The 130683-nt window shown below is 56.2% G+C and overlaps 6 protein-coding genes, 1 long non-coding RNA gene and 1 pseudogene across 16 annotated transcripts; 6 read left to right on the plus strand and 2 right to left on the minus strand.

The window, feature by feature from the left end:
• Window positions 1-508: 508 nt before the first annotated feature.
• VPS9D1 (VPS9 domain containing 1) lies at window positions 509-11006 on the minus strand. Of its 2 annotated transcripts, none has more exons than XM_059668175.1 (15): window positions 10794-11006; window positions 9473-9548; window positions 8156-8248; window positions 7903-8065; window positions 6532-6643; window positions 6395-6457; window positions 6002-6054; window positions 5809-5896; window positions 5464-5549; window positions 4694-5187; window positions 3608-3737; window positions 3169-3377; window positions 2696-2792; window positions 1413-1517; window positions 509-1151 (listed from the first exon to the last, which is right to left on the minus strand). In XM_059668175.1, the coding sequence occupies exons 1-15, from the start codon at window positions 10890-10892 to the stop codon at window positions 1058-1060; spliced, it is 1962 nt and encodes a 653-aa protein (XP_059524158.1). In that variant the 5' UTR covers window positions 10893-11006; the 3' UTR covers window positions 509-1057. The 2 variants fall into 2 exon arrangements, with proteins under 2 accessions (XP_059524158.1, XP_059524159.1); XM_059668176.1 differs by lacking the exon at window positions 10794-11006 and adding an exon at window positions 10208-10649.
• Window positions 11007-11081: 75 nt separating this feature from the next.
• Window positions 11082-22778, plus strand: ZNF276 (zinc finger protein 276). 2 transcript variants are annotated; one of them, XM_059668177.1, is made up of 12 exons: window positions 11082-11664; window positions 12931-12954; window positions 13444-13747; window positions 14051-14097; window positions 14193-14639; window positions 15518-15596; window positions 16595-16678; window positions 20600-20710; window positions 20783-20858; window positions 21145-21262; window positions 22020-22119; window positions 22192-22778. In XM_059668177.1, exons 1-12 carry the CDS (start codon window positions 11454-11456, stop codon window positions 22436-22438), a joined length of 1848 nt encoding a protein of 615 aa, XP_059524160.1. In that variant the 5' UTR covers window positions 11082-11453; the 3' UTR covers window positions 22439-22778. The 2 variants fall into 2 exon arrangements, with proteins under 2 accessions (XP_059524160.1, XP_059524161.1); XM_059668178.1 differs by lacking the exon at window positions 12931-12954 and having other exon boundaries at window positions 11086-11664.
• Window positions 22769-62367, minus strand: FANCA (FA complementation group A). 3 transcript variants are annotated; one of them, XM_059668173.1, is made up of 43 exons: window positions 62148-62367; window positions 61751-61860; window positions 61481-61565; window positions 59944-60086; window positions 59719-59814; window positions 58860-58933; window positions 56197-56309; window positions 54736-54818; window positions 54100-54133; window positions 53553-53619; window positions 51566-51678; window positions 50633-50709; window positions 50295-50436; window positions 49851-49981; window positions 49440-49550; window positions 48441-48536; window positions 48286-48345; window positions 47141-47229; window positions 46386-46446; window positions 46241-46290; window positions 43284-43360; window positions 41580-41699; window positions 39792-39928; window positions 39314-39384; window positions 38926-39022; window positions 38658-38845; window positions 37484-37580; window positions 36343-36519; window positions 35141-35214; window positions 33520-33648; window positions 30729-30813; window positions 29267-29433; window positions 28700-28805; window positions 27843-27902; window positions 27603-27707; window positions 26645-26754; window positions 25645-25798; window positions 24531-24593; window positions 24057-24159; window positions 23639-23714; window positions 23353-23509; window positions 23094-23186; window positions 22769-22907 (listed from the first exon to the last, which is right to left on the minus strand). In XM_059668173.1, the coding sequence occupies exons 1-43, from the start codon at window positions 62365-62367 to the stop codon at window positions 22800-22802; spliced, it is 4509 nt and encodes a 1502-aa protein (XP_059524156.1). In that variant the 3' UTR covers window positions 22769-22799. The 3 variants fall into 3 exon arrangements, with proteins under 3 accessions (XP_059524156.1, XP_059524154.1, XP_059524155.1); XM_059668171.1 differs by having other exon boundaries at window positions 22800-23186; XM_059668172.1 differs by lacking the exon at window positions 36343-36519 and having other exon boundaries at window positions 22800-23186.
• On the plus strand, window positions 51750-52071 carry LOC132217654 (small ribosomal subunit protein eS27-like; annotated as a pseudogene).
• A 175-nt stretch (window positions 62368-62542) lies between the features above and the next one.
• On the plus strand, window positions 62543-62975 carry LOC132217655 (uncharacterized). Its single transcript, XR_009448936.1, has 2 exons — window positions 62543-62665; window positions 62778-62975. It is a non-coding gene; the product is annotated as an uncharacterized LOC132217655 (long non-coding RNA).
• Window positions 62976-69263: 6288 nt separating this feature from the next.
• SPIRE2 (spire type actin nucleation factor 2) lies at window positions 69264-96528 on the plus strand. 3 transcript variants are annotated; one of them, XR_009448937.1, is made up of 15 exons: window positions 69264-69643; window positions 78677-78720; window positions 84796-85152; window positions 87524-87604; window positions 87708-87872; window positions 88540-88626; window positions 88823-88946; window positions 89049-89218; window positions 89796-89985; window positions 91025-91146; window positions 92247-92381; window positions 92505-92572; window positions 94442-94512; window positions 95195-95310; window positions 95623-95763. XR_009448937.1 is itself a non-coding variant. In XM_059668186.1 (15 exons), the coding sequence occupies exons 1-15, from the start codon at window positions 69373-69375 to the stop codon at window positions 95843-95845; spliced, it is 2181 nt and encodes a 726-aa protein (XP_059524169.1). In that variant the 5' UTR covers window positions 69265-69372; the 3' UTR covers window positions 95846-96528. The 3 variants fall into 3 exon arrangements, 2 of the variants coding, with proteins under 2 accessions (XP_059524169.1, XP_059524170.1); XM_059668186.1 differs by having other exon boundaries at window positions 69265-69643; window positions 94442-94469; window positions 95623-96528; XM_059668187.1 differs by lacking the exon at window positions 69264-69643 and adding an exon at window positions 77163-77185 and having other exon boundaries at window positions 94442-94469; window positions 95623-96528.
• Window positions 96529-98110: 1582 nt separating this feature from the next.
• On the plus strand, window positions 98111-112690 carry TCF25 (transcription factor 25). 4 transcript variants are annotated; one of them, XM_059668188.1, is made up of 18 exons: window positions 98112-98412; window positions 99779-99943; window positions 100914-100988; window positions 102018-102136; window positions 102621-102686; window positions 103168-103250; window positions 104389-104519; window positions 104825-104924; window positions 105764-105857; window positions 107075-107167; window positions 107276-107381; window positions 107919-108078; window positions 109163-109250; window positions 109676-109834; window positions 109982-110072; window positions 110362-110441; window positions 112059-112131; window positions 112349-112690. In XM_059668188.1, the coding sequence occupies exons 1-18, from the start codon at window positions 98221-98223 to the stop codon at window positions 112592-112594; spliced, it is 2121 nt and encodes a 706-aa protein (XP_059524171.1). In that variant the 5' UTR covers window positions 98112-98220; the 3' UTR covers window positions 112595-112690. The 4 variants fall into 4 exon arrangements, with proteins under 4 accessions (XP_059524174.1, XP_059524171.1, XP_059524172.1 ...); XM_059668189.1 differs by having other exon boundaries at window positions 99779-99913; XM_059668192.1 differs by having other exon boundaries at window positions 98115-98412; window positions 112436-112690.
• Window positions 112691-115797: 3107 nt separating this feature from the next.
• On the plus strand, window positions 115798-127646 carry LOC132216290 (tubulin beta-3 chain). The gene is made up of 5 exons (XM_059665456.1): window positions 115798-116952; window positions 119707-119846; window positions 124963-125071; window positions 125464-125574; window positions 126291-127646. Exons 1-5 carry the CDS (start codon window positions 115959-115961, stop codon window positions 127364-127366), a joined length of 2430 nt encoding a protein of 809 aa, XP_059521439.1. The 5' UTR covers window positions 115798-115958; the 3' UTR covers window positions 127367-127646.
• Window positions 127647-130683: the final 3037 nt, after the last annotated feature.

Consider the following 130683-nt stretch of genomic DNA (forward strand, 5'->3'; position numbering starts at 1 on the left):
TCTCCGTGGCTGGTGCGAACCTGCAGAGCCCTAGAGCACGGTCTGGCCCAATAAATGCCACTGTTCCTGTTTCTGTAAGAGCTTTTCCCAAAGAGCCTAGCACTGCGCCCACGACCAGCACCTGCTGTGCTGGGGCCCTGCCGCCCCCCCCCCCCCCCCCCGCCTCCAGGGTGCTGGGGGCGGGAGGTGTCCTCCCTCACTGGCAGGTGCTGCCTATGGCTGGGCCCAGACACCTGCCCTCTCCTCTCCGGGAGTCGGAGGTACCACTGCCCCATGTGCTCCCACCTGGAGTACAAAACAGTGTTCTGCCCAGGTGTGACCTCCAACCCTGTTTCCCCACCAGGCCCTGCAGAGCATCCTGTCCCAGGGGCCCACCCCAGGCTGTCCCACTCCTGCAAAGAGGATCTCATCGGTCTCTGGGAGTCTGGCTCTTGCTGGTCAGTAGAGGGGGTGCTGTCCTGCCCAGGCCTCTGCCCACAAGCGTGGGGAGCAAGCAAGCTACACGGAGGGAGACATCAGTGACTCTTTATTTTCAGCAGGTCAGTGGCTGCTGGGGGCACGGAGAGTCAGAGCAGGCCTCAGCTTCCCACCCACCCAGAGGGGATGTGCAGGGGCAGGAACTTGCCAGGGGGTGTTGGATGCCCACTGCCATGGGGGGGGGGGGGGTGGCTCAGAGTCGGCAGGCGTGGGCAGGTCCCTCAGGGACGCCTGGGCCTCCAGGGGAGAGGAGTGGTCGTGTCCAATAAATAAACAGGCAGTTTCAAACCACTGGGCCCCGGCCTCCAGGGCAGGGGCTGACAGGCTCTCTTCTTGATTCAGACAAGAACTGGCTCAGGGAGCTGTCACGGGGGCAGAAGGCCCACGCCCTGGCTCTGCCCTTGTGCCCCACCGGGGAGCCCACAGCTCTCTGGGGAGAGCGAAAGGCCTCTCGGAGGCTGAAACAGGGAAGAGAAGGGCCTGGCTCAGCTTGGCCCCGTCCTGCCAGGAGCAGTCCTCGGGCAGATGTAGGGTAGGATGGGGCGGAAGCTGCAGAGCCCGGTGAGGTGTCCCATCTCCTCTACTTGCCCAGGGCCCCCCGGGGCAGCAGCTCCACATAGCTCAGGGCGCTCTGCAGGGACGTCAGGCAGTAGCCCCCCTCTCCAATCAGATACCTGTGGGACAGTGTCTGTCACTGAAGGAGGCCCCGGAGTTCTAGAAGGGGCACCTGCCCTCAGGGGGCAGGACCAGGGGCTGTCAGGGAGGCTGGGTGGGGTGGCAGCCCACTCCCCAGGCGGATGCTGCTCAGAGCTTGCCCCACTGTCCCCCACCCCCAATCGAGGGGTGTGCTGAGCGAGGGGTGGCAGAGAGAGGCTGGGGGAGGGGTCGTGGGCCATGTGTATGGTGCCTGCCCGGCTCCCCAGCCCGGGCCCTACCCCTCATGGATGAACTCCTCCAGAGCAGCGCACTCCGACACCAGCTGGGGGAGGCCGCTTCTCAGCACCACGAAGGACAGGATGGGCAGGAGGTCGTCGGCGCCACTGTTGACAAAGGCACGCTGGCCCGAGGCTCCGGGGCCGTGGGGCTGCTCCACCCCAAACCGCGAAGCCCCAGCTCAGCCCCGTGTGGTCCTGCGTTTACTGCCGCTCTCTGCACCCCTCTGCCCAGAGCACCCAGGAGCAGCTGGGCCAGCCCCAAACAAGCCCCATGGGGGCAGGTGGGCAGCTTCACCCGCAGGAGCTTGCCCCAGCCTGGGGAGCAGGAGATGGAGGGGAGGCCCAGGTCCCGGGCAGCCTGCTCACGCCTGAAATCACGTGTCACTCAGCTGAGCACGCTGACCCTGACCCTCTGTGAGAGGAGTCTGAGTGAGCTGAGAGGGGAGTGAGGCCCGGGGGGCCCCCAGAACCTCAACCCCAGGGCCCCGCGACCAGTGCTCTCTGGGGAGAGCAAGAGGGCGGACTGTGGCTGGCGTCTGATAGGAAGGCCTCTCACACCATGAGCTCCTGCTCGTGGCCTTGCCCCATGTCCCGTGGGCACCGCACAGCTGCAGGGACACAGGCCAGTGCCCACAGAGACAGCTGTAGGGCTGCAGCCAGGCTAACACTTCCAGTCCTGGAGCTGAGCCACTGCAGGGACTCGCTTGGAAGCCAGATGACAAACTGGGGAAGGGGCCTCTGGAGCCAGCCGAAAGCCCTGCCGACCCTGCACTGAGGCCCAGCACCCTGGCCCTGGGGGGCGGGGGTGGCACTGGCTCCCACTTTTCTGCCGACCTCACACTCAGCTCTGATTTCTACCTGCCCGTCACCTGCAGGCCCCTGGGTGTGGGGAGGTGCCAGAGACTGCCCACCAGGCTGCAATGATCAGTGCCTTCAGGGTGACCCTGGTCCCAGGGGCAGGGTGGCAGGAGGCAGCGCCCCTGCAGGGGCTATGGGAATGCCAGTCCCAGATGGACAGCAGAGCAGGAGGCTGCAGGCCACAGGCAGGACCAGGCATGAGCACCCCCGGCTGCAGCACCTGGGGCGGAGGGGCAGGGACGATGCAGGAACCCCAGGGCAGGGAGCAGGCTCTTCACTAAGCTCAGGCAGCTTCCCCCAGGTGTGCATGGAGGGAAGAAGCACGTACATCTGGGGTGAGCAACCCTGAATATCATCAGATTAGCCAGCGGGTCCCTGGCCATCATGCACCCCAGGCCGTGCCCCCCCCCGCCCCCCCGACTCACATGGCGGCCGCGCCAGGCTGTGGTCTTGCCTCGGGTGCAGGCTCCTGGGCCCAGTAGTAGCCCTCAGCACAGGCACAGATGACCCGCAGGGCCCGCACTGCAGCACAGAAGCGAGGTTTGGGGTGAGAACAGGGGCAGCCAGAAGAGCCCCAGCACTGCCCCACACCCATCGTGTGGGTGATCCCTCCCGTGGGCATCGCGGTCACACCACTCATGTCCCATGGAACACACCCCGTTCGCCAGGAGGAGGCCCTGCAGCTCAGACAAGGCACACAGGCCCAGTCGCCAGCTGGGACAGGACCATGGCTAGTGTTACCACGCCCCCTCCTCCCACCTCCCCAAGGCTGGTGTGACCAAGCGCCTCCCCTCACCAAGGCTGGTGTGACCACACCCCCTCCTCCCCAAGGCTGGTGTGACCATGCCCCCTCCTCCTCCCTCCTCACTAAGGCTGGTGTGACCACGCCCCCTCTCACCAATGCAGTCCAGCTTCTTCTGGGGACAGCACTCCAGGACCAGCAGCCCCAGCTCCTGGGCAGCAACGCCGTAGGGGTAGGTGCCAGCTCCCAAGGCCTCAGGGTCCCGAGGGAGCAGTTTGGGGGGGATGCCAAGGGCTGCTGGGGGTGCATTACTGTAGAGCTCCATGCTCCTGCTCAGGGCAGCCTCCCGGGGGCGGTACACACTCCTGCGGCGGAGAGAGGCCAGGCTCAGCTGCCCAAGGGACCCTGGCCGGGACAGGCAGGGTGGGGCGAGCTGGCCCTGCCCCCAGTCCCAGGAGGGTGGATGTGCCACCACCACGGGCAAAGCTGAGGATGCCTCGGAGTGGAGTGAAGCACGGTTAGCAGTCACAGCTGTGGCCGGGATGGGGAGGGCGGTGACACGCGGGGAACCTGGAGGGCCTGGGCCGGGACGCACCTGTATAGGGCCAGCAGCAGCGGCCAGAGTGGGGAAAAGAAGGGCTCCTCGATGCAGGCCAGGCAGCGGTCCTTGGAGACGGCCGTGTTGAGGCCTTCGAAAGCCAGCAGGGTCAGCGAGAGCAGCCTGTCTGCCGGGACAGAGCCGACACACGGCACTGTGGGCCAGCTGGCGGCACCGGACGTCACCCAGACGAGTCCTCACCCACCACCTTCTCTGCCTTCCAGAGCCAGCCTCCGTGTGCTGGGGCCACAGTTAGCATCCTGGCTCGGTGGGGAGGGCTGTCTGCCTGGCCCTCTCTCCACTCCCCTCCCATCACCCCCTCCTGTGTCTAAGTGGCCTAGGGTCAGAGCTGGAGTCTGGGCCCTCATCCCTGGGTGCTCACAGGGTCTTACCCAGCCCCACCCCTGAGGGGCCAAGGAAGCGGCCTGGGAAGGAGCCTGGAGAAGCTTTAGAAGCAAATCCAAGGACAAGAAATCTGAGGCCCAGAGAGATGGAGTACCCTCCTGGGGAGGAGGGAGACCTGCTCAAAGAGATGGGGAGCCACCCAGGGGGAGGGGGACCTCCTGGGATGGGGGACTGCCTGGTCCCTTGGAGAGCGTGGCCCACAGTGAGAACAGGGCCCTGTCGGGCTTCGGTTCTGGTTCTGAGAAACCCTGACAGCTCCCTCCTTGGGACTGGGAAGTCACTGGCCACCTGGGCCCACCGCAGGGAGCCCACACTCTCTGGGGAGGAGCCACCGTCAGCCTCGGGCTGTGCCTGGCAGCCTTGGTCTGGAAGGACGAGGACGTGAGTCCAGCCCAAGAGACAGCAGGGGCCACTGGCGGCGAGGCCCTGAGGATGGACCTTCCCAACCACAGACTGCGGGGGGCCAGGCTGTGATCTCCGGGCAGCCCAGGAGGACACAGCAGGGACTGAGGGAACCGGACCACAGCCAGACCAGCTGCTCCGGAGGCGGGAGGGGGCCTGCCTGCTGGCAGGATGTGTGGCTCAGAGGAAGGTGGAGGGGAGGGCCCTGCAGGTCAGGGCTGGCCTGGCTGCCGTCCCAGCAGCTCCCACCGCCCGCCTGTCCTGCGGAGCCCTCACCGACCGCGTTGTGAACGTCCCTCACGATGCTCTTCAGCGGCTCCAGCAGCGGCTCCTCCTTCACCCCCGAGGCCTGAGGGTCAGTCCCCCGCCCAGGGCCCTGGCCCCCCCTCTCTGAAGTGGCCAGAAACTGTTCCAGGTCCTCAAAGGAGCTGTCCTTGCGCACCAGGGGTGAGGGAGACCCCTTAGGGCTGCTGTCTGCCCCTCTGTTGGGGGGCCCCGGCTGGAGTGGGGGCGTGGGGGGACTGGTGGGGGGGCCGGCAGGGGGATGCGGGGCTGGGCTGGGCTCCGGGGGGGACAGCATGCAGTAGAGACTCTGTGAGGGCCGGAGGCGCCGGCTGCCAGGAGCCAGCAGCCCCTCGGCATCAGGGGGCAGGGAGCAGCCGCCGGGGGCTGGGGCGGCCGCGGCGCCCCTGCTCACGACGTGGTACAGCGCCCGGTACACCGCACACTGGAGCTTCTTCAGGAGCTGCGCGATGGGGTGGTCGGGAACGCTGCCAGCACAAGCGGAGGCCGTGGGTTAGAGGGACTGCGGCCCCTGGCTGGCCTAGGGCCTGGGGGCTGAGCAGCCCGCCCTTCCCACACCCCTCGTCCAACAAGCATCTCGTATTCCTTCCTCCAGAGTCTGGCCCACCCCTTGGAGGAAGCAGAGAAAGGCCCTGAAAGACCACTGGGCAAAGGGGCCTGGGCAGCACGCCCCCGGCCCATGATCACCTCTTCCCCTCCTAGGCCTTCCAGCAGCCAGAGGGCGGGGCCTGAGGACCCTGTACCTGAGCAGGTGGGACACCAGGCTGGTCACCAGTGACAGGTCCCCAGGGCTCCTCTTGAGCTTGGCCTTCCAGTGCTTTGGCCAGTCCTGCAGGACAGGAGACCGTGGAGGAGAGCACAGGACACCCACGAAAGGAGGTCCCTCCTTCTCCCCCGCCCCGGCCAGCACTGCACCCCAAAAGGCCAGGCCTCCTTGTTGATACCTACCCTGGGGTGCAGTGAAGATCCAATGCCATCAGGCCCAGGGGACCCTGTGTCCCACGAGGAGGCTGGAGGGTAACCCTGGCCCCAAGGACCCCCACCCGGAGCCGCAGCCCGTGGCCCAGGCACCTGCCCCCGGGACTCACGTGGTCTTGCTCGTACTCCAGGATGGCGGCGTAGAGGGCCCGCTGCTCCCGCTCCTCGGGGGTCAGGGTGACCTGACTGCAGAACCTCCTGGGGAGGACGGACGGGGCTGGGCCTCGGGCGCTGGGTGCACCCCCCCCCCCCGTCCTCCCAGCTGCCCTGAGGCCAAGGCTGGACCGATGGGAGGGGACGCACCTGTTGGCGGCCTCCTGGAGCCGCAGCCGCCGCTCCTCCATCTTCCTTTGCAGCTGGCGCAGAGTTAAGGCCGCACCCGATGCCCTGCACCTGCGCTAAGCCCGGCCGGACTCAGGGTCCAGTGGGCAGGGCACTGCCTCGGCCCTTCAGGAGGTCCGGTCCAGTGATGGCGCTGGAGGACGGGCACCCACTAGCGAGGGAGGCAGGTGACTTGAAGGATGGAGAGGAGTCCCTTTGCTGGGGGGCAGGACGGTCTTTGCCAAGGGGGGGTGCGGCCCATTCCCCGAGCACATGGCTCTCCCGAAGCCGAAGAAGGTCGTGCCCACACCCTGACCCTGTCACCTGCTGCTCTCCCCCCCTCTGGACGCAGAGGCTGGTGGACAGAAAGGATACAGTCTCCTCCCGGGCCTTGGCGATCACCAGGTTCTCCATCATCTGCCGCTGCAGGGACAGGGTCTGGGAGGGGAGGGGAGGGGGGGTAAGGCCTGCTTCCCTCCCCCAGCAACACAGCCTCCCCGGGGCCTGCTCACCAGAGACGTCTTCTGCAGGGCCTGGCTGGGGTCCAGACGGGCCATCCGGGCTTCATAGGCGGCCTTCAGCTTCTGGTTCTGCAGGGAGGCCTCCTCCAGGGGCGTCAGCTCCCTGGAAACGGGACAAGCTGCTGTCCAGGCCCAGGAAGCCCAGCGATGTTCTGGGGACCCGAGAACCCTTCCCGACCCAGCCCTGAGGCCGGGACGTGAGGGAGTAGCCGTGGAGTCGGCAGGAAGTGTAAAGGAGGGAGGTGTCTGGAGGGACTGGACCACAGCCCCCTGAAATGCGGGTGTCCTGTTGCCAGGACGGCTGACTTTTCACAGGAAGCCAGACCTCAGCCCTTGATGCAATTCAGTCATGTGTGTTCGGCAACAACATGAGACTCTTAAGGCACCAAGGCACCCAAGAGCAGCCCAAGAAAGGGACAACCACCTCTACTGGAGAACAGCTCCCACAGCCACCCACCACCAAAGCTTCGGTCCCACCTCTTCCTGCTTTCCTGGGTGGGCGACGGGGAGAAAGGCTGCCCTGGGGTGGAAGCGTTGGGCCTGGCCCTGCCCCAGAGCCCCAGGTGGACGAGCCAGCGGCCTGGAGCCTCCGGAGCAGCCTGAGGCATGGTGTTCCGTGCCCCCAACCCCCAGCAGTTCAAGGATCAACTGTAATTTGTTGTTACTGTTATCACGTCATGTTTAACAATAATGGTGGTGGTATAGTCTTCATTTAGTTTCTACTTGATTCTTTATTTGCTAGGTCAGATTTTATAATTTCTTGTTCCTGCAGGTATTTCTTTTCTTTGCAGGTATTGTCTTTTCTTTTTTAAAAAAGATGTTTTTATTGATTTTAGGGAGAGAAGGAGGGAGGAAAAGAGAAACATCCATCGATGAGAGAAAAACACTTATCAGCTGCCTCCTGCATGCCCCCTACTGGGGATCAGGCCCAAATCCCAGGCGTATGCCCTGTGACCTCTTGGTGCACAGACGACACTCAACTGCTGAGCCACACTGGCCAGGGCAACCTGTAGGCATCGTCACACGTGCTTTTCATTTCTAAATACAGAGAGCACGACTGCTTTACAGGCTGTGCCTGGTAACTCGATCCGACAGCTTTGTACTCTGTCCCTGCTGTCGTTCCCTCGGTTCCTTACTTCCTTGTGTGCTTGGAGATCTCGGACCCTGTGCCACTTATTTTACGGAAGTTAAAGGAGCTTTTCTCCAAGGACAGTTTGTATGTGTTTCCGCCAGGCACACGGGCATTTCCATCCTGGGACCCATTTCACCTAAACTAACCCTGCCACGGTGAGCTCCCTTCGCAGGCCAAACCCAGGCTCCACCCACCTTCCTTGTGCCGGCGCCCCCCCCCCCCCATCTTACTTCTTAGAGCTTTGCGACTCCACCACCTGAAGCCTCTGGAAGATCTCTGGCGGCAGGAACGGGAGCAGCTTCCCCCCTTCGTCCGAGTACACCCGGCGGTGTCGGCTGGTAGGCGAGGGGCCAGCAGCCGCCACGGGCATGGCTGGCTTCAGGCAGGCTTTCCCTGCGAGGCACACAGAGCCATGAATTGGCACAGGGCCCCACAGGCCACAGAGGAGACAAACCTGGGGGGATGGCCCTGCTGGAGACCCACCAAGCTTGGCCACCGTCGACTGGGCTCTCTCCAGACACTGCTCTGCCAGCTTCAGCATCTTCAGGGCATCCGGGGGCACGGGCTCCCCAGCGTCTGGGGCACGGACAGGAAGACTGGTTACCATCACTCATTCACTAACCAGATTCTTGCTGAGATAAACACAAGGGCATGTTGACTGTCTCCTAACCTCCGACTCCCAGGCCAGCCCTCCCACCCCTCACTCTGACCATCAGCCCTCGGGCTCTGAGCAGGGCCAGCCCAGCATCTGACTGACTGTCCCACTGTCTCAGCTGGATCGTCAGAGCCTCTCTCTACCCAACGGGGCCTTTTCTCCTGAGGACGTCACATGCACCCACAGCCCCTCCAGCAGGTGGGCCACCATTCAGGGACCATTTCACAGAGACAACGTCTTCGCCCACTTTCTGGCCTTCGGCTGTGCTCAGCCCACCCTCACCCTCCCTAGGGCTTCCACTCTATAGACTCTCCTACCAGCAGACACCCGCTGTAGGAGCTGCCTCCCCACTCCCCTGGACACCACCAGCCCAGGTCCTGACCAACCTCCTGCTCCCTTCACAGCCAGCCCCTCAACACACTCCCACTGAAACTGCCCTCACCCCCACGTCTTCCCTAGTCCCAAGTGCTCCCCAACCTCTCAGGGTCTCTCTCCCCCAGGACACCTCCTGGGCTACTGCCCCAAACTCCTCCCAGTCCCCATCCTGCAGTCCCCAGACCTCTGCTAAGCTCATTGGCTCCCTAGGGCTGCTCTGACCATGGTGACTCCCACCTCTCCCCAACCAAGGTGCCCTCAAGCAGAATTCTCCCCCTCCAGCAAGTCTGGTGACGTCCACCTTCAAAGAACATTCTCCAGGCCATCCACCTCGAGGAGGTCTCACGACTGCTGTCCCCACCATGGGGACCTCCTGGAGGCTCTGCCCCCATGCCAGCCTCTCCATGAGCTAACCCTCCTGTGGGAACCACCCCAGCTCCTTGCCTGCCCCTAATGCACGAACCTGCCCGGGCCTGCCTGCCTTTCCTCACACCCAGCACCCACTCTCAGCTCAGGGCTTTTGTTCACCCCTCTGCTGGAAGGCTGCCCCCAGCCTTTGCTCCGGTCACTCCTCCCTGGTCACGTCCTACCCGACTACCCCCCGCGTCGCATCACACCACGATAGCTCATGCTGACTGAGTGCCCAGCCATTCACCTTCTGCTAATGACCAAGTGGGTAGGACAGGACACCCCCAGGCCTGAACCCACCAAGGGCTTAGGTGTCCAAAATCTGACCAGCCCAGGAGCAGCAGTGAGGCTGAGAGCTGTACCTTGGGTGCTTTCCACTTCTTCCAGCAGCACCTGGGAGATGTAGTGGATGCTCCTCAGGTATTCTGCATACGCCTCCTGTGCCCGGGAAGGGAAACAACGGCAGGGCTCAGGCGGGAGAGGCAAAGGCCCCCATCACGCCGCCTGCCGCCCTGGTGGGGAGCACAGAACGGTGTCTGCTGATCTTGGAGAGAGCCCTGAGCATCCAGCCCAAGGTGGTCAGCAGATTGGCTGGTCCGCCTGGGGCACCGGTGTATCCTTCTTCTCCAGACCCGAAGGGGAAGGTGCCCAGCTGGATCCCCATCCCTTCTCCCTCGCCTTTCTCCCCAGCACAGGAAGGAAGTGGCAGGGGAAGCAACTTTGAGAGTTGCTGTCATTTTCCACGCTATGCAACAAGTTTCATTTCTGTGCCCTTCATTCGCTGGCTGGTAAATTTTTTTCTTGGGAGGTTAATGAGGGAGTGCTGCTGCAAATCCTAGAATCTGTTTCCTGCTGGGGTTCTGGGCGATCCCTTTCCTGGACCCCACTGCCCGGTGCAGGGGATTCTAGAGCATTGCCAGGTTCAAGGGTGTGGGCATCCTGTCCGGCTGCCTGCACGGCGCCCAGGCGGCACTGGGACTCACAGCATGGTGTGTGTGTGTGTGTGTGTGTGTGTGTGTGTGTGTGCGCGCGCGCGCGTGTGTGTATGCGCGCGCGCTGCATCCCAGTCCCCAAATTATTCATGTTTAAGTCCACACCTCAGAGATGAGGATCCAATGGATGCGGGAAGGGTTTCCGACTTGGGGACAGCAGTGGACGGAGGGCCCGGGATGTGTTTCCTGGGCTCGCCCGCAGCCCGCTCCCTCCCGCGCAGCCCGGGCGGCTCGGCCGGCTTTTCCACCCGGTCGCCAGTCTGGCTGACACCCCTCCCGCCAGCGGCGGCGGCGACAGGGAGGGCACAGCACCGAGAGCCGCACTTAACCTTCTCGGATGCCGCCCCGTGGGAATCTGACCACATCCGCAGCGTCTTCCCGGAGAAGCGCACACACGGAGCGGAGCGGCTGGCGGTCTATGCGGAGGGAGGCAGCCGCGCGGACCCTGCAGCATCCCCTTTACAAACGCCGGCGCGGCTCCGGTTCCGACTCGTGGGACAGACGGGAAAACGGGGCGGACAGGCCTGGGAGCTGTCCAAGGTCGGAACCGACACCGCGTCCGGCGCCCCGCAGCCGCCGGGGGGTCCCGGCCGGCGCCCACCCCGCTGCCCCGCCCTCGCCCACGCCCACTGAGCCGGCCTCTCGTGGGGGCCGGGCCCGCCGCGCCTCGTCGCGCCTCGTCGCGCCTCACCCGGGGCCGATTGCCGGTGTCCAGCTCGATGGCCCCGTTGGCCAGCTTCATAGCGCACTGCAGCGGCTTCACCGCGCCGTCCCCGGCCGCAGCGGCCATGGCGCCGGGCGGGGAGGCGGTGCTGGCGGCCCAGAGGCGGGGCGAACCGCCTGAAGCCCGGAACGAAGGATGCGAGGGAGCGGGGGCCGCCCGAGCCGCGGACCGCCGGAACACACGGGACCGTCTCGGGCGCACTTCCGGCTGCCCCGCCCGCGCCGCCTGCCCGGCGTCCAGGGCGGAAGGGGCGGAGCTGGGGGCGGAGCTCGCCAATAACCTCGGCACAAGCGCTGCCGCGAGCGCGCGAGCTCCCCCGCGACCCTCACTCCGCGGCCGTGACAGGCCCTCCAGCCGGCCCGCCCCCCGCCCCGCCCCTCGCGCCAACCGACACGCCTCCCTCCTCACGCGGCCCTGCCCCTGCGCGCCCCTCCGGTCCCGCCTCCGGGAGCCGAGCGGAGCCGAGCGGCGGGTCGGGCGGGACGAGCGAGCACAGTCCGGCTGAGCGGCCGAGAGCTCCGGGCCCGAGCAGGACCCGCGGCGCCGAGCAGCCGAGCCGAGCGGGCCCGAGCGCAGCCGGGTGGAGCCGAGCGGAGCCGAGCGGGGCGCAGCGCAGGGGCGGCCGCCATGAAACGGGACCGGCTCGGCCGCTTCCTGTCGCCTGGGGCGGCGGGGCCGCGCAGGGGCTCGGGCGGCAGCTGCGGCGGCGGCCGGACCCGGGGCCGCCCCTCCCGCGGCAGGCCGAGCGGGGACGAGGCGCCCGTGGTGGCCGCCCGGCTGGGCTGGGGGCCGGCGCGGGCCTGCGGGGACGCGGGCGAAGACGGCGCCGACGAGGCAGGTGGGTTCCGCCGGCCCGTGACCGTGGCCCGGGCCTCTTCCCGGCGCCCTTGGGCCGCTGGAGGCGGGCGGAGCCTTCACGGCGCCCGCGCGGGTGCGGTTTCGCAAGCGCCGACCCCGCCTGCCCACGGAGCCCGCGGTGGCCGCTCAGCCCTGCGGGCGGAGGGGCCTGGCCTTGGCCCCTGTCCGCGCCGCGTCTGCAGCCCGAGGTCCTTGCAGAGCCCCAGCCTCAGCCGCCGCTCGTTCGCTCAGAACCGGTGGGTGCGGCGCGGCGCGGACGGGGGCCGCTGGCCGGGGCCGGTGCCTTCGCCCTCGCGTGGCGGACGGACCCCGCCCGGCGGGAGGAGCTGGGAGCCCCCGTCCTCCTCCGCTGGTCGCGGGATGACGCTTCCAGCTCCCTTTAGGAACTTACACGGCTGTGCAGGCGTTCATTTATTTTAAAAACATTCGTTAAGAGTTTTCTTTGGGAAAAAGTTTCTACTGAGCTACCGTTGATATGTCACATGTTAGCTTCAGATGCGCAGCGTCATTGACATCTGTCAGTGTTGTGACAGGAACGCAGTGTCCAGTTGACATCCATCATCTCGCAATGGCAGCTCTTTTTTTATGCTGAGAACTTTCAGGCTCTGCTCTCAGCACGTTCCGCGCGTACAGTGCAGCGCCGCGAATTAGTCACCAGGCCGCACACCATTCCTTCTTTAATCGGTGGGAGTTGGTACTTTTTAAAAGGTTATTTTTTTATTGATCTCAGAGAGGACGGGGGAGGGAGCAGATGGAGACATCGATGCGGAGTTGACTTGTGCGTGTGGCCGAAGATAGTGGTCCGGTGTCATCTTTCGCCTGTGGCTTTCCAGTTCCCCCACACCATTGTGTGTTCTGGGCGCCCTGCTCATACACTAATTGACCCTGTGTGCACCGGTTTGTTTCTGGGTCCTCTGTCCTCCTGTTATGTGTCTGTTTTTATGCCAAAGCTACACGGTTTTGATCACTTTCGCTTTGTAATACAGTTTGAAATAAGGAATTGTGATGCCTCCCGCTTTGGCTCTTTGGGGTCTCTTCTGGTCCCGTGTACATTTTAAGATTGTTAGTTCTATTTAGTTAGCAGTGCTGTTGGACCTGGCTGGATAGCTCAGTTGGTTCGAGCGTTGTCGTCCTGAAACATTAGGGTTCAGGTTCAGTCCCCCGTCAGGGTGCTTACAGAAGGCAACTGGCCCGATATTTCTCACATTGATGTTTCTCTCTCCCCTCCCCCTTCCTCTCTCTCTAGAATCAATGAAAAATATTTCATCAGGTGAGGATTTAAAAAAAGGAATCAACCAATGAATGTAAAATAAGCAAAACAAATCGATGTTTCTCTCTCTCTGCCCTTCCCCCTTTCCTCTCTCTCAAAATCAGTTTTTACAATGCTATTTGAATTTTGATAGGGATAGTGTTGAATCTTAGATGGCTTTGGGTAGTGTGAACATTTTAACAATAATGAATTCTTTAAGTTCACAGAATACTTTTTTATTTATTTGTATCTTCAATTTCTTTCATCAGTGTCATAGTTTTCGGTGTACAGGTCTTCCACCATCTTGGCTAAATTTATTCCTGAGTATTTACTCTTCTTGATGCAATTGGAAATTGGATTGTTTCCTTAATTTCTCTTCCTGATAGTTTGTTCCGACTGGTTTTTGCACATTGACTTTGTATCCTTTACTGTGACCTGCCTGGCCACGGGGCTCCCCTCCTGGAGCTGTGTCTGGCCTGGCCTGACTCACGGTCTCCTGTGCTTGCCCAGGAACAGGCCGGGCTCTTGCCATGGGGCACTGCCGCCTCTGCCACGGGAAGTTCTCTGCAAGGAGCCTCCGCAGCATCTCCGCCCAGGCACCTGGGCAGATCTCAGAGAGACCACCCCCAGGGGAGCGCGTGTTCGTCAGGGACTTCCAGCACCTGCTGGGGGTGGCCGTCCACCAGGACCCAGCTTTGTCTCAGTTTGTCTGCAAGAACTGCCACGCCCAGTTCTACCAGTGCCACGGCCTCCTCCAGTCCTTCCTGCAGAGAGTCAACGTGTCCCCGATGGGCCCCCGGAAGCCCTGCACACAGTAGGCGCTCCCTCCTTTGTTCATTTGGGGGTGCTCAGGTTAAGTCCCCGGTGTACTGTGCGGTTCTCGGCACAGGAAGTGCCTGGTGGGAACCTGTGCAGTGGGGGAGCCATGGTGCGGTGGCAGTGGACACGTGGAAGCCCCAGAGCGACTGGTGTGGGAGGTGAGGGCCGAGAAGGCTCTGAGCGTCAGGAGACAGCATGGCGGGGCAGGGGCAGCTCCATGTGGGAGAGCCGGTAAAGGGAGCGAGCCTACTCCCCACTTGCTGCGGGCCCCACTCACGTCCATGCTGCTTCTTTGCAGGGTGGGTGCCCAGCCCCCAACAGAGGCCGAGGAGGGAGCGTGTCTGGGTGAGTGTCCCCGTCCCTGGAGTGTGGGGTATAGGTGGGTTCCCGTGCACTGGGTGCTGACCAGCCAGGGGACTGCTGTCTGTGCCTTTCCTCAGTGGACCTGATCACGTCAAGCCCGGAAGGTCTGCGTGGCCTGGTGGGGTGGGTGCATGGACACGCGGCCAGCTGCGGGGCCCTGCCCAGCCTCCAGAGGACGCTGTCCTCCGAGTACTGCGGTGTCATCCAGGCCGTGTGGGGCTGCGACCAAGGCCACGACTACACCATGGACGCCGACCCCAGCTGCGGGGCTCTCCTGCTGGACAGTGCATTGTCGGTCAAGTGGACGTGGGACAAGGAGACAGCCCCCCGGCTCACCCAGCATCGGAGGTCCAACCCCACTGGGGCTACCCCTCCGCGCTCCCAGGGCGGAGCGACCACAGCCTGGGCTGAGACGGAGACGCTGTCCAACACGGACGTGGTCCAGCCCCCTTCCGATGGCAGCCCTGTGGGGCCTGGGCCGAGCCCCCTGCCTCAGTCAAGCCTGCCCCCAAGTGGGGCCCCAGGTAGGAGCGTCTCTGGGCTGTTAGACCAGGATTCCTACCCCTGAGCCAGCAGGGCCCTCGCAGGAAGTGGATGTCTGCACGTGTGGGCAGTGGTGGCGGAGTCTTGTGGGCATCTGGCGGCAGGGAGGGCTGAGACCCGGTGCTGGCCCTGCCTGTGAGGCGCACGCCTCTGCTATCCCGCCTCACCGCCTGCTCCGGCCAGGGGAGGAGGGAGGAAGAATGGGGCCTTGTTGCAGGGGGTGGGGGAAGAGGACAGCTGTGCCTGAGGCTTTTTTGGGTCATTTCCTGGGCCTCAGCCAGCACCCTAGTGACACCCCAGTGGGACGTGTGGACAGGCTCCTTCGCTGTGTGGTGAGGGAAACAGGCCCTTGGGTGGTGCAGTGGGCCAGGCCGGCTCCTGCCTGTCAGCTGCCATGTGTGCCCGTCTGCAGTGGGCGCTCGGCCACTCGAGTGCGAGTCCTTTCAGAAAGTGCCACTCCCAGGATGGCTCGGAGCGGGCGATGCTCAGGCTGGAGGAAGCGGGGACTGTGCGGAGGGCCCTTAGGGCTGCACGGCTCTTTAAACTGTGCACGCGATCCATTCATGACGTGTGAGTCGTCCCCCCTGAAACAGCTGGATCGGAACCTCGGGAGGAGGTCGGCAGCTGTGACTGTCGCTGGGTATCGGGGGCTCAGTGCTGCCTGTGCTGGACACGGGTGGCCTGTGAGGTTGGCAGTGTTGGGACCTTGTGGGGGATGGAGCTGGGAGGTGGGTGGGATGTGAGGCTGGAGGACCCCAGGCTCACAAGGAAGGCTCTGTCGTCAGGCGGCCATGCCTCCTTGCTGGGAGCCCTGCCTACGCACCAGTTGGTAACAGGAGCCTTGTTCTTTGTTTCTCAGGGCAGTTGGGTGAGAAGCAGCTTCCATCTTCAACCTCGGATGATCGGGTAAAAGACGAGTTCAGTGACCTTTCTGAGGGGTGAGAGAAGAGTGGGTTTAAACAGCCTAAAATTTCTCCTTGGAGAACCAAACTCTCCCATCCTAGGGGCTCGCTGTCCATGTCCTGGCCAGGGGTGCTTCCAGGCTTCTCGGTCCTGATTCGGGGCTTCCTGGGTCCCAGAGGGCACCCCGCTGATGCAGCTGCCAGGCAGCGGGACCTGCGTGTGCAGAGCTCCTGGGAGGGCCCCGGGGGCACCCTCTGCTGCTGCCCCTGGTCTGCTTCAGGCCTTAGTTCTGTGCTGCCCCCATGTTCCTCGAGCAGAGGACGCAGCCTCTGGCCCTGTCGTGGCACGAGTGTGACGGGGGCTGTCTACTTCCTGCCCCCCTGCCGCTGAGCCAGGCACCTCAGACCCTTCCAGCCTGACCCCACTAGCTGTGGCTGGAAGGCAGGGGCACCCTTGTCCGTAGAGTAGGACAGTTTCAGTGCAGCTCCAGTGGGGCACCAGTGGCCAAGGTGCCGGAAGAACCCGAGGGTATGTGCTAGAAACACCCCGGGACCAGGCGTGGCCGGGCGTCTTGCAGCCTCGAGCCGTTCTGTCCGACGGGTGGCGGCCGAAGGGGAAGGCCATGGCGAGCCAACAGAGTGAACAGTGATTCATACTTGAGGGCGAAGGTTACAGGCAGAGCTTTTTCTGGCCTTTGTGACCTTTGAAATGGCTGTCAGCTGACCTGTCAGTTGGACAGGTGCTCACAGGGTGAGTGAGGGCTGTTCTGAGCGTCCACTCAGAAGCCCACCACCTCTGGGGTCTTCACACCCACCTGGGGCCTCCTTGGAGAGGTTCCTTCTGAGTTTGGGGTCCTGATGTGAGGAGAGCATGGAAGGAGATGGGGTAGATATTGGGGGCTTTTAGGTTTCTTTCAGTCTTTTCAGAACTAAAACATGGACTGTGGGGATCTGTATGGTGTCTGCAGGCAGGAAGTCGCATCGGATCTGTCACCCACCCAGAGCTTTGCTAAAGGCTCTCTCTTCTGTCCTAGGGACTTCCTGAGTGAAGACGACAATGACAAGAAGCAGAACACCCAGTCCTCAGATGAGTCCTTTGAGCCTTACCCAGAAAAGAAGTAAGTGGGTCTTGGTGCAAGGCCTGGGGCTGGTGTCCATCGGGGAGCTGGATGCTGGATGTCTGTGCTCCCCGCACATGGTGTTTTGGATCGGCCTGCCAAGCCCAGTGCAGTGTGGCTTCTGAGGGAGCTGAGGCCTCCCCAGGACAGCTCTGGGCCCTGGCCTCAGTGTCATTCGTGAGGGAGCTGACGTCCAGGTGAGGATGGCAGGAGCCCGTGGGCATGACCCAGCCTCATTTTGGAGCTCTTTGCCTGCCTTGTGCCAGTCCTGCTCACGGCCACACCACCCGGCCAGCCTCTGATTCCTGCTCTAGGTGCTGAGTCTCTGGGGTTGGACTCAGCCCTGCACTTGTTCACAGCTCTGCCTCAGGCACCGATTTCTATGCCACTTCCTTGTTGGGGAGCTTCTGTGACCTTGTGTTGACCTTCTCTTTTCAAGGACTTGTCTCTGCAGGTAGAACGTAGGGTCCTGGCAGGAAGGGATGATTTTTATTTGTGTCACTTTCTTCCCAACCCTGTGCCCAGGAACCCCCAAACCCCTGCAGTGTCGATGCCCGACATGGGCACTGTCCTTCAGCGTTTCACAGCACAGTGAAACAAGCACACACCATCAGCCAAGAAAACGCAGAGACAGATTGAGAAGCAATCACGAGTTCTTTTCCTTGAAGTTCTGACATGGGTTACGGAGAAACAGGACAATAGGCAGCTCTGGGGAGACATCAGTCAGTGTGCAGCCCTGAGGCTCCCCACCCCCACCCCCAGCTGTCCCATCCACCTGTGAAACCCACAGGCTCCCTGAAGCCTCCTGCTCTCTGCAAATGTAGTCCAGGGTGGGCGGGAAATGGCAAATTACCTGTCAGTGCAGCCGACAGGTGCCATGCCACTCAGAAGAGGGTAGAGGCCAGTGATTGGGACATGCAGCCAGGTTCAAAGCACAGTTACTTGAGACAAGGAGAGAAGCCTGCGCAGTCATCAAAAAGGTTCTTTTAATCTTCTCATTAAAGGGAGGACAACTATTTATAACCCTTCTTTACAATTTGTGGTAACATACACAGTTTGCCATTTTTAAGTTCAGTGGCATTAAGTACATTCACAATGTTGTGCAACAATCACCACTATTTACAAACTTGTCACCACCCCGAGCAGAACCTCTGTACACATTAAGCAATGACTTCCCTGTCCTCCCCCAGGCCCTGACAACCTCTAGTCTAGGGACCTCAGTGGGATTATATTTGTCCTTTTGTGACTGGCTCCTTTTGAGATTTACCATATTATAGCCCGAGTCGGAGCTTAACCACATCTTGGGTTGTTTTCACCTTTTGGTTATTGTGAATAATGCTCTGAACACTGAGGTACAGTCATCCTAATGGGTGGAAGTGGTACCTCATTGTTAATTTGCTTTGCATTTATCTAATGATTAGTGATGTTGAGCATCTTTTCACATTTTTTTTTAAAGAGAAAAAACATCAATTTGTTCTACTTATCTATGCATTCATTGATTGACTTTTGTATGTGCCCTAACTGGGATAGAACCTGTAACCCTGGATTATCAGGACAACACTCTAACCAACTGAGCTACTCGGCCAGTGCCACGTGTATGCTTATATCTTCTTTGGAGAAATGCCCTCCAAGTCCTTTGCCTATATTTTAATTGGGTTGTCTTTTTGCTATTGAGTTATAAGGTAGTTTTTCCTGTTCAGTGGGTCATCTATTTCACTCTCTTGGTCGTGTCATTTGGTGTGCAAAAGTTAGGATTTCGAAGTCCAGTTTACCTATTTTTACTTTTGCTGCCTGTGCTTTTGTGTCATATTTAAGAAACCATTGCCAAGTCCAAGATCATGAAGACTTACTGCTGTTTTCTTCCAAGAGCTTTGTAATTTTAGCTCATATTCCGGCCTTTGATCTGAGCTAACTTTTGTATGTAGTGTACATTAGGGGTAGTTTCTTTCTGCGTGTAGATGTTGTTTCCCAGCACCTTTGTTGGAGACTGTCCTTTCCCTGTAGAATAATCTGGGCACTCTTTTTTTTTTTTTTTTTAAATATATTTTATTGATTTTTTACAGAGAGGAAGGGAGAGAGAGATAGAGAGTTAGAAACATCGATGGGAGAGAAACATCGACCAGCTGCCTCCTTCACACCTCGTACTGGGGATGTGCCGGCAACCCAGGTTACATGCCCTTGACCGGAATCGAACCCGGGACCTTTCAGTCCGCAGGCCGACGCTCTATCCACTGAGCCAAACCGGTTTCGGCTAATCTGGGCACTCTTGTTGAAAATAGTTGATTGTACTTTTGAGGGTTTATTTCTATCCTCTTAATTCTATTCAATTGGTCTACGCATCTGTCTTTATGCAAGCACCACAGTTTCGATTATTGTAACTTCGTAGCAAATTTTGTATTCAGGAAGTTGAGTCCTCCCATCAGTTTTTCAAAATTGTTTGGCTATTTGGGTCCCTTGAAATTCAACGTGAAATTTTGGATTTTTTTTCCCCTACTAAAAACACCATTGGGATTTAGATAGAGATTAAATCTGTAGTTTGCTTTGGGAGAAGCATTGCCATCTTAATAGTCTTCTAATCCATGAATATGGGATGCCTTTCCACTTATTTAGGCCTTTCATTTCTTTCATCAGTGTTTTGTAGTTTTCAGTGTATAAGTCATTCACTTCTTTGGTTAAGTTTATTTATTATATATTATTTTTGATGTGATTGCAAATGAATTTTCTTAATTTCCTTTTTGGGTTGTTGTTGTGTAGAAATAGAACTGGTGTTTGTGTGCTGATTTTGCACCCCACAACTTTGCTGATTTTATTTTGTATGGGGACTCTGTAGGGTTCTTTATATATAAAATCATGTCATCTGTGAATAGAGGTAATTTTCCTTCCTAATTTAGATGGCTTTTATTTTTTCTTGCCTAATCTCTCTGGCTAGGATATCCAGCATTATATTCTTGATCTCAGAGGGAACTTTTTAGTCTCTAACCATTGAAGATGATGTCAGCTATGGCTAGTCACATATGGCCCCAGGTGCTCCCTTCTATTTCTTTTTAACTTTATTTTAATTATAACATATTTATTGTTGAAAGTATTACAGATGCCCCCCCCCCCTTTTTTTTTAAAGATTTTTTATTTTTAGAGAGGAAGGGAGAGGGAGAAAGAAATATCAATTTGAGAGCGAAACATTGATGGGCTGCCTCATACACACCCTTAGGCATGTGCCCTGACCAGGAATCAAACCAGCCACCTTTTGGTGCACAAGAAGATGCCCAAATGAGCCACACCAGCCAGAGCTTCCTTCCATTTCTGACCGAGTTCCTTAAATGTCTGGGTCCAAAAAGGAAGACGTGTGTTCTCTAAACTTTTACTAGACCCTACCAGTCGCGCACCAAGTCCCATGATCCGCTCCGGCCCGTGGCAGAGCTGAATGGGGTGGCAGCTGGTGGAGTACGTAGAACACTCTTCCCAGAGGCAGCACTTGCCCCTCAAGGACTTCTGGTTGCTGTGAGTCTCCCATCAGGGTCCAAAGTTCCACAGCTGCTGGATCTGATCTTTCTTCTAGCTTAATGGTTGTTTTGGTCCAGGGACTGACCCCTAAAGCTTCTGTATTCCACCTTTTTCCATGGCGTCTCGGGTTTGGTTTTGATATTTAGAATAGGGTGTAAGACTGCAGTCCTAAAAACCCACTTCTGTAGTCATTGTCCCTGCACTTGGCCCTCCCATGGGGGCAGTACCGGGCATCTGCCTACTGAGTTGTTCTGGCTTTGGTGGCTGAGGGTCCAGTTCAGGGCACCCAGTTAGCACATAGACTGAAGCAGGCTAGCCCTGGAAGCTGAATCATATCGGAGAACATGAAGGAAAGTGAGACCCGTGTATAGAGGTCAGACCTATCACTGCATCTGATTTACCCCCCCCCCCCCCCCCCAGAGTCTCTGGTAAAAAGAATGGGAGCAAAGAGGTCAAGAAGCCTGAAGAACCAAAAATCCGAAAGAAGCCTGGCCCGAAGCCGGGCTGGAAGAACAAGCTGCGCTGTGAGAGGTGAGGCCGGGTGTGGGCTGCACGGCCGGGTGTGCGGCCAGGGCGGCAGCTCCATGGTGCCCTGTGTTTTAGGGAGGAGCTGCCCACCATCTACAAGTGCCCATATCAAGGCTGCACAGCTGTGTACCGAGGGGCTGATGGCATGAAGGTAAGGAAGGTGCTACTGAAGCCAGGGCAGGAGTCTGCGGGAGCAGGGGGAGGTGTCAGGCCCAGACTCACCCAAGGGTGCCCGTGAACCTGGGGAAATGGAGATGTGAAGCGACCCCGCCATTGCCATGCTGCGTGGGGGAGGATGAACCGGCCTTTGCTCTTGGGAAAGCACCCGTCTTGAGTGAGGGGTGGTGCACAGGGCTCAGAGGCGGCAGGTGCTGTGTGGTGGGTGAGCTGCTGTCCAGGCCCAGCCCAGCACTCAGGGCCTCACTGTTACCCCGCAGAAGCACATAAAGGAGCACCATGAGGAAGTCCGCGAGAGGCCCTGTCCCCACCCTGGCTGCAACAAGGTGTTCATGATTGACCGCTACCTACAGCGGCATGTGAAGCTCATCCACACAGGTGCTTCCCTGACCCCCTCATGGGAACAGCCCCCAGGGTCCCCATCTTGGCCTCGTGGGTACTGTGTTGTTCGTGGGCTGCAGTGTGGACAAGTCAGCTCAGTTGGTCAGTGTGGAACTGGCAGCAAAGAAATCCCTGTGCCTTTCTGTGCATGTATTGTGGTGGGTTTTTTAATTTTTTTTAAAAAGTCATGTTTTTGGGATAAGAAGCCACATGCATTGTAGAAATGGTGAGACAAAGGCTCAGATGCAGCCACCACCGTCAGCTCAAGGGCCACCACTTCTCTCTGTCACAACCTGGGCTGATAGATGCATCATGTTCATGGTGTGACCCACACCACCCACGTCAGGAAACACAGGAACCACACATACTCCTACTGTCCAGGATCGGATCGGTTGTATAGTTTGACCATTTGGTTTTTGTTCAAGAGTCTAAGAAACTGACTTCCAGGATGGGGGCTCCCCTGGGGGTCCCATGTGGAGTGGCAGTACCTGAGACCTTGTGATGTGGCTCCTCTGAGAATCTGTGCTCAAGCAGGTAGAGGGCCTTCCAAGACGTTTAAGAAAACTGGCTTCCACCATGCAGTGGATTTAGAAGAAGCTCCAGACATGGGTTGCAGGGCTCCGCTAATGATTTGTATGAAAATTGTCTCTCATCTGAGTAAAGTCAGGTCAGCAAGGTCCCCTGCTTGGGCACTGAGTGTAGAAAGCCCGGAAGGTGGGCCTTCTGGGGCCTGTGCTCACCTGTCTCTCCTCAGAGGTGCGGAACTACATCTGTGATGAGTGTGGACAGACCTTCAAGCAGCGGAAACACCTCCTTGTCCACCAGATGCGGCACTCGGGAGCCAAGCCTCTGCAGTAAGTGTGACCTGGGGTCTCCTGGTGGCCACACAGGCACCCAGATCCTTGCTCACTCCCCCTGTCCCCTAGGTGTGAAGTCTGTGGGTTCCAGTGCCGGCAGCGGGCATCCCTCAAGTACCACATGACCAAACATAAGGCTGAGACTGAGCTGGACTTTGCCTGTGACCAGTGTGGCCGGCGGTTCGAGAAGGCTCACAATCTTAACGTGCACATGTCCATGGTCCACCCTCTGACGCAGACCCAGGACAAGGCCCTGCCCCCGGAGCCATCGCCCAGGACCACAGAGGGCCAGGCTGTGAAGCCTGAGCCCACCTGAGGGTGCTCAGCACCTGAACTCAGCAGGTGGTAGGTGGGGTGGAAGGACGCCTTTATAGTTCCTCCCATGAGACCTGAAGGCACAGCTTGGCTCGCTCGGAGAGACCCCATGCTGGACCTCACCCCTGTGCTGGAAGGTGGGGGGGCAGTGCAAGGCCGAGGTAGCCTTTCTGCATCCATTCTGGGACCAGCAGTTTATTTTCCTATGAACATGGACTTGGGGCCAGACACAAATTTTGAAGAGTCCTGTTCCTCACGCAAGCAGCCACGGAGGTTTGTAATCCACTTTTTCGTGCAACAAGAGCTCCACGTCATGCTCGTAATAAATTATTTACAAAGGAGCAGTGCGTGTGCGGGTCCAGTCAGAAGAGGCAGGGCTCCTGGGAGAGGCCAGTGTCCCGCACGTCCCGCTGCCTGCTCAGGAGCGCAGCACTCACTTCGGGGTCACAGTCTTCACGAGTGGCCAGCAGCTGCAAGAAAACACCATGCTCAGTGCGGCACAGCCCCAACACCAAGGCATGGGGGGGAACTGGTGACCAGAGCTGACCAGAAAGTGGCCATGTGTTGGGCCTCCGCATCCTCACACTTGCATAGTGATTTGGATTATACACAAACACCATGGGGAGAAAACACCACGGGGAACACTTAAGCGTTACCTCTGCCATGTTAGAGAAGCTCTTTCTGGAGCACCGAGGTATTGATTGCAGCAGAAAAAGACGAGCTTTTGTGATCAGGCCGACAGGGCAGCCCTAGAGAGAACAGAGCCACAGTCAGGTGCCCACATGTGTGCCAGGAGGGGTCCTCACCTGAGAGCTTGCCACGTGGGCCCGTGGGATGTGCCCTCTGCCCCTTGGGTTGTAGGAGGTGGGCCCGTGGGATGTGCCAATTGCCCGGACAGCCCACCCTTTCACCTGCCTGGCCCTGGAGCTCCTGAGTCCTGCTGGCCAGAGTCGAGAGTACACCTGTCTCCCCAGCTACGAAGAGGCCAAGCAGCTTGAGATACATGTCCACTGCAATGTGCAGGAAGGCATCATTCTGGGTGAGGGCGTCTTCGTCAAAGTAGGAGAGGAGGCTGATGGCGAGACTAGATGTCAGGTGACAACAAGACCTCCCAGAGAAGGACAGTTGGCACAGGAAGTTCCAGGCCACCTCTGCCATCTGGAGGGAGACCCACTGTGGTCTGACCAGAACAGGGAGTTACCTGTAGAAGGCGACTGGCAGCAGCCTGACATGCTGGTCCGGGGCCAGGAGGAGGAGGAGGTGACCCAGGCCGGCATCTACAACCCAAGGGGCTCAGTCAGCCCTGATTGCCCCCCCCCCCCCCAGGACCGGTGTCTTCAGAGGACCTTGTGTACCTTTGTGGGCCAGGCAGGTGGACCCCACATGATAGTCAGTGCCACCCTGGGGTCCTTGGTGCTCCACTAAATTCTTTTACAGGCTTTTGTCCTGATGAAAATGTAGGGTTTATATGCTTTGCAAGAAGATAACTATTTGAAAATTGCTTCTGAAGAGACTCAAATGTCAAAAGCCACAGTCGGACCCTGCTGGGTCAGCTGCGCTCCTAGCCAATGGCGGATGACTAGAGGCCATTGGCTATCAGGTCTCAGTGGATTTCTTACCTGTCTCTGTCAACCGAAAGAGCGGCAGCCAGGGCACCTTCCTCTTCTCCAAACACCCCAAGATCTCGGCACAAATGTCCAAAGCCGTCAGGCAGTTGCCAGCCTGTGACCCACAGAAGAGGAAGAATGACTCGGACAGCGGTGGCTGCAGAGCTGAATGTTCTTGCTGGGTTCAGGCTGGGCATGTGGGGAAGAGGGACGACCCTCTTCACAGAAGGGAGCCTTTCCTTGTTACAGAGCGTGTCGCTCAAGGCCTCTGATGGAGGGAACGCCGGCAGGAGGAGGTGGCCAGGGACCCTGGGGCCCAAGAGCTGAAGTAAGACATCAAAACAAAGGCCAAGGCCGAGGAGCTCCTACTCCAGTGAGCACAGGACTCCCCCCCCGCCAACCCCCCGACCCAGGAGGGCTGGGCCCCCGAGGACCTGCAGCTTCCAGAACCTGGGGAAGAACCCTGACACATGAGGGATAACATACGTGTGGGGTCAGGTATGTCGACAGCAGGCCCATCAAGGAAAAGAAAAACAGGACAACCAGCAGCTGCAAATACAAACAGGGACACTTGCAACGTGAAGTCACCCGTGCTGTCCCCACAGCGCAGTCCTAGGTGTGGAATGCAGCATTCCTCACCACCACTTACAGGCCCAGGACACAAACTTTTCCTCTAAGTGGATCTTCTCAGAAAGAAAAATTCCCACGTTTAAGCAGAAATTAATTGTGTAAAATGATTACTGACTGATCATTGTTATGCTCGTCTTTAAACCAGGCTATTGCCAGGGGTCTCCCTGGTGTGTGTGTCCCCACCACAGGTAGCTTATCTGTGCAGTGAGCCACCAGCTCAGCCTCGTTCCCTGGCTTTGTGTCCAGAAATGTTTGTAAAACTCTGGTGGTAAACCCACAGGCTACATCCCGCCTCTCTGACCCTGACCGCAGGCACACCCAGGCTGGATGGCACCTCTGTGGACCCTGTCCTCTCCCCTTGGTCAGGCCTGTCACCAGGCCTTCCAACAGAACCACCTGAAAACAATCATGGAAGAATCTTATTTGTAGGTTTTTTACTTTATTAATCACCAAAAATAGATTGGCTCAGCAACTGATTTAGTTGTCCAGCAGGTGGACACGTGCTGAGCTGACAGGTGGCCTCGAGTGCCCTGGCTACAGACGGTCCCACAACTCCCAGTAGGGACATTTCAAGGTGCCAGCCTGGACTCAGAGCACCTGCCCTCCACCTGCCCTGTCTCTCGGCCTGTGCCTAACTGTGGTGCATGTGAACCTAGGGTGTGGAAATGGACACCAGGTTCCACTGGACAGTTGACAGCCCTGCCTGGGGTTGTGATGTGAATAAGAAAAAGATCAATGAAAGCACTTCAAAAATGAAACTAAGATATTCTTTTTACTAATAAACTTGAGAGTCAAAGTCTTATGAAATCTTAAACTCAGCAAATTTTACTTTCAAATAAAGTGTCAGAATCTCCAAACTTCCTGTCTGTGCTTGGGAAAGCTCAGTCATTAGGTGAGCTCTGAGAAACACCACTGACCAGAACACTGACAGCGGGCCTGCTGGGGAGGGAGAGAGAAGAGCTGTCCTTGCCTCCTCCGTGGGGCAGCGCAGCTTCTCCAGGCCTCTCCTCAGACTCCCTTGCCCAGCTTGTTGAATCGCAAAGTGCAGCGCAGCAGCAGAGACCCAGGCCGGGCCCGAGGTGGGGGCCACTGTGTCGGGGGACTCTGTGTCGGGGGACAGGAGGCTGGGAAGAAGAGAGATGTGTGTCATCACAGGAGCCTGTCAGTCAAGTCACCACTGAAAACCTAAGGTCCTTGTTCCCAAAACTGTCATAGTGCAGACCCACCCGCCTAGGGTGAGCCATGAGGGGCTCAGAGTCGGCAGAAACAGCCTGCAGAGCCCAAGCCTGTCATGGGCTCATCCTTGGTTTAGGGTCCAGTTTCTGGTTGCAGCATGCCTGTGCCCTGGACACAAGGCGCGGTAGGACCTGACCAGGGCACTGGTCCCAGTGCCTGAGCTGAGGCCCATGGCCCACAGTCTGCGGCTCGGACCCTGCTGACTGCAGTGCTGCTCAGAAAGGCTCTGCGGCAGGTGAAAACCAGGCTGGAAATTCATAATGGGGTGGAACGCACCATCTACTCTAGAGGGAGGTGGGTGGGCAGGACTTGCCTGCCTTGTTTCCTGAGCAGATTTTGAGCACCCCTGACCCTGCAGGGAGACGGGTGCACATCAGGGATAAAAACGCAAGTCACAGAAATGAAAGGCGGCTAGATGGGGACTTGAGATTCCTTTGATGACCTCACAGAACCCCACATCCAGCAGGATACTGGAGACCATTGGCCCAGCAGTCCCAGGAGAGTGGGTCAACCAGGTCACTCAGGCTCAGAAACCTGAGCAGGGTTTAACTGATTACTTAGGCTGAAATCGGTCTTTCCCAAAACATTCCTGAATTCTCACTCAGGGACCTGTCAGATCAGTTCTGCCGCTGAGTCCTGTAGCACCTGCCCACAAGGCACCCTGTGAACACCCTAAGGTATCCATGGAGATAACCCAGAGCACTTTCTCCCCACGCCCCACTGTCAGCACCCACCTGCGGGCAAACTGCCAGGCGTCACGCAGCCTCTGCAGCTCTCGGGGCAGCGGGCTCTGGAAGCACCTCCACCGACAGAGAAGCTCGGGCTCTAGGCGCAGCCACCACAACTGCCGGAGAGAAAGGTCACAAATCAACAGATCAGGGCCCTGAGGTTGGGGCAAGAGAGGTATGTCCACTCCACCAGCTGACACCACCCCCAGGCCGGCTCACATCTACCCAGCACTTCAGAAGGTCATGGGCAGCATCTCGTGCACTCCATCTCAGGAAGGCTCAGAGCCGTTCCGTGGGGCACCCTCATCTGCCTGTGCCAAGGACATGGTTGGAAGCCAGAAGCCTTGCCTAAAGAGGTGCCTGTGCGTGGGGTCGGCCACACTGTCCAATAGCTCAGCCAGTTCCCCAATATCCCCGCTGAGCAACACGGGACAGGTCACCCACTGAGCTACAGGGGAAACACCACCATTGCCTGTGAAGTAGCTCAAGTTCCATACTGTTAGTGTCAGAATCCCACCAGAGAGATGGAGAAGGGAGAGAGAAAGCTGTGTTAGGGTGCTAAGACAGCCAGCAACGGCACCCAAAGGTCCCACCCAAGGCCTCTGGCAGGGGCTGAGGTAGCCTCTGTTCATCCTGAGACAGCAGCCGAGACGGCAGATGCAGCGAACACAAAGTTACACCCACAGGAGAGCACAGACCGATACCGCCCAACCTCAGCCAACGCTGAACAGCAGGTGCTGAGCCAATGCCCAGGCACATGCCGGAAGGCTGCTCCTTCACACTTGCGTGTCCATGCTGCCCGAGGCAGGCGCAGGGTGGCAGCCAGGGGACCTGTCACCCCACCTGTGTCCTGACATATTCTCCCTACCCCCACTTCTCCCCAAGTTTTCTCTTGAATTATAGTAACTGGGATGAGATTTTAGTGGGGAACAGACAACACCTCCAGCAGGAGAGCTGGGCCTACCAGAGCAGAGGTTAAAACCAAGGGGCACTCGGTCTGACAGGCGGTCAGGATCTGGTTGGCTGTCAGGGCGGGGTCTCTGCTTCGTGAGCAGGCCTGGAGGAGCCCCTATAGAAGAGAATGTGCCAGAAGTTTAGCGGTTTGCATGTGAACCCAAGCCCTGAAAGACACTGTGGCTTCCCAGCAGCACCAGACACAAGGCTCCTGCACGGCCAGGTGGGAGGTAGAGGGAAAGGGAATTACCCTGAAGAAGTGGACGGTAACGTCGTGCGTCAGGGCACCTCCGTGGGAACCCAAGTTTCTCTGCAAAATAGTACAGGTCAGTGAGAGAGCAGCCAATGGTGGGAAAATGAGGATGGTGTCTGACAGGTGGAGGTGTGAAGACAGCTGCCTGTTCACAGCACCATCATGGACCCTGGAGGGCTGCCCCTGCTCACTGCCTCTTCACACTTCTCTGAGCAACACGATTTCCCCCCAGCCTGCCCGCTCTGGTGCCAACACAGGGGGTGGGGGGCCTCCAAGTGTCCGGGTACCCAGTGAGACAGGGGAGCAGCTCTGTGTACTGGATGGAGCCCTAGTTCAATCTCTAGTCATAGCTGTGCTTTTCCAAAAACTAGAAAAATATCTCCGGGGTAGAAGCTGTTCCCTGAAGTGAGCAGGGGGCACGTTTATTTGTCACCTTACTGACCCTCCAAGTAAGATCAGAGGCCCCTACACTGAGCCACCTGCAAAATGGAAGGAAACGGGGCCACCTGGTGGCAACAGTGTGGTCACAGCATCACTCAGAGTCAAAAATGGAAAGAGAGATGCATGGTGAGCGAATGGTTTGCAACATTCATGGGTCCAACAAGGCCGAGACGGTCTTGTGGAGGAGGGAGCGAGCCCCCGCCTGCATTCACTGGCCCGTGTTGGTGGTGGGTGAGGGCCTGCACACCCAGCTCCAGCCAACACGGCTCCACATCCCATGTGGTCAGGACCCGCCTGTGGCAATTACTAGTAGCTCCAATTGACCACAGACACAATCATGAATTCAGGACCAGCCCTGAGTGACCAGATCGCACCTCATCCCTGAGTCCCAAGGTCACCTGCATGGCACTTACCAGCTCAGAGTTGACCAAGTGGAAGAACTCAGCGCAGTCAGGGGTGGCTGGTTGTTCTGCCCGGGGGTTGCCGACAAGGACAGACGGAGGGAGTCCGAGGAGGATTCTTGGAGAAGAGGCAGTGCATCAAGGGTGGAGGCATCACCTAACTTTGCTTCTCGAGAACCTAGATCTCAAGGCTGCAAGGACCCTCCCAATTCACTCTTGGAATCAGAGTGTGGTCTGCAGCCCCCATTGTCCCCAGCCTGTGGCTGGCTGGAGCACATGAACCCTATGATAGACACTCAAAAGATGTGACCCAAAACCAAAATGTAAGTTACATAAGAAGCAGGGCACCAGTCTGACTAACTGGAGGGTTCCAGCATTTCATTCTCTGAGCACACAAGGTCTTCCTTCTTTTGACATGAGTTCTTTCCAACATTTTGATCCTGGGTCTGAGCAGAAAACTTTACTCCCAAGTGTTTTTCACATCTCCAGGCCCTGCTTCTCCACGGAACCCCAAGAAGCCACCACCACAGGCTGGGGAGCAGGGGGCTGAAAATGAATGACAGACTCCAGTGTTGTTACCTTTTGTACATGAGTAGCTCCCGCTGTCTCTGAAGTCGGGAAGCCGTGTCCCACCCGCCTGCCAAAGCCTGGAGCCGGCTGCGGAAAATCCTGAAGAGGAAGTGTCCCCGAGATGGAGCACGGCCGTGGGGCACCACCGGGCCCTGTTCCAGGTCAGCAGCCATCTCCTAGAGAAAAGCAAGGCTGAGACGTTCATGCATTTTCATCTCTGGTTCCAAGTGGTTCTCTGTTCCCAAATGCGAAGGCAGAGAGTCCCTGGGCTTCCTGTCTGCCCCAGTGAGGAGCCTGAAATGTTCTTGGGAGAGAAGTCTCCACAGGGCTCAGGATAAGTGGGATTAAAATCATTAGGAAGTTGAAAAACTTTGCAAAAATAAGACTAGCACAATGAACACCTTTACCCAGATTCACCCACAGTTAATGTTTTACTCCATTTGTCATTTGCTCTTACCCTACACATACAGTGTGGGGGCACACATGTGAGGATGAATTACTCAGGTGAGGACTGTATACAGCAGGCACTTAATAAATGCCTCAGTGCACATGCAGTGTCCTTAACATGCTCAGGTGGCTGCAAAGAAGCAGCCACAAACCCCATCTAATCACTGCCCACCTGACATGTGTACTCGGCTGTGTCTGCCCTCTTCAGTCACATCAGTCATGAAGGATGTGGAGAACAAGAGGTCAAGATGAGGGGGGGGTCAGGGGAATCAGGTCTCTTTTTTGTGGAATTTTCACTCATTTGTTAGTAAATTTCCCCAGTGCTTTAAACCACAACCTCCATGTTTTCCTTTCCATTCCTATTTCCTAAATCCAGACATTTTGAGAGGCAGCAGGAATGCCACCAGGAAGCATGAAATCCACACACAGAATCCTATAGAACAGAAGCTGTGCATTTCTGCAGGCAGGTTCCCAGGTACACGTGGACGAGGAGGCAGGTGGGCTCAGACCCTGACCCTTACGGCCCAGGAAGGTCTGAGGCCGGCAGGCATGTCGACTACACCTGCTCTCGCTCTCGCTCTCTCCGTGCTGCACAGGAGACAGAGTCCGCTGCCTGCAAGGTGCCAGCTGACCCTGTGACACTGTGAACTGTTGATCCTCTGAAGGGATTGACATCACTTCTCAGAGCCCGACACCCAAACAGAACAGCCAAGACTAAAGCAGAAAACAGTGGGGTAGCACCTGTTATCATCAAAGTTGGAATTTTCTTAATCGCCTCTATTTTCAGACATGTCCCAAAGCCTGGAGGCGATGCCAGCATCACAGCTTTGGTTTGTGTTTCCATGATGTGCACTGGACTCGTTCACAGAGGACCTGTCACCCTGGGTCTCAGCCACTGTGTGTGTGATGCGAATTTTCATTCTGCTCAGTTGCCTTAGGACCCATTATGGATATTCATAATAAATAGCTTAGTAACAGAGGCTTAATGCAGTGAACACACTGAATTCTGCACCTTCTAACTCACCTGCAATCTTGAAAAAATATCTCGATTTCCCATGTAGCCACCAAGAACCAAATCAGAATTCTCTGAGTGGTCACAACTCCTTGAACTGAAACAAAAACGCAGTAAAAGCCTCCTGAATATCTCCTAATTGTGCTGGAGCTCCTGCTTCCCCTGCCTCCAGAGTGGTGTGTGGTCACAGGAACTAACAAACAACAAAACCTTCTGTAACAAAATACTAGCAACCCAAACCCAATAACACATAAAAACAGTTATGCACCAGACCCACTGGGACTTATCCCAAGGACACAAGGCTGGTTCAACATCCATAAATCAATCAATATAACACACATCCCATATAACAAAAGGCTAATATGCAAATTGTCCCCTCTATTGGGTGTTCGACCAGGGGGGGGGGGCCAGCTGGCCAACCACCCACGGCCCCTCCCTCAGATGGGCCCCATCCATCACTCCCGTGTCCCCCCCCACACACACACCCAATCAGGGGCAGAGCCAGCAGGCCAACCATCTGTGCACGAATTTGTGCACCAGGCCTCTAGTATCAATAGAAAAACAAAAACCATGTGGTCATCTCAATAGATGTAGATAAAGCATTAGACAAAATTCAATAGCCTTTCAAGATTAAAAACACGCAACAAGCTAGGCGAAAGGAACTTCCTCAACCTGATAAAGAGCATTTATGAAAAAGACACAGCTAACCTCACACTGAATGATGAAAAACTGAAAACTTCCCTCCTAAGATCAGGAACCAGAAAAAGATGTCCTCTTTCAACACTTCCATGCAACACACAGTGGAAGTTCTAGCCAGGGCAGTTCAGAAAGGCATCCAGATGGGAAGGAAAAATTAAACCATCTCTATTCCCAGATGGCATGATCTTTTATGTAGGAAATCCTAAAGAATCTACAATAAAAAACTATTAGAGCAAATAAACGAGTTCAGCAAAGTTACAGGATAGAAAATGTATATAAAAAATCAGTTATATTTCTATATAGTAGCAAGGAATAATAAAGACAATGAAATAAAGACAACAATTTCATTTACAATGGTGTTAAAAAAGAATAAAATACTTAAGGATAAATTTAACCAAGGTGGTGCAAGACTTATATGCTGAAAATTAACACATTGTTAAAAAAAATTAAAGACCTAAATAAATGTAAAGACATCCCATGTTCATAGATAGGAAGACTCAGTGCTGTTAAGACGACAATACTGGGGGTGGGGGGTGGGGTGAGGAGAGAGGTAGAAGAGGGTAAAGGGGGGACAAATGGCGATGGAGACTTGACTTGGGGTGGAGAACCCGCAATACAACATATAGATATGTACTATAGAACTGTACCCCTGAAACCTACATAACGTTATTAACCAATGTCATCCTGATAAATTCAGTAATAAAGAAAAAAAGATAGTAAAATACTACTCAAATTCATCTACAAAGAGTGCAATCCTTATCAGAATCCTATATCATTTTGTAGAAAGTGACAAGCTGATGCTAAAACTCAGATGGAATTGCAAAGGACCCAGTCAAAACAGTCAAAACAACCGTGAAAAAGAACAAAGTCAGCCCTGGCTGGTGTGTCTCGGTTGGTTGGGGCATCATCCCATACACCAAAGGGTATGGGTTTGATTCCCCGTCAGGGCACATACCTAGGTTGTGGGTTTGATCCCAGTTGGGGTGCCTACAGGAGGCAACCCATAGATGTTTCTCTCTCTCTCCCCAAAGGTCAATGAATGTGCCCTTAGTTATGGATAAAAAAATTAAGTGGCTTGGTCTATATTATTTATTATTTTTATTATTTTTTTAAAATATATTTTGTTGATTTTTTACAGAGAGGAAGGGAGAGGGATAGAGAGTTAGAAACATCGATGAGAGAGAAACATCAATCAGCTGCCTCCTGCACACCCCCCACTTGGAATGTGCCCGCAACCAAGGTACATGCCCTTGACCGGAATCGAACCTGGGACCTTTCAGTCCACAGGCTGACGCTTTATCCACTGAGCCAAACCAGTCAGGGCGGTCTATATTATTTAAAAAATAAAAATAACAAAGTTAGAGGACTCACATTTCCCAATTTAAAACTTAGTACAAACTACAGTAATCAAAACAGTGTGAGGCTGGCAATAAGGATGGACCTGCAGCTCAACAGAAGAGAGTCCAGGAAAAAACCTTCACAAGTACAATCGACTGATTTTTGACAAGGGCACCAAGACCATTCGATCGGGAGGAGACACTCTCCCCAACAAAGGTGCTGGGGAACTGGACATCCACAAGCAGAAGAAAGTTGGATTCCTAACATACACCACATACAAAATTTAACTCAAATGGATCAAAGGCCTAAACATAAAAGCTGAAACTGAAAATAGATAAATTGGGCTTCATAAAAATGTAAAACTCTTATGCATCAAAGTACTCCACTGAGGAGTGAAAACATGACTTACAGAATGAGAGAAAGTATGTGGAACTCATGTCTGAAAAGGATCTGGCATCTGGCACATATGAAGAGCTCTTAAAGCCCAATAAAACAACTCAATTTTAAAATGGGCAAAGGATCTGAACAGACATTTCTCCAAGGAAGATACACTAATGGCCAACAAGCTAATAAAAAGATATTCAACATCATTAGCCATCAAGAAAAAGCAAATCAAAATCATAATGCAATATATCACCAGGATAAATATTATCAAAAAGTCAGGTAACAACAGTGTTGGTGAGAATGTGGGGAAACTGGAGGGAAATAAAAATATTCCTAGAACTGCCCAAACTAAAAGATGCTTTCTGGCATCAGCATTCCTGACCTTTGACAGAAGTCCATCAGAACGTTGACAAGGACGGTGCACGCTGTCTCCAGGTCTCCATCGCAGCCCCCTGCAGCGGCGGGCATGGGGACGAAATGCTCACGGATGGCCCACTGGTGGAAGTCCTGCCTGTAAGCACATACCAAGTCTGTGCTGTAATGTCTGCAAGCAGGAGCTCCCATAGTGAGAAATGAACCCTAGTGAGGGGCACAGCAACACAGGGGTGGGATCAAGGGGTCTGGGGCTATGGAAGGCTCTTGACCACCTATGAAGAACTCCTCAGGGGCCACCCGCACATGCTGAGCTGGGGACAGAGGCTGAGGACTCCTCCCAGGGTGCCTGTGAGCTGCCCCAGATCCACAGCACAGGTATGCAGATGTGGACAGCTGCCCTTGGAAAGGTCTGAGGACAAACTACCAAAAGCACCAAGCCACCAGCACTGCCGTCTGTGAAGGAGCCAAACCCGAGCATGAGTGGGCAAGGAGCCATGATCATCTCATGCTTCTCCTTCTGAAACCTGTGCAGACATAGCTGAGGACGGAAACCCCAGGACAGGTGCAAGTACAGTGTCCACATGTGGTGGGCTCAGGGACACTGAATGGCCATGGACCCTCACACCAGAAAGCTAACCCCTCTCTTCCTGCTGGAAAGAGGTCAGGAAGGGCACAGACCCCAGGGCACTTGAGTACAGGTGCAAAGCCCTCCCAAAGCTGGCCTGGCGCAAGGAAACAAAACCCATTTTGTTGGAAAAAGTTGCTGTTTTCATTGCCACAGCCTTTTCCTTTTCTCATTATTTCTGTTAGTTCTGTCCAGAATCTGACATCACAAGACAAGTTTGGGGACAGACATTACTCCATGTGACTGGGGTCTCTGATCTCACAAAGCTCAGTGGGACTCCAGGACCCTGTTCCTTGCCCTCAGCTGCTCCCTTGGGCTCCCGTGCCCTCCCTGACCTCTGTGCCCCCAAACCCATTGGGCCTGTCAGCACCACACTTGCATGCCCAGAACAATACATTGGACCTCCCAGTGGTCTCAGTAATCAGCCTTCAAACCTGATTGACCCCTCTTGGAACCATCTCCTCAGCCAGCGCTCTGTGGGGCACACGCCCAGCCCTCTGCCTCCTCAATGGGCTGCATATGCTCTTCCCACATGGACAGTGGACGCAGGGCCAGCAGATACCAGCTGAGCACATGATCAGTCAGGCCCCACCTGGGGAACGTGTTTGCTGTCCCGCTGCCCCTTCTCTGGGCACTTGCTCTCACAGCCCTGCCTGGTGCCTTCCGAGAGCATGTCCCTGCCTCTATCCACTGTCTACAGGCCTGTCCCAGGCCACACAGGGGTCAACTCTGTGTGGTGCCTTTGCCAGACCGACCTGTCAGGAGTGTCAGGGGCGAGGTGCCACATGGGCAGGAGGGTCTCATTTACGAGGCATCCCAGCTGCTAGAACATTCTAGAAGTGTCTAGCAAACAGCTCAATGTTTCTTGAGTAAAGGAGTGAATGAAATTGTGCTCACAGATATGTTAAACTGAACATTAAGGATATAATGACAAAACTCAAGACTTTAAGACAATGTAGAAAACCATAAAACATGTTGAGGGCAGGACCCGTTAAACACCTACCTTTCTATGTCTGAGAGGGAGTCCTCTTCTGGGTGAGTCTCCAGTTCCAGCTGCACCCAGTCTCTGTAAGTGAACTGAGAGGAGGACCAGCTGAGAGGCTGCCACAGCGAGGATGGAACCAGGAACCACAGGTCGTTCCCCAAGAGTCCCACAGGCCAGCCCCCTCACGTGGTCAGAGTAACCTCTACCTCACGCCACTCCCCCTGCTGGACGGCGGTGCCGGCCCCAGGTCCCGATGAAGAACTGCTCTGTTGCTTTAACTGCATGGGAAGCTACTAAGACGGGAAAACTGGATTGCTAAGCGGCGCGCTCCAGCACACTGCAGGTGTGAGCAGTGGCCTGTGGCAGCTGCAAACCTCTGAGGCTGCCGCTCAGCAACACCGGGAAAGAGGTCACTCTTTAGTCCCGGGCGCTGGGTAGCAACCAATAAACTTAGTAACTGCTTCAAACATCCATCGTGGCATATTTCCTGTTTTCAAATTCTTGGAACAACTTCACACATCAACCCAGACTCATCTCAGAACCTAACACTGCATGTAAAAGAGCACGTCACAGAAACATGCGTACAGCACGTCCCAACAGAGTGAGGGCCAAGCCCGGTGACAGGCAGCAGTGCGGTGCTTAGGGCTGCGATAGCCCAGGGCTTGGAAAGCGCCCTGGAGTGCAGGGGAGGCATCTGCTAAGCGTCATTGTTCCTTGCCTTACACACCATCAGGCCTACTCTTGCATAAATGATATAGTTAACAATAAAACTGAAAAATATTTTTCTCTAAAGACCAAAACAAACAGGCAAGTATCCCAGAAATAAATGCAAGTTATGAAAAGGAAGCAGAGATGAGTAACAGGGGCACACTGGCCCAGGGGCCAAGGCTCCCAGGGATTATGCACAGAGAAGCCCAGCCCCAAACCAAAGCCTGGCAGCTGTTTAAGATACATTTTTATCCACTCTTAAAATCTCTGCAAAATATTACTGTTGGGGGAAACTGGGCGGAGTAGAAGGCATCTTTCGACTGGTTTCTTAAACCTCGGTGTGAATCTACAATGATCCCAGGAACAGTCTCAACCAAAGCCAAGTCTATGCTGCTCCAACGTCACTGGGTCAGGCCCACCCGCCTGCCCACATCCTCAGGCCCCAGATCTGCACCTGCAAACCCGGGCGTTGGGGCGAGGTGAGAAACAAGGGGAGGGACAGTAGGACCTACATGAAACTCCTTCTCCTTCAGTAGTTCCCGGAAGGCCCTCTGTCTCCACAGACAGAGGGCAGCTCGCTGCCAGTCTGCAGACGGCAGGCACAAGGGCCTCCAGGGAAGGCTGGCTGTGTCCTCCACAGAGAGAGGGTATCGGGCTTCTGAGAACAATCTGAGCACAATGAACTGAAACTGAAGAGAGACAGCAATGCATCTGTGAGACTCAGAACATACTCACGTAGCCTGGCCACATCCAGCAGGCAGCGAAGACCCTGCGTCGCCTGCAGCGGCCTCACCTGCAGCGTCGCCTTCCCCTGTGGGGCACCCTGGGCATCGTGACCAGTTACATGCAGCACCTCTGTGAGCAGCCTGTATGTAAACCTCGGTGCACACAGGATCGTTTCCCTGGGTGGATGCTTAGAAGCTGAATGGCTGGGTCTGACCTGCCCTTCAGAGGGTGGTGCCATCTTCCCAGGCCTCGGCTGGCACTGCTGTATTCCCCAGGACGTGCGCACTGGGCAGGCAAAGCCTACCAGGGGGGTGTTCCTTTGTACCCCTTTGCACCTGAGGAGGTCAGCCGTTTCCCTGTGTTTCTCATGTAGGCTGCACCATATGGGAATCGGGACTGGACAGTGTGACTGGGGACTTCCTTGCTGGGGCCACTCCTCCTGCTCTTCATTCCATCCTTACATTTTGGCAGCTGGGACTAAGCTCCTCGACACCAACCACAGGGGCCCAGCTGCTCCCAACACCAATCTACCTGTCAGGCCAGGAGGCTGGGGTTTTAAAGCTCCATTGATCCCAAGGGTGAGCCTGGACTGAGAACCAGGTTTAAACCTCACAAGGGAGGCTCCCTAAATCTCTGCAAAAGGAGCAGCAACCTCACCTGCCTGGCTGACACATAATGTTTCTCACACACTTTAAATTTCTCATCTCCTAACAATCTAAAAAACATTCACAAGAAGACAGAACTCTCTAGAGGAAATAGATTCTCTGAATGGGAAGGTTCTTACACCCCCTCATTCAACTTGGAACAGGAGGAAAAGGCCGCGTCCAGCCCAAGCAGACAGCCTGATAAACAAGGGGCAGGGGCATCGGACTCCTGCATAAAACCGGAGACTCGGGAGGACGGAAGAAAGGAACCTAAGAAACCCACCTTTTTTATTAGGCCTGGAGATAAACAGCTGTACCAAGCATCGCATGATTGGGGAGAAAACTTACACAAAGCGTAAGAAATGGTTGCGGTACAAAATCTGAAAATAGAAAATGGAATTGTAACACAGAAATGTGGTCCATGGAAATAAGGGAGAGAGAATTAAGCGCGAGTCCTGAGTCCCTGTCCTCGGCCTCCACTCCTGAGCACTGGGAAGTGGCCCCCGCATCATACCCTTTGGGTCTGAGCTCTGTCCCTGCTGCTCGGGGGAGAGAGAGAGACCAACCAGAAGAGACTCACCCAGGGGCCCAGAGAAAGTCAGGAAGGTGGTGAGGGGCAGGGGAGGGGGACCAGGGCACCTACAGAACTGACTCCCAATGGGGACTGTTTGGTGCTGCCAAAAGCCCATGAGAGGGATGGGGATGGGCAATCTGCCTCCAGTGTAGACAACACAGACATCAGGTGGGCAGTAGGCAGAGACAGGCTTTCCTGCACTTATCCTTTATGCTGATTACATCCCTCAGGCCTTTTGTCAACTGTCAGTAAACTTCGAACACAGTCCCAGCCAACAGCTCCACTTCAGACCCACCACACAGGACTCCTCAGCACAGGCCAGCCCCTCTCACCCCACCCACCCACCTGCCCCTAGCACCTGCCACCCCGCATGCTGCACGCTGTTGAGTTAGCAGGTATCCCCACACAGAAGGGTAGGAATGGGCTCAGTGGTGCATGATGGGACGCGTGGGGTGTAAACTGGCCCAGACTTACAGGATGATGGGTCTGAAAGCCCTTTAAGAGGAGTCTACCTTTGGATGGGCTGTTCCACAGGTAGGGGTTTACCCTAGAAAAACAGCTGCCGCAGCTGCTCAGCACAGGGAACCAGGGATCTAACCAGAAGTCAGGACCCTGAGCCAAAATGGAGCAGCTCTGACAGGCCCAAAGGACGTTGAGTGACATGCAAGGGCACCACCGTCTAGTGCCAACATCTTATATGCAGTTTAGTGCAGCATGTGATCCCATTTTTATAAACAAACCAACCAACACTCTCACATAAATACATGGAAACAAGATTCCGGAAGGACAGACACCAAGAGGTTAACCAGTGATTATCTGAGGGGCACATCTGTGACTTGCTAACAGAGGACACAAGTATTGAAGGACCAGGGGGAGAACTCACTTGAGGCAGAAGAGTGAGGACTCCTTGGACCTGCACGTCAGAAGGCTGCTGAAGAACTCAGGGATGGAGAGGCCCCTGGCAGGGACAGGAGGGCCCATGTGAATCTCCGGGAGTGCAGACCTGGACTCGCCGAGGTGGACGGCCAGGGCAGCCAACCCCAGCACGTGCGAGGCACTCAGGCTCGGGCCCTGAAATGGGACGAGAACTAGTTGAGCAGGAGGAAGGGTGCAGAGCCCCCTTCCCAGCTGGAGGGAGGCAGCAGCCCTACCTGGTGACGGAGGAGCTGGCAGAGCCTGGTGAGCACAGCGGGGAGGAGCGAGCGTCCACACGTGGTCGTCACAAAGCGGGCCGCCCAGGAGCCCTGCCTGCAGAGACAATGGCCAGTCCCAGTCCTGCCCAGCCCTCCCAGGGTCTGGGGTGCCAGCACTCAGGCACAGGAGGCCTCAGCAAGAAGCAGGCAGTTCCCCAAATAGTGGCGTCTCCTGTGCAATGCTCACTCCTGCCCTATCCCCACTGGATAAAGTCAGCATAGACCCCACCAGTGCCAGAGGACCAGGAACTGATGGCCACGGTCGTCATGGAACCAGGGAGAAGCTCTGCTCCACAAGGGGCCCACCCAGAGCAGCAGGCCACCTGCAGACAAACTGCCCAGATACCTGTCCGGTGGGGCAAAGCTGGAGGCTGCCATTAGGTTCTGACAGAAAGAGGTCAGCAGAAGGTCCACGACCTGGGGAGACACCAGGGAACCTGCCTGAGTCGGATCTTGTATTGTTTACACACATTTGACAGGTTTACATTCGGAGAGGAAACCCCAAAGCAAACGGGTCCAAGAATCCCCACTCCCAAGCCCTGGGAACATGACAGGCCACGTGCTGTCCCGCACTCTCGTCTGGTGAGACGTTAAGCAGAGAGCAGGCCAGAGAGTGAATATTGTGGACTCTCAGGCCACAGAGGCCTCTGCTGCATGTTCTTTGCGCACACAAGTGGGGTGCTGACCCTGGCACTGAGGACTCTGACCGTCCTGGCTCTACATACACACTTTATATAGCAGGACAAGGGTGAAGAGAAGGGCTTCGGTTCTCTAGCACAACCCAGCAGGCGCAACAGCTGTGCTCTCTGGCGTCCCACACTCACCTGCTGCTCCCGCAGCTCCAGTTTGGGAGCAAGAGCACTGAGCTGGATCTTCGAGACCTTGGAGCTGCCATCGTCCTCACTGAGGCCCAGGGCAGAGTGCAGCCTCTCAGAAACCACCGCAATCTGAGCAGACAAAACTGCAAATGGCAGAGTCCAGTCAGGTGAGCAGGGGTGCGGGGAGGAGGTGAACAGAGGGACTGGTGAGGGCGCAGAAACTACCCAACACTACCCTGACTTCAGCCCAAGGCCAACTCCCTGAAGGCGGCAGCGACTGGGCGTGGAGAGCAGGTGACACGGCTGAGGGGGGCGGGGGTCACCACTCTCACTGTACTGCACGCGTGAGGAGGACGCACTCTGTCACGACCACAAACCTCACCACTTATTTAAGTTCTTCATCTGAATCACATACCAACTCTCCCCCACACGTGACATCTGCTGGAGGTTGCGTCCCAGCTGTCATCATGTTTGCCGATGGCCAAGAGCCACAGCCTCGGGGCACCTGAGGTTGGGTGGGTGCTGAGTGGGCCAACCAGACTGTGTGGAAATGGAACCTCTGCTGCTTTGGAACAAGGCTGACCTGACCTTTCAGCCACCTTGCTAGAGCCTTTGGGTCCTGGCAGGCCCCAGGATCCCCAGATGCCATGTTCTGAAGGCCACGCTCCCACCCCATGGCACACTCAGCAGGATCGCAGCGAAGGCCCTGCAGGCACCCAGCGAGCAGAAGAACTAAGATAGTTTTGTTAGTATTTCCTCTGTGAGGCTCTCTCAGGATATTCTTTCCTAGCAGGAATAAAATGAATTCATAATAGCCCTGGACGGGTGGCTTGGCTGGTTGGAGCATCATCCCATGCACCAAAAGGGTGCAGGTTCCATTCCTGGTCAGGGCACATACCTAGGCTGCAGTTCGATTACCAGTCAGGGCACATACAGGAGGCAACTGATAGATGTTTTTCTCTCTTCTCTCTCTCCCTTCCTCTCTCTAAAAATCAACGAATGTATCCTTAGGTAATGATAAAAAAAAAAAATAAAATAAAATCTGTACAGTTACTAGGTAAAAATATGGCCTACTAATTTTGTTTTAATATATTTTTATTGATTTCAGAAAGGAAGGGAAAGGGAAAGAAGAGAAAGAGAGAAAGAGAAAGAGAGAGAGAGAGAGAGAGAGAGAGACATCAATGATGAGAATCATTGATAAGATGGCTCCTGCATGTCCCACACTGGAGATTGAGCCTGCAACTCAGGCATGTGCCCTGACCAGGAATCAAACTGTGACCTCCTGGTTCATAGATCAACACTCAACCACTGAGCCATGCCGGCACAAGCTAGCCTACTATTTTGGATTCTGCATTTTCCGTAAGTAAAGTCTGAAAGTTAGGATTTATTTCATAGATTGCTGTGCACCATTGCTAAGTCTGAACTGTCTGGGCGCCAATCCAGAGAAACACTCACAACTCATACGGCAGCAGAGGGTCAGGCGTGAGGAAAAGAAAGAAAACCCCAACCTACTGAAGTCGCCCAGCCTCCTCTCCACCACCTGTCTAACTGGGATGCCAAAGAGCAGCAGTCACCTTCTGGCAAGGGGCTGTGGCAGCTGGAGTGACTGGTCGCCCATCCTGTCTAAAGAGGACCACATCCTGCTACCGGCCAGCACCAGGGTCAGGCTTAACTACCAAACACTGAACCACAGGAATAAGTACCAGCCACTACCACCTTGAGGGAGTGGACCAGCCACTGAGCCCCATCCATGACCGCACACGGCTCCTGAGCCTGCCCAATGCCCGTCCTCACCATCATACTGGGCGGGGTCTGTCATGGCGGCCCTGAGCTCTTGAAGTGCAGCTGTGAGCAGTCCCAAGGAGCCTTCCACACAGCCAGGTTCCGCCTCCACCTCCATTCCCAGGGCTGCATCTGCGAGACGGGAAAGAGCGGTTCTAACAAGTAAGCCATCAGGAAACACATGCCGCTGAATATGGACCTGCTCATTCCCATGGGTTCCCTGCCCACAACGGGAGGAAATGAAACCCTCCTGAGGCTGGATGCTGTCACGTCAAAAATCAAAACACTCATAAACAAGCTGAAGAACAAGCATGGTCTACCCGCCCCATTGCGACAAGTGCGAAAAGCATGTGCCTAATGAAAAAAGATGAGGCCCAGCCAGTGTGGCTCAGTGGTTGAGCATTGACCCATGAACCAAGAAGTCACTGGTTCAATTCCTGGTCAGGACATATGCTCAGGCTGTAGGCTCAATGCTCAGTAGGGGGCATGCAGGAGATAGTCAATTGATGTTCCTATCTCTCTATCCCTCTCCCTTCCCTTCTCTCTCTCTCTAAAAAAAAAAAGAAAGAAAGAAAAAGATAAGAAGCACAGCAAATGAGGCCGGGCAGGAGACACTCATGAATGACTTATTCCCTGTTTCTCAAACTTCTAAGTTGTTTATCATAGGATGTTAAAAAAAATAAAACAAAGAAAAAAGACAGAATCGGTGTTTTAAAAGCAAAATCAGTTCATTTCTGGTGTCACTGGAGAAGACACGGTGTGCAGCAAGCCTCACAGGTCTCCGGTGACACCAGGAGTCAGAGCCTAAGGCTTCTACTGATGATTCCATTGCATCAAGTTCTACAGCAGAAGACGCTCTGAAAGCCCCCAAAAGTGGGACCTGGGGCTGGGCGAGGAGGACCAGCGCCACACATGGCATCCCCCGCAGAGCTGCCGACTCACGGGCCCTAACAGCGGTGAGCTCTGGGACCTTCATTCTTTGCCCACTCAGAGGCTGGGTCTCCATCTGTTATAAGTTATCCAGGCTAGTGAAAGGGGTTTCTGGCTGCGGAGGTGAAACCAGCAAACACAAGCTGCTTCATCAGCGTGGCTCCTGCCCCCTGTCCAATGACATTGCTGAGAAAACAGCCTGACAGCACAGCACTGCTGACTGTCAGCCGCCTTATTAGTGGCCAGGTAGGGTGGGCAGGAACACACCGAGTCTGCCCAGCTGCTCCCAGCACGGCCGTCCCACCTCTACATCCTTTCAGATGTGACCTAGGTCCATGTCACTGTTCCCCAGAAGCAGAAAGATCCTCCCCGCCGCCAATCCACCACAGAACTTAACCCCCATCCAAATGGTCAGTCAGAAAGCTGTCCACAGACCAGCCCTACAGAAACGAGACAGTCCTGGAGCCCGGCTGCTGAGTCTGAGAGGTCACCCGAATTTAAAGCTTGAACCCAGGACAGGCAAGCAGAAGCCTCATCACCCTCAGTGGGGCTACAAACAGCAGAGCGGATGTTGTGCGCATGCACTGCTTTAAGAACGTGCTATTTCAGTTACATCAGCATCTCCAGGCTCAGAGCCTGTGAGCTGACAGCATCACATCCTGGTCCATGACTGGGGCTAGTGGTGGGCAGTCTCTGAACCCAGAGCCCTGGTCAGACCCAGCGCGACCTAACCAGACAGCACTGACCAAGGCGCCACTACCACAGCTCATGGCCAAGAACCCTTACTTGTCGGTTTCTTCTCTCCAGCAGCAGAGCAGGCTTGGCGGTAGGTGGAATACAGAGACGAGGGGATTTTATCTGCTCTGGATCAGAACAAAACATTAAAATCAGGTCAACTGTAACTCAAGCTAATTCTCAAGCTTACAATTCCAAAAACTTTAATAAAACAAAAGTATGTGACAGAGTAAATGTAATTACACAGCACTGTACATTATGACCCGTTCAGAAAAACCACTGCGTCACGCCCTCACTGGTGCACAATGCTGTGTGTTCACATCTGCCAGCAGTGGTTTCACTGGGCACAGAGATTATACATGTTTTTTACTTCTCTTATTCAAGTTTCAGAAACTTACAAATTTTAAAAGGGAACTTATACTACTTTAATTAATACTAACAAAAACACCCAAATGTGATTAAAAATACAAATTATAGAGTAGGTCCTGTGGTAAGGACAGGGGCGTTTACAAAGCACGGCTGGCACTGTCTCAGGGCACAGTGACAAGCCCAGGGACAGGAGCCATGGAGTCACCCTCAGAGGAGCCACAAGGGGCAGCTCAGGTATGGGACGCATGGACATTGGCATGGCCTGCCGGACAAGAAGCCTCCACATGAGCCATGAGGGCATCTGACCTTCCAGTGCTGCAAACCATGATGATACAAACAGGAGGAGGACACAGCTGAGCTCCAGAGTGAGGTCCCGTCAGGGGACCTGAAGTGAGGCAGGGAACACAGCCTGGAAAGTAGGAACCCAGGGGACCACCGACCAATTGGGAAGTGGAAAGCTTTTAGCTTAAGAAATAGAAACCAGCCTGCCTGGTGTGGCTCGGTGGTTGAGCACTGACCCAGGAACCAAAGGTCACTGGTTCAATTCCTGGTCAGGGCACATGCATAGGTTTTGGGCTCGATCCCCAGTGGGGGGCACGCAGGAGGTAGCCAATCAATATTTCCATCTACCCCTCTCCTTTCCTCCCTAAAAACTCAATAAAAGTACTTTTTAAAAAGTAGAAATCGCCAAAACCGGTTTGGCTCAGTGGATAGAGCGTCGGCCTGTGGACTGAAAGGTCCCAGGTTCGATTCCGGTCAGGGGCATGTACCAGGGTTGCGGGCACATCCCCAGTGGGAGATGTGCAGGATGCAGCTGATCGATGTTTCTCTCTCATCGATGTTTCTAACTCTCTATCTCTCTCTCCCTTCCTCTCTGTAAAAAAATCAATAAAATATATATTAAAAAAAAAAAGTAGAAATCAATGCAAACAAAAGAAAATGGAGAAATTCACTAAAACCCTCAGGCACCACTATCATTACTACTCTGAGAGGGAAGGCAAACACTGCAGCTGTTCAGTAAGAACAGATTGCCATAAAAAGAGCGTCTGGTGGCAGAAGTGAAACTCACGAAAGGACAGGCAGGTAAACCTGAAGAAAGAAGAGGGGAAAAATCCCCAAACACCAGACATGTAAAATATGTCAGAAGAGAAAAAACATCAGAAAAAAATCCAAGAACTCTAATATCTGATATCAAGAGCTCCAAAAAACCACGCCGAGGGCAGCAAGCCTGTAATGAAATAAGCTAAGGTGGAACAATAGTCTGGATTTGCTCCAAAATAACCCAGAAGGGTGGGTAAGTAGGTGAATTGAGGGCTACACATGAAACAAGACTGGCCATTTGTTGATAACTATGAAAGCTGGGTTATACATACTCTTACCTGTAGTTTTCTGTCTTAAATTTCTCATAACAAAAGGTTTTAAAATAGACAAAATTTCTTAGCACTGAAGGACATGGATTTCCAGATTTAAAGGCCCACCATCTGCCCGGTCAAGAAATGAAATCAGACCCACAGCAATCCACATTACTATAAAGTTTCAGAACACAGAGGAAAAATAAGACTACAGGCCTCCAGAGAGAGAAACACAGGGCATAGAACCAGAAACCATAAGTTTATAACATCTCAACCACAAGAGGCTCAAAGTCAATGGAGGAATATTTTCTAAGACTGAAAGGAAAACAAGCTCCAGCCTAGATTTCTATACTCAGCCAAACTATCTGTTGAACTTGAAGGCTCAGTAAGGTGTCAAACTTTTTTTTTTTTTTTTAATCTCCCATCCATCCTTTCTTAATGCTAACAATTCAGACTGGAGGAGGTCGGAGGGAGGCTCTGCAAGAGGTGTCTCCAGATGTAACTGTTGGACACTCGACTCTGAATGAGAGGACTCTAGGTCACTGGCAGAATCTGCAGGTGATTCATGATATGTACAAGGAAAATGGGGAAAAGACAAATATGAACTCCAGAGAAAACAAAAGAAAAACAACCAGATTCCTAAGGTCAAATCTGAACAGTGTTTATACAGACAGCCTTCAAAAATGAAAGTAAAAACTGAGTTTTTGAAGGACAGCTAATTGTATTGATGGAAGAAAGGTGAAGACTTTCTTCCACAGTGGATTATCAATTGACATTTCCTGAAACAGAAAAAGTGATAAGCAGCAAAATAAAAATGCTATTTAGATATGGAGAGAAATAAAATCAGCTAAGAGTTGAAAACAGTTGCGTCCAGAGAGAAAGAAGTGGCAGGGAGGGATGAGTGGTGGCTGTTTTTCTTAAAAATTTTAGAACAATAATTCTTTTTTCTAAACCATATTTAACTTTGACAAAACATTTTTTAAGACTAGAAATAAATGTCAAAAAATTAAGCTATATCACGCAAATACAAAAAAAGCTGGCATTAATTTTCCTCCTTTCGTGATTTTGTATCAATAACACTACTTAATTCCCAGACCAATCAATCTCCTACACGTTCATTGAAAAATGATGCTTAGTGGCGATACTCAGAATCAAAGAAATTTTTTTTAAATCTTTTGAGCCAATATTTTATAAATAAAACATACATGTGATAAAACGTCTCTACAGAAGAACCAGAATTCTCCGCATTGTCAAAAGCCCTACTAGAAACAGCCTGTCCTTGCGCACCTCTTCAGGGACTCGATGAAGGCCACCCGGGAGTCAGGGGCACTCGGGATCTGCGAGAGGAAACACGAGACTCCAGTGAGGTCCACACAGGAACGGCCTTGCTCTCCGCCACCTCCGTCCTGAGCTCGTGAAGATGTGTACTGACCACTCGAGGCGTGAGCAGAGCGGGCAGAAAGTGAGAGACATAGTAGGGCCTCCTGAATATGCTGCAACACAGAAGAGTGGGCTCAGACAACAGAAGCGTCAGGACGCCTCAGTGAACACAACAAAACGTCAGCTTCCAGTGGGGCACCCGGTGGGCCGTCTCTCATGGCTATGACGTTCCATCACATTTTTAAAGTCCCAGTTCATGCAAAGGGTAGTCATGCTGGTGACCTGTGTCCTGGGGAACCTGGATAACTCTGCCCCCCTGGCGTGACCATGGATTTGGGTCAATCCAAGGCCACAAGGGTCACTTCAAGTTCAGTGTGGGCTTTCTCCTTGGAGCTTATCTGGAAATCCCAGAAGTGGGACCACATTTTCAGAAGCAATACCTTAACAAAGCTACCCCACCCTGGTATCAACCAGAATTTAACAAGTTTGGGGAATCACATAAAATTCAACACAATTTTGGTATTTGACTCCCTATACTAGCTTCACACTGGTCACCAATGAAGTATTAATAAAAACCATCGTCCCTCTGAACAGTGTGGGTTCCACTCAGTCCCACCTGTTGGCTATTTTGGGGGTGCCCTGTGCTTTTCTAAAGAAAGCGCATGTCACGTCAAGGACCCCGCACCCGCCAGCTGCAAGACCATCGCTGGGACATTTACATTGACTCCTGGGTCTCCCCACAAACACGCCCTCCCTGCTGCTCATGGCTCTGAGAACAGATGAGGGACAACCCCAGCATGACCCTACCTGGCCTCCATGACGGCAATGGGAATTTTCCCTGTGTGTTCAAACACCTGGAGAGCCTTCTCCACATCCTGGGATGCCTGGCTGTGGGGCTGACTCCGTGGAGGGAGGAAGGGAAAGAACAGGAGACTTAAGAGAAGGCTTGTCATTTGAGCTAAAATACGCGGAGTCGATGTGTGGCACACTGGGAATTCAGAACCACAAAAAGGCATAGTGGCTTTCTCTCTGCCCTCAGCAAGTCAGACCAATGAGCAGCCGGTAAGAACACCGGGCCCCTGTGGGAAGCCACTGCCACCCTCCCGTCTCCTTTCTACCTCTCCTCTCTGCTGCCCCCATAGGACAGTCAAGGGCTCCAACTAAACCAGCGGTCCTCAACCTGTGGGTCGTGACCCCTTTGGCGGTCGAACGACCCTTTCACAAGGGTCGCCTAAGACCATCCTGCATGTCAGATATTTACATGACGATTCATAACAGCAGCAACATTACAGTTATGAAGTAGCCACGAAAATAATTTTATGGTTGGGTCACAACATGAGGAACTGTATTTAAAGGGCCAGAAGGTTGAGAACCACTGAACTGAAGGTTTTCAGGTGAGAAGGAGCAGAGATTAAGTTTGATACTTTTCTTAAAGGACAGCAGTAAATCATAAACAGAAAAAGGAATTAAGTATTTCATAATATTCACTTTAACAGCATCTGTAACAGTTCTCCGGCAACTCACAACTTTTAAGTAAAATGGTCTTAAAAAAGATAAGCATACCACATGGACACCTGACATGTGTTTTACATACATGCAGTTAACCTCTTTGTCTGTAATTCCTAGAAAAACATGACACCTCCCTGCAGTTTCACAGATACTTTGTCCACTCAGCCCACGTGGACGGCGATCTCCTAAAAGACAACCTTTCCACACACAGTGACTCTCCTGCTTCTGTTCTCAACAGAGAGACGTGACAGAACAAGCACTTGGGGCAACCGTCACGGTCCACCTGCACCAGGCACCCCAGGTCCCAGACAGAAAAGGCTCAAAGGCTCACCTCCATCACAGGAAACAAGAGTGTGCTTGGTGAGCAGGGGGGAGGACGGGAGGGACGGGAGGGACGGGGGGCGGGGGGAACACCCCGAGGCAGCAGCACCAAGGTGAGTTACCTCTGTGACGTCCCTGGCTGTAGACAAATCCTCATAGAGCCCCATGTTCTCCACAGAAACCTGCAGAGAAGACAGGAGCGAGAACGCTGAGGACCAGATAGGTGTGGGCAGCTGGAGGTCGAGGGGAGGAGGGAAGAGGGGAGGCCAGGACTTGCCTTCAGGTCGGCCAGCCGCGTCTTGGCCAGCGAGATGTAGTCTGTGAGGAGGGAGCGGTACTTGCTGGGGACCAGGGGCGGGTGGAGAATATGCACCTGCAGCAGACGACACAACAGGACATCAGCTTGCCAGCTGTTCCTGACGTTCGGGACGGGAAAGTCAGAGAATTAGCCAAAGCCCACGAGGGCAGAAGCTGGGGGAGAAACGGACGGAATGGAATGGAATCCTGGTGAGGGTTTCCACGTGCTCCCGAAGGTGCGCCTTCAGAAGTGGGCGGCCAGAGTCCTGCGGGAGGACCCGGGCTCTCTGCACACCTCTCCTCAGATGGAAGGCACCCCCGCCGCTGCCGGTGTTCAAGCTTCTAATCACCAGGCACCTTTCCACCTCAAAAGCCAGGGGTCAAGCATTCAGACAGGCAGGGGAGGCCCTGGAGGCATGAGCAATGCTCTGGGCTTCACCCTGTGATGGGTACACGGCTTAATCTATTCCTCTATCTATTCTCTCACCTGGATTCTATGAAATGTGAGAGTTTCTAGGTGCCCAACCTCCCAAAACAAATGCTGGGTATAGTTATCTAATTAAATAAAAGGCTTACAGAAATAAACACTTTAATCATGAGATTGATACAGACCTGTTATAAAAACTATGGTTTCCCACGCCCAGAGGTAACGACCCCTGGCAGTTTGGGGTATGTCCTTCCAGGTTCTTCTCCTCCAACATAAAAACGTATCGTTCTTGAATATAAAACATGGGTCGTGCAACACTCCAGTTCTCCCCATCTCAGCTCTCTGAGCTGCTCCAAGGAAGACCTGGGACAGCTCCCTGCATGGCCACCGGCCAGCGGGTGGTTTCTGGCCTTTCACCATCACCAACGCTTTCACTGAGGGCATGCCTACACCTAGCTGTTGGGTTTGCAGTGTTTAACCGGCACCTGCTGAGGAAGACCACCCTTGGACTGAGGAGGACGTGAGCAAAGGCGCCGGCAGCCGGCTTCTCACCTGCAGGTACCGGGGGGCCTCAAAGGGCACGAGGTCAGACAGGAACTTGAAGAGGAAGACCAGTGCCTTCTTGCTGCCGCAGTGGTGGCCCCTCGAGCTCCCAAAGGAGGCCTGGAGGGAGGTGGGTGTGAGGCACGGACAGCACGTGCCCTACTGTCCACGCGGGGACCTGTCAATGCAGCGCCTCAAAAACAGAAAACTGCTACTGGAAAGAGAAACCACAGAGCCAGCTGGTTCATACAATCCTGGATGTCATGGTGAAGCGTTGGCTAACGTAGGCTGAAACATAACCATGGTGTCTTGTGAACTTCAGAGGCACAATTTACTGCCTAACAAGGACGCTCCTCGGCAAGTTGGGGGACCTGCCAACTACCTACTGGGAGCACCAGCAGGTCAGCAAAGGTAACACACCTGGAACCAGTCTGCGTAAGATGGGAGCACGGGGCCCTCCAGCGCAGCCTGACGCACAAGCAGGAACGCAGTGACCATGCAGTCCGGGTCGAAACTCTCAAACGCACGGGCCAGCCAGCAGGTCGCCCAGCCTAGGCGAGAGGAACGCAGAAATAAAACGCGTGCGCTCTGCTGGGGAGGGAGTGCTCCCCTACGACTCGCATGCCCAATGCCAATGTCAAGGGACTGGAAACTGACAAGAGGAACCCAAACAGCAACGACGGAAGGCTGACGAGCAGCAGGCAGAGCCCGAGAGGGCACAGTGCACAGGATGCACAGGATGCAGGGCACCTTCAGGGCATCCTCGCTGAGATGGACACCATGATCCTCCTATTTTCCAACGATACTGCGCATATTGCACACAGACACACGCACTCGCACACCCAGAACGCCCCCGAAGCGCACCGGTCACCAGCCGCTGGGCTCCAGGGAAGCAGATCACCATTGTGGACACACAGGACAGCACGTGCTGCCAGTTCACCTCATGCGTCTCCAGAACTTCTTGTAAGTGGCCCAGCAGCTCCTCAGGACTCAGGAGCACGAAGAGCTGAAACAAAATGCCTGGGCTGTCAGAGCAGAACACCGAGGGCAGGAGGTGGACCCCCCCCCCCCTTCCTGTAGGCACAACTCAGGGCTGAAAGGGGACACTTCTGTGTCTCTCCTCGCTGCAGTGGTCAGTACTGGCTGGAACTCCAGAGCTCCGTGGGACATCTCTATGGCCCTCGTCCTGCCCTGTGACTCACCCTGCGGTACAGGCCGGTGAGCAGAGGGTGGGTCCTGGCGAAGCTCCAGTCCCTTTGCATTTGAACGGCATCAGAGACTTCACCAGGAGGAAGAACAGACAAAAACATCACGTCAGCAATCATCAGAAAGCTGGGTTTTAAAGCCGCAATGTCAAAGAACTACCTTGTTTTAATTTGCATTTTTTCAATTAGTGAAGATCACCATTTCCCTGCTTGTTAACCATTTCTAGGTTATAAAATGTCTCTCCTTGGCCCAGATACCTGCTGGTGATCCTATATCATATTTGCTGTTTCCTAATCCATCATTTGCACTTGAGTCTGGATGCTTTTAAACTTTAACTGTCAACACGGGATCAATGAGGATGCTGTGGAAATGAGAAGGGCTGGCACAGGTCCTCGGGGGCAGGACAGCAGCCTCTGCCAGGAGCGACCGTATCCCACCTGCGGACCCTCCTGGGGAGGCACCGAAGCACAGAGCTGGCTCAGAGGGCAGGGTGTGCATTCGGCCACATCACTAAGAGTGAACGCTTGTCACTGGTAGTGACAGCAGCCAAAGCACACTCATCAGGAAAAGGTGACATGAATATTAAACACTTAAGAAAACCATGGAACTACATAAAAAAATACTTAAGTTAATGACATATGGGGAAAAAACCTTGAAATTTAAAAGTATGACTGCATCTTCAAAAATCTATTTAGAAAAAAAACGAGATTTTGTGTTAAAGCTACTTCTACTTTGGTGACGAGAAGGATGAGTTTTTCTTTCCATGCTTCTTTAATTGTAAATTTTCTTAATGAGAATGTTATTTTCAAATGAAAGGATGGTTAATGATAAAACGTTCTTCATGATCTCAAGTGTCTGAAGCATTAACAGGGGCCCAGGCTCCTGTCCAGGGAGGCAACGGTCCCCAAACAAATGGGTCTGGAACCCACCTTTCAGCACCGGCTGGTGAGTGAGTATCTGAGTCAGCGTGTGCCTGGAAAACCTCTTTGGAGAATCTGTCGAAATTATACTGCGGAATGTGTGTCCACTGAATCCACTGAACCTGCAAATGGAGCAGAAAGAGGATCTCAAGAAGAGAGATGCCCGCGCTTTCCAGCAGTGACAACCTCCCACAACAATATGCCTCTCGTCAAGGATCCCCTCCAGCCTCTCCAGAAGAGAAGAGGAGGCACGAGAAGCACCTGGTGCAGAGCCCCAGCTCCTACTTCATGGATGCAACATGCCCAGCAGGCTATGCAATCACCACCCTCTTCAGCCAGGCACAAACGGTGGTTTTGTGTGTTGGTGGCTCCACTGTCCTCTTTCAGCCAACAGGAGGAACAGCAAGGCTTACAGAAGGATGCTCCTTCAGAAGGAAGCAGCACTAAAAGCACCCCAAATCAAGATGAGTGGGAAACCATCCCAATAAACACATTTTGAATAAAAAAAATAAAAAGACACCATACTGTCAAGCAAAGCGGACCTGGACGCTGAGGCCTCCACTCCCAGCTCAGGGGCTCACAGGCTTGCCCTTTCTGTGACCTTGAAATTCTCTCTGCCAGGCCACCATGCCACTGGCTTAAAATGGAACCCAGGGAAGTATAGTTTCAAGGAGAGAGAAAACCACAAGCAGGCAACAAAGACCTCTGCCAAGCCAAGGAGAGGGAGGAGGTCAGACAGAAATCAGCAAGGGCTGGGCCTACAGAACCGGGGGTGGAGGATGGGGAGTGTGTGATGAAGGCCCAGAAATCAGGGGCCTGGGCCCGATGGAGGACTAGGGCCCAGCAAACTGCCAGGGTTACAAAGCCTCGGTATCCCTGTCTGAGGTGGGAATCAGACAGCGGGGTTGTGCCAAGCCTTGCGCAGAGACTGGCACATGTAGGTGGCTCAAACTCAGCAACTGTCCCTAAAACCAGCAGTGACCTGTGGAAGGAGGAGGGAAAGAAACAGCCATCCCTCAGAGGGAGCAAGACACCACTGACAGGGCAGGAGGGATGAAGGGTGACCAGGGTTGAAGTGGGGCGTGCGCCAGGGTCAGCCCCACTGATTCCTCATGAGAGAAAACCAAGTGTCCCAGCAGTTCAGCAGTTACATGTGCTGCCCAGGGTCATGAATACGAGGGCACCGGGCAGAGGGAGGACACAGGGGCCCCAGTGTGCCACCCAGACTGTTAGGGAATATCTGATATCTGATTTTACTGTAAGTATTGGCAACTAATTTAAAAAGAAGCAAACACACTGACGATCATTATTTGATTCCTGGGACATAAGTTTGAGCAATCTAGGCATACTACAAAATTGCATAAAATTTAGAGAACAAAACAGTGTTTTCACTGTTTAAATAAAGCACTGAATTATACAGCACAGTTGAGGACCATGGAATATTTGTGGAGCACCAGAGCAAAAGCATTAGCGTAGAGCGATGCTGAGAAATTCTCTGGGTTTCCCAGGAGAGAGCCAACTTCCAAGGTCAGCCTCGCCCATGTGACTCTGAAGTGAATGCAGACACCCCATGTCCAAGCCAGCATGTCTACGTGCAGCTCCCGCCACAGAGAGAGAAAGCCAGCACGACAAAGCCAGGCTTACTGTAGGCTCGGCGGGAGCTGGAGCCAGCTGTGTGCCCCAGAAAGCCCTGCGGGGGGCCGAGAGGGCCACACGAGGGAAAGAGCACGACAGTGAGCCGGTCACTCTGGTGGGAAGAGGGGTGCACCACAACCAGCAGGAGTCTGGGCCTGGAGGAATGAGGGGCCCAGAGAGGGGGTGCCTAGCCTCCTGCCTCATCTCAGAGAAAGCAGGCGCACCAGGGGGTTTCAGTGCTTCCCAGCTGTCATCTCTCCTGACACTGACACGATGGAGTCACCTGTTGGTATTTAGTGTCTAAAATACCTGGGGCCTCTAACCTAGTGAGCACCGCCCCCAGAGTCCCCCAGGAACGTACCAGCACCTCACGGCCTTGTGCGCTGAGGACTCCTCCTGCACGCCAGCGGCCAAGGTTTCAAGTGCGACTGATGCCAGAACATGGGAGCAGAAAACAGACAGCACATCATCACAGTCCATTAAAAACAACCCGACTAAGTGTTTCTAGACAAGGCAGGCATTTCATCCTTGGTAAGAGCCCCTCACTGCCAAGTTGCAGACCTCCCAGGCCACCTAAACCCCCAGAGGGCACAAGGCCTTTAGAGTTCCAAATGCCTCAGTGAAGCCTTTAAAACCAATCAGAATATGTACAGTAGACAATGAAACGTCCCCAAATTCACCCTTACACATAATCATTCAACAGCTCTGGAGGAGCTGAGCCAGGAGAAAAAGTGAAGGCTAAGTTTATACCAAAGTACAACCAAAAAAGGGATTTTCTGGTACAAGGTCTCCACAGGGAGATATATACAAACAGGTAAAATATCTGAAACCGAAAGGCAGAAACTGAGAAAATTCCTGGTAAACAAACTGAGTCCTTTACAGTCTGGGGCACAGAGCAGTGCACTCACAGAGCAGCATTCTCTGCAACACGGCCACAGCAATCTGTGAACACAAACGGAGTTACCGTGACTCAGTCACATCCGTGAACCACACAAGAAAGGTAGTTGTCACTCTGGAGTCAAATACAAAACTAACTTTTCAAAGAGGAACACTGCTAAGATTTTCTCTTAGGTCCACGTATCATCCCAACACCGAGGAAACTAGAAGAGTGAAAGGCAGACTTTCTGGAAGTATCTGTTGTGATGCCCCAGAATGCCCAGGCCCTGGTCACATGCCGCTGGGCCCGGCCCCGATTCCCACGTCTGTACCACCCAGGTGCTGTCCGTGCAAAGTCCTGCTGACACTGTCTGGACTGGAGCCGGGAGAGTGGCCCCTCCCCTCCTCTGAAAGCACAGGCTGCATTCCGGGCCATGAAGACCTTTGCCCCCGAGCACTTTGGGAACCAGAAGACACGGGGAAATGACAACCTGTTCCCACTTCCCACACCTACTGGATGAGGGAGGGACAGTATGGGGGCAACTCATGAGCACAGCAAGGTCAGCCACTGGTCCAGGGCTGTCCAAGGAAGGAGCCCATGGTGGGTGGAGGTGTAGGGGGGCTTATTCAACAATCCGATAATGCTTCACCTTTGTTTTTCCTCCTACCTGGGGCATCTGTTCAGCCTCCACATTTCTTCTCGGACCTGAGATTTTCTGAAATCCCCTCAAAACAAACATTTGCACAAAATCTGAAAACCACAAAAGCAAAGTATTTACATACACTGCAGTCCCCGAGCAGCCAGGAGGCCAGGAGTCACACAAGATCACCCTCCTCAGGGGCTAGGAGGGCAGACCCTCAGGTAGCTGTGAGGACACACTTGCTCCTGGCCCTGGGAGCCCTGCAGGTCACTACCCACCAGACGCCACACACAGTATTCACCAGACCCAAGCTAAAGCTCTGACCGAACTAGACTCGTCTCCTTGCCATTTGGTTCAAAAGGAAAACACAGCTGACCCTTGAGCAACACAGGTTTGCACTGTGCTGGTTCACTTATCCACAATTTTTTTCAATAAACATACAGTCAGCATCCAGTCAACCTACCTCAGATCAAATCCGAGCCTGGGAACCCACATATGCACAGGGCCAACCTAAGTTTTCAGATTTCCGGATGGGTGAGGCATTGGTGCACCTAACCTCCATGTTATTCAAGGGTCAACTGTACTTATAATGAATCGAGTTTATAAGGGATTTTATCTTAAAGTAGCTTCTAAGGGTTTCTTGGGGACTTTCAGCCCATCCCTTACACCAACACAAGAACCTTTACAGAAGACCCCAGAAGCATTACATTCTGGAGAATGAGGCAGGAAGGGGACTCAAATCTTCTGGAAAGGTTAGAGTCGAGAGGGCTAAAATGAAAGATTTTCTACCTAATCTTCAATTTAAACTTAAACTGTCTGGAGCCAGATTAAGGATTCAGGAATCATAGAGAGTTGTAGGAAATCATGTGTGTAGATTTCACTCCTCGGAGATTACTGGCTCCCAGAGCAGCAGGAGAGGGCCCACTCCAAGGGAGAGATGCCCAGGAAAACATGGGTGACCAGCTCATGCCCGTTTGGACTTAGATAAGGATTCCCACCCCAAGTTCCCCCTTGGCCTTTCCTGCGCATTTTAAAATAAATTATAATTAAGCCCACAAAAAGTTAGTGGCCCCATCCCTAACCACCTTGTAATCGGTGCTCCTACCCTGTTGTTTCCTACAACACGTTCTCTGTGGGGGTGAAACCGAGCCTCAATTAGCACAGCCCTCCTCCAACTGGGATGCTGAGGGAGATTCCCTGCCAACCCCTCGTGAGGGCTTGTCCCTCCTCATTCAGCAGGTCATAATCCACAAATATTTAACTTAACACACTAGCTACAGGCCCCATAACATCATGGGTCAACAGGCTGACTTACCAAAATTGCCACACAATTCAAGTTAAATGCAACAGGTATGGCCCAAGATGACTTGATGCTAGATTTCCACACCGTGGGTGTAAGGGCCTTTTCTGCATCCCACAGATCTTCACAGCAGAAAACTGACCTAAAGGAATTCCCCCACCCCAAGAACCTGCCTGTGATGAACTTACCAGAGAGCATAGCCCTGGTGGTGTCGACGTGCTGACAGGTGTCTTCTGTCTGCTCACACAGGCAGCGCAGGTTCCTGAAGAGCCACGCCACCACCGCCTGCATGTCCGAGTGGCTGGGGACAAGCAGACAGCATACCTGAACCCCTGCTCCACAGCCACCAGGCCATTTTCTTCTCACTCATTTTACTCAGCAGCTTAGGCCACTGAGAATAAGCTAGCAACCACCTGAGCCTTCTGTACCAAGAAGTTAGGGACACCTGCTACTAACATCAAAAATAATAATCTTGCCGAAACCGGTTTGGCTCAGTGGATAGAGCGTCAGCCTGCGGACTCAAGGGTCCCAGGTTCGATTCCGGTCAAGGGCATGTACCTGGGTTGCGGGCACATCTCCAGTGGGAGATGTGCAGGAGGCAGCTGGTCGATGTTTCTCTCTCATTGATGTTTCTGACTCTCTATCTCTCTCCCTTCCTCTCTGTAAAAAATCAATAAAATATATTAAAAAAAATAATAATAATCTTCAAGTAGTTTACTAATACTTATTTGGAATAGCTTACTATTGTTGGGAAGGGGGGAAGGAAGTTCAGTAATAAGATAATCATACAAATAAAACAGACAGCAGCAATTACAGGCTGTAGGTTGTCACCAAGGGATCGGCCATGCAGCACAATCTGTGTGAGAACCGTGTGGTCTGCAAAGCCCTGACAGGAGAGCCCTCACCTGCCCACCTGTCACATGTCATCTCCCTGACAACAATGTTTATGTGCTTGGCCACCTGTATAGCTTCTATGGGGAACTGGCAACTGAAATCCTTTGTCCACTTTTAATTAGAGCAGTCAGGCCTTCCCCACTTCAAGATTACAAAAACATCCTTCCAGGATTCCCTCCAGTCCTTTTATAATTTCTTTTTTTTCCTTCTTTGATTCATCAACAATGTTTTTGGTATAAAGTTCCAACTTAAATCACTGTTTCTCTCTCTCTCTGTCTCTCCCCCCTCCATTCGACTCTCTGTAAAAACCAATGGAAAAATATCCTTAGGTGAGAATTAACAACAAAAAGATCCAACTTAAAAATCCAGATGTGGCCCTAGCTGGTTTGGCTTAGTGGATAGAACGTCAGCATGCAGACCAAAGGGTCCCGGGTTTGATTATGGCCAAGGGCACATGCCCAGGTTGTGAGCTCGATCCCCAGTAGGGGGCGTGCAGGAGGCAGCCGATCTATGATTCTCTCATCATTGATGTTTCTATCTCTCCACTCTCCCTTCCTCTCTGAAATCAATAAAAAATATATATATATATATTTTATATATATTTTATTGATTTTTTACAGAGAGGAAGGGAGAGAGATAGAGAGAGTTAGAAATATCGATGAGAGAGAAACATCGATCAGCTGCTTCCTGCACATCTCCTACTGGGGATGTGCCAGCAACCCAGGTACAGGCCCTTGACCGGAATCGAACCTGGGACCTTTCAGTCCGCAGGCTGACGCTCTATCCACTGAGCCAAACCGGTTTCGGCAATAAAAATATATTTTAAAAAAATACACATGTGGCCCACATGTGCCACCACCAGTGTTTTAATAGGGCATTTTCACCTCTGCTTGGCAATCCCCCAAACAAGATGCCGTTTTTCTTGAGCAGAGAACAAACATGCAGACCCCCAGCCTCCTGCTCGGCTAGGGGAGGAGCAACTGCCTGGCTGCCTAGAGCAGGAAGCTGCCACCTGAGCTTCCCAGTGCTTCTGGCACCTGCTTTCAATCACTGTCTCTCTTCCTCTCCCCTAGATCCAGAGGCACTGGGGCCACCAATCCTGAGTCTTCTGGGGAGAAAGAAGACACGGGACTGGTCCCCACTTCTTTCCACACCGCTGGTTTGCACAAGCCCATCTCAAGTGTGCTCAGTCGTCTCCCACTGCTCCATCTGCTTCCTGCTTCCAAACTCTGTTCTGCTACTAGTATGCCCGCTCCCACACCCTCCCATCTCCATGGGTTGCACCTTTTTACAAAATCCCTGTTCTGAGACTTGGTGGGATTTCAGGAGGAAATAAAAGCACTTGCACGCATATATATTAACCATGTTTACCTGAACATCTTTTTAGTTTTTAAAATATTTTATCACATAATATATCTTCTGCAATGAAAACATTACCAAGCCTGTGCACGATAAGACTTCAATTAAAATAAAAAGTTCTCTTTAAATCATAAGTTACAGTTGACCCCTGAACAAAACAGGGGTCAAAAATCTGTATATAACTTGATCCCCCAAGTTTAATATAGTCGTCACCCCTCAGTATGTGCAGGGGACTGGTTCCAGGACCCCCATCAACACCAAAATCTGCAGATGCTCAAGTCCAGTCTGTAAAAAGGCAGAACAACACATATAGCTAACCCTTTGCGCCAGCAGACTCCCAACTACAGACCAAAATTACTGGTTTTAAACCTCTCAGTTGGTTGAATCTGAAGATGCAAAACCCATGAATACAGAGGGCCAACTGCTTGTACTGGGGAAAAATCATGTGTCAGTAGGCCTGCGCAGTTCAAACCCATGTTGTTCAAAGGTCAGCTGTAACAGTTTCTCCAGGCAATTTTTGGCTCTGATACATGAGACATACAAGACTAGGTTACAATGTAAATCACGTAGTCTTAAGGTAACATTATATTATCACTACCTTTCCAGTAGCTCCTGGAGGCTCACAATGTTTTGTATTTGAAGCTGCCACACAGCTTCCAACAACAAAGAATCCTGAAAAAAATAACAGCATTGTGAGTCCTTCAGGATGCATTTTCATACAGAATGTTCAGTCTGTGCTCTTAACCACCACACTCTATTTAAAATCCAAGTGGAATAACAGCATAGCCTAAACTATTTTATCCACTAGTTTTAACACTCACCAAGCCTCAGACACGCCCACTACCATCTTTCCCCTCCTCCTGCCCGTCCTCACCACTCATCCTGCAGGCTCAGATAGGACCCTGCCCTGTCTCTAGCTTGACCCACTTCTAGACCTTTCTCCACTGTGGCCTACCCAAGATTCCAAAATATAAAGGAACATGCCAATATCTTTTTAGAATCCTTCGTGGCTCCTCACAGCCTTGAGGATAAAGTTCACTCTTGGACATAGCACAGCCCTTTGTGATCTGGACCCCTCTCTCTTCTGTCCTCTCCCAGTGAGGCCCTCCCTCCTGCAGCACGGACACACACCATCCCTCAGTCACCCTGCTCCAATCACATCAGTCTCCCAGAAACCACACTCCTACACTTCCTGCACCTCCCAGCCCTCCTTGGAAGCCTTCGCCAACCATCCAGATACAGTCGCCCCTCTTCTCTGTACTCCGTGAACAGTTGCACAGTGTTTGCGGGTACCTCCTTCCCATCCAGCGGCATTTACTGAACACTTTCCCCTACTCTCTGCAACTGAGATGCTTGGTGAGATTCCAAAAGCAGCGTAGGGGTCCTGTGGGCTCCCCCCAGACAACAGGACACTGCTTGGAAAAACCCTGGAGTCAGGATTACAGTCTCAGGTTTACCTGTACTTTCCACAATTCTTGACAGAAGGTGAGACGGGAGAACATACTGTGTGCCAGTAAATGCCCAGTGATCTCTAACAAGGAAGACAGTTTCTTCTGAAAAGAGAGGTTAAACCTTTTTTAAAAAATGGGCAAATACCTGAAGCAATATTAAAGAAACATCCCATTTCCCCAATAGCTTAAAAAATAAGAGCAGCACAGTTACCACATCGTGCCGTGCCTTACTCTTTGCTCTGGGTCTAGCAGCACCCCACGAGAGGGCTCCGCGTGCGCCTCACAGATCTGCACAAAGCTGGAGGCCACCGTGTGGCTGGACAGCACTGCCACTGGAACCCCCAGCCGAGAGGCTTGATCCCGCAAAGCAGAGCCTTAAGAAAACACAAAACGTGGAAGAAAACACTACAGCATCTAAAACAGGAGACTTAAGAGATTAAAACACCTTCTTTTAAGCTGCAGCAGCCCAGAAATTAGCCTTTTGAAGGTCAGAACAGATCTCAGGGAAAACACAAGGTATCGAGTGAAGATAATTTCATGACTGAAGCAGCTCACGGACAAGCAGAGCAGCCCCTGGAGCCTGCAGCTGCATATACATGCTCGTGTTTTGGCAGAGACATTCTGTTAAGAATTTTATCAACGTTTCCAAAGGAGCACAATAAACTGAGAACCACAGCAGGCTCTTTTCTAATGACTTCAACGTCAAAGACAGATGGGCTCTCGCCAACGGTACAGTGACGTCCGGTGGCAAGCGGGTCTGCTTTCCCAAGGCTGCGCCTCACACCTGTGGGCAGCCCCGGTTCAGGTGTGCTCCGTCCTGGGGCTGCTGCCAAGGGGAACCTGGGTGCGGGGTGTCCAGGCAGCCACCAGCCTCTGGTCTGCACTCAATACAGTGAGAGAGGCCAGGCGGTCTGCAAACACATGGTGCCTACAAGTACGTTGTTTTCTAAGTGACTTGACTTTCATAGCTAATTTATTAGTTTCAGTGTAGTAGTCACTATCTTTAGCAGGAAAAAAACTAAAAAAGTTCGTGAGTTAAGGGTCTCTATATTTCTGTGGTCAAAGCTAAGAGCTTCTTGTATAAGTTCTCATTCCTTGGTCTAAAGTCCATACAAGAAAACTGTGCAGCCGAGTTCCGCTCCCTGGAACGATGATGCGTAACTTGTGAAATTCAAACACGACAGGACAGCGAAAAGCAATAAGCGTCACTGAGCTTGCTGTTTCAGGTCATTTCAATGGAAATCTAAAACAAATCCATCAGTTAACAACCCTGGCTTCCCACCGGCAAATCCCCATGGCTCCATGAACGGGCACCACTGTCCCCCTTTCCCAGGGACTGGCGCTTCCTCCAGCTTCTGCCCGTGGTGAGGCACACCCTGCTTTTTTGTTCGTTTGTTTGGGGGTTTTTTAAAATATATTTTTGTTGATTTCAGAGAGGAAGGGAGAGGGAGAGATAGGAGCATCCATGATGAGAGGGAATCACGGACCTGCTGCCTCCTGCGCGCTCGGCGCTGGGGATGGAGCCCGCACCCCCGGCTGTGCCCTGGTCGGGACTGGAACCCTGACCCTCCAGTCCGCAGGCCGACGCGCTATCCACTGAGCCAACCGGCCAGGGCCCAGGCCCCGTTTTTAAGTAACAGCCGCAGAACTCGCCCCACACAGGGCACGAACACTCGACCCGGCGAGGTGGGTCTGGACCTCCGCTTCCGGGGAACACACAGCGGGGGGCCTCCCGGGGCGCCGGGCCGCGGAGGGGGCTGTGACTCACCGACCAGCGCGCCCGGGCTGCCGCGGTCCATCCACCCGTCCGTCCCTCGGCTCCGAGGCGGCTCTGCGGGCGCCGGGCCTTCCACCTGGAACCCAGCACAGGGCCTGGCAGCGGGCGCAGGCCACCCCCGTCCCGGAGCGCCCGCCTGCTGCCCTGCGCGCGGGGCTTTGTCTGCAGAAGCGAAGCTCCCCCATGATCGCTAAGCTCACCTCCGAGAAGGTAAACGCCCCCCGTCTTCTCCTCCCCCGTCAGCACCGAGGGCCTCCTCACCTCCAGCAGCAGCTGGCTCAGGTCCACATGGCGCCTCAGCAGCTGCACGGCGGCCGCCAGCACCTGCGGGCCGCGCTCAGGGCCGGGCTTCTGCCTCCGGGTCCTGCCCGCTGCGGGACCCGGTTCGGACAACGGGAGAGCCGGTCAGGGACCCCGCTCAGGCCCGGGTCCCACCGACAACAAGGGCCACGGTCACGGGCGCTCCTGGGCCCGTACCCCCCTCCCACAGCCGCCTGTCCCACCACGGCGACCCGGGGACAGGACGCAGAGGGGCCGGAGAGGGCAGCGGTCAGACCGGAGAGGACCGAAGGCCACTCCTGCGCGCAGGCCCCTGACCTCCCCGGGTCGGGCCGGCGGAGGCTCGGGCGGGAAGGGGGGCGGCCCCACACCCACTTACCCAGCAGCTCGGCCCACGTCCTCCTGCGGCCCCCGGACCCGGGGTTTGAGGCGGCGGCCAGCGCGCGGGAACCCGACATGGTGAGCACCGGCAGCCCGCAGCAGCTCCAGACGTCCGGCCCGCGCTGCCTTCCCATTGGCTGGAGGCCTGCGCTGCCTTCCCATTGGCTGGAGGCCCGCGCTGCCCCCCCATTGGCTGGCGGCCAGCGCTGCCTTCCCATTGGCTGACGGCCCGCGCTGTCGTCCCATTGGATGGCTGACCATTGGCTGGCGGCTGCCAGGCCACACTCCACTTAGGCGGGGCCTCGTGTGGCGGCCATCTTGGTGGCCGGAGCTGGGCGTGGCGTTGGCGGTGAGCAGGGCATCACCTACGAGGAAACCGCGGCATCCCTAATGCATTGTTCCTGCAAACAGGACGCACAGCCGGCCATAAAGACACAGCCTGACAAACACAAATCCCAAAAGCCGCGCGCGGCGTCCTGCGGACCATGGAGAAATCAGCCCGCGGAGCGCCGCCGGGTACGACCTGCAATGACGGACGTGGTTGGTGTCCCTCCGCCCAAGACGGTAGTGAGACGGCCAGTGACACCAAGGAACTAAATGCTTGATGTCGCTTGACTTTACATTTCAGTGGCCACACGTGCCCGGCTCCGGAGTGGACAGCACAGCGCCCTCTGTCCGCAAGCACAGGTCAGACTCCAGAGAAGGGCGCCCTCCCCAGGCGCGGAGCCCCACTGCAGTCTGGCGGCTGGTGCCTTTCCCGTTGACGTTGTGCAAAGCTGAAGTTCGTCCGTGTTCCTAGCTGCATGAATACAGGCTTTGCATTTAATATTTTTATATGCTTATGTTTTATTTTCTGGATACTGTAGTATGATGTTTTGACATCTTAAAAGGCCTTTCTGGCTGGGGAGAGACCGCCAATTCTTCGAGGCAGCAAAGGGCCGGGCGGGTGGGCATGCCTGTGATCTGCAAACTGACCGGTCCAGAGCCAGACCTGCTCCACTTGGCCCCAGACCCAGGAGGCAACAGTCCTCCTATCGCGGGGCCAGGTGCCAGGCATCTTGGAACCGCTGCTACATCCCAAAGACCCCGAAATTATTCAAACTAGCTAATCCTGACTGTTCACCCTGCCCAGCCTTGCCATTCCCGTGGAAACTCCAAAAGGCAATGACCTAAACCTTCCCCTCGTTCCTGTCCTCTGCCTCCTGGCCACCCTGGTGCTGCCCCATTGGCTCTAAGACTCATGAATGTAATAAACTCTCCCCACCCCACCCCAAGCCTCTTGTGACCATCTCATCCACAACATTTTCTAAGTTAAAGTGAGGGCAGCTTAGGGGTAGAAGGGTTGAGGCCTCCAAGCCCAATTCACGCCTCACCTGGGACTGGGGAGCCAGCCCTGGACCAAGGGCCAAGGGCCTCATTGATGAGCCACCACTGGGCGGGCTGGCTCACTCGGGCCCAGAACAAACTAGACGGCCCATCAGGTAGTGACACAGGTTTTCTCATCACCTCAAATGGAAAAGGCTCTTTAATTTGTTTCGACAGATTTTTACCAGTAAGTTCTATGCACACGTGAAAAGACAGGTGAGAGCGTGTTGAAGGGCCGAGGCCTCTGGCCCTTCTGAAGGTGAATCAGAAGCCAGCCCAGTGTCCTGAGTAGGAAAGCCCCCAGTTCTTCCCGCTTGTGTGGGTCTTTCTTCCGTGTCTCCGTAACTTTCACACAGAACACTTCACTCCTGCCACTTGTGGTCACCAAATATGTGGAGGTTTTCCCCTTAACAAGCAATTCTGACACCAGCCGGGTGCCCTACCATTTAACTCAGTTCTAACACTGTCTACACGGAGACAGATCCCACTGGTTAAGGGCTCAGTCCTATAGGACGGCCCCCACTTCAGAGGCCAATTCTAAGTCTTTTTTAAAAATATATATATTTTATTGATTTTTTACAGAGAGGAAGGGAGAGGGATAAGAGAGTTAGAAACATCGATCAGCTGCCTCCTGCACACTCTCCACTGGGGATGTGCCCGAAACCAAGGTACATGCCCTTGACTGGAATCGAACCTGGGACCCTTGAGTCTGCAGGCCGATGCTCTATCCACTGAGCCAAACCGGTCAGGGCCAATTCTAAATCTTGTGTCCCCAGGTTACCCACAACTTCTGCCTGATTTGGCAACAAATTGGGGAGTCCCACGACCCCTTCCTCGGATTCAATTATTTTGCTAGAGTGACTCACCTCACAGAATTCAAGGAAACACGTTTACCAATTTTTTAAACGATAGAGGTGACCGGCCAGATGAAGATACACAGGTCAAGGTCCAGGAGGGTCCCAAGTGCCACAGAGCTGAGATGGGTCACCCCTTGGGGTTGGACGTGTCCCCCCAAATGGAAGCTTCCCACCCCAGAGCACAGGACAGGGTGGAGAGCATTCTGCCCTCAGTGTACAAAGGGGACCTGTGTGTTTGTAAGAAGTAGACCACAAAAGACCAGTGACAGGGACTGCGTCTGGGGCCAGTGTGCACACATCAAACCACATCAAATCAGCCAACACAGATTGGTAGTGACTTCTATAACTTCACAGAGATGTCGGCTGTGATGGGAACAGGCATGACTGCAGGCTATGAGGCCGTAGGGCTGCACACTTGAAAGTGTACCACTCATTTTAGCCACCCTGCACTCCCTGTTCAAAACAGACATTCGGACTTTGTAAATGACCTCCAATGTCTTCACCGTATCCTCCGTATTTTCTCCACTCCCTCCCCATCAGGAACTCCAGGGCGAGCAGCCCCCCTCTCCCACTCGTGCCCACACAGGACGCCCTGTCTGTGGTGGTCGTCTGGGGGTTCCCCTCGTCATCCTGGCCGAGCTCTGGGACCTGTGTCCCGTCCTGTCCGGTGCTCTGTGTCTCCTCTCCCTCCTCACCTTCTCTTCCACCCGCCTGGAAACGTTCCCTGGGAGCTGTTCTGGGCTCCCATTCAGACATCGAACACGGCCTGGCTTTATTAGCATCCCTTGGGATTCATGTCCTTTATCATTATCCCAAAATAAACCTAAAGCACAAAAGCTCAGCCTCTCACATTTCAGCTTTTCCTCCCGGACCCCTGAACCATGCCTGGCTGTAAGGAGCCAGACAAAGAGGGCATTCAGGGGCCTCTGAGCCATGGCAACAGGGGCCTGGCCACTCACTCTGCTTGGATCCCTTGGGGGAAGCCGACCTGTTTTTTTGATCTGAAGTGGAATCAGCAAGGGGATGAGAGAGAACCTTGGCACCCCACTCTCCACAGCTGAAGCTGTCTGCCTGCATCTAGGGGAGTCCACGGGCTCAAATTGTCTTTGATCTTAAACCCAATTGCCCATGTACTGACTCACTCTGACCTTTGTCTCAATACACACAGTGCCCTCACTGTGCCACCTTGCACGCTGGAGCCCTGCATTCCCCTCCTAGAATCCTGTAACTGCTGGTCCACAACGCACCTGGGATCCAGCCCGATTGATCCTTTTGGCATCCAGGAGCCACCAAACACAGAGCATGGGAAAAACCACCAGTGGGTTCCTTCACATGGAGCACCTGTAGCTCTCCCCCAGCCCTCGGGAAGGTACTCCGTGTGCTGTTCCTCCCTCAGAATGGGGGGGTTGGGTTGGGTTTTCACTGGTCTTTCCCAGGCATAGGACATCAATGCCCAGGGCTCAGCAAGTATGTGTGACTGGACATCCTACACCATCAGGTGAATATTTGGGGACTGTGTCTGCTAATGTGATAACTTGATAAAAGTGACTCCAATTTCAAGCACTAAACGTTTCTCTTCTGTCCGCAGGCACAGCCCACTGTGAGGGTCATGTCCGGCCCCTGGGAGTTCCTCATGGACGGGAAATGGAGTATGGAGAACGCATTTTTAGGCTGCAGGGCATCCCGTAACTGTAGAAACGACCTTGCTCCAAAGCTGTCGAAGCTGAGTTAATGATTGACCTCGATCAATTCTACCCTGCTTCTCAGTCACAGCCGGAAATACACTGTTTATTTCTAAAATCCAAGGGGCATGTTCAAGTTATGGAAGAACTAACATATCCCTAATTCTGATCATACTTCGTGGGCAACTAGCCCCATGTTTTAACCCTAGTGCCATTTTCGACAGGAATAAACCCATTTCCCTCCCTACCAGGAGCCTATGCCGTGCTCCTGGGTAAGAAGCTGGCATCGGCACTCCCCTTGGTGTGCAGCCCAGACAACTGCCAGCTTACACACACAAGTTCCTCATGGCAGAGCCCTCAGTCTGAACAATCACAAATGTGGGCAGTGCTTGGGACCCAGCCAGGCGGAAAGGATTATCTTGACTTTGTGACTAGTGGGAGCAACTTATCACTGTGCCCAAAGCTCCCACCAGCCAGCCAGAACCTGGGTATGTCTAGTGGCCAGAGACATGGGCCAATCGGACCGGTTTTCTCTTCCAGTGGAGTCCAGTGTGCCAGGTTGGAATCCCTCTCACCGCCCCACCCTTAGGCCATGCCGGCTTCCCTCTCTCCTTCAGACTACTTCTCGGTCTCCTGTGGTACTTTCTGGGGGAGATGTGTGGGTAAGTGACCTAGGAGGGAAATATAGGGTTGCCAGGCGCATCTAGGGAGCTGACTGATGCTTCTGCTTCCTCCTTTTGATCACAACCAGGAGGACGAACCTTCAGATACCAAGAGATAAGTAAAAACTAATTTTTAAAACCTTTTATTAAAACCCCAGTGTTCTAAACCTCACCAGCTGATGTCTTGCAACATGCACAGGGATCCCTAAAAAATGATCAATGCCAGATCAGAAAGGGTACTGCACCCCTTACACAGGTGACCTCAAGGGCCTCTGGGTCAGCCAGGTGTGACTTGTCACCAGGTCTTTAATGAAGCCCCTGCTCATCAAATGAGATCCTAAAACCATGTGGCCAGGGAAATAGGAGGCCCTTAGAGCAGTGGTTCTCAACCTTGGCTGCACATTAGAATCACCTGGGAATCTTTTTAAAATCCTGATTTCTGGGCCTCATCCTCCAGAAATTCTCTCTTTGTTATGGGGTGGGGCCACAACATGAGTAACACAGAAACAGAATTTCCGGAGGATGAGGCCCAGAAATCAGGATTTTAAAAAGATTCCCAGGTGATTCTAATGTGCAGCCAAGGTTGAGAACCTCTGCCTTAGAGGAACAGGGAAGGCACTTTGTGTGGTGCCGAAACCCAGGGCCAAAGGGGAGGTACTCCTTGCTATGACCCAACCAGCTTCCAATCACCTTCTCTGTCCAGTCACTCAGTGTGGCAGGTGCCTCGTCCAAGGTGCTCCAGACACCCAGGGGGGAGGGTGGCCCGGCCTGCCTGCCGTGGGGCCGGGAGTGCCCCCTCCACCAGAGGTGATGCAGATGGAAGTCTTGACTCCCAAGGAGTCGAAAGCAGAAACCACCTGTGGAGCGGGCCCATCAGGAATGAGCTCCCAGTGCAGGGAGGCCAGTGCCCCAGGTCACACACACCTGGCATTGTGTGACAGGTGTCAGGGGGGACTTTCCTTAAACCACCGAGCAGCACTGAGGGGTCCTTACTGTTGCCATCCTAAGGCAGACCTTGAAACTTCTTCCTTCCCTCTATTGACAAGTGTGTGTGTGTGTGTGTGTGTGTGTGTGTGTGTGTGAGAGAGAGAGAGAGAGAGAGAGAGAGAGAGGGGTGGGGGGGAGAGATTAGGCAGGAAGCTTTACCTGAGTCCCAGGTTCTTTGCACCCTTTTTCAGGAGGTAGCATAGGTCCCACCTGCCCGTCTCCCGAGTGCTAACACGGTTATTTTGGCAGCATGCGCTTAGAACTGAAAGTTAACCAGCTGCTGGATGTAGAAACTTTGGGCACGGGCTGTCTTTATCAAACTCCTTTTCATTTTAAGATTGAAACTCCAGATGGCATTATTTGACAGCAGGGCCCCAGGCAACAGCCCACCCCCCACCCCAAGTCTCCTTCAAATGAGATGAAATCACGGCACTGCTGTGACTGTTCGGAACAACCAGGGAACTTCAGAACCCAAACTTTCCCCCCGATTCGGAGAGAAATCTCCAGGAATCTGCATGTTGTGTGCTCCCCAGGGAATCCCGGCTGGGACTCACTGCCTTATTGCCATTTATTCTCCAGTTGCATTTGGCTGTTACTCTGACCGTGTACAACTATGGCTGCAGCCCTGGCTGGTTTCCCAATGGTTAGAGCATCTGCCCATGCACCGAAGGGTCAAGGGTTCGATTCCTGGCCAAGTTCACGTACCTGGGTTGCAGGTTCAATCCCCAGCCCCCTCGGGTGCGTGCATGAGGCAACCAATTGACATGTCTCTCACATCGATGTTTCTCTTCCCCATCCCTCCCCCCCTTCCACTCTCTCTAAGAATCAATGGGGGAGTGCGGGGGAGAATATCCTCAGGTGAGGATTAACAAAATACAAAACAGCTCTGGCCGCAGAGGTCTCGGATTGGCCAGGATAAAGCTGCCTGGGTGCCACTCTTCCCACGCGGTGAGTGAGCTGGCAGGGAATGAAGGCACAGTCTCGGTTTGAGGGCGTGCAGCTCACCCACCGGGGACCTGAGACTATTTTTCCTGGAGACAGTGGAGCATTTATCGCAGACTGGGCCGTCTCCCTCGCCCTCACCACGCTAAGGTAACCTCCTGAGGTCACCTTGCCAGCAGGCCCGCCACAAGCGCGCGCGGTGTATGAGTGTGTGAGAGTGTGTATGAGTGTGTGTGTGTGTGTGTGTGTGTGTGTGTGTGTGTGTGTGTGTGTGTTGGCAGGATGATTCACGGTCCTCCCGGCTCCCCCGCATTCCAGCGTAAACGCGCCCAGGCCCCGCAATCACTGCAGTGTGTTTGGGGCTGGATGCCGGGCAAGTACGCGAGTGAGAGCCGCGCGTGGGTGCCCGCCGTCTGGCTTTCCCGGGAGCTCCGGGCGGGAAGAACAGCGTCTGGGTGCGCGCCTCCCCTGGGCCGGCCCCGCGCCCCCTACTACCGGCCCCCCCCACTCCCGACTCCCCGCCCCGCTCCCTCCCCAGGCCCCTCCCGCCCCGCGCCTCTTCCTCTGCCCTCACCTGCGCCGCGCGCCCGGGGCGGGGCCGCCGGGGATGACAAAGCAGCGGCAGGAGGCGCGGGACCCGCCCCCCGCGCTCGGCGGGTGCGTCGGCTGCCCCGGCGCGGCTGTTATGGAAACCGGCTGGGCGCGCAGGCGGCGATGATGGGGCGGCCATGGCCCGGGCCGGCAGCTCCAGCGCGGACACGGCGGCCGCGGAGCGGGCGGCGGGCGGCGGGCGGCCCGAGCCGTGGGAGCTGTCCCTGGAGGAGGTGCTGAAGGCGTACGAGCAGCCCATCAACGAGGAGCAGGCGTGGGCCGTGTGCTTCCAGGGCTGCCGCGGGCTGCGGGGCGCGCCGGGCGGCCGGCGGCGCATCCGGGACACGGCGGACATCCTCCTGCGCAGGGACGGCTCGGTCGGCGCGAGGCCGGAGCCCGGCGACGCGGGTGAGGCTGGCGGGGGTGTGGCCGGGCCCAGCAGCGCGGAGGGTGGGGAGCGCCGCGGAGCTGGGCAGGCGGGCAGGCTCCTCCTGGGGCTGCGGCGGCGACCCCTCCTCTCTCCCTCCCTCCTCCTCTGCTAGGTCCGAGCTCCCTGTCCCCACCCTCTTCTGGACCCGGCGCCCCTTTGGACCCTTCTCTGCTGGATAGGGGGCCCTTCGCCTTCTCTCTGCGCATGGAAGTCCCCTGCGCCTCCCCATGCTTCCCTCTCTCTACCTGCAAGCCTCCCTCCCCCAGTCTAGGGCACCCCCTGCCTTTCCTGGACCCTTCCCCCAACCTGGACCCCCTCTCCTAACTCAGTGCCGGGTGCTTTGTGCGGTTGGGCGTGTTTGCCTCGGAGGAGAGGAGCTGGATGGCTGAGCACCTTGCATGGGGCTGAGTTTCCCCACCTGGGCCAGGGCCTTGGCTCAGGCTGTGGTCTCTTCCTTCCGGTGGTTCCTGGTGTGGCATCCACCCTGGGCCTTGGGCCGGAAAGGAACTAAAGTCCTCCTGGGGTCTTTTTCGTTGGTTGGAGGCTGAGAGGAGGAGGGACCGTGCCTCCCTGGATTCCCACCCATTTCCTGGGTTCATTAGAGAGCAGGGCGCATGTGTACAACTTGGGAGACAACTTGTGTAGTTTTTCTGCTCTTAATCATCAATAAGAACCAACAGTTAAGCCCCTGAAAGGTATTTGAAGTCTATTTAGAATGATGAATTTGGATGACTTTTTGCCTCTTTAAGGAAAAAAAAATTGTTTTCTTCCCTGGGGAACCAGAATACCGGTATGGAGTATATGATGCTATTACCCGAAGCTGATACCCTGCGGGAAGCACAAAGGCCACTGTGTGTGCTGGAGGGGGCTGGGCCCTCTCCAGCCCGAGAGCTGTGGGTTTGCAGAGATCCTTACAGGCAGGGCAGCCGCCATCGAGGACTGGGAAGGGCCAGGGCAAAGCTAGAGGGAAGAGGCAGCTGCTTGTAACAGGGAGGGTCTGCTGAACCCTGCCCGGAACGATGGCTCTATTTCTCCTGGTCCCTGTGGCCTGCTTCCGCCCCCCTCTGCTGTGGGACACTTGTGCGCTGCTTTATTCTGCACAGAAAGCACCGAGTCAGGTGAAATTTGCCAGGTGAACATTGTAAGCGTTGTCATTCCCATTTTCCTGTCAGGGAGCTGAGGCACAGGCCCACTCACGGTCACACCGAAAGCGGCCGGGCTGGGGTTTAGCACTCAGTCCACTGTCCTCAGAGGTTGGGCTAGGCCCGGCCAGTGTTGCTCAGTGGTTGAGCATCCACCCATGAACCTGGAGGTCACGGTCAGGGCATATGCCCTGGTTGCAGGCTCGATTCCCAGTAGGGGGTGTGCAGGAGGCAGCCGATCAATGATTCTCTCTCATCATTGATGTTTCTCTCTCTCCCTTCCTCTCTGAAATCAATAAAAACACATTAAAAAAAAAAAAAAGGCTTGGGCTAAGAGCCCCGTGCACCACAGCCTCCTCGCCTGCAGAGCCCTGGGGTTACCTATTCAGAAAGATCGTTTCTCCTGCAGCTCTAGTTTCCTTATTAAAACACCATCCCCGCCCCCGCGCCCCCCCCCCCCCCCAGACAATATAACTCAGGGTCTGGCTCCTGGCACCACAGGACAGGACTGCTGGTCCTGACCCTCTGATTGTAATGATGGGGAAACTGAGGCACAGAGTAGTAAATAGTTTGCCCAAAATCGCAGCAGCTGGTTAGAACGGAGATGCACCCTGCATCCCTCTAACGGTGAGAGTCACACTGGGTTTCTTATTGGTACTCTCCAAAGTGTACCAAGAGGGCAGGCCTCCAGGGAGTGGTCAGGGACTGTCCATCTCTCCAGCCCCTTCTTCCTGGTCATTGCAGACCCAATAGCATGTCCCGCTGTCTCCATGCTCACAGGTCAACTGGAAATCTGGGCTGGGGTTCAAAGCTCAGGAGTGGCCACCCTAGGTTGACCTCTATGGGGAGGTACCAGCCCATGCCATCGAGGAGCCCAATTTCATTTTCCAGTCCATACGATCTTTGGTTTCTGATCATAAACATGCCTCATAAAGGTGGAGTCGGTTAGTGACAGGCTGCCTTTTCAAGATTAAGGAAAACGGATCATCTAACTTTCTGTCCTGTTGACCTCTCGTGAATCAGCTGGAACTTTAGACCAACTGCCCGCTGGCCTCCGGGGCCTGAGTGATGATAAGGGAGTGGCCCCGGGAGCCGCGTGGTTATTCCTCGCTGTAAACAGCAATCAGGAGAAGGTCCTCAGGTTAAGTAAATGTTTACAATAATTTTCAAGAAATCAACCACAAAACTCAGCCACCCTGGGGGAATAACTAATAGTGTCTTCACTTGCCCATGGGACCCTTCTCCCCTCGGCTGCATGGGGAGCCGGGACAATCCCCTTCCTAATCTTTAGTCTGAAGACGTCTTCGTAACTGCTTAGAAGCCCCTTTTTTTAAAAGTGGGAAAAGGAAAGCAAGGTGACATGTGGAGTTATTTTAAGAGGCCGTTATGGAGCCTCCTGATGGGAAAGGCTTCCTTTTTTATTTTTATTTTTTAATGGAGGCAGGAAGCTTCCTGTGCAGTGCTGTGCTGAGCCATGCCCCAGGCAAAGCTCGCTTCTTAACCACAGCAGCGGTCGGAGATCAGGTGGCCCTGGGATGCTTGCAGTGGCACTTGTCCACCTGGTGCAGGGCTTGGCTGTCACTGTGATGTGAGACCCCACCTTCATGGTCTGTATCTGCCAGTGAAACGTACTTCTCTCCAGGCCCTGGGCTCTCCACAGCTGGTTGCCCATCCCCTCCTCTCTTTCCCCTCCCCACACCTTCTCCATTTTTCCCCCGCTAATTTGCACACTGCCCTACTTTTCTGATATTTTTTCTTGTCAGTTTTGATGCTAAAACTTTTTCTGGGCCTCTCTCCTCAGCACTTGAGTGCTTCACATGACCTGTCCACCAGGTCACACCTGCCTTTTCTCATGTGACCTGTCTGCCAGGTCGCACCTGTCCCTCCAGGCCCCTCCTACTCCTTCCTCTCTGCCTGTGGACCTGAGGCGCTGACCCTCAAGCTCTGCAGTCTCCAGGGTAAAGCTGCAGGCAGCTCCCCGTACAACCCGTGCTGTGTGGACGAGGCTTCCAAACCCAGAAACTCAGTCTGGATATGATATCCCTGTGTCATGAGCTCCATGGGGCTGGGGTTCTCTTGCCACCCTTTACCTCCAGCCAGGGCTCGGCGTCTCACCGGTACCCCCACTCCTCCTCCATAAACTGGGGTGATGGTGGAATATGCCTGGGAGGGAAGGACTGTGGAGGGAGCATCAGTAGGGAGTCTGCATCCACCCTGGACTCAGGAAGCTCATATGGACACACGCACACACAGATACGCACCATATGTGCACATGCACACAGAGACAGACACACACACAGTCACAGATACACACTGACACATGCACACACAGACACGGAGACAGACACACAGACATGCACACACAGAGAGACACAGCCACATGCATGAACACACACAAATGTGCACACGCCAATACAAACATCGCACACACAGACACATTCGCACACACACGCATACACAGACAGACACATACATGAACACAAATGTGCACGCACCAATACAAAGATATGCACACAGAGACACATTCTCACACACACGGGGAGAGACAGACACACGCACACATGCATGCTCATGTGCACACTTTTGATGATGTAAAACGTTCTTCATGCAGAGGACACCCGCTCCCCCTCAGAGATGGGCGTGGAGGCTGAAGGTGCTGCATGAGCAGCTAGCCAGGTGAGGGCCCGGCTGGCCGCTGTGTGTGTGGGAGGGTGCAGCTCTGGGAAGGGCGCCGGTCTGGGTGTGACCGAGCTGGGTGTATTTGCAGATGGCATTCCCGGTGTAGTGTCACCTCTGAGCAAGCATGACCTCACAGGAAGGCAGTCCCTGGCCAGCTGGGATCTCTGGGAGACATGGGTAACACTGCCTGTGCACCGACGACCCCAGGAGACCTCGCTGAGCCTGCGAGGCCGCCTCAGCCGGGCCCCCGGCCCACCCCCACGTGCAAACCCTGCCCTGTGCTCCTAGAAGAGGCTTCGACTCCTGAGGAGGGGCCCTTGGGGTCCCTGTGCACCCTGAGATTTGGCTCCAGCCCCTCTGCCACCCTCAGGGCCCTGGTCCTCCCACTCTCCCCGACCCGGGCATGGTGGCCCCACAGAGGCAGCTGTGTAGCACTGGTTGGTCTGGTTGAGGGATGTAGGCATTTAAGCAAATACGCTGGTGAGTATCACCCGCAGGAAGACACTGGGGTTTCGTTCTGATCCTGTTAGACGCCTCAGAGGGAGTTGGGCCTCCAGGAAGGCTGGCTGGAGGCGGTGAACAGCAATCCGTAAATCAGCCTGCGGGGAGCCAGGCGTGTGGGGAAGCGCCCCTCACTGTCTCCAGCTCCGTCTGCACCGCCATCCATCCAGCGTGGGCACTGCTGTCCCCACTGGGGGGCATTGGCATTGTGGCCTCTCCCCAGGGACTGGACAGCGGGAGACGGTGGGATAGGGTGTGAGAGTTCCCTCTGGCTGCGGTAACAAACTACACATATTTACTCCTTGAAACAACACAGGTTCATTCTCTTACCGCCAGAGGTGAGAAGTCCAGATGCTCTGCCTTAAGGTCCCATGGTTAGCAACCTCACTTCTGCTGCTGCCCCAGCCCCTGCAGTGTCACAGGCTGTGTGCACAGGGCCTGGGAGGGGGCACGGACAGGCTGCGACAGTGTCCTGCCCACCACGGAGCGGAAAAGCCAGCCGGTGGGAGGGGCACTTCCTCCAGCAGCAACAACGGCAGCACTGGGTCCAGGAATTATAGTTCCGACGCTTTCGGGGGGCGGTTTTCACGCTGGTGGACGTGCTAAATGCAGGCACACAGATCACGGGCCACCCTGAAGTGTCCGTTCCACCCAGTCTGGAGTGGCCTGAGAATACACATTTCTGACACGTTCCCCCCATGCTGATGCCGTGGGGCCCAGGGCCCACTGTGGGACTGCCCGTCTGTGCACAGTCCCCGGGGCCGCCCCTTGAGAAGGGGTCCCCTGGGCCTCACCTTGAGAAGGGGTCCCCTGCGTCTCACCTTGAGAAGGGGGTCCCCCTGCCATTGCTGGGACACCTCCAGCACCAGGATGACTGTCAGCAAGGGGGACACGTCAGGGTCTGGGAAGCGAGGCCAGCAGCTGGGGGTGGGGGGTGAATCAGCCAGGTGACCTTGGGCACGTCTCACCCTCTCTGGGCTGCACAGTGGGGCAACAGTGAGGACTAAAGGAGAAGCTCACGTGAGCCGTCCCTAGCCAAGTGGAATGTCAGGCATCGCTTCTGGCTGCTGCCTGTCGGTGTGACCATCGGCGGGTCTCCCTGGGCTCTCCCTGAGAGACGCTGGCAGGTCTTGGGAGCGGAGGGTCTGTAGGAGCGGAGGCCCCAGAACTTTGTGAAGATGCAGAGACAGCTGTGGCTGGTGTTGCTCAGTGATTAGAGCATCGACCCGAGTACCAAAGGGTCACAGGTTGCATTCCCACTCCGGGCACCCAGGGCACGTACCTGGGATGCAGGTTCAATCCCCGGCCTGGTTGGGGCATGTGCAGGAGGCAACCAGTCGATGTGTCTCTCCCTCACTCCCTCTCTCTCTCTCTGAAATCAACAGTAAAATCCTCGGGTGAGGATTTAAAAAAAAAAAAAAAAAGATGCAAGACTGAGCGTGTATTGCTTAGGGCGCTGCCAGCACACATCTCCCAACTCCGTCTCCACTGAACTGACTTGGCTCCTGGGGGTCCTGGATCCTGCTCTGGGGGTGGGGGGTGAAACCTGTGGGTGACTGAGTTCCTGGCGAAGCACGTTGACCTCACCCACCCTGAGGCACTGGTGGAAGTGAAGTGGGGAACACGGGCCACACCACACACACAGAGCCTTTGGCCCAGAGAGCTCTCTGTTTGCTAAACAAACACACGACTTCCGTGGTTTCGAGCAGGCGTCTTCCCTCCCCGCCCTCGCCAGCTCCTTCCTCGGGAGCGTGCGGGGCCTCGGTCTCCTTCACTGAAGCTTAGAGTCTGTCTCCTGATGAGGAGCAAGCCTGTGTGGGCGGACGATGCCAGGCCCAGGGAGTTTCTGTTCCGTCTCACACTGACCTGGACGGGCGGAGCTCTGCTTTCTAAGAGCAGGCCCAGGAGGCGGCTGCTCAGCCACACAGGTTGTCTGGCTCCGCGCTCTGCTCTCCCGCAGACCCCGCTCTGAGTGCCGAGATTCGCACACGAATTCGTTTCTTGAGCCCAGCGTGTCACATGCTCCAAGTTCAGAGAGTGTGAAGGGAACGCAGTCCGAGCCTCCTCGCAGCGGAAGGCCCAGCACCCCCCCCCCAAACACGGGGTTCCCTCCGCTACTTCCCTTAAAAGGGGGCTCGGCCTGTCTCGTTACAACGGACACCTCGCTCTCTTTGGTGGCTGTCCAGGGTACCCTGGCGGGTGTGGTTGTTAGGGTGGGTGGTCGGCGGCGGCATGCTACCTGGGCGTGCCTTCCACGCTAGCCAGGAGGCCAGCAGGCGCGGTTCTGGGAGGTGTGTGTCTTTGGGGTGTTTGTCATCTCCCACCAGCGCGGAGTGGGGGCCAGTCCCACAGCCAGCACGGCCTCGGTCTGTCCCAGGGCCACGCGGCTGCTCCAGGCCTGCGATGTGAAAGGCAGGAGCCTTCTGGGCTGGGAGTCCCCTCTGCTGTGTCGTCTTCGGTAACTGTCAGTATTTAAGGCCCCTGGGGTCTAGCCTGGGGGTGCCCAGGCATAGCCAGCCTCCCCCCAGATGGGTGGGGTCTCCTCCACGCCATTCCCTGACCTGACCCCAAGACTACCCGTCCTGGGCGGAAGTCCCCGGAGGTAGGAGGCCCCTTGCCGTTGCTGGGACAGGGTATCACGCTGGTCCCAACCTCCACATCCTTGCAGGCCGTCCGATCCAGGAAGTGTCTGCCCTCCTTCCCTCGCTGGTTCTTTGAGTTAGCGGGGCAGGTGTCATCTCCATCTGCAGGTGAGGAGAGGAGGTCAGAGAGGCAAGACCCCAGGTCAGACCACAGGTGGCAGAGGTGGGTAGGGATCCGGCCTGAACAATGCTTCTTACGCCCCTGCCCGCCCGCCTCCCCCTCCACACACACACCCCAGGCTGCAGGGGCCGTGGCTGCCAGGTAGCCTCCTCCCGCCACCCACCTGGCGGCAGGTGAAGCACTTCTTCTTGAAGCTGCTCCAGGGAACTCCAGGCTGCAGTCCCCACAGACTCTTCGTCAAATGACACCTTTCATCTCTTCCTACTACGGCCGGGGATCACTTCAAAGAGAACTCGTGGCTTCTCGATTCCTCCTCATCTGTGACTTCATACAGAGGAAACTGGAGAGCCTTACCTTTCGAGTCGGTCTTGGCGAGGGCGCGCTTCCCTCAGGGACCGAGAAGCCCTGGCTGGTAGTTACGCCTGCGTATTCTGGGTGGGTGAGGTCTCTACACTTTGGGGTCTGGCAGGGTGCGGTGTGGGGGTCCCAGCCCAGCCACTGATTAGTTCTGTGGTCTTGGGTACATTTCTTCACCTACCTGAGCCTCAGTTTCCTCATCTGTGAGGAGGAGTCATGGCACCAACCTCCGTCAGGTGGCGATGCCGCTGGAGCCGTAACAAATCATGTGTCCGTTGGGTAGCCAGGGGCTCTGTGTAGAGAGCTGGGCACGGCCTCCATTGCCCCAAACCTCACCGAGGGGCAGCTTGCTCATCCCAACCCGAAGTCTCCCCAAGTTCACAGTTAGATTCCTGAGCATTTACTTTGGTTAACACATGGATTATTTCAGCCATGGATGTAAGCATTAAAATTATTTCCACCAGAGCCCTAGCCAGTGTGGCTCCGTGGATAGAGCATCGGCCTGTGGACTGAAGGGTCCCAGGTTTGAACCCAGTCAAGGGCATATACATAGTTGCAGGCTTGACCCCCTGCCCTGGTCAGGGCATGTGCAGGAGGCAACAAATCAATGTGTCTCTCTCACATTGTTGTTTCTCTCTGTCTCTCCCCCCTCCCACCCACTCTCTTTAAAAATCGGAGACAGGCTCAGTCAGTGAGGAGCCCTGAAGGCTGGCTGCACCCCCTTCTTGGTCAGGGGGCACCTTTGTTCTGAGTCTGATTTCTCCCTCGGCCTCCACCCCATCCCAGCTGCAGACTTTGACTGGAACCCAGCACAGCCACAGGGCCGCTGGCTCTCACTGGTTCAGCTCCGCTGGTGCTGGGTGGATGTTTTCTGTTATTTTACTGAATCTGTCCGACACGGAGTCCCTTTATCTTGGCGATCTTCCTGGCGCTTGACGGCATCTTGAAAATATTTGCGTAGTTAGCAGGTTCACTTAGCAGACAGCTTCACGGTTGGTGTGTTTACATCCCCCTCATTCCAGAAGGAATGTCAGGCAGCTGACCTCCGTCTAATGCAGCTCTACCTGCCGAGTTCAGGGAAGGCTGTGGGAGCATTGGGTCCGGTCTCATCCAGCCGGTCTCCTGGGAGGCCCTGCGGGGAGAGGGAGAGGGGCGGCTGCAGCTCCCCCTGCACCTCCACTTCCTAGCTGGGACAGCTTGGGGCAAACAAGCCCCCCTTCTCCCCGGGCCTCCATCCCAGATCCAGGGTGGTGGCCAATGCCCTTACCCAGCTCGGCAGCCAGGGAGCTCTGCTGTGATTTGGGGGCGTTCGGCTCGGCTCCACACCTGGAGTGGGCAGGGGCTGCCCTGCTGTCCTGGCCCCTCACCTGGGCATCCAGCTCATGGCTGGGTCTTACAGGGTCTTTCCAAATGGCCAAATGGCCATGGCCCTGCCCGCTGTGAGCTCCCTGCTGTGGGAACGGAGGGTTTGGGCTGGCTGTTCCCCAGGGGAAGGTGGCTGGGCCCCCGTTCCTCGTTCCTGGGGCCGGAGGGGTGAGGCCTGTCCTGACTGCCTGTTCTCTCTTGCAGAGCCCACAATGATGGTGGTGTCACCGGCCAGTTCGGAAGCCCAGGTACTTTCAGAACAATTTTTACGTTCACTTGATACATATTAAAGCGTACGTGCATTGTATAGTATGAATTAGAAAACATATACCATTGATTTGGGGGACAGGACACAGATACAGTTCTCTAAGGGCTTCATTGAAGGGACCTGAGGAAGAGATTTTCCCCAGAGGTTTGGGGGACGGGGGGAGCCCACGTGGGTGGTGTGGGCCCCAGTGAGCCTCGATGGCCCTAAAGGGAGGGGGAGCCATGATAGCCTACCCCCCTCTCCTTCCACCTCCTGAGAAAGCGAAGGTGGCATGATGTTTGGGGGCCCAGAGAGTGTCTGGCAGGGTGTGGGTCAGGGGGCCACGGAGGAAAACTGAATGAGCAATGCCCAGGAGCCCCCACACCCCCCAGAACTCACACCTCAGCAGTAGGACTTCTCCCTGTGCCCCCCAGTGACCTGCCCCCAGGTAATTTGTCCTGAATTTGATGTTTATCATTCCACTGCCTTTTAAAAACCAGTTTTATGCAAATACACATTCCTCTATTAAACACAGCTTTATACTAAGCGGAGGGGGCGGGGTGGCTCAGGCCCAAAGAGGCTACATCCTCTGTTGTGGAGAATTTAAAAACAGTAACAAAACCATCCCAGAGCTGCTGGCAGCTCTCAGTAATGTCGGTGAGCAGGTCCGCCCTTGGCTGCGTAAACAGTGTCGCTGGGGCTGCTCTGAGTTCTGTGCTGCCTACGCACCAGGTGGGCAAAAGTGGGTTTACCGTTGTAAGGACACACAGTTTACCCTTGTGTTATTACTTATTAATTGTTGTATTATTTCCCACACGAACAACTGTAAGCCTACCTTGCCCCATCCTGTATAGTTTTCTGGAGTTTGGGGGGAAAACAACAATCTGTTTTCAAGGCTCATCTCCACTGCTTCGCGTGGCTCTCGGGCCCTTTCGCGCCCCATGATGCTCTGTATAAGGTGCTTATCTGCAGCCCAGGAACAGGGCGCCCCTCAGCCCTCAGCCCTCAGCTGTGTCCCCAGGGCTGTCCCTCCGGTCCACACCGGCCCCTGCAAAGCAATTCTGCAGCTTTTTACAAGGGACTTTAGGGGGTGTCTAATCTGGAGGGTTGTGCGTGGGGCCCACAGGTTAACCTGATACCCACCCAGGAAACGCGGCCAGGGGCACACTTGTCATGTTGGCCCTGATTTTCACTGCGGCTCCCGGAGCCGGCCTGCAGCGTCAGCTCCTTCTCTCCGTGGCTCCTTCCATTACTGGGCTGCCCCCCACCCCCACCCCCGCTGGCCCGCCGCCCGCAGGCAGGGCTGGAGGTCCTGGAACTCTGGCTGGCTGCCCAGATTTCTCCTTATGGGAAAGCAAGTGCCTGCCTTCCAGGTGCATGGGGCACAGAGAAGCTTTTAGGAGCAGCTCTCATTTGAGTGCTCTGATGGAGTTAACCCTTCCGTGACGTGGTGCTAGCAGAGGCCGCCTGGACAGTGAGGGGGAGGCCCCATGGCGGGGCGCTGTGCTGTGTTGGGGTAAGGGCCTTTCTGTTTCGCCTCTGTCTGTCCTGCCCCCTGTGGCAGAGTGGTCCCCATTGGACAGACCTGGTCAGAGCCACCACTAGGGTCAGACCCAGAGTGGACAGACATGAAGTTTATTCCTGGCACCTACCTCTGGGCCAGGAAAGACTTGATGGGAATTGGTGTGAGCGGTGGCTTCTGGCCCAGCCGGTGTAGCTCAGTGGTTGAGCGTTGACCCATGAACCAAGAGGTCACCGATTCGATTCCCAGTCCGGGCACATTGCCGGGTTTCAGGGTTGGTTCCCAGTAGGGGGCGTGCAGGAGGCAGCCACTCAATGATGTTTCTCTCTCATTGATGTTTCTCTCTCTCTCTCCCTCTCCCTTCCTCTCTCTCTAAAAAAATAAATGAATAAATGGTGGCTCCTGCCCACCAAGTCATCCTGAGGGGCACAAGGGGGTCCTCTGGCCTACTGCCCTGGGGGCTCCCCTGGCCAGGGCCCTGCAGTTACCTGTCAGGTGTCAGCACCCTGTAGGCCTTGGGCTCTACCCTTTGACTCGTGATTCTCGAGTGTGACTCAAGCTGGGTCTGTGACCCCGCCTGCCTAAAGCAGAGGTGAGACAGCATCCAGGACTGGCTGGGCGGCCGATCCATGATCCTCTGGGCTGGAGCCTTCCCTTCCACCAGTCCCTGAGCCTGGCTGACCTCCCAGGCACCCTCCGTGTTCAGAGTGCTCTCTAAGGCCAGTCTGCAGGACAGAGAGCCCTGTTCTCGCACCCGTCCCCTGCTCGATGCTGGCGCTCACCGTCTGCCCTCCTTAGCTCAGCTCTGCTCAGCTCCTGGGTGCCGGGGGGTGGGAAGGCAGGAAGTGAGAGGAGAGCCAGGGGGTCCTCTGAGGCCAGATGGTCGGGGAGTGGAAGGTGCCCTGGTGAGGGCCAGGCTCCACCTGCCACCACGCAGCCTCCCTCCAGGCCACGGGCAGACCAGAGTCTCAAGTCCAGCTCGGCCAGCTGCTAGCTGCAGGCAAGGGACCTGGCCTCTGTGCCTCTGTGCCCGCCCTGTGGCACGGGAGGTTACCGGTGCTTTGTTGCAAAGTTAGGTGGCAGCCAGATCAGCACAGTGCCCAGCATAAGCAGAGCTATTGTCCTTTTTTTTTTTTAATTGGTTTTCTTTAGAGAGAGAGGAAGGAGAGGGATAGATAGATAGAAACATCAATGGTGGAAGAGAATCATTGATTGGCTGCCTCCTGCACACCCCCTACTGGGGATGGAGCCCACAACCCCAATCTGGGCATGTGCCCCGACCAGGAATCCAACCGTGACCTCCTGGTTCATAGGAGGTCAACCTCTGAGCCACACCTTAGCTTACAGATTTTTTTTTTTTTTTTTTTAGAATCTTTTTTTTTTTTAATTAAATCTTTATTGTTCAGATTATTACATTTGTTCCTTTTTTTTCCCCCCCATAACTCCCCTCCTCCCAGTTCCCGCCCCACCCTCCGCCCTCACTCCCCACCCACTGTCCTCATCCATAGGTGCACGATTTTTGTCCAGTCTCTTCCCACATCTCCCACACCCCTTTCCCCCCCAAGAATAGTCAGTCCATTCCCTTTCTATGTCCCTGATTCTATTATAATCAACAGTTCATTCTGTTCATCAGATTATTTATTCACTTGATTCTTAGATTCACTTGTTGATAGATGCATATTTGTTGTTCATAATTTGTATCTTTACCTTTTTCTTCCTCTTCCTCTTCTTAAAGGATACCTTTCAGCATTTCATATAATCCTGGTTTGGTGGTGATGAACTCCTTTAGCTTTTCCTTATCTGTGAAGCTCTTTATCTGACCTTCAATTCTGAATGATAGCTTTGCTGGATAAAGTAATCTTGGTTGTAGGTTCTTGGTGTTCATCACTTTGAATATTTCTTGCCACTCCCTTCTGGCCTGCAAAGTTTCTGTTGAGAAATCAGCTGACAGTCGTATGGGTATTCCCTTGTAGGTAACTGAGTTTCTTTCTCTTGCTGTTTTTAAGATTCTCTCTTTATCTTTTGCTCTTGGCATTTTAATTATGATGTGTCTTGGTGTGGTCCTCTTTGGATTCCTTTTGTTTGGGGTTCTCCGAGCTTCTTGGACCTGTAAGTCCATTTCTTTCACCAGGTGGGGGAAGTTTTCTGTCATTATTTCTTCAAATAGGTTTTGAATATCTTGCTCTCTCTCATCTTCTGGCACCCCTATAATTCTGATGTTGGTACGCTTGAAGCTGTCCCAGAGGCTCCTTACACTATCCTCGCATTTTTGGATTCTTTTTTCATTTTGCTTTTCCGGTTGGATGTTTTTTGCTTCCTCGCATTTCAAATCATTGACTTGATTCTTGCGCTCCTCTGGTCTGCTGTCGGGCGTCTGTATAATATTCGTTATTTCAGTCTGTGTGTGCTTAATTTCTAGTTGGTTCCCCAATATAAGATCGAGGGTCTTATTAGTTTTCGTGTAGATCTCATTAAGTTTATCGGCAGCTTCTAAACAGTTCTTGAGAGACCTTAAAAGTGTGGTTCTGAACTCTATTTCTTCCATTGACAATTTTGTCCTGTTTCTTTGTCTCCGCATTTTGTTATGCTTCCTTGGTGCACCCCCTAGTGGTCTTTGTTATCAGTCTTATAGATAAATCTTGATTGTTGTAGCTAATTCCAGGGAGGGTTTGACCTCCAGGCCAAGTGGCTATGAGAATCAGCTGTGTCAGCAGTGAGAGAACTTCTGTCCTCTAGGGAGGTGCTAATCTAGCCTTTGCCTGAGGCTATCCGGCAAATGCCTTTGCCTGAGGCTATCCGGCAAATGCCTCTGTGCAGGGCTTGGGCGGGGCGGGTCGCACAGGATCAACAGGGTGGGCCGGAGAGAGCAGTTATGGCGGCTCTCAGTCCTGTCCCAAGGGGCTCTGCCTCTCTGAGTCCCAGCACCCGCTGCAAAGCTCGGAGAGAAAGCTGCACTCGCTCTGACCGAAGCCAGACAGTCCCGCTTCTCCCGTTTGAGTCTGGGTCCCTAAAGACTCGCCTGTATCTGGTGCTCAGAGTCTGCGACTCCCTCCCGATTGAAAACAACAACCGCGCCCTCCGCCGCCAGCCCGCTCCGCGCACTCCGCACCTCAGAATTTGACTTCAGCACTGCGCCTCCTCTGAGTGTCCGTATGCGTTTCTCTTTCCTCCTAGTTGTAGGACTTCCACTCAGCCAGCGTTCCTGTGGTTCTGGGTGATGTCCCTTCCGTTTTTTGGTTTCACTTTTGAAATAGTTGTTCAAAGCAGCAAACTCCGGCGTTAACCTATGCCGCCATCTTGGTTCTCCGAGCTTACAGATTTTTAATGTGCTAATTGCACTTTAAAAAACAAAAAGCTTGCCCTAACTGGTTTGGCTCGGTGGATAAAGCGTTGGCCTGCGGCCTGAAGGGTCCCAGGTTCGATTCCAGTCAAGGGCATGTACCTTGGTTGCGGGCACATTCCCAGTAGAGGGTGTGCAGGGGGCAGCTGATCGATGTTTCTCTCTCATCGATGCTTTTAACTCTCTATCCCTCTCCCTTCCTCTCTGTAAAAAACCAATAAAATATATTTAAAATCAAACAAAAAACAAACAAACAAACAAAAAAACCAGAAAGCTTTGTGAATCCCAGCTAGGGTTCTGACAGTTATAACCAGTTACAAATACGATTATTTCTTAGGTTTTTCTTTTTCAGGCAAAATTTACACACATTGACATTTACATGCAGTTTAAAATACTTAAATGAGGTCATCTCTTATCAGTTCAAGTGTCAGGCTTTATCATGCAGAGTTAAGGGGTTTATTCCAGCAGCGTGTATCAATAAGCTGGTCTTGCTCAGACTTAGAGTGTCTGTCATATTACATGAAAGGAATAGCACTTCATTAGGATGCCACTGTCTTTTGTAATCGAATTTTTGGGGGTGTACTTTACACTCGAGTTTGACGGGTTCTGACAGATGTGGTTTCACACAAGGACACAGACCTCTTCCATCACCCGAGCTTCCTGTCCCCCTCCAGCCCCCAGCCCAGCCCGGCTCAGAACCACCGGCCTGCTTTTTGTGGCTACAGAGGAAACTTACCTTGCCTCGAGTTTGATATCAGGGAACCAGGCGCGCGCGGGGATTTGGGCCGGCCCCCTCTGCGTGTGGGGTGTGAGGGGCGCAGTGGCCTCTGCTTTCACTCTGAGAAGGGGCCACACTGTGTGCCGTCCACCAGGGGAGACGGTCGGACACCCAGGCGTGGGCGCTGTGGGCATCCCAGGACGAGGCGTTGTGGATGCTTGTTCTGCCTTCTCTTGGTTAAACATCTGGGAGACGGGTTGCCGATCACGTGGTAAATGCATGTTCGGTTGTAAGAACTGGCCAATGTTTTCCCAGTGGCTGAGCTACTTGGGGGCCAGGGTCTTGTTCTGGCGCCCCATGGTACAGCACCCGTGGAGGACAGGCTGCTTCCATCGCACTGTCCGCCTGTGATCACGCCCAGCCCCAGTCCCTCTCCGGTGGTGCCCTTCCCCGACCCCCCTACTGCCCCCTGATGGTCTGGACCCCTGTCCCACAGATGGTGCAGTCACTGGGCTTCGCCATCTACCGCGCGCTGGACTGGGGTCTGGATGAGAGCGAGGAGCGGGAGCTCAGCCCGCAGCTGGAGCGGCTCATCGACCTGATGGCCAACAGCGACTGCGAGGACGGAGGCTGCAGCGCGGCGGACGAGGGCTACGGGGGCCCGGAGGAGGAGGAGGAGGCGGAGGGCGGCCCCCGCGCCGTGCGCACCTTCGCGCAAGCCATGCGGCTGTGCGCCGCGCGCCTGACCGACCCCAGGGGCGCGCAGGCCCACTACCAGGCCGTGTGCCGCGCGCTCTTCGTGGAGACGCTGGAGCTGCGGGCCTTCCTGGCCAGGGTCCGCGAGGCCAAGGAGGTGAGCAGAGAGGCGGGTGGGGAGGGACAGGGTGGACGGAGGCAGGAGGGGGAAGGGGCCAAGGACAGGGTGGGGGACCCCGTGCAAAGGTGGTGAGCAAAAGGGTGGGGTCTCAGGAGGAGGCAGGAGGGGACGGAGGGGACGGGAGGCTTGGAGAGGCCTCTCAGTTAGGTATCAACCTCCTGCCTCCAGCTCACCTGGGCAGGTGCTGTTCCTCCTCAAGATGAGGTGCTAAAGGCAGCCGCTGCTCCCTGCCCCCAGGACCCACAGAGGTGCTGGGGTGCCTGGAGCCTTGGGGCAGAGGGTAACCAAGTCCCGTGTGGGTGTCGCCTGTTTTAGGCAAGAGCGGTTGGAGGCTCGGAGCGGCCGTGTCCTTCTCCTAGTCACAGAGCGAGCACAGGGCACAGGGCTGAGCTGGGCCTCCGCTGGTGGTCTCCCCAGGGCTGCCCTGCCCCTGGGTGGTCTCAGAGTTAGGAGCTGACAGTCTGCCCCTCAACTCTCCGGGTCTTGGAGGAAACTGAAGTGGGGAGCTCAGCTTCCTGTTCGCACCTCACAGAGGAGAACGTGGACCCTGGAGAAGTCGGGGGCATGTGCTCCCTTCTCCTGCGAGTGCAGGAGGTATTCTTTCAACGGTACTGATCCCTGCTCGCACCCTGAGCCCTCACGGGCACTGTCTCTCGTGTCCTCTAACCAAGAAGCGTTCCCGGCAGCTTCCCTGACCCTCTGGCCCGAGCAGGCTCTCAGGGTTGTTCTGACTGGCGGGGCTGGGACCCAGCTCAGGACAAGCCAGTCGATGAGCCTCTTGGCCCTTGTCTGCAGCCCATCAATACTCCAAGGGGGGTGGCTCCTCGGCCCCTGCCGGTCTCCCACAGACCATCCCTCCCCACTCCTCCGCTGCATCTTGGAGATGTCCTGCTAACGCTGCAATTAGTGGGTGCTCAGAAGTCATCGTTCTGTGGCTGGGATTGATTTCTGACCCAGAGGACAGACGCTCTTTCTTTTAAAAAGCTCTAGATTTCAAGCAGTTGACCCATGAGAACGTCAGGGAATTGGTGGTGGAGGGAGTGCAAGGCGGTTCTCTCGGGGGGGTGGGGGGGGACACCGGCTGCTCAGGGACAAGTGTGCTGCTCCAGGAAGGATGGGAGACACACCTCGTGCCCTTTGCCCACAGGGACCACCAGGTCACACACAGGCCTATTTTTAGAATCACTACCTTGTGCTTCTCAGAGACCTGGCAGCCTTTTCTAGAGCAGTTTGGCAAGTGACTTGGGGCTAAAGCCAGGGAAACCGGTTCTGTCTTAGTTGTGTGTGTGTGTGTGTGGGGGGGGGCGGGGGTTGGGGCTGTGTGCTGAAGGGCAGTTGCTTCTCCAGGTGGGGGAGCTGGTGAGAACAGACACCCCAGATGCTGCCAAGACCCAGGACAATGGAGGCAGCAAACCTAGCAGCTTCTTCTCAGATTCTTGGTGTAGTAGTTACCCAGCAATCCCTGATGCCCTCCTATGGCCCTGAACATGCTGGTGGCATTTCCCCAGCCCATGAAATACATACCTGTGACTGTTTTCCAGGACTTGCTAAGTAACTCACCCTCTCACCCATCCATCCATCCACCCACCCACCCACCCACCCATCCACCCATCCATCCATCCATCCATCCATCCATCCATCCATCCATCCATGTATCTATCCACCCACCCACCTGCCCATCATCCATCATTCATCACCCATATACCCATCCATCCATTCATTCATTCAACCAACATTTAAGGCCTAGCATGTGCCACTCTGTGCTAAGGAGACAGGAATACCAACATGAGGAAAAAAACAAAGACAGAAAATGTGGTTCTGGCCTCATGGAGTCACTAGCGCAGACTACCATTGAAGAGGCAGATGAATGCAGAACTGTAGCTGGGTCCGCAGGCGGAGGCATGGCCATGGGTGTGCTGAGCAGGTGGGTGGGTGTGGCCCAGGTGAAGAGGCTGAGAAAGGCCTTCGTGGGGACGGGCTGTGAGCTGGGATCTGAGGGAAAACGCTTCTGACGCGGGAGAGCGGCTCCGTGCCCTCTTCGGGGGCCCCACGCCTCGCTGGGGCACGCAGACCAGGCGAGAGAGGCTCTCTGTGGGTGCTGGGCTCTTGTCCCTGCCCTTACCAAGGAGAAGCTGCCAGGGATGGCGATGGGGCACCAGGTGGCTTAGTTCTCAGCGCCTCAGCTTGTGTCCTGGCTTAGTTCTCCCAGATACCTTTCTGCGCCCGAGCCTGGGCCCTAGTCTTGCTGGTGGAATAGTAGCCCGTGTGGTAAAGACAGGCCACAGTGACGGCCCGGCAGGCGCCCACACCCTGAGCTGCCGTTCCCCACCTTCTCTTGGACCCACAGATGCTGCAGAAGCTTCGCGAGGACGAGCCACAGGCGGAGCAGCCCCTGGCGGAGCTTGACAACCTGAGGCACACGGACTGGGTAAGACGCGGCTCCCTGACCCGGGACCCCGAGGACCTGTGCCTGGAGGGCCCTGGGAGTCCTGGCCGGGGCTCAGGGCCATTCTCACCTTCTCGGGGCCCAGGCCCGCCTCTGGGTCCAGCTCATGCGGGAGCTTCGCCACGGAGTGAAGCTCAAGAAGGTGCAGGAGCAGGAGTTCAACCCGCTGCCCACCGAGTTCCAGCTCACCCCCTTCGAGATGCTGATGCAGGACATCCGCGCCAGGAACTACAAGCTGCGCAAGGTCATGGTGAGCCTGCGGGCGCCTCCCCTCCCCGCCCCTCCCCACCTGTGTGCGGGCCACCGCTGGGCATCCCGTGGGAGCCGGCAGACGTGGCCCTGATTCCTAGTGTGACCGGGGGCAGATGCGGAGGCTGCGGGATGGCCCAGTGGAATCCCCTGTGGCTGCTGCCACTGTCACCCTAAGAATTTTATTTTATTTTTATTTTTTAAATATATTTTATTGGCCGAAACCGGTTTGGCTCAGTGGATAGAGCGTCGGCCTATATATATTTTATTGATTTTCTACAGAGAGGAAGGGAGAGGGATAGAGAGTTAGAAACACCGATGAGAGAGAAACATGGATCAGCTGCCTCCTGCACACCTCCCACTGGGGATGTGCCCGCAACCCAGGTACATGCCCTCGACCGGAATCGAACCTGGGACCCTTCAGTCCGCAGGCTGACGCTCTATCCACTGAGCCACACCAGTCAGGGCAAGAATTTTAAATGTGTGGGTTCTCGTGACGACCCTGGGAGGTGGTGCCACGGACCCCGTTTTCCCAAAAAGAACCCAAGGCACAGGGAAGTGTGGGGCGGTGCCAGTGTGGGCACCGTGAGCAGGACCCCGGGCCACACTGACGGCCACAGGGAGGAGGACATGAGGACCAGGCCCTGAGCCGCTGCCCGCCCCCGCAGGTCGATGGGGACATCCCTCCCAGGGTAAAGAAGGACGCCCACGAGCTCATCCTCGACTTCATCCGCTCCCGGCCGCCGCTGAAGCAGGTGCCAGCTCGGTGCCCTCACCCCTGGGCCCCCTGCCCGGACTGGCGGACAGCGTGGCATTTGTGCGGAGGGAGGTGCCGAGGGTTGGTCTCGATGGACGCGTCCCCAGGAGCTCACTGGACACCGTCTGCTCCCCGCTGTGCAGGGCTCCTGGTGGGTCTCCCTAACTGCCCCCTGTGCGCCCACGCCCCTGCAGGTCTCAGAGAGAAGGCTCCGCCCCCTGCCCCAGAAGCAGAGGACCCTGCACGAGAAGATCCTGGAGGAGATCAAGCAGGAGCGGAGGCTGCGCCCTGTGGGGGCCCAGCGCTGGGGTGGCCGGGGTGAGCCAGGGACCCCCCTTCCTTGCCGCTCCTCCCCCCTCCCTGCACGCTTCCCCCCTGACATCCTGTCCTGCCCCCGCCTCCCGGGTTTGGCTCCCCCAGGGTTTGGCTCTCTGCCCTGTATCCTCAACGCCTGCTCCGGGGACGTCAAGTCCACTTCCTGCATCAACCTGTCCGTCGCGGATGCCGGGAGCTGCGCCCAACGCCCACGGCCCCGGGTCCTGCTCAAGGCGCCCACCTTGGCGGAGATGGAGGAGATGAACACGTCTGAGGTCAGACTCACAGGCTCCTGAGAGAGATCAGGAGGGGCAGGAAGTGAGGAGGGGCTGAGCAAGTCCAGGCGCAGCGTCCAGTGTGGGGCGCCCGCTGCTCAGAGCCTCGGGCAGTGCCCTCTGCCGACGCAGGTGTCCTTCCCTGGGCGCGAGCATGGTGGACTCCGGGGTGACAGGGACAGTGGCCTTGCACCCCCACCCCGTTCCCGTAGCACAAGAGGGCTGCCATCCTGGGGCCGGAGGCTGAGCAGCCCCTGGTTGATGTGAAAAGCCAGCGTGTCCCAGCGTGGCTCCTGTCCGTCCTCCCTGCCTCAGGGCCAGGAAGGCCAGGTGGAGGCCAGGTCAGTGGGCTCCACCTGACACCAGACCTTCCAGAGGCTGCAGGGAATTGCCTGGTTTGGGGGGCACTTGCCTTCCACTGTCCAGAGGACGGTCAGGCTGGGGCAGTGGCTGGAGGACGGCCCTATGGCTTCCGTGGACCCGGCAGTACCGCGTGTCCTGTGCCTCAGTCCAGGGACGGGCAGGAGGTGCTGGTGGGCAAAAGGTGAGGGTCAGGCTGGGTCTGGTGTGTCCGCAGGAGGAAGAGTCTCCATGTGGGGAGGTGACCCTGAAGCGGGACCGCTCTTTCTCAGAGCACGACCTTGTCCAGCTGCGGAGTGAAGTGGCCTCTGGCCTGCAGCCGGCCACCCAGCCCCCAGGAGGCTTGGAGCCGTGCCGGGCCCGCGCGGGCAGCATGCACACCTGGCGGCCGAGCACCCAGGAGCAGGGCAAGTGCCGCCTCTCGCCCCCTTTCCCTCACCCTCGCCCTGTCCTGTGGGTATGTGTCCCTTGGCCCACACTGTCTGCACCAGCTCAGGCAGGCGCACCCCACTTTTTTTAACTTGACAACTTACTAACCCATATTCATTGCAAAACCTTTTTGAAAATTAAAAACATGCCCACAAACCCATTACCTACAGGTAATCACTCTTAGTCTATTGGTACACAGAAAGAAAGCTGGGCGGATGGACAGATGACTGTCGGAAGATGGATGATGGATGGATAGAGGGGTGGACGGATGGGCAGATGGATGGAGAGGGGAGCTGAGTGATAGGTCCTGCTGGCTGTGTTTCTGTCGGTGGGCTTGTGTCCTCAGTGAGCCAGACGGGGGGGCGGGGTGCTTCCTCCTCCTTGTCGGTCAGCACAGAGGACAGATCGGTCCTTGTGGCCATGAGGTTAGTCCCACCCTTGTACAGGCTGTGCTCCACGAAATGCCAGCGGGACAGACATGGCCAGGCCCCTTCGCTGCCCTCGGGGTCACCGTAGCATGTGACGGTCCTCTTTCAGGACGGTCCCTTTTGGTAGTTATGACTCACTCTCTGGTGTGAAGAGGTCCAGGCCAGGCCAAGTGACACCTCACTATCCCCCCAAACTCTGCTCGAAACTCAGACCCCTTGGTGGGCTAGCCTGCCTTCTGCGCCTCCTTCCTCCAGCATGAAATGCAGTGGGCGGGGCCCTGAGCAGGAAGGCCCTGTGTGGCCAGCACCGTGGCTGCCGTGGCTCCATCATGGGACTCTCCGCGTTGGCTCATTCATGGGCTCAGACTCCCTCAGAGGTCCTTGGGCCCCTGCACTGCATGGGCTGTGATGGGGTGACATGCTCTCTCTCTGACCCTCTGCCTGAGGACTCCCACCTCCACCATGAAACCACCCACCGGCTCCTGCTGCCCGTCCGGCACCGTCCGGCATCTCCCTTGGCCCCTGGCAGTCCTCCCACACCAGGATTCTGCTGGGTTGTTCTGACGTGGCTTCCAAACTCTTCCTCCAGGCCCCTTCCCTGTGAGCGTCCAGTCCCAGGCTGACCCCAGCTCCCCCCGACCCAGAGACCTGCGCTCAGCAAAGGACAGGCCAGAGGCCTCTGCGGCCGCCGACCCCAGTCACCTGTGGCTGGTGAGTGAGGGGCCTGGCTGTCCAGGGCGGCTGGGTGAGTGCACCCTTCACCCCGACAAGGCTCCAGGCAGAGGGTAGGGTCTGTGGCTGCTCTTTGCTTGGGCCGCCACCTGGGCAGCTTGGTCTCTGCTGCCACCTCCTGGGCCTTGTGAGCACTGCGGCCCCCGCGGAAGGCCCTCGCCAAGGGGCAGCCGCATGTGGAGTCTTGTCCAGCTCTGTGGTTAGGAAGCAGGAGAAACCCTGTGCCTTGAGGGCTTTGTGAGGCGACAGGGGAGCGTTTTATTGGGGTGAGGCGGTCCCGACTCGGCCTCTAAGATGCTGGCCCTCCCTGCACCTCAGTCCCATCAGGTGAAATTTTGTGACTTGTCTTGTGAAGAGCTACTGGCTGACGTTTGGAGGCCCCCGTTTGGACCTGAGCCGTGGAGTGAGGTTTTATCAAAGGGGCCCCTGGCTGGCATGTGGAGAGATGTCAGGGGTGTGGTCTCTATCATTTCCTTGACGTTCTATCAAGAGGCTCAGGGGAGCCCTGGCCAGTTTGGCTCAATGGATAGAGCATCAGCCTGCAGACTAATGGTCCCAGGTTCCATTCACAGCCAGGGCACATGCCCGGGTTGCGGGCTAGGTCCCTGATAGGGGACGTGCAGAAGGCAGCCGATCAATGGTTCTCTTCATCATTGATGTTTCCCTCTCTCTCTCCCTTCCTCTCTGAAATAAATTTTAAAAATATATATTTTTTAAAAGAGTCTCAAAGAAGAACAGATGTTAAAATCCTTTGAAAAGTGTAAGAGCTGTGTGAAGGCAAGGTAGTGTTGTTCTTAATATTCCCCCGCGACAGGTAATGCTTCCTGAGTTCTGTATGTTACCATTTGCTGTATGGAAACTTACCCGACTCAGCAGCGTAAAACAACAAACATGTACTGTCTCTCTCAGTTGCTGAGGGTCAGGGATCCAGATGTGGCTCAGGGTCTGGCTCAGCCCCTGGGGGGGCGTCCGCAGGGCTCGGGGAGACTGAGGCCAGGAGGACAGACGTCAGGGTCCTTGGGGAAGGGCACTTGTAGAGAGGGCCTGAGTGAGCCCCACTCCGGACCCTCCCGCCCCAGGAGTTCAGCCACCCCGTGGAGAGCCTGGCTCTGACTGTGGAGGAGGTGATGGACGTGCGCCGTGTGCTGGTGAAGGCGGAGATGGAGAAGTTCCTGCAGAACAAGGAGCTCTTCAGCAGCCTGAAGAGGGGCAAGGTGAGGGCCCGCACCCGCCCTGTCCCTTGCCCGCCGGAGCTCTGGGTGGGGGCCTGGGGGGGACAGGACTGGATCCAGTGAGTTTGGGACTAAACTGGGCTCTAACAAGGCCTTTTCTTATAGATCTGCTGCTGTTGCCGAACCAAGTTCCCGCTGTTCTCCTGGCCGTCCACCTGTCTCTTTTGCAAGAGGTGAGCCTTCTGTAAGCACCGGGCTGGGCTGTGAATCACCGTGGGAGGCGGGGTGAGAAGGCTCTAGGTCAGCTCTGGCCAATGGAACTTCCTGTGGTGGGGGGGGGGGGGGGGGTCCTGTCCTGCACCGTGGATATTGCAACTAAGGAACCGAACTTAACATTTTTGATTTTAATTCTAATAGCTAAGGGGTTCCCACTTTCAGCCAAGGTCGGGTAACAGGCACCTTCACAACAAACACAAGAACAAAACAAAAGCCAAAATATGTGAAGCAATGGCTTTTAAGACAGTGGATATCAGGCAGCAAACAGGAAGAATATGGGTTAGCCCTGTGACTGCCTCAACTGCCGAGAGCTGCTAGGTCATTAGTCAGAAAATGGTTGGCTCCTTGAGCCTAGAGAACCTAGGGAGACCAGGGCTCCAGAGTCCCCCAGCAAGGAGTCCAGAGAGGAGCGAGCTGTCCGGAGAGCAAGCTCAGACATGCAGAAGTATTCAGCAGAGTACTTAGAGTATTCAGCAGAGTATCGATCAGCACATACATGCAAGGAAATGACTGAAGGCTTTTTTTATATGTATGTATTAATTTCAGAGAAGAGGGCAGAGGGAAAGAAATAGAAACATCAATGATGAGAGAGAATCATCCATTGGCTGCCTCCTGCACGCCCCCAACTGGAGATCGAGGCCACAACCGGGCATGTGCCCTTGACCGGAATTGAAGCCGGGACCCTTCAGTCCGCAGGCCGATGTCCTATCCACTGGCTAGGGCAGGACTGGAGGCTTTGAAAGAATCACCCTGGAGCAGGGATTGGCAACTATAGCCCATGGGCCAACACAGCCACTGCCTGTTTTGTAAATAGAGTTTTACTGGGACACAGCCACTCCCACTTGTTTACTGATGATTCATTATTTAGTCACACCTAGACATTTACTAAAAACCCTTTAAAGGGAAAGTTTACTGACCCTCCCCTAAAGGTTTAAAGGAACAGTTCCATGAATAGTGTCTGCTCCCACCGGCCATGGTGGAAATGTAATTCATGGGCCAGAGTGGGATAATAATTTAAAATTTTTTACTATGTATTTTTTATTGATTTCAGAGAGGAAGGAGGAGATAGAAACATCAATGATGAGAGAGAATCATTGATTGGCTGCCTCCTGCACATCCCCCTATTGGGGATCGAGCCCAAAACCTGGGCATGTGCCCTGATTGGGAATCGAACTGCGACCTCCTGGTTCATAGGTCGATGCTCAAACCCTGAGCCTCACTGGCTGGGCATAAAAAACGAATTTGGACCATTTGTACTAATGTGGAGGAGCCCCTGATGCATCTTTATAGAACAGTGTTTTTATTGAAGTGTACTTTTTGTTAACATACACTTACATCAGGAGAGTGAAGACTGCATTGCTAGCAGGGATCACCTCTGAGGAGTGGGCTTTAGAGGAGAGGATTCCATCCTCTAAATTACAATTCTGACGTTCAGGTTTTCCCAAGAAAGTGTCTATTTTTGAAGTCAGGTGCGGGGAATAAGAGATGTCCATCACTGCTTAAAACGGAGCCTCTCCACTGAGGTCCCTCTGGTCGCCTCAGTACTCACTGGACTCCCAAATCTTGCTTCCCTTTTTACTTAGCATTACACCCGCAATTGTTCTGCCCCTCTTGGTTCTTCTTTAGAACATCGGGTCTGGAGGGAACGAGAACACTCCAGACCCGATATTCTAAAGAAGAACCAATGAGTACGGAAGCGACCAGGGGCCCAGCAGGCAGCCAGGGCAGCTGACCGGCAGGGGTGCTGGTGGGACACCTCCGCGGAAGGGAAGCAGCTGTCCTTCCCGGGCCTCTTCAGCGCTGAGGCTTTTCCTCTTCCCTTCCAGAGCCGTCTGCTCTTCCTGCAGCAGAAAGGTGAGGCTCACCTGGGGTCTGAGCAAGGCCTCTAGGTATCCAGGTATTCTGCTGCTTGACAAGGGGCGGGGGTGGGGGCGGGGGGCCTGCAGTCTCCTGTCAGATGGCACCACCTTCATCTTTCATCTCACCTCCTCCTCCCAGGCAGAATCCATTCCGACCCTTTCCGAGACTGTACAGTTTTAAAAGACCCTAGTCGGTGCTTTTTGTTAACATTCCATGTTAGTAGGACAGTGCCAAGAAACCCTTCACTTCCCCTCGAGAGTCCTAGCTTCTGACCCTGCAACTTCCTTGCGTGTGTTTGGAGGCTCTTTATAGCAGTTCAGGTGTCTGCGTACACACGTGTGCACTGAGGTAAGCGGGCAATGACATGTATAAGTGTGTCACCCCGTTACGCCTCAGCCCAGAAACAGGAACCTGCTTAAGAGGGATTTTCATCACCACTGTTTTCAGACCCTGACTCTATATCCGGCCACTTGGCCGTGGAAAAGTGTCCACCTTGTCCTGCGTTAGGTATTTGCTATACACAGGGCCCGACGCTAGACCCTGCATGGTGTAAAACGCACAGTGCCTGCTCCGTGCCTGTATATGGGCAGCCGTGCTGGGTGTGTGGAAGGAGGCAGGTGCCAGGCGGGGGGTGGGGGGGTCCCAGAGAGCTGCAGGGGCGAGTGTGCCTGGACTGTCTCTAGGGAAGCCTTTGTCCACCCACAACCCTCTGGTTGCAGATGAAGATGCCCTCCAAGAAGTTTGCACACATCCCTGTCTACACGCTGGGCTTTGAGAATCCTCAGAGGGTGACAGCTGCCAGAGCCACAGCCACACAGCGGAGAGACGCCTTCCAGTGCGTGCCTTTGCCAACCCTGTGTGTCAGGCAATGCCGGTGACACAGGAGCTGGAGTGGGAGGTGTCCCGTTTCCTGGGACGCCCCAAGGAAACAAGACGCAGACGTCTGGGGACTGAGTAGCATGAGATGGAAACCATGCTGGGTGCTGAGGGCCCAGGACTCAGGTTCCTCTCAAGGAAGAGCTTTTTCCAGGGTGCACTTTGTTCGGCATGTTCATTCCAAACACCTTGCGTGCCTGATGCAGGGGGAGGGGGTGTGGACGTGGAGAAATGGGTGGGGGACCTCCCTGACGCCCCTGTCCCTCCCCAGGTCCCTGCAGAGGCCCCAGTGGCAGAGTGTGGAAGAGGAGTTCCCTCACATGTACACCCACGGCTGTGTCCTGAAGGACGTCTGCAGCGACTGCACCAGCTTCGTGGCTGACGTGGTGTGCTCCAGCCGCAAGAGCGTGGATGCCCTCAACACCACCCCTCGCCGTGCCCGCCAGACCCAGTCCCTCTACATCCCCAACACCTGGACTCTTGACTTCAAGTGACAGCCCTTGCTACCCCAGGCTACCTGGCCCGAGGCTTTGCAAGGTGGCCAGGCCTCTGGGGAGAAGCCGGGCCAGTTCTGGATGAGGCTGAGCGCTCCCCATCCTGGGGCACAGCTGCTAGCTGACTCCGGAATGTGCATGTACATATATATATATATATACATATACATTTATATAACATATACACAGCTGATATATTTATATATGTTTCCTGGCCCCAAGCCTATTTGGGGTCAGGCTTATTTCCAGGATCCTCCCCAGGGAGGCTGTTTCCTCTCAGGACTCCGTGGGTGGAGTGGGGATGGCATAGGATAGAAAGGGGGGCAGGCTGGAGGCAAGGGATTGTGGGGCTCTGGGGAGGACCCTGCCCCTGTGTGTGTGCACCATCCCTCCTTGGGCAGATGTCCAGGCGTGGAAGGGCGTCTTGGTCCACAGGTGAACTGGAGCGTCCCACTTGCATCTGTGCTCCCCTCTCAGGATATGGGCTGGGGGACACCTGGGGAGCTTGAGTGGGCTGAGATTCTCCCAGGCAGGTGTCCCAGGGCCACCCCCTTGGAAGCCTGAAACAAAACTCACTCCCTTCCCGACACCATGCCCTGCAATGCTTTCGGTCTGGTTACCGGGAGGAGCCCTGTAAGTGTGTCTTCACGGCCACTCGGCCCAATAAAGGTGGTCTCACAATCTCCCGTCTGGGGCGTGGACTAAGGACTACCCAGCCACAGCAGTGGGTGTGTTCTCCAAGCGCAGAAGCTGGGCTGAGGGGCCACCTGTCCCGCATCCCCCGCCGCCCCAGGCAGAGTCAGGATGCCCATCATGAGATGAGGGCATTCAGGCCCACTCCCATTCTCTACCCTCAACTTCGTAATCTGGCACTTTAGTCCTTTGTGGAACCAAGGGCTGCATGTGGGACAGCAGCTTAGCCTGCTGCCTGTCACCGGCCAGGCTGTGGCACCCTTTGTCCTCATCCCCCAGATCCCTTGGGGTTCGTCGGGTAGGGGCACCTCTGCCCTGCTCTTCAGGATAATGGCTGGAGGGATACCTGTGCCCTGCCTGCCCGTATGTGCCTGGGAGGTGACTTCTGTTGGCATCCCGCCCTGTGGGTGAGGACATTGCTTCCCTGGGATGTCAACCGAGGTCTACTGGACACCAGGCTCTAATGCCTGCCACATGGACACGGGTCCTGGAGGCCCCACTTGGGCTGCGCACAACCCTTTAGTAGCTGGATTGCAGGCAGCGGGGATTCTAGGAGACTAGGGAAGTGGCTGGAGCAGGTGGGACTGGGGAGCTTGAGGCAGCAGCTCTGTGCCAGCTGGTGTGAAGTGCTTCAGATCCAAGTGACCTGCACAGGCTGCCAGACCAGCCAGGCGGTGCAGGCATGCGCGCGCGCACCCCGTCCTGCCTCCCCTTCTTCGTCCTTGCCAGTAGCCTTCCTCAAACGAACTCTGGAACCACAGGCGCGAATGCAAATCCAGATTCTACCTGTGCCCGTTAGAGTCCCGCTTTACCTGTAAAAGGGGGACCCCCACCTCGCAGGATGAGGTACTTGGTAGGGTGCTGCCCTGACTCCACAGGAGACCATCGTCCGTCACCCCACTCCCGCTCATCTTGGCCTTGCACTTGGGTGGCAGGGCAGGGGTTCTCAATCCTGCCTGCACACTGCAATTCCCCAGAGAGCTTTAAAAATAACAATGCTGCCCCTCGGGATTGCTTGGCCTGGGCCCTCCATCTTTATTGTAAAAGCCTCCCAGGAGGCTATGACGCACAGGACCAGCTTTCCCAAACCTAGAGGAGCAGGAGGCCACCCGGGGCGGCAACAGCAAAAGGCAAACAGCAGAGCGGATCGGTTTCGGTCGATCCCGCCCGAGGGTGGTCCGTGGGGGTGTCCGGAAGTCCGCAGCTTTGGGGAGCGACTCGGTTGGATGAGCCGATCGCTAACGAGGGGCCCGTCCCGCGGGCAGCCTCGGACTCGGGCCGAGTCGTCACAGGCCGGGCGCGCAGAGCGGGCCGGGCCCTCCCGACCCCCGGCTCTCACCTGCGCGCCCTCAGCGAAACAGGGTGCAGGTCCCGGTGCGGGAGGCTCGGAGCCCGGGCGCCCGCTCCCCCAGCCCAGCCCCACAGCCGTCGCGGACACGTCTCCCGAAGACGCGGAGACGCCGCGGTCCGGGCACGCAACTCGCGCGAGAACACGTCCGGGCCAGCCCGCACCTTCGTAGGTGACACCGGAAAAGAGCGGAAGTTCCGGAGCGCGCAACGCGCAGGCGCGACACGCAGGTCCAGCCAGCCCCGAGTCAGCGCCGTCAGTGCGCAGGCGCGCGGCAGCTCTCCTTCCTGCCGGTCTGCTCCCCGTCCCCGCACGTCAGCGGCCGTTGGGTCCTATGTCACGCCGGGCCCTCCGGAGGCTGAGGGGGGAACAGCGCGGACAGGAGCCCCTCGGACCCAGCGCCCTCCAGTTTGGTTTCCGTGATGACGATGATGCGGAAGATGAAGGACCAAAGCGGGGGCCCGGTGGCCGGCGCCCCCGGAGCCCAGGGAAGGAAGGAGTCCGAGTCAACAACCGGTTCGAGCTGGTGAGCCGGGTGGCCTGGGGTGGGGGTGAAGGGGGCGCGGTGTGTGAGGCGGGTCTGCGCGGGGCGAGGCCGTGACGTCAGGGGGCGGGGCCACTTGGGGTCCGGGCTGCAGTGGGGAGGGCGGGACGAAGGGAGTGGGCGGTGCATGAAGTCATGGGGGCGGGGCCACGCCCGGTTCGGGCCGCAGCTGGGAGTGGGGCCGTGGTGTCCAGGGGCGGGGCAGTGGGGGTCTGGGCTGCAGCGGAGTGGGCGTGGTCGTCAAGTCGAGGGGCGGGGCATCAGTTGGGGGGCGGGGCTTCCCGCCTCAGAGCCTTGGTCAGGGGTGGTCCCTTGATTTCGATCTCCACCCCGGCACTTGCAGGGTCTTTACAAACATTCACCTTTACTCCTCACAACGTGGAACATGGTGTGCTGCCCATCGTCGCGTCCCCGCAGCCAGGCGTCCAGCACAGCGGGGTCTCAGTGCTGGCCTCAGGCTGTAATCTTGCATGTGGGAGCCTTATCTTGTTCTTGCTTCCTTGACCTTGTGTGGGCAGGTGACATGTGTTTTGCTCACCTGTGTTTCCTGCATCATACTGGTGCCCAGCATAGGCATAGAGTCCGCACTGTTCTTTCTGTTGAGGTTGAACTTGGCATAGAGGTTGTTACAAATTTGAATTCCTTAAAACACCTCAGTTTCCCAAAAGGGACTCGAAAAATAGGATTTTTTTTAAAGGAAGGGAGCATGACTTCATAATAGGAAGTCAGCACCCACTTTCACCGAGAGGCATTGGTGGCACCGTTAGTTGAATGCTGGGGAAAGGGTAGGTGCCAGTTTGGAGGAAATGTCCACTAGAGGCCTCATTCCAGCTTCCTCCCTTTGCTGCAAGATCTTAACCAGCCCCTGGCGTCCCAGTGCTGCTGCACAAAAGGCGCCCGAGGTAGGACTTGACCTGTTACTGGTGGAGACAGAACCCGTTTGGTAAAATTCCGGCATCTTCACATCAGGTGCTCTTTTTATGAACAAAGACTTATGGACTTGCTAGACAGACAAATGGCACTCAGAGCGGGAAATAAGTTGTGATGCTCTGGGATTCTGCATTATGCCAGCTCTGAAGACAGGACACCAGGGCCACCTGTGCCCCAGCACTTTCTGTGGCTCATCAACTGAAGGAGCCCTGAACCAGGACTTGTTCAGACGGTTGGCACTGGGGGCTTTGAGGCATAACATGTTCCTGTTCCTCCTCCACAATCTCAGAGTGGCCTTGAAGGTGCCCCCCAGCACCTCCTCTCTGCTCTTGCTACTAACACGCCTCTCAGCACCTCCAGGATGCACTTGTAACGGGATGATCCGTGACGCCCTCTTCTCTCCCCTCTGTTCCTGCAGATTAACATTGAGGATCTTGAGGAGGGACCTGTGGTGAACGGGGAGAGGTCCGATGGTCTGCGCACAGAAGCTGTGGTGTCGGGGAGCAAAAGGAAGTCCCAGAGTGGAAGTGCCGAGCCCAGGAAGGATGGAGAGGTGGATGACAGGACAGGGCCCCTGGAGCAGGTGTGGGGACAAGGGTGCCCAGCCACACACACTCTGCTGTCATTTTCTGAATTTCGTCTTGTTAATGCCCAGTTCCCCCCAGATTTCCTCGGGAGTTGTGATCAGATGTGCATGCAATCTTGAAGACTGGTGGACGTCCCGGGTGCTATATCCGGGGTCCCCTAAACAAGTTTCCACAGTAGGAGGTCCTTTTGGGAGAGTCCCCCTGCTCAGCGGTGTGCGCTCTTCATGACTGTGCATCTGGGGCTCAGGCAGGTGGACAGGGCCCTGGGTGGACGTGCCTTGAAGAAATGTGTAGGCCAGGTTAGTTCTGTGTTCTCCATGGCACACGGGAGGGTCCCTCCAGAGACCTTTTGCTCATTTACTCGACACATGCTTTTGGGAGCCTCCTGGGCTCTAGGGACAAGTCTTTGCCCTCCAGGAGCCTCTGGTCGAGAGGGTGACATGGATGGACTGACAGCTACAGTTGGGGAGACCTGATGAGTGTGGGGGTGGGGCAGATGGACCTAACGGGCAGGGGGGCTCCCCAAGGAGTCTTCACCCTATGATGGGAGGAGAGGCCAGGTGAAGGCGTGACAGGTGTTGAGGCAGAGAGTCATGGGTGTGGGGCCTGGTCTCCAGGCGGCTGATGGTGGCAGGGAGAGTGGGTGACAAAGTGAATGATGAAAGCAAAACGCTGCTGGGTGGATATCAGAACCCTGTGAGCGTTGTCAGGTCACAAGGACCTCTGAGGTGTGTCAGGAAGAGGTGTGAGAGGAAGGTGGAGGCTGCACAGAGTCAGGAGACTGGTGGGAGGCATTTGTTGTCTGAGAGAAGTCGGTGAGGTCACAGGACATGCATGAAGTGGGAGGGAGGGGACATCAAGCCTGTGTCCGGTGTCGCTGTGTCCCTCTGCAGCTTCTGCTTTGATTCTCAGGGTTTAAGATCTCATCCTCTCTTTACATTGACTAAGATCTGCTTCTTTTATTAGTCGAATGTGAGTGGCAAACTCCGAAAGAAGAAAAAGAAACAGAAAAATAAGAAAAGTTCTACAGGAGAAACTTCGGTATGTCTGGCTGCTGCCCTGTCGTCTTCTGGCTGTTTCTCAGGGGGCTGTTGGAAGCTGTTTGTTTGCGTATCTGTTTGTGGCAAACCTGTCCTCCAGGTTCTGTGGTCACATGATTATGAAGCTTAGATCCCTTGGCCTTTCTCTTCCTATCTGCTCCCAGTTCAGAACGCTCACAGGCCTTAGCTCTGCAGTTGGGCTCCGCGCATTCAAGCCTCAGCACAGTCTTTAGGGGAAAATCGGCTTAGCCCCTGCGTCCTGTCCTCACACCGCTTTCCCTGCGTATCAGCAAGTCCTTGCCCTTCTTGTCCCGTGCCACCCTGTGGGGTTGGTGCCTGCCACGCTTTTTACAGAAAGTCGGGAAGGTTTCAGGGATGTCACCATGTTTTCGAGAGCACTGTTGGCACGGACAGGAAAGCAGGTTGTTTTTATTTGATATTTCGATTCCTTCCTGCTAGGAGTGTAACTAATTCAGAAGTCAGAGACATGAAAGGGGGAGATTACCTACCAAATTTCGCTTGTTTGTTCGCTCCATTCCGTGAGGGTTAGAGCCCCACTCTGCCTCTGAAACGCTGCTCTTGGGCAGCAGAGCCCTCAGCCTGCTGCACCTGTGCCCTGACCGATACCGGGTACTGGGGTGTAAATGTCCCCAGGAGCTGTGTGTCAGAAAGAATATTTCCATATTGCCCCTGTGCTTCGTTGCCCCTGTGTTTGTCCCGAAAAGAGGTTGTGTCTTTGTGGCTGTTCAGTCAGAATCTCAAGTCCCAGCTCAGTTACCTGAGCAGGTGAGTGCACCTGTGAGACCAGAAATGTAGCCTGTGGTTCAGAATCTTGAGGGCTCTTCTGGCCCTGTGATTCTGTCTGTTCTGCGCTGCTTCTTATGAAGAATCTGTTATATGCCTGTTGTCTTTCAGGAAGCAAACGTGATTGCAAATGAGTGCTTTGTAAAAATGCGTCCGTCATTGGTTGTTGTAACGTGTTAAAGAAAGTGAGGGTGGGGATTAATATGTTGCTGGTTGGGGCCTTTAGGAAAATGGGCTGGAAGACATCGATCGCATCTTGGAGAGGATTGAGGACAGCAGTGGCCCTCACCACCCCAGCCCACCTCCCCTGAGCTCGAGGAAGCACGTCCTGTATGTGGAGCACAGGTACCCTCTCCCGCGCCTGCAGACTGCGTGCTGAGGAAGGTCCTTATTGGGAGCAGAAGAAACTAACTGTATTTAAAAGTGATACAAGCGCATTATCAGACATTCAGGAAACAGGAAAAGGAGAAAGGGGATAAGGGGAATGCCTCCATTTCCACTTCTAGCTGACAGTGTGGGAACACTATTGACATAAGATGTTTTCCTGGATTGTAGATGCTGGAACCCTGTCCCCACTGTAGAGGTTGGTCCTGAGTTGGTGGGAATCCCGATGAGTCCAGGTCTTTCACTGCCCTCACTCGGCTGAGAGTAGTGGCCAGCCTCAGGTCGCCGCCTGGGGGCCGTGGTGTTAGGGAAAGCAGGCCCACTCGTTGTCTTGGACACCAGAATAGCTGTTTTCCTCACTGGGTTTTTATGTGACTTTCTAAAATTCTCAGAATTGTTATTAGAACTCAATTTCATTTTTCTTTTAAAATTTTCAATTCTCTAGACACTTAAATCCAGACACAGAACTGAAAAGGTATTTCGGTGCCCGAGCTGTCCTAGGGGAACAAAGGTGAGACCCACACGGGCATGTTCTCAATTAAAGGTGGGGTTCTCAACGCCACAGTGAAAAAACGAGACCCTCAGGGTGCCCCGTTGTGAGGGGCCTGAGGGTGGGTCAGGGAGGAGCTGGAGTGTGGCTGTCTGTGCTGCTGGCTCGGGGCCTCTGTAGCCAACGTTCCAAAACCCTTAACTTCCAGTGTGAACTTCCAGCCTGAACCCTCAGCAGGTTCCTTCTTGCAGCTCAGTCAGCATCACCACTAACATGAAGTTTCGGTTCTAGGACAAGTCTGACCTTTGTTAATTTAACAGTTCTTTTTTTAAAAAAATGTTTTTATTGATTTTTAGATAGGAAGAGAGACGGGGAGAGAGAGAAACGTGTGTCCTTGTCCTTGTGGCCTCACCCCCTTGCCCCCGCCCTGAGGTTTTGCTCCCACAGCCCAGCAGGGGTCGGGCAGTGTAGGTGAAGCGGTGCCATGTCCTGTTCTCCACAGGCCGCGGCAGAGACAGCGCGTGTACCCCAAGTGTACGTGGCTGACGACCCCTAAGAGTACTTGGCCCCGGTACGCCAAGCCAGGTGAGAGGCTTCAGAGGTGCGGGGTTGTGCGTTGGCCGACGCTGGGCACTATTGGTGTCTGAGCCCATTGGGCCAGGTCAGTCCTCTGCAAAGCTATGTGCAGGTGTGTGATCGGGTGCCCGGCGTGGTGCCACCAGTGTTGGGGCACAGGTCCCACGCCAACGGTGTGTCTTCTCGACCATGGTTTTTTGTGTGTGTGTGTGTGTGTGTGTGTGTGTTTATATTTTTCTTGATTTCAGAGAGGAAGGGACAGGGAGAGAGAGAGAGAAACATCAGTGGTGAGAGAGAATCATGGATCACCTGCCTCCTGCACACCCCCAACTGGGCATCAAGCCCACAACCCCGGCATGTGCCCTGACCAGGAATCGAACCATCACCTCTTGGTTCCTGGGTTGAAGGTCAACCACTGAGCCACATTGGCTAGGCTTGACCATGTTTTAATGCAGCTTTTTATCTACCTTACTGCTTTTCCCTGTTGGTATTATATCATAGGAAGTAATCAAGTTCATTTTTGAAGGGTCACATTTTATATTTTGTTGCAAACTAGTAAGTACACATAATTGAAAGAAAAATAGCAATTGTGCAGAAAGGCATGGGGTGTGGGTAAGTGTCCTGTCGGGGCTGCTTGGCTACAGGGCCTGGAGGAGCACCTGGGAGCCCTCGGGCCAAGGCGGGGGGTAGGGAAGGGAGGCCCCGAGCATGGGCAGAGATGGGGGGCATCAGCTGTGTGTCCTGCGATAAGTGCCTTAGTGTAGTGCTAGTAAAGTAAGCCAGGGGTGACCGGGAACCCCTGACCTATGTCATGAAGGCGCTGAAGGGAGATGGGAGTTTCCAGAAAGGACCCTGTACCCCTGAAGTTGGGCACGAGAAGCAGCCAGAAAGGGCATCTGGTCGTGAGTTGCAGTCATGTCTCCTCCATGCCTGCCCGGCCCCTGCACGTTGTCCTGGGTGTTGGTCCTCTGTCCACACTCGGAGGAGAAACGTCTGTAGGAAAAGAGCAGGGAGGGTGCAGGCAGTCAGCAGGCACCTGGGACCACGCTCACGGCGGAACCAATGCTTCGATGCGGCAGCTCGCACTCTGCACACAGAGGTTCCTCGCCAAGAGCACCTGAGGAGCCTGCCCTGGTGTCCTCCCCAGGCTTGTCGATGCGGCTGCTGGAGTCCAAGAAAGGCCTGTCCTGCTTTGCATTCGAGCACAGCGAGGAGTACCAGCAGACGCAGCACAAGTTCCTGGCTGCCGTGGAGTCGATGGAGCCCAACAACATCGTGGTGCGTGAGTCCCACAGCAGGACTGGGTCCCGGGAGCCGTGCTCAGGGCGCTGCTGCTGGGGCTCGCTGCTCCCCTCCAGTGTGGGGACCCGGCTGGGGGAGGGTGAAGGTGGAGACTCCTGGGCACAGAGTTTTGAACACCGTGTTGAACACTGTTTGGGCTGGAGGAATATGTGACTCACCCCATGATACTTTCCCCGAGGCTTAGATGCCTGAAAGAAACGAGTGCCCGGGGGCTGGTGCCTTCTGTGTTGTCCCTGGAGGCCCCGACCGTAGCCACGTCAGCTTCCCTTCTTGCCTCGAAGGTTCTGCTGCAGACGAGCCCATATCACGTCGACTCACTGCTGCAGCTCAGCGACGCCTGCCGATTCCAGGACGATCAGGAGATGGCGCGAGACCTCGTGGGTAAGAGCTGCTCGCACTGGCCCTGCTGCAGCGCCCACGTCCCCTCCCACGAGTGTCTCAGAGGCTGCGGCATAGATGCCATTCGATAAAGTGACTGGGGTACAAATGGGTTTCCCAGGATATTGTTAAAAGCGTTGGAGTTATGCAGCCTCGTAGATCCTAGACCGGGGGTCCTCAAACTCCGGCCCGCGGGCCACATGCAAATACAAATATTGTATTTGTTCCCGTTTTGTTTTTTACTTCAAAATAAGATATGTGCAGTGTGCATAGGAATTTGTTCATAGTTTTTTTTTTAAACTATAGTCCGGCCCTCCAGCGGTCTGAGGGACAGTGAACTGGCCCCCTGTTTAAAAAGTTTGAGGACCCCTGTCCTAGACCATTTTTGTTACTTAAAAAGAAACCTCAGCTCTTCAGTCACCTCCCAGTCCCCAGCCCCTGGTAACCACCAGTCTGCTTTTTGCCTCTGGATTTGCCTGTTGACGTTTCTGATCATGTCTGTCTGGCTTCTTCATGCACCGCAGTGTCTCTCAGGCTGGGTAATGGGCCCCGTTGGTGTGCCCACCAGCACGTGACACCCTGGGTTGTCCCCACACTGTGGCCCTCGTGAGTGAGCTGCTGGGCCTGTGTGTGAGTTTTGTGAGGACGTGTGTTTGCATTTCTTTGTCTGGAATCGGTGTTGCCAGCTTGGTGATCCCTAGGGTCACGTTGGTGCAGTCACTTCCCCTAAATCCTAGTGACCTGACTCCTTCCAGAGCTTTCCTTGTGAGCCACAGAGGACGGGGTTGCAGCTGCCACACAGTGGCTGTGATGCCCTCCGCTGGTGTTTGTGTGCCCCACAGAGAGAGCGCTGTACAGCATGGAGTGTGCCTTCCACCCCCTGTTCAGCCTCACCAGTGGGACCTGCCGGCTGGACTACCGCAGACCCGAGAACAGGTGAGCCGGCCTCCCCGCGGGCTTTGCTCGCACTCACTGCTCTTTTTCTTGTGTGCTGGAGCGTTCACAGGTGACATGAGACCCAGGCAAGGGAGTGGGAGCAGGTGGCGTGGGCTGTCCACAAGGGGTCCCACCAGGTGGCTTGAGCCAGGCATCTCACTGGGTTTAAAGCTTGAATGCAAGAGGGCTGGGGTAACATGTGTTTGTGTTAGAAGTGAGCCTGCTAAGCCACTTCGCCGTGATGGGGTCTGTCATCGTGTTTCCTTGTATCTTTGGACGAAAGGATCCGTGCCCGAGAGTTTAGGAAGCTCTGCAGTGCCCTGTACGCGGGGGGGTGGTTCTGGAGTGAGTAGCTGGAATTCAACCAGACCCTGTTGCTCTGCAGTGAGCAGTTGTGGGCATGGGCCCTCTTGTCTTACAGAGACTTCTGCCGTCCTGAACTTCTGCCCCCGCTCAGGCCCTGATGGCCACAACAGCCTCCCCACTGCCCTCATCCTGGTCTTCAGGGCCCTGGCGGGGTGGGCATGCCCTCTGTCCTGGGGCGTTCCCCCGCCCTGGAGGCCGTCCTGAGTCCCAGGCATGCTGACCCACTGCTCCGTCTGCACTGGGGACTGCATCTGAGCTTCCTCCACTGCTTGTGTTTGTCAGCCTGGCTGCTCCAGTTAAATCCCTAGTTCTTTAAGACAGGCTATAAGATACTCACACTCCAGGCACTAACCAGGCAGTAGGTGTTGATAAAAATAATGGCCTGCTGGGATCATCGCAGTCACAGACTTGGTGCATCAACATCAGAGCTACTTTGACTGTGGAAATGTGAGGAAAGATGAAGGTTGTAATGACAGATTTTAACTCTCTTCCCATAAGTAATAACTGCAATCCTGCTTTTCACCAATTTTAGGGACTGAGACATAAGATTGTCCTGGGGCCTCACAGACAACCTTCCCGTGGGTGTTGGGGTGCAAAAAATACCCCCAAGATAAAGGTTTGAACTAAGAAGCTTGGTTTTATGTAATGGTTGCACATGAAACTCAAACAGCAAGCAGAGCGTCACCTTCTCTGCAGACACAGGAACATTCCCGAACATTCACAGTGATTAGGCCACACAGGAAAGGCGACGACGCGGCAGGCGCGAGGGGCCGTGCTGGATGAGGACCCTGGGCGACGTGGCTTTTCCACCTGCTGTCGCTCTGGCTCACGAGGAACTGTCTTGGGTCTAGGAGCTTCTACCTGGCCCTCTACAAGCAGATGAGCTTCCTGGAAAAGCGGGGCTGCCCGCGCACGGCGCTGGAGTACTGCAAGCTCATCCTGAGGTGAGCGTCCGGCTGGGCTGCATGCTCGGGGTCACAGGCCCGTGACACGGGGGCCCACTCTGGGTTTTCTCTCCCTCTGCCTCCCTGCTCGCGTGCCGCCTCCGGAAGCCTGGAGCCCGACGAGGACCCCCTGTGCATGCTGCTGCTGGTTGACCACCTGGCCCTGCGGGCGCGCGACTACGAGTACCTGATCCGACTGTTCCAGGAGTGGGAGGTAGGTGGGGGCGCCAACGGCCTGCACCGTCCTGTCCTCCAGGGACGCTGAGGACACCATGGCGAAGGTCCCGGGAGACCCCGCCTGCTCTGCTCGGTGTCAGAGCATAGGAGCGCTGAGGAGCCTTCTTGGCTACCAGGTCGACTGTGGGGGTGTCACAGTGCTTGTGCTCAGGTCGCCCGCTTTCACTTCATCACGGCCTCAAACCACAAGCCTCCTGATGCAGATCATATACTGAGGTTGCTAAGATCTGTGGCTGGAAGGAATCGACTCTTCGTGAAATTGTGAAAGAAAAAAGTCACGTTATTTTTGCTGTCGTACTTCAAACGACCGTTCTGTTTCACTGCTGTTAACCACTCTGCCTGGTGTATAAGTGGAACTTGAGCACAGGTGCTCGTGTGCAGAAGAGAACAGTGCAGGGCTCAGGATAAGGGGGACCACTGCCTGTCGCTTCTGCGAAGGGAAAACCCCCGGACGTGCGGTTGTCGTCGCACATGGTGCTCCCTGAGAACTCTGCCTCTGGCTTTCACCTCGTAGGCTCATCGGAATCTGTCCCAGCTCCCAAACTTTGCCTTCTCCGTGCCGTTGGCGTATTTCCTGCTGAGTCAGCAGGCAGACCTCCCAGAACAGGAGCTCAGCTCCGCGAGGGAAAAGGCCTCTCTCTTGGTGCGACAGGCCCTCATCATGTTCCCTGGAGGTGGGTGCGGCCAGGCCTGCCCGTGGCAGTGAGGCTGAGTCTGAGGGGTTGGGGGTTAGGGTGTCTCTTGACGTTGGTAGTTTGAGAAGTTACCTTCGGAAGGAGGGTGGCATTTTCTGAGGGGCAGGAAGTGAGCGCCCGGACTGGGGAAGTGGGGACGGGAGGGGCAGCCAGCCAGCCGGGCTGTGCTTTCTTGTCTGCAAAGCTGCTGCTCACCAATGTGAGGGACTGAGACAGATCATCCTGGGGCGTCCCGGACAAGCTCCCCATGGGCGTCGTGTGCAGAGGTCTGCGGGCTCGTCCCTGGGTGCAGTCAGCAGCTTCCCACACATCCTGAAAGGGAGTGTGGCCTGGGAAAGGAGCGCGCTGCTGTACCCCTCCCCCCGGACCCGCGTCCTTACGCCACATGCAGCTTTACAAGGAGGCAGCAGCCAGGATTCCCGCCTCTGGGGCTGATGTTCCAGGGCAGGGAGACAGACAGTGGGATGGTGTGTGAGGTGGCGCCAGAGGGGAGATGGGGCTCTCGGGTGGGAGGAGGCCAAGCCGCTCAGGCTCCCAGCACACGGCACCCTCAGCCAGCCCAGCCCTGCACGCACACCTTGGCCTGGCCGCTCTGAATACTGGCTGCCCAGCAGGCTCAGGGAACCGACCCTCCCATCCATCTGCTGGAGCTGGGGCTGTTAGTGTGGAGGAGAGTGGTCTGCAGCCAGGCCCCCTGCCTGGGGCTGTTGACACACAGCAGGGGGTTCGGGTCGGGTGTGGAGCCCTGCACCACAGAACTGCCAGCCGTGCCCCTGCTCACTGGGCTACAGAGGTCCGTGTCCTTCTGTGAAGCTGCTTCTGTGTCAGAACGGAGCTTGAGGCTACTTTAGCCCATTCCTGGGGAGTCACTGGGAAGGGGGGGCTGCCGAGGGTGGGGTGTGTGGTCTTTAGGATGAGAACGTCTGGCATCCATGCTTGGGGATCACAGGTGGGTCCCCTTAGATGCAGACGGGGCCCCTGGGAAACAGCAGGACTGAGGACCCTCCTTCAGAGTTGGCTCTTGTGCGTGAGTAACCCATCAGGCCTCTGCCTCCTCCTGCAGTTCTAATGCCCTTGCTCGAGTGCTGCAGCGTTCGGCCGGATGCCGCCGTCTCCTGTCACCCCTTCTTTGGACCCAATTCCGAAATAAGGTAAAGACTGGAAGACCCCCCAAGGGGCACAGATGTGACATGTGCATAGTACAGGCTGTCTGCATGTCTGCGGGGGCCTGGCCTGTTGGACATGGAGCTGGCGGGGTGTGAGCAACCTGCAGCCCAAAGCACAAGGTTTCCCGATGGGGGGCGGGGGGGCAGGGGATGGGTGCCCTATGTTCTTTTTGTATTTTTCGCTCCTGTTAAGGAACTCAGACTTGGTAACGACCACGTGCGATGTTCAGAAGTGAGCACCTGTGCCCCACCTCTGGGCAGTGGCATATCCCAGGTTGGCAGCCCTCTGGGCAGCCTCCGCTCACTTCAGGCTTTGGGCACACCCTGGTTGTGCCCAGCATGTGCCAGCAGGCACCTGGAGGCCTGGATCTGGGTTGGGGGATATGCTTACAGGCCCTGCCTTCCCGCAGCCAGCCCCCTGCGCTGAGCCAGCTGGTGAGCCTGTACCTCGGGCGGTCCCACTTCCTCTGGAAGGAGCCGGCCATCATGAGTTGGCTGGAGGAGAATGTCCGTGAGGTCCTACAGGCAGTGGATGCTGGGGACCCCGCCGTGGAAGAGTGTGAGAACAGGTGAGACGGGCTGGGGCAGCTGGACAGCTTTTGGCCTGATAGGTCCACAGGAGAAAAATGAGGGCGCTCTCCTCGGGAATCTCGATCATGAATGTCGGTTTGAGGAGGGCTCCATTCCAGGACTGTCCTTTTTCTCCCTGGGCCCAGGCGGAAGGTGCTCTACCAGCGTGCACCCAGAAATATCCACCGTCACGTGGTCCTCTCTGAGATCAAAGAAGCTGTTGCTGCCCTGCCCCCGGTAAGGAGCGGGCTGCTGGGGGAGCTGGCCCCTCTCCTCAGGGCCTCGCAACCTGTAGTCTACTGCTCTGAGCTGCTGACATCCTGGGCAGAGATTGCGGCATTGTGTGATGGTGATGGTGTGTCCCACCCTCACCCAAAGCCTGGGGCACAGTAAACAGCTTGGCCGCGGGGGCCACTCCAGCAGAAAGGCCCGATCCAGACCAGAATCTGCTGACAGGCTGCGGAGGGTGGAGCAGAGGCACAGCGCAGGGCTCGGCTGCATCTCCGTTCTCTGTCTCGTTCTGCAGGATGTGACCACGCAGTTTATGATGGGCTTTGATCCTCTGCCTCCCTCAGATACCATCTACTCCTACACCAGGCCAGAAAGGTACCTGTCCACCGCTCCTGGTGCCTTTGCATTCTGGCTCTCAGATCAGTGCTTCGGGCCGGGGACTTGCTGCCTCCTCCAGACACAGGCTCTCAGAGCCGAGTGATTTGGGGTCGTGGGTCAGCGTTTCCAGGCGTGGGTGCTTTCCATGTCTTTGTCTGACTAGGAGCATCGCTCTGTCAGGTTCTGTGGCAGGTGCTGCACATACAGTGGGAAGCAGTAAGGACACTTCTGCCCTGGTGGCATGTCCAATTCAGTGGGGGAAACACGTCAGGTATAGAATCTGGAAACTGCCACCAGGAACTGCCGAGAGTGGAGGGTACACTGAGATTTGGGGTGCCCTAGCCAGGTAAAGAGGTGTCATCCGAAGGTAGCTGGGCCAGGAGAAGCAGGGCCACGTCCACAGCTGCTGGGTGTGTGTGGACGGCTCCCTTTCTCCTGGCTTTTAAAGCTGAGGAATTGCCTTGCCCAGAGCCCTCACCATGTCCTAGATCTGGAAGAGGCACCAACAAATGGTCCCACTTAAGGGAGCATGAGCTTTCAGATCTCAAAAGAGCACGTTTTGTAGAAATCCTTCTTTCCTCACCAAAGTATAAGAGTTGGATTGCTTATTCCTAGGTAACAGTTCCCAGTAAACTGCTCCAGTGGAAATTATTGCCAGTGTCACAGGCGCAGGCCGGACTCTTAGCACTGAGGAGTGGCTGTAGGGCTTCAGTGACTTAGCATTGTCCCCCACCCCAGCCGTGTAGACCCGGAGCTTTCAGAGCAAATTAAGGTCACTGCCGAGCAGCACCTCAGTGTCTCCTAGAGCTGGGTCGCAGCACCTCATTTCACCAAGAGGGGCCTTCCCTTAACACTTGCCCTGGAATCGCTTTTTTTTTTTTTTAAAGATATAGTATTTTTACTTATTTCAGAGAGGAAGGGAGAGGGGGAGAGAGAAAGAGAAACATCAATGATGAGAGAGAATCGTTGGTCAGCTACCTCCTGCACACCCATACTGGGGATCGAGTCTGCAACCCAGGCATGTACCCTTGACCAGAATCAAACCCAGGACCCCTTCAGGCCACAGGCTGATGCTCTATCCACTGAGTCAAACCGGCTAGGGCCGCTTTTTTTTTTTTTTTAATTGTTAGAGAGAAACATCAATGTGAAAGTGAAACATCAGTCACCTGCCTCCTCCACGCACCCCACTAGGAATGGAGCCTGCTGCTATCTGGTCATGTGTCCTGACTGGGAATCAAACTGGCAACCGTTTAGTGCACAAGACAACACCTAGCCAACTGAGCCACCCTGGCCAGGGCCGGATCTCTCTATGACCAGTTTCCTAGATTCCTTCGCTTGAGTGCTGAAGAACACTTTGCAACCAAATCCTCGCTTATAAGCAAGGCACCTGGCTGTGGTGGGCTATGCTTTCCACTTGGTTCAAGAAGCCAGGCTGTAAAGGGCCAGCCCCTGGCTCTGGAACAGTCCCCCCGTGGCTCTGGGTGCCGGCAGCACCCCCTGAGCTGACTGAGTTGTGGCTGCCTGCCCCTGGGGCTCCAGGCCCCAGCTCAGCCCCATCTCCAGCTGCTGCCTTTCTGTCTCTGCTTCGTTTCCTCACTGTTCTTTCTCTTTCAGGCTGAGCCCTGTCAGCCATGGAAACACAATCGCCCTCTTCTTTCGGTCACTTCTGCCCAGTTACACCATGGAGGTAGGTGAGCTCACCTGGCCTCTGCTGGCCACCGGGTCAACAGGTCCCTTCAGGTGTGACTGTCCAGAGCCAGCACTGCCAGCAGCAGGGGCACCCAGTCTGCCTAGGAAGCTGGCGTGGCTGCCGATGGGACAGAACACCCCTCAGTCAGCGGGGCTGCTGGATCCCACTCTGGTGGCCTGGCCTTGTTAGGTACACGCATGTATATGGCTTCCAGGAGCTGCTGCCTCGACAGGCCCTGAGTGAGCTCCGTGGGCGTGCTGGGGCCCAGAGAGCCCTGCTCAGATGGGTCTCATTGCCACAGGGGGAGAGGCAAGAGGACGGAGGGGCCGAGGGCCTGGACCACAGCCAGGGCTTGAACAGGCTGATGCTGGCTGTGCGAGACATGATGGCCACCTTTCACTTCCATGACCCAGAGGCTCCGCAGGAGGACCACGCCGAGGGGGACGGGGAGTGGGACTGAGCGCACAGCTCCACGCCCACACTGTACATTATGTTCCTGATTTGTCTGGTCAGAATTGACCAGCTCCCTGAAGTAAAAATGCCATGTCCGTCTGCCTCCCTGTCTCTCCTGTACACGTGAACGTTATGCCTGCGCATGTGAGCTCTTTCCCAAGCTGGGTCAGTGCCCAGCGTGAGGCAGGGGCCCTGTGTGCTTCTGTCGGCCCTGGGGCAGGTCTAGGGCGGGAGGGCAGGCACCAGGTCCCCGGGCTGGGCACACAGGCAGGTCTTTCCAGTCCGACATAATGTTTTTATTGGAAAACACTGAGTCAGGGGAGCCTGCGAGACGATGGCTCAGGAATGGACGGCAGAGATTGGGGGCGTTTGATCTGCAGCATGACCAGAACATGGAGGCAGGCTTGTTGGCAGGTTGGCAGCTGAGAACCACACCAGGCTGCTGTGACTCGGGAGCCTGTTTGGTTCTGGAAGGATCCAGGGCACTGAGGTTGTGAGCTGGAAGCATCCTGTCTGCAGGGCACCCTCCCGGCCCTGACCTCCCCAAGTTCAAGGGAAACCAGGCCACCTTTGAACCAAGACACTGACCCAGCTCTGGGCCAGCCCTTCCTGAGATCCCACTGCGCAGAGAGCCACGAGGCAGGCTGCACACTGCACGGCTGTGACCCTACCCTGCTGGTGTGGCTGGGCTGGACACATGCACCCCTTCATTGAGCTCTCCGTGCCCCCGTTTCCCCGTGGAGCTCACTCGCATACTGAATGCTCACATGTTGCGTGCCCACTGCATGCCTCTTGGTGCTGGGGAGACAACAGTAACAAGACTGAGGGACTTCCTGTTCTCACAGCCTCCTCACGTGTGAGTCAGGCTCATTGTCTCGTGGTGGGACGCACTCTTGTGTCCATTGCCATTCCTCACGCCATCTCCCAGGGGCACCAGAGAGCGAGTGATTCAAATGGCCTCAGGATTATCTGTGATTTCCGTAGACATTTCCCCCATGACCGTAACTAATCACAAAGTATCTGCTGTCTCCTTCCCACAGAGTCCCCAACAGGCGAGTGCAATTAGAACCAATGGGGTCCTGAGGCCTCCCGGAAAGAAGGCTGTGGTCACCTGCCAACGGCTGCCCAGTCTCATGCCCTTTGAAGTCTCAGGCTGGGGTGGGGGCACTGGCCACCTCAAAGGCCTCATTTATAGAGCCGGATATGATAGCATCCCTGAAATGTGGTGGGCAGGGCCCTGCTCACCCAGCGGGCACCATCGGTGCCCAGGGCTAGAAGGCAGCTCTTGGGGATGTGAGCTGCAGTGGACCCCTGGGAGGTGTGGCAGGGACCGTGGACCCTCACAGCTGCTGAGACCACCTTCCTGCCACAGCACAGCCTCACGTTCCTGTCCTGGGGCCCTCTGGGTCCTCCACCAAAGGGTGGGAGGGGGTGTGCGGGGGGGCCCGTCCTGTGCTGCTGCCTGTGGAGCTTGGAGAGGCCCGTCATTCCATCCACACCTGGGGAGTGGGGGCTGCAACCTCCAGAAACACACCTGGTCCCCTTTTGGAAAGTTGTTTGGCTGAGTCTACCAAAGCGGAGATCTGCCTCGGCCACGGAATTCCTGTGTCACCCAGAGGGACACCTGACTGGTCACCAGACACGGGGCAGGAGCGCCCAGCGGCACTGTGATGGGTTGGGAGCTGCCCCGATGACCAGTGTGGTTGGGGCGTCTCCATGCTGAGGAGGCACAAACCTGGCTCGGGGCGTCCGCCACCCTGCGTATTTATAAGGTGTGTGCTGTACCTGTGACGTGCTTCAAAAAAGGGGGGGAGGGGACTCTTCCCCTTCCCATCGTGGGAGTCTGTACTTGTTCTTCAATAAATCTCCATCCTTGCTATTAAAAAAAAAAAGGGGAGGGGGGAGCTCTGTACCATAAGTTGTGTGCTGGAAGGAGTGATTAATGTCGATAAGTGGACATCAGTGTGTGCTCATATGGGCCCCGTCAAGCCATCTGGCAGCCAGTGGACGGGAAGGAATGAGCAGGAATATCATAGATACAACTCAAAACACAGACCTGCTCGGCCGGGTATCTCAGTTGGTTAGAGCATCATCCCCATACGCCAAGGTTGTGGGTTCGATCCCCTGGTCAGGGCACGTACAAGAATCACCCGGTATCTGTAATGCTTTCAACAATAAAAATAAAAATTTTAAAAAGCAACCAGTGAATGCCTAAATAAGTGAAACAACAAGTTGATGTTTCTTTCTCTTCCTTCCTCTCTAAAAATCAATTAAAAAAAGAAAAAACACAGACCTCCCCAACTCCCTCCCGGCCCCATCTCCGCCGCCAGCCACTTATCTTTCTGGTCGCCTCACTGTCCCCTTCCCCTTCTGCCTCGGCCTCCAGAGCAGGGTTTGTGGTCACAGGTGCCATCTTCAGTGAGGAAGTGCTGGGGTGGCATGAGGCCAGCACGGTGCCCATGGGCACTCTGGGCCCGTGTTCCCACAGCGGCCCCGTGGCTGGAGACTGAGGTCTGTCTGGAAGTGGCTCCTGGCTTGGAGCCTGTGGCATCCTTCCCCAGAGCAATGGGGCTGCCGGCAGCTCTGTCCGAAGCCCCCCCCCCCCCTCAGGATGACACAGCGTATCTTCCAGCCCGTGGGCCAGGCTGACCTCGGGCAGCACTCAGCAAAGGGACTGGGGGGCCTGGGGATGAGCTGCCCTCAGTGAACATCTAACAGGGAGTGGGGGTGGACGGCCAAAGGCCAAAGACGCTTCCAGGCAGACAGCACGGGCTGGCCTCAGGAACCGGAGGCTTCCAGGAAGTGGTGTTTGCCTCTCTGGCAGGTCGAGAGGACACCCCACACAGGCGCCTGGAGCCGAGGCCTGACTGGGCGCTGGCTGGCAGAACACTGGTGACGCCGCAGTGGCTGTGAACAGGGAGGGGAATGTCGGCTGTGCCCGGAGTTGGGGCCTGGGAAGCAGGACGGCCCTGGGTCCAGGCACGCCGCCTGGTGGCAGCAGGGGTGCCCAGGGTGCTCTCTGATGAATCCCTGGGCACACGCCCATCATGTGGCACCCCTCAGGAGGAGGGGCTGAGCAGACGATGTGAAGCGTGTAGAGAAAGGCTCCCTTCTTCCTGGACCGCAGTCCTGCCTGGCCTGGGAGGCAGGAGGCAAAGCAATGTGAGGCCTGAGCGACCACACCCCGGGGAGCGGTGGGGAGTGGGCCAGAGGGCTGGTGCTGCGGAGCTTGGGGTCCTGGCTGGGAAGTGACCAGATTGGTCGAGAAGCGGGGGCACCTGGGCTAGCATCTGTCCAGCCAGGGAGAGGGTGAGTGTGAGAGGGCCCCGGGGGTGCATAGGGCCCCACTGGGGACACCATGAGCTGAGCGGATGCCCGTCGCGGGAGGCCCCTTCCTGCTTCCTGGGGGGACTATGCTGGCACAGGGCCCCCAGAGGAGGCTGCTGGGCATCCTCAACTCCACCTCCCCAGCCACCCCCCACCTCGGGCTGGCCCCCAACCAGACGGGCACCTGGTGCCTGGAGGTGTCCATTCCCAACGGGCTCTTCCTCAGCCTGGGGCTGGTCAGCCTGGTGGAGAACGTGCTGGTGGTGGCCGCCATCTCCAAGAACCGCAACCTGCACTCGCCCATGTACTTCTTCATCTGCTGCCTGGCCGTATCGGACCTGCTGGTGAGCGTGAGCAACGTGCTGGGCACAGCCGTTGTGCTGCTGCTGGAGGCGGGCGCGCTGGCTGCCCAGGCCACCGCGGTGCAGCAGCTGGATGATGTCCTGGACGTGTTCATCTGTGGCTCCATGGTGTCCAGCCTCTGCTTCCTGGCCGCCATCGCCGTGGACCGGTACATCTCCATCTTCTACGCGCTGCGCTACCACAGCATCGTGACGCTGCCCCGGGTGTGGCGGGCCATCGCGGGCATCTGGGTGGCCAGCGTCGTCTCCAGCACCCTCTTCATCGCCTACTACGACCACACGGCCGTCCTGCTCTGTCTGGTCAGCTTCTTTGTGGCCCTGCTGGTGCTCATGGCGGTGCTGTACGTCCGCATGCTGGTGCAGGCGTGCCAGCACACCCGCGGCATCGCCCGGCTGCACAAGAGGCAGCGCCCTGCCCCCCAGGGCTTCGGCCTCAAAGGGGCTGCCACTCTCACCACCCTGCTGGGCATCTTCTTCCTCTGCTGGGGCCCCTTCTTCCTGCACCTCTTGCTCATCGTCCTCTGTCCTCAACACCCCACCTGCCACTGCATCTTCAGAAACTTCAACCTCTTCCTGGCCCTTATCATCTGCAACACCATCGTGGACCCGCTCATCTATGCCTTCCGGAGCCCGGAGCTCCGGAAGACGCTGCAAGAGGTGCTGCAGTGCTCCTGGTGAGGGAGGTGCCTGAGGGCTCAGGCCAGGTGCTGGGCAGAGGGGGTGCAGTCACTTGCCAGAAAGGACGGACTAGATGATCTCCGAAGGTGTGGGCGCACGGACCCTCTGGGCCAGAGAGGCATCAGCAGAAAATCTCTAGGAGTTGTGGGGGATGCAGGAGGCTGGGGAGATGGGGCCACAGGCACAGGGCAGGCCTGGGCTCCTGGACAGACATAGCCCACTCGGGGGGACATCCACCTGCACCCAGAGATAGGCGAGGACCCACTGTGCCCCCGCCCATGGGGAGGTGAAGTCCACGGGCTGGCAGAGCGCCGCTCTCTCAATGAGGACCTCAGGAGAAGGGACTGTAATGAGCGGGACCCAGCCTCACAGGGAAGGAGTGAGGTCTTGTCCCCGGCAGAGAGACGTGTCCGCAGGAGCCGTAGTGGGCATGGGGCTGATCTCTTCTCGGGCTCATGGTGCTGGAGAGCCGGGGGCTCGGCCCATTTGTTTGCACCACACATGCCCCTCAGATGGTGCCTGCCACTGCCTGCTCAGGCCGGGCACAGCCGTTAGTTCGAATCAGTGACCAGCACCCAGGGTCACAGGGCCGGGAAGCGTCTGGGAATAAATGGTGTGCTTGGAGCAGCTCCATTGCCATCTACACTGGCTCATTCCAAAGGCGCTTGAAGCTTGAGGGTGGAGGAGCCGTGGAGGGGCCTGGTGGGAGTGATGAAGGGGGAGGGGAATATTCCAGAAGCCCCGGAGGACCCAGCATGCCTGAAGCCCCAGCCCAGTTGCACCTGCTCTGATGCTGTGTCTGCCTCCGTGTCTTCGAACCCGGCCCCAGGCAGCCGGAGGGCGGAGTCCTGCCCCCGGGCACCTCCATGGAGAGGAGGCTGAATGGTCCAGGCTGCCCTCAGCTGCAGCAGAAGCAGGACCTCCGTGACCCACTGTGACCTTGTTCAGAGCACAGCAGGCCTCACCTGCTCTGGGTCACCCCAGGGGGTCCAAGGTGCAGGGTGGATCAGGACTGGGGTTCTCGTTCCTCCAGCACTTCCAGCCCTGGCAGATATTTGAGGCAAGGCCGCCCAGAATGGGGCGAGGCTGTCCAGTGGTTGCAGGCGGTGTCCCTGGGATTGGTATCTAGGGTGGCCCTTGCTACACGGTGGTGAGGGCCCTTGGGTCCTCCCTGTGCTAAAACCCTGGGCCTCTTTCTGGGGAGCCACTGGTTCCTCCAGACGCTGAGCATGCAGTCAGCCCTATTCCTGGTACAGGCTCAATGGAGGTGAAAGTGATGGCATCAGCCAACTCCCAGGTAGTTCTAGGTGCGTCTGCAGCCGCCTGACCAGTCCCCACCTCACCCGTGCTGGCAGCTCCAGCCCTGACTGTTGGCCTTGGTGCTGGGAACTGGTTCCCGGCAGGCCCAGCCTTTGCTGGAAAATGGACAGGATGGTGAGTCAGCCTCTGGGGATGGAGGAGGAGCCAGCCTGGTCCGATGCCATTCCACAGGGAGGCCAGCCGGTGACGGGTCCTGACCTACGGGATGCTGCAAAGCTTCTGCTGCTCAGACAGGGAGGCACAGCTGGCTCCAAGGAAGAGCCAAATGCTCACCAAGGACCCCCTGAATGGGGACAGGGCGGAGCCCCAGTGGCCAGAAGCCAACCACAGGAAGCCACCTCATGGACACTGTGGGGGAGGGGCTTCTCTTGAGAACAAAAGACCCACTTCTAGGCTTGCCAAACTAGGGAGGGCGGAGAGAGGGGCCTGGACATGGCCACACCCCGCCAGGGCCTCCTGGCACACACTTGGGACACAGGTGTGCCCGCAAGCTCGCTCAGCCGACTGGGTGCCCTCCTGGAGGATTTGTCCCTGAAACATCAGAAGGACCTGTTCTAAGGCGTCTTCACGTGGTGTCTGAGCCCCGAAGAACAGGAAGCCGTGGGTCTGTGTGTGTTGTGTGGAGGTGTCTGTGTTCAGGGGAGGGGCTCCTTCCCCAGTTTTCCCCGTAGGAACCTGCACCTGGTGCACACACAGCTCCTACACGCGCCCCTCCCCCCACTGCCTTGGCCCCACGTGGCCCCACAGGTGACATCAGGGAGTAAGAAAGGACTGCACACCCCACTCTGTCGGCCCCTCGCCTGGTGTGTCCTCATGACAGTTCCCGGCACAATATTCCCTGAGCAGTGCTACCTGCGGGGGGTGGGGGGTGGGGCGCACGCAGCAAGGCCCGTGTGTAATCTGCGGCAGCGGCGGGGGAGGAGGGGGTGGCTCCCCCACTGCAGAGGGGCCAGCGAAGCTCACAGCCACAGCCGCTGCCGCCGCCGCCGCCGCCGCACTCCTACACCCACAGCCACTCCGACTCCGGATTTCTCAGCCCTGCGCTGGCTGTTGGGCCTTTACCTGCCCCCCACCCCCCCTCCCCATCCCAGCCCCTATGGGGTCCAGAAGCGCTCAGAGTACCTGGTCGGCCCCTCGTGCACAGACAGAAGCGGGGAGGCGTCCACCTCACCCATTGGGGTGGGAAGATGGGTCGGTCCCTAAGCGGGTGTGGGGAGGTGAGACCTTCCTGGCAAAGCCGTGGATCGGAGGGGGAGCGGGGCGGGGTCCAAGGACCCAGCGCCTTCTATTGTCCTCCCTGGAGCCCGCCAGCCCCTCCTTTCGGGTGAGCGGGTCCCCAGCCCCGCGCCAGCCGCGCGGAGACGGTGCAGATGCGGCGGCGGCCGTGCCGCAGCGGCGGCGGCGCCCCCATTGGCCGCGCGGTGACGCCGAGGGCGCGGCGGGCGGGGCCCGGCCTATAAGAGCGGCGGGCGAGCCGCCCGGCCCGTCAGCTTCCCGCAGTCGCCTGCCGCCGCCATGAGGGAGATCGTGCACATCCAGGCCGGCCAGTGCGGCAACCAGATCGGGGCCAAGGTGAGGCCGCGCCGCCCCGCGCGCCTGCTGCGTCCCCGTCCGAGCCAGCCCCTGGGAGGGAAGCGGGGAGCCCCTGGGAGGGAAGCGGGGAGCACCGCGTACCTCTAGCCGCAGTCGCCCCTGAAAACCGAGAACAAAGTGCCGGGCCGCCCTGACGCCCCCGCGCGCTCCCGGACCCCCGCGGCACCAGGGCCTCGCTGAGCGCAGCGCCATCGCCGCCTCGCGTCCTCCACCCCGGCCCCGCGGAGGCAGCTGGGCGTGGCCCTCACGGGGGTCGCCGCTCAGCCCGGGCTGGACGGCGGGTGGGCTGGTACGAGAGAGGCTCACCTTCCAGGTCCTGACGCCCCCGCCCCCGGAACGCGCGGTCCTCCGAGCAGCTGGAGCCGCCGGGTGCCCCGGATCTGGCTGCGATCCCCCTCGGCTGCCCGGCCCCACCCTGTTCTTTGTTGGGTGAGGGTTGGGCCCCGACTCGTGGTGACCTTGGTCCAGGACCAGCCCCTCCCTCAGCTCAGCCCACCGGGGCGACCCCCGAGGGATGGCACCGCCGCGTCTGGGGGTTGGACGTGGGAACAAAGCCGGCCTCCGGGCCTGGGGAGCTCCGCGCCGCACGGCCCGGCCCGTCCATTGTGAGCCCACCTCTCCGATGTGGGGACTGAGGCGGGAGAGGATGGCAGCACCCAGGAGGCGATGTCAGGTCCCCGAGCCCGGGAGGCCGTCCCGGGCCCAAGGTCACCCCGCCTGGGCGAGACCCAGCCCCGCCGCCCCCGGCTCAGTCCCTGCGGGGCCCAGGGCGGGGCCCAGGCGGCGAGCGCAGCCCGATGCCCGCCCGGGTCCCAGGACCATGAGCGGGAGGAGCGTGGCTTAGTCAGGACCACGGCCAGGGACCCAGCGGGGGAAGTCTTCGAGCGGATTCCCCAAGGAGGCGGGGGTTGGAGGCAGGTCTTGGAGGGAAAGGGGCCCAGGAAAAGCTTACTCTGGAGGCTGTTGCCATGGAAACGGCGAGAACAAAAAGCTAATTTCTACAGGGCTGGGCACCCACGTGGTTGACATGTAAATTGCAACTTGGGCTCTAGGGTGGAGGCCCTGGGATGCGGTCCGGAGGCGGAATCCGAGACTCCCAATCACAGAGGAGACAGCTGTGCTGCCCGGGGCGGGGCTGGGGGAGGAGAGGCCGAGGGGATGGTGGCCTCCAATCAAATCCGAGCTCCAGGGGCCGTCTTGACAGCTGCCGGACCGGGTGGGAGGGGCGGGGGCTCCTTAATGCAGTCACAAGGTCCAGGCCCGCTCTGAACATCTGCTCCTCAGGGGGTCAGGGGTCACGGGGGTGGGGGGAGCGGCCCTGAGTCCCGCCGGGCCTGGGGGCGGGGGAGGGGTCCATGCCCCTCCCTCCACTGCCAGGACAGCCTCCTCTCTGGGGAAGGTGGGGTGCACCTGCCGGCTGCTGGCGACAGTGTCCTCTGCAGACAGCGTTTGCTCATGACTTTTCATTCCTTTCGCATTGATTTTTAAATTTGTGTTAGTTTTAAATTTAATATCTGATCATTTTAAACACATCGAACAAGAGAGAAGTGCATTTGCGGGAGAGGAATTGTTACTTCCTTTTCGGTCTGCCGCCTCCCTGCCTAGAAAGTCTCCAGAGACCAACCCTGGAGAAAGTGCTTAGAGCCCCCGCTCCCCGTCCCCCGGTCCTCCACTTCTCCCAGGTCCCCCACTTCTCCCCGGTCCCCCACTTCCCCCAGGTCCCCCCATCTGCCCACCACCGGCAGCTGCTGACTGGGATGGCCTGGGGGCTCCTTTCCTGCCTACCGTCCTGAGTGGAGTCAGGATCAGGCTGCTGGCTCTGGGGAGGGAGTGGGGGGATGGAGGGAATTCGGGGCGATCCGGGACTGGGGTCTCTGCCTCCCCTGAGGTAGTGATGAGGCATCATCGCTGGGACCACTACATGCTGGGCTCCGTGTCAGTTTTACTCGAATCCCCTCCAGGGGGCGGTGACAGGGTGTGGCCCTTCCCCAAGGGTGAGGAAGCCGCGCTCCCAGAACGAGGCAGGAGTTTGCATTTATTACATCAGGATGTTCGGGGTACCCGACCCCCCAAAACGGGGGCGAGAAGCCAGAGGCCCTTCCCTCCGCCCCTCGGGAGGCAGGGCCGCCCTGGAGCCTTTGTCTGGGCCCTTTTCTCCGCAGGCCGCTGGGCGGGGCCGCGGAGGGGTGGGGCCCCAAGAACCAACCAAAGGAGGGGTTTCCCGTTTCCTTGTCCCGCCCCCTTCCCTGCGCCTCCTTGATAGGCTACAGTTGGGCTGGTTGGGCGGGGTGGGGGTGGGGGGGAGGTTTGGGGTCTCGGAGGGGCTTAAAGCCGGTGAATGGGCCAGTCCTCGCCGCCCCCCACCCCGCCCCGCCCCCGTGCTGCCCGCCTCCAGCCCCTCAGCGGCGCGCAAAGGATCAGCACCTCGGACAGCGCCGCGGGCCCAGGGCGACCGGCCAGACTCCAGGCAAAAACTGGTCTGAAATAGGAGCTTGGCCTGGACCCTGGGGTCTGCGGCCACCTGGCGTTTTCTCACCTGTAGTGACCATAATTATTTCTTATTTAATGTAAAAATTGTACTTTATTATTTATTAAATGTTACATAATCCAATTAGATCTATTTAATATTTTAAATTATAATCTCTATTAGTTTTAATCACAAACGCAGTTATTAACATATTCCCCCCTTAACAAATGGAAACATTGCAGGTAAGGCTGTGCCCATGTAACCGCCGCACCCCCCCAGGTCCCCCTCCAGCGGGAGTCATTGTTCCAGGCCCTGATCTGTGCACCTAGATCTTTGTGGAAAATATGGCATCTGACCTGAGATTTCCTTTTACACTCTGTTACTTCTGAGTGTGCCTTTCCCCCAAGGCTATGTCTTTTTTTGTTAATCCTCACCTGAGGATATTTTCCCATTGATTTTTAGAGAGAGTGGAAGAGAGAGGGAAAGACAGAGAGAAACATGGATGTGAGAGAGACGCGCCCTTTGGTCTGCAGGCCAATACTCTATCCACTGAGCCAAACCGGCTAGGGCCCAAGGATATATTTTGGAGATCTCACCAGTGACAACCTTTTACTGGGCCACAGTATTCCAAAGCATATGGATATTTCAAAACTATGTTTTCTTTTTATTTAAGTTATCCATGCATATGGTTTCACCAATTTAAATAGCATCTAAGACATTTTTAGCTCATCAAAGCCAGCGTTTGCTGAATGCTTTTCTGTCAGGCCTTGTGCTAACCCCTGTGTGTGGGTACTATTATCGTGTCTGCTTCACAGCTGAGAAAGCTAAGGTCTCTCCCCAGAGGTGGGATGACTGGCAGACACTAGCTGGACCTGGGACCCACCCCCACTCTGCTCCACTCCCTCCTGGAGACCATCAATATGTTGGTGGCCTGGTGACTGGACCTCCCATTTGCCCTGTTGAAATCATCCCTCCTCTACAGAAGCTGCAGGTGCCCCTGAGGCCAAAGGTTTGGGGTGTCTCAGGGTTGTGGGGACCAGGGCCCTGGGCTCAGCCTATTGGTAATTACAAAAGTAACACACACACAAAGTAAAAAGAAGAGAACTTGTCAGTGACAAAAGTACACAACAGGGGGAAGGGGTCGCCTCTGATAACAGTCGCTCTGAATTGCCAAGATGCTTGTATACATTTTACAATAAGGACACTCTTTATACTTTTTAGGTTTTTTTAAATATATTTTTATTGATTTCAGAGAAGAAGGGAGAGGGAGAGAGAGAGCGGGACATCAATGATGAGAGAAAGAATTATTGATCGGCTGCCTCCTGCATGCCCCCATTGGTGATTGAGCTCCCAACCTGGGCATGTGCCCTTGACCGTAATTGAACCTGAGATTCTTCAGTCGGCAGGCCAACGCTCTATCCACTGAGCAACACTGGCTAGGGCTACTCTTCCAGTTTTTAAACAATTTAATCTTTATTATTATTATTTGTGTGTGTGTGTGAAGTTAACATGTGCATGTGACAAAGAACTACAAAAGAACCAAAGGGCATGCTGTGATCAGAGGTCTCTCCCCCAACCCAGGCACTGTGTCTGTGCGTCTGTCCAAGGCATCTAAATATAGATACTAGTAAGCACATGCAAACTGATTTGTAATTGATTTTTTAACTGGACAGCCTTCTCACTGTACATGACTCCTATGGAGGGGACTGTTGTTTCTTGATGACTTCACACCCATTCAGCTTCTGAAAGGAACCCTGAGGAGCAAAAGGGAGGGGCACTGGACCAGTGGCCATAGCATATGACCTCCTGCATGCAGGGCCCACTGGCAGTGCCCCTGGGGGAGGGCAGAGCCCTGTGCAGCGGGGTATTTGTCCTGTGCAGACCCACGTGCTCATAATTCCACGCAGCACTCAGGCCTCACCACACACCGTCACCTGCTCCCACAGATCACTCCGCTCTCACAGTGACCTGTTTTCATCATCAGACCCATTAAACAGATGTGGACACTGAGGCAGAGAGCATCTTTAGGACCTGCCCAAGGTCACATGGCTGGGAAACGGCAGTCCAGCTCTGAGTCCGGGTCCTGGGCTGCTCCCCTGCCTGCTGCAGTAGGGGGAGCAGAGTGTGAGAAGCACTGTGGGTTCCTGCCCAAGGGGGAGTGTGAGCCCTGGGAACTAGGGCTGTGCCAGCGGTGGATGGACAGGCTGGGCGACCCTGGGCACGTCACTCCCCACAGGGGCCCCTGTGTTTCCTGTGGCTAAGGCTGACAGTGTTCCGGACACTGCTGGGCCCTGTCGCTGGATATCTTCTGCCCTGAGGACACAAGCATCTTGGACTCTGTCCGCTTTCTGTGCCTCAGTCTCCTCGTCTGAAAATGGAATAATACCACCCAAAGGGGGAGCTTATTACTAACTCTGGTCAGCAGGTGCAGAGCTGGTCTGTGTCAGCTGAGTCTCGAACCTCTCTGAGGGCTCTGGCCACCGGGGACGTGCAGATGGTGGACGTGACATTTTTCACACTTACCTGACAGACAACGGAGCTTCGGGCTCTCCAGAGTCTCCCAGGGGCTGTTGCAGGCTTTGGGGCCAAGCCTGCCATGGCCCCTGCTGACCCCCCTTTCCCCTGCAGTTCTGGGAGGTCATCAGCGATGAGCACGGAATAGACCCCAGTGGCAACTATGTGGGGGACTCGGACCTGCAGTTGGAGCGCATCAGCGTCTACTACAACGAGGCCTCCTGTGAGCACCCCACCCTCCCTGGGGCCCCCTGGACCTGCCCTCCCATTGCTGGGACTCACCACAGTGAGATTCAAACGTCCTCGGCCACAGACATGTGCACAGTCCAGGGGGGCAGACAGGTCTGGGCAGGACCTGAAGGTCCCCTCAGAGTCCTCCTGAGGGTCCAGAGCAGGGTCACCTGGAGGACTCAGGCAGGGGATGCTCAGGGCTGATGTGGGATGATGTCCTGTCGAACTGGAGAAATTTGGTCTGGGCCGTCCAGCGTCAGTCCCCCAGTCCCCATATCACCCTTGGTTCCAGCCCTCTGACCCAGAGTCTAAGGGGGGGGGGGCAGGATTTAGAGGAAGGAGGAGCCCTGAGCCTCGGTGATGCCCATCACCCTCTCCCCTCAGCTCACAAATATGTGCCTCGGGCCATCCTCGTGGACCTGGAGCCCGGAACCATGGACAGCGTCCGGTCTGGGGCCTTCGGGCACCTCTTCAGGCCTGACAACTTCATCTTCGGTAAGTTTCCCATCAGGCAGACCCTTCACCGCAAACCCAGGTCAACGGGAATGAAAGGGCACAGCCCCCCCTTCCACACACTCGCAGGCAGAGCCGACCCCCACTCTGCAGCTGGCACTGGAGGCCCAGAGAGAGGGCTCTGTGCAGGGAACAGAAGACACTGTGCACTTCAACTAGAGCTCGTGCAACACAGAACTACGTGGACAGGACCCTGAAGGGCTGGTGGCCCCGGAGGCGGGAGCTCACAAGCACAGTGTCCCTGGGACCCAGAGGTGGGGTGATCCTGTGCCCTCGACTCTGGTGGCAGGGCCTCCCTCACTTCTGCCTTCCAGAGCTTAGCCCCCCAACCAACGGGCACCAGTCCAATCCAGACCTGGAGCTGCAAGGGACTCTGGGCTTGTAGTTGACGCTTCCCCCACCGCCCAGGCGGGTGGGTGGGCTGGAGGGAGGGGCTGATGGGTTCACCCAGGACCCCCAAGCGAGACAGAGCAGCTGCATCTCCAGGTTCTCAGTTTCTGACCAGAGCCCTTCACACGGTGCCGGGCAGCAGGGACCCCCACACAGCACAGCTGGTGGGGAGAGCCACGGGGAGAGGAGGGGTGGGCCCCCACTTTGTAGAGGGAAAGCAGGCACAGGGCTGCCACAGCTGCCCTTTGGGTTGGGACGCTCAGGCACTGGAGGCTGACCCTGTCGTGCCACCTTCTGACTCCCCACAGGTCAGAGCGGGGCCGGCAACAACTGGGCCAAGGGTCACTACACGGAGGGCGCCGAGCTGGTGGACTCCGTCCTGGACGTGGTGCGGAAGGAGTGTGAGAACTGCGACTGCCTGCAGGGCTTCCAGCTGACCCACTCGCTGGGCGGGGGCACGGGGTCCGGGATGGGCACGCTGCTCATCAGCAAGGTGCGGGAGGAGTACCCCGACCGCATCATGAACACCTTCAGCGTGGTGCCCTCGCCCAAGGTGTCGGACACGGTGGTGGAGCCCTACAACGCCACGCTGTCCATCCACCAGCTGGTGGAGAACACGGACGAGACCTACTGCATCGACAACGAGGCCCTCTACGACATCTGCTTCCGCACCCTCAAGCTGGCCACGCCCACCTACGGGGACCTCAACCACCTGGTGTCGGCCACCATGAGTGGGGTCACCACTTCCCTCCGCTTCCCCGGCCAGCTGAACGCCGACCTGCGCAAGCTGGCCGTGAACATGGTGCCCTTCCCCCGCCTGCACTTCTTCATGCCCGGCTTCGCCCCCCTCACCGCCCGGGGCAGCCAGCAGTACCGGGCCCTGACGGTGCCCGAGCTCACCCAGCAGATGTTCGACGCCAAGAACATGATGGCCGCCTGCGACCCCCGCCACGGCCGCTACCTGACGGTGGCCGCGATCTTCCGCGGCCGCATGTCCATGAAGGAGGTGGACGAGCAGATGCTGGCCATTCAGAGCAAGAACAGCAGCTACTTCGTGGAGTGGATCCCCAACAACGTGAAGGTGGCCGTGTGCGACATCCCGCCCCGGGGGCTCAAGATGTCCTCCACCTTCATCGGCAACAGCACGGCCATCCAGGAGCTGTTCAAGCGCATCTCCGAGCAGTTCACGGCCATGTTCCGGCGCAAGGCCTTCCTGCACTGGTACACGGGCGAGGGCATGGACGAGATGGAGTTCACCGAGGCCGAGAGCAACATGAACGACCTGGTGTCCGAGTACCAGCAGTACCAGGACGCCACGGCCGAGGAGGAGGGGGAGATGTATGAAGACGATGAGGAGGAGTCAGAGGCCCAGGGCCCCAAGTGAGGCAGCTGGGGACCGGGGCCAAGAGGCTGTCCCCAGAGCCACACAGTCGCTGACGCCGCCCCAGCCTCGCCCCCAGCACATCACCCTAGGCCCCCGAGTGTCTGTCCTTCGTATTTGCAGCACTCCGTTCTGTCTTCCCTCCATAGGTCCTTCCCATTTTTGTGTTTCGTTTGTCTCTGCTTTGTCAGCTCTGGGTCTGACGTCTCATGTGTGTTTTTTTTAACTTGTTTGTGTTCATATTTGGGGGGATACTTAATAAATTTATTGCTGTCAGATTCCCCTCCCTGGTGCTGGAGATTTCTTTTTATTCTGGAGAGTTGGGCCCGAGGATTGAGGAGGGACAGGTGGAACCTGGGGCAGGGCAGGGGCCCTCTGTCTCCCAGGCTGGTGGCTGGGACAGGCCTTTGCTTGGAGCCTGCGGGTGTCTCGAGGCACAGCCCCAAGGGGCTCCTGGAAGTGACGGTGGGGAAATGGGCCATGTTTGGATGAAGCCTCATCTCAGAGCCCCAGTCAGGCTCTCCGTGACTTGGAAACAATCCCTTGTCCTACAGGTGACGCCCGTCCAGAGCTTCCCTCTGGCTCACCTGTGCGCTGTCTGAGGCAGGAAGGCCAAGATCCAAGGGAGAGGCCGGAAGGGAGGACCCCAGCACCCCCTGGGAAAAGGCGTGCTGAAGGGTTGGGGCTTGCTGGCGAGGGGGGGTGCGGGGGGGATGTGGGAGTGAAGGGGGGGGGTTAGGGGCTGGTGGTGGCCACCGCACCCAGCAGGCTGGCAGGGAGTGATGTTGGCCCCTCTGCCCTCTAGTGGTCATTTCCTGTGGCTGCAGGGTGCCTGAAAGGTGGAACTTGGCTGCCCACTGCCTTCCACAGGAAAAGAAACGGGAGCCCACCAGGTGCTGAGTGCCCCGGGCCCAGGCGGATGGTGTGCAGAGCTGCACTGGGCCCAGGTACCTCCTCCCTCAGCCCGGGGTGTCACCAAACCCGGCTCCCTCCCAGCAGGAGAGCAGCTGTTCTGGGTGGGGATCTGTGTGGAAGGAGGGAGCCAGCGGGACTGAGGGCCCTGATCCAGACAAGGACACTGAAGCCGGGAAAGGGCCAAGGCTGTGGCTGGAGCCACAGAGAAGCGCGTTCTTGCAACTGACGCTTGGAGACGCCTGCACTGTGCCGGGCGGCTCTGAGACTCTCCCATCTGCTCAGCACCCCACATGAGGCTGCAGGGAGGGGGTGGTCTTGAGCCCTGTGCTGGGTTCTCACCGCCGCATGATGACGGGAACTGGGCAGCAGCAGGGCTCCCCCACAGCCAGGGGGGGCTTCTCAGGCCTGCCAGCCTCCACAAAGTTGGGGCATCCACAGCTCAGGTTCTCAAAGGGTTCTGTGACCTAAAAGGAGTGGAGACACCTGCTCAGGGCGGACCTCGGTCTTCCCAGCTCCTAACAACCACAGGAGCTCATGGTGGGCCCAGGCCACGGCTTTAGGGGCCTCCTCTCACGGAACCTTCGCCTTATTATCCACCTTTCGCTGCAAAGGAATGGAGCTCAGAGGAGTGGCGGCATTTGCCAGCTGCAAGTGGCAGAACCAGGTGTTCGCCCAAGGCTGTGCCTCCCTCGACTTTGCTTTAAATGGCCCCAAAGCACACGTCCCTCCTGAGCACCTGTGCCCACAGACCTCATTCTGCTCACATCACTCAGTCCCCCCTCCTTCGGCCACCCTGCCTTTGAGGAGCTGGCTCTGAAGCACACACAGACAGTGGTGAGAGCAGCAGGTGGCCCACGATAAGGGTCGCAAATGTCAGCTCCTCTATGTATCTGTTCTTCTTCTTTTTTTAAAATATATTTTTATTGATTTCAGAGAGGAAGGGAGAGGGAGAGAGAGATAGAAACTTCAACGATGAGAATCACGGATCTGCTGCCTCCTGCACGCCCCCCACTGGGGATGGAGCCCACAACCCGGGCATGTGCCCTGACCAGGAATGGAACCCTGACCTCCTGGCTCATAGATCGACGCTCAGTCACTGAGCCCTGCCAGCCGGGCTGTGTCTGTTATTATTAATGAGGAAAGTTTTTTGCAGGAACACACGGGCAGGAGGGCCAGGAGAGCCAGCTCAGTGGCTGCTTTGTCTCAGAACCTCCTAGAAGGCCCGACACCACCCAGTGTGGGTGACCCTCCTGCAGGTGTTTTGGGTCAGCCACCTCATTGGCTGTTTGTCCAGGTCCACCTGTCCATTGCAGTCCGGGTGAAGGGCCAGGGCGTTCCTACCTGGGCACACTCCAGCCTCAACTCTCCCCGTGCCCTGTGCCCTCTGCCTGGCCAAGTACAGGGGCCGCTTGGGAGCTAGGAGGTGACCTCACGCCCGGGTGGGCCTGCCAGACAAATACAGGATGCCCAGCGACACTGGAATTTCAGATAAACAACACTCCACCTGGGCATGTTAATCTAAGCAATGGTTTCTGAGTTGCTAACTCCAATAATCCTAGACTGGGGGCTCCTGGCAGCACCCTTGGTGGTGAGCTCTTCACTCCGCCACAACCCTGACAGGCAGATGCTTACAGATCCAGTGCAGCTTTCGCTGCAGACAGGCGAAACGGCCCAAAGGCACAGCTGCAAGCAGCAGGGCCACGGCGTGTGGCCAGGTCCCTTCTCCCTCTAGGAAGCTTTCCCAGTTACAAAGAACAAGTCCCTGACCGGGGATCGAACCCACCACCTTTTGGTGGATGGGACGACGCTCTAACCAACGGAGGCACCTGGCCAAGGCAGGTTTACTAAGTTAATTATGGCGATAGTTTCTCAGGTGCCTGCGCATGGCAAAGCTCTCAGATGGAGCACTTACACGCGTGCAGTTTATTGTGTGCACACGATACTTCAATAAGCTGCTAAGAAAAAGGAGACTTTCAATGCCTCCCACCTCAGCACAAACCAAAGCCGTGTGTGTACAAATGGCCCCACCTCTCCCATCTCAGTCCTCCCACTTCCCCTGCGGCCGCGCTGACCTGCTTTCTGTTTCACAGACACAGCAGCCTCTTTCGCTTCCTGGGGCCTTTGCACTTGCACTTTCCCCGTCTGGATCTCCAGACAACTGCTGCTAACGCGGCTGCGCAGCGCGCCCCGCGCCAGGTGGGACATTCCACCGGCAGGGCCAGCCTCTCCGGACTCTTCTTCCTCCGACCATGTAACCCAGTGCCCCCTGTGCTCACTGCTGTAGGCCCAGAAGCAGTGAAGAAAGCAGACAAAACCCTTGCCCACAGCCCTTCGTTTCTGGTGGTGTTGGTGCTGGGGGTGAGTGGGCAGAGACAGACAATTAGAGTAAAAATGTAGAAGACAGC

The sequence above is a fragment of the Myotis daubentonii genome, chromosome 15 (genome assembly GCF_963259705.1).
Source record: "Myotis daubentonii chromosome 15, mMyoDau2.1, whole genome shotgun sequence".
Lineage (NCBI taxonomy): Eukaryota > Metazoa > Chordata > Mammalia > Chiroptera > Vespertilionidae > Myotis > Myotis daubentonii.

Bases quoted from the DNA above. Each gene is read 5' to 3' on its own strand.
- VPS9D1 (XM_059668175.1), bottom strand. From the start codon at position 10,892: ATGGCCGCTGCGGCCGGGGACGGCGCGGTGAAGCCGCTGCAGTGCGCT. The intron at 6,458-6,531 runs GTGAGCAGGCCC...CTCCCCTCCCAG, and splicing joins CCCTGCAGAAGACGTCTCTG to ACCCTGTCCCTGCAGCGGCA. The intron at 3,738-4,693 runs GTGAGGGCTCCG...CTGTCCCGGCAG, and splicing joins GGACGTTCACAACGCGGTCG to ACAGGCTGCTCTCGCTGACC.
- ZNF276 (XM_059668177.1), top strand. From the start codon at position 11,454: ATGAAACGGGACCGGCTCGGCCGCTTCCTGTCGCCTGGGGCGGCGGGG. The intron at 15,597-16,594 runs GTGAGAGAAGAG...CTTCTGTCCTAG, and splicing joins TTCAGTGACCTTTCTGAGGG to GGACTTCCTGAGTGAAGACG. The intron at 22,120-22,191 runs GTAAGTGTGACC...CCTGTCCCCTAG, and splicing joins TCGGGAGCCAAGCCTCTGCA to GTGTGAAGTCTGTGGGTTCC.
- FANCA (XM_059668171.1), bottom strand. From the start codon at position 62,367: ATGGGAAGGCAGCGCTGGCCGCCAGCCAATGGGGGGGCAGCGCGGGCC. The intron at 50,710-51,565 runs GTGGGTTCCAGA...CTCCTGGTGAAG, and splicing joins TCACCAGCCGGTGCTGAAAG to TCTCTGATGCCGTTCAAATG. The intron at 33,649-35,140 runs GTAGGTGTTTAA...ATGTGCTTACAG, and splicing joins TCCCTCTCAGACATAGAAAG to GCAGGACTTCCACCAGTGGG.
- SPIRE2 (XM_059668186.1), top strand. From the start codon at position 69,373: ATGGCCCGGGCCGGCAGCTCCAGCGCGGACACGGCGGCCGCGGAGCGG. The intron at 89,986-91,024 runs GCAAGTGCCGCC...CTCTTCCTCCAG, and splicing joins GCCGAGCACCCAGGAGCAGG to GCCCCTTCCCTGTGAGCGTC. The intron at 94,470-95,194 runs GTGAGGCTCACC...CTCTGGTTGCAG, and splicing joins GCTCTTCCTGCAGCAGAAAG to ATGAAGATGCCCTCCAAGAA.
- TCF25 (XM_059668188.1), top strand. From the start codon at position 98,221: ATGTCACGCCGGGCCCTCCGGAGGCTGAGGGGGGAACAGCGCGGACAG. The intron at 109,835-109,981 runs GTGAGACGGGCT...CCCTGGGCCCAG, and splicing joins GTGGAAGAGTGTGAGAACAG to GCGGAAGGTGCTCTACCAGC. The intron at 110,442-112,058 runs GTACCTGTCCAC...TTTCTCTTTCAG, and splicing joins TCCTACACCAGGCCAGAAAG to GCTGAGCCCTGTCAGCCATG.
- LOC132216290 (XM_059665456.1), top strand. From the start codon at position 115,959: ATGCCCGTCGCGGGAGGCCCCTTCCTGCTTCCTGGGGGGACTATGCTG. The intron at 116,953-119,706 runs GAGGGAGGTGCC...GGTGACGCCGAG, and splicing joins GGTGCTGCAGTGCTCCTGGT to GGCGCGGCGGGCGGGGCCCG. The intron at 119,847-124,962 runs GTGAGGCCGCGC...TTTCCCCTGCAG, and splicing joins GCAACCAGATCGGGGCCAAG to TTCTGGGAGGTCATCAGCGA.